Source organism: Pseudoliparis swirei, chromosome 16, assembly GCF_029220125.1.
Source record: "Pseudoliparis swirei isolate HS2019 ecotype Mariana Trench chromosome 16, NWPU_hadal_v1, whole genome shotgun sequence".
NCBI classification, from domain to species: Eukaryota; Metazoa; Chordata; class Actinopteri; order Perciformes; family Liparidae; genus Pseudoliparis; species Pseudoliparis swirei.
This window is the reverse complement of record NC_079403.1, coordinates 17,348,496-17,491,189: the sequence shown is the minus strand read 5'-3', so window position 1 is coordinate 17,491,189 and position 142,694 is coordinate 17,348,496. Positions and strand designations below refer to the sequence as shown.

General features: G+C 44.2%; 2 protein-coding genes and 6 long non-coding RNA genes across 25 annotated transcripts; 4 read left to right on the top strand and 4 right to left on the bottom strand.

Moving 5' to 3' along the window:
• The first annotated feature begins 11,559 nt into the window (after positions 1 to 11,559).
• Positions 11,560 to 16,862, top strand: LOC130206340 (uncharacterized). 5 transcript variants are annotated; one of them, XR_008834091.1, is made up of 8 exons: positions 11,560 to 11,651; positions 11,922 to 12,077; positions 13,822 to 13,940; positions 15,225 to 15,343; positions 16,166 to 16,232; positions 16,396 to 16,429; positions 16,682 to 16,738; positions 16,824 to 16,862. It is a non-coding gene; the product is annotated as an uncharacterized LOC130206340 (long non-coding RNA). The 5 variants fall into 5 exon arrangements; XR_008834089.1 differs by having other exon boundaries at positions 16,166 to 16,429; XR_008834090.1 differs by lacking the exons at positions 16,166 to 16,232; positions 16,396 to 16,429.
• Positions 16,863 to 73,645: 56,783 nt separating this feature from the next.
• Positions 73,646 to 105,747, bottom strand: pfkpa (phosphofructokinase, platelet a). Of its 14 annotated transcripts, none has more exons than XM_056434250.1 (24): positions 105,547 to 105,745; positions 102,872 to 102,945; positions 101,781 to 101,858; positions 101,371 to 101,560; positions 89,793 to 89,958; positions 89,540 to 89,584; positions 89,331 to 89,439; positions 88,954 to 89,049; positions 88,478 to 88,573; positions 87,638 to 87,730; positions 86,962 to 87,087; positions 86,398 to 86,462; positions 86,055 to 86,124; positions 85,077 to 85,223; positions 83,624 to 83,694; positions 83,444 to 83,531; positions 82,669 to 82,821; positions 79,552 to 79,716; positions 79,391 to 79,452; positions 79,202 to 79,313; positions 78,878 to 78,977; positions 78,540 to 78,545; positions 75,045 to 75,150; positions 73,646 to 74,518 (listed from the first exon to the last, which is right to left on the bottom strand). In XM_056434250.1, the coding sequence occupies exons 1-24, from the start codon at positions 105,638 to 105,640 to the stop codon at positions 74,362 to 74,364; spliced, it is 2,469 nt and encodes an 822-aa protein (XP_056290225.1). In that variant the 5' UTR covers positions 105,641 to 105,745; the 3' UTR covers positions 73,646 to 74,361. The 14 variants fall into 14 exon arrangements, with proteins under 14 accessions (XP_056290225.1, XP_056290227.1, XP_056290229.1 ...); XM_056434252.1 differs by lacking the exon at positions 82,669 to 82,821 and adding an exon at positions 81,058 to 81,210 and having other exon boundaries at positions 105,547 to 105,744; XM_056434254.1 differs by lacking the exon at positions 78,540 to 78,545.
• Positions 94,961 to 100,680, top strand: LOC130206342 (uncharacterized). Its single transcript, XR_008834094.1, has 2 exons — positions 94,961 to 95,267; positions 100,293 to 100,680. It is a non-coding gene; the product is annotated as an uncharacterized LOC130206342 (long non-coding RNA).
• LOC130206341 (uncharacterized) lies at positions 96,272 to 96,741 on the top strand. The gene is made up of 2 exons (XR_008834093.1): positions 96,272 to 96,359; positions 96,498 to 96,741. It is a non-coding gene; the product is annotated as an uncharacterized LOC130206341 (long non-coding RNA).
• Positions 105,748 to 105,778: 31 nt separating the features above from the next.
• On the top strand, positions 105,779 to 108,243 carry LOC130206343 (uncharacterized). Its single transcript, XR_008834095.1, has 2 exons — positions 105,779 to 105,846; positions 106,434 to 108,243. It is a non-coding gene; the product is annotated as an uncharacterized LOC130206343 (long non-coding RNA).
• Positions 108,244 to 109,141: 898 nt separating this feature from the next.
• LOC130206667 (homeodomain-interacting protein kinase 1-like) lies at positions 109,142 to 112,200 on the bottom strand. Its single transcript, XM_056434722.1, has 10 exons — positions 111,997 to 112,200; positions 111,704 to 111,895; positions 111,444 to 111,535; positions 111,205 to 111,328; positions 110,880 to 110,999; positions 110,630 to 110,716; positions 110,357 to 110,544; positions 109,599 to 109,874; positions 109,365 to 109,507; positions 109,142 to 109,245 (listed from the first exon to the last, which is right to left on the bottom strand). The coding sequence occupies exons 1-10, from the start codon at positions 112,198 to 112,200 to the stop codon at positions 109,142 to 109,144; spliced, it is 1,530 nt and encodes a 509-aa protein (XP_056290697.1).
• An 8,918-nt stretch (positions 112,201 to 121,118) lies between these two features.
• On the bottom strand, positions 121,119 to 121,770 carry LOC130206339 (uncharacterized). The gene is made up of 2 exons (XR_008834087.1): positions 121,559 to 121,770; positions 121,119 to 121,423 (listed from the first exon to the last, which is right to left on the bottom strand). It is a non-coding gene; the product is annotated as an uncharacterized LOC130206339 (long non-coding RNA).
• A 1,435-nt stretch (positions 121,771 to 123,205) lies between these two features.
• LOC130206338 (uncharacterized) lies at positions 123,206 to 131,258 on the bottom strand. Its single transcript, XR_008834086.1, has 3 exons — positions 131,044 to 131,258; positions 124,031 to 124,096; positions 123,206 to 123,305 (listed from the first exon to the last, which is right to left on the bottom strand). It is a non-coding gene; the product is annotated as an uncharacterized LOC130206338 (long non-coding RNA).
• Positions 131,259 to 142,694: the final 11,436 nt, after the last annotated feature.

Below are 142,694 nucleotides of genomic sequence, written 5' to 3'. Positions count from 1 at the left end.
CACGGAGGTCGTTTTGACCCCATCGCGATTTTATAATCTCCCACAAGCCTTTGTGTTGGTGCAATGTAAATAATACCAGTAATTTATGGCGGAGAGATAAAGGTTGATGGTGGGCAACAAAAGGTGTGAGAGCCGGGGGATCGATGATACATGTGTTCTGCAAGTTTATTCTTCGAAGAGAAGAATCGCGGGTCAAGGAGCGGCATTTGTCCTTTCACAGATTTCACTTAATCTGTATTCACACTGAGTTTTTTATTTTATTTTTGGAGGGCCAGTGCACACACAAATACACGAGCTGGAGCAACTGCATGGCTGACATAGATTACATTCAAAATCTTCATCCAAGCAGCTCCCTCCAGCGCCCCAACAACAACACATTATGGTTTGCCTCTTTATTCCCGATGTACTTCCCATGTAAAACCGCTCTAATTCTCACCCCACCCCCATTCCTGTAAAATCTTCCAGATGCCATTCACGTTGCTTCAACAGTAGCCTGGCCCAGCTCCATAAGATCTAGTTCTCAGACCTTAGCCTTTTCCTTCTCATTTGCATACTGTAACACAGCGGGGAAGAGGGGTCTCTCTCTCTCTCTATCTCTCTCTCTCTCTCACACACACACACCCACATGGGAGGCCAAAGACTCTGACATAAGTGTTTGGCACATTATTAACACTCTGTGGCTGTGAATGCGACTTCCCATGCTTGGCTGAAGAATACACTCCCGCAGAAATTGGGCGTTTTGTCATTTGAGCTTGAGGGAGGGGGTTAACTATCACAATAATACGTTCCCACCCCGCCCACCAGGAAACGCTGGCCCGCCCATGTCCAACTGATGTCAACACTGTGCTAAACAGAAAGAGCAACAACCTGCTGTAGCCCCGGGGCTGACCCACTCGTGAGCTCGTGGGGCCCAATCATGTCATTTTAGAAGAAAAAAAGCAGCACTTTCAATGACAGTAATCACCGTCATCATGCCGGTGATGGTGTTTTCCAGTATTGCTCACCAGATCCACTTGCAATCGATAATCACAAGCGTCCTTTAGTGTTTTTTTTAAACAGACACCAGACAAACAGCGAAGGTCTCGACATCCCTCCCCTCCCGCCCCTCTGATGATATTGCTCTTGGCCCGTGAGAGCCTTTGTGAAATTCCCCTATGATGAGCTGGAGGCGTCCGCTCAGTCGAGAGGTGATTTCCATAAACCAGGTCGCGGCGGTGGTTGTTAGGACTGTGATCACTCACGTCCACTTCACCATGAGGGGATACTGTTGTTTTTCCCACTCTGCCAAGCGGTCACCTCCTCTTAAGATGGATAAAGAGGAGCTGCTGAGGATGTGAGGATTGGAGAAAAGGAGGCTTGAAGGATGAATAAACGTGGCCCTTGCTTCTGTTTGTCCGAATGTGAAATCACCAGATATCCACAGCCAGTGGGATACAATAGAATACTCCTTGACACGCTTCCATTGCCTTCTCGCAGTTGAATCTTGCAACAAAGTAGAATATAGGCCACTAATATGTTTGGCACACAATGCAGGAGCAAGACTGACTCACAGCAGAAAGAGGGATCGTCGACTAATTCAACAAGAGAACTCTTGTTTTCTGTCCCTGCTGTTTTCCTTTGTGTCGCTCTATGACATACTCCTTTTGAATAGGGAGGAGGTGGTGTCAATCAACTAGGACTGCAACCGAGGATTGTTTTCACTACCAACGAACTGAGATGGTCATCTTGTTTTGTCCAATCCACGGTCCAATACCCAAACACGTTCTGTTTACTATCAACATTTCAGCAGCTTGAAGGTTTGGTGCCTTTTGGTTAAAAAATTACCGAAGAATTGTTGCAGATAATTATTCTGTCCTAAGTAGAGAGTCGAGTGGAGAAAACATGATGAAACGCCCTTCCAATCGTGATGAAGCGCCCTTCTAGTGGAGAATAAAAAAGTGCGGCGCCCTTCCTTTGGAGAAAACATGTGGAGCGCCCTTCCAGTTGAGATGAAGCGCCCTTCTATTGGAGAAAACGTGTAGCGCCCTTCCAGCGGAGAAATGTGTGAAGCGCCCTTCCAGTTGAGATGAAGCGCCCTTCTAGCGGAGAACACGTGAATTGCCCTTCTAGTCGTGATGAAGCGCCCTTCTATTGGAGAAAACGTGTAGCGCCCTTCCAGCGGAGAAAATGTGTGAAGCGCCCTTCCAGTTGAGATGAAGCGCCCTTCTAGCGGAGAAAACGTGAATTGCCCTTCCAGTCGTGATGAAGCGCCCTTTTAGTGGAGAAAACGTGTGAAGCACCATCAGGGCTTTGCTGCCCCACCATATGCAGCTGGTGCCCTTTTTTCATTTTCGCCCTTGCCTTTCTCTGATCGTGTATAGCAGTGGTTTTTATTTTTGCGCCCAGCAAGAAAGTTAATGAGCTATCCCTTGAAGAAGTTGATCATCAACAGCTTTAAATGAACTCTGACTACATCGTTTGTTACATTTCCACATTTCCCTGCAAGTGGAAATGTGCAAACCCATCCGGTGACATCACACTCTCACAGAGACACATCACAAAGTAACAGATCAGAACTTGTTTGCCATTTGAGTTAAAGTGTGATGAGAAACACGTAGATATGTTCTGCTTGTTGGACTTTAACTCAGTGTGCAATATTCTTTTGAGACAGAAACAGAGAGAGAGAGAGAGAAAGAGAGAGAGAGAGAAAAATACCCAGTAGAACTTAAGCACCAATCTGCTGGAGATGCACTTTTGATATGAATTTTGAAAAGAGAAGAGATGGGGCTTTTTGAGTTCACAGCAACAGAATGGTAGCACTCACACAAAGTAGTGTGATCAACATCCCAAGGAACACTGAACCTATTTATTTTGTCGTTTGTTTTCGAGTCATGGTTGGAACATACACTAAAAAAAAAAGAAAGGAAACACAACTCAGCTCATTTGATATTTTAATTAGTTTAGCACTGTTGCGTACACAAATCATAACTCTGCGTACACCCCGCAGTTAATGGATCCCAATAATTGAAATGTACATTTTGAAAATTGAGCAGGCACGCTTCCAGAATAAAGGCCCAGTAAATCATACGCAGACAGTTATTCATTGATTCTCCGCATCAAGTCGACTTCTGATACCGCACTTCCGTCTTATTTCCCCGCCGGCTATTCAGTCATTTTCTCTTGCATGACAGACTTTGTGCGAGAACCTTCTTCTTCTTCTTCTTCTTCTTCGCCCCTGACATTGTTTGTTTTCTTTGCCAGTACATATCCTGTTGTTTTGTTTTGAGGGTGTAAAGGTCTTTGGGAGACTGAGACAGCCGTATCAACCCTGTTTAGCATAAAGCTTGTGGCTGGCCCCGTCCGTGGCCTAATGAAAAGTAGAAGATAGGCTATGTTTGTCATGCTTGGCTAGCCCTGTGATCGGCAGACTGTGGACAGTTACTCTGCTTGCATGCCAATTAATCTCACCCTCTGAATTTCCCACCGTCCCTGTTTTATGCACCGCTGAATGGGAAAAGTCTGAGGGGCTGCTTTCAAACAAATAGGCATCAATGCATCAATGTTGGATTTATGTGCATGGCACAGACTTTGTCTGGAGATTTTATAGTTTCACACGGATTGATTCTTCGCAGAATTCACTTTGCATGCATGCTTCAGATATACGTGGACATTACAGTCTAATGGTTTTTACTTAGCAGCCGCAGATAAAGAAAAAATAAGGCGGGAGTCCCAGTTGTGCAGCTTTCCACGGACTGTTAGATGCCTCTCAGGATCATATGTTCCACCTTTTGATATGGTGCATTGGTTAAAGGGCACTTTCAGCTGCATTAGCATGCTGCTCAGGCAGCGGCGGAACATTATTATTCTCTTTTATTTATATGTCAAAACAGTGGGAGGAACCTGGATCCCGGCTGGGGCTCAAACGCTCCTGGCTCCGTCTCAACCGACAGCCCGAGTATCTTTAAATGGCCAGTCATCACCATTGGAGAGCAGATAAAGATGGATTTCAGATGAAGATTCATCGGCCGAAAACGGACCTGAGCTTGCTGTTCCTGGCCCTCATCATTCACCCCGCATCATCGGCTACATGCTTACACAGAAATAGATAGATATAAAAATGTTAAAAAATCTGAAAAGCACTCATATGGCTTCTTTTTATTTTTATTTTTTTACAAATCAACCAAGAGGTGACAAAGAAAACATGCCCATTAATCATTAATAATAGATGAGCTGGCTAAGCTCACAAGGCAAGTGAGGAATCCAGGTTACAATTTATGGGATAAATATTTCATCGCTAACATCTGTCTGTATATTCTGTGCCAGTGTGTTTTGAAGTTGTTACAAATGAACGTCAAACGGGAAGTAGTTGAACAAGCTGCAGAGGGAATGGAACAAAGAGGTGGCAGCGCTCGGAGGAGAGAGGGAGACTCACAGGAAACAGAAGACTCAACAGCAAACAATCTTTCCTTGGCTCGTCAAACAAACTAAACATGCCGTTTGGCGGACTTTACGGTGTTGCTCTTGTACAGAGTAAAACAAAAATTTGAAAAGGTGGGGGTTGGGGGCTAGGAGAGCTAATCGTGAAAGGGGGTGAATTTGTGCCCTCCTATGCCCCCCACACCCCTTTTTTTGTTGGGGCAGAGCCACGGCTTGGACAGTACTTGCATTCTTTCACAGCTTATCCCAGGACTCTCTCAATTAAGCGCTAATAGGCAACCACACAAAAAGAGCTCTTAAATACCCCCTCCCAACCCCCCAGAAATGAGAGGAGGCACTTACACTCAAAGTGTTTTGAGCGTATTTTTCATGACTGAGAGAAAATGACCCCTTTAATTGGCCATACTGTTTCCTATTTCCTGTTTCTGTTTATTGACAATGTTTTTGATTTGATTATGCCCGGAGGAATACCCCCTCCCCCTCCCTCCAAAGACAACTGTCTGCCCACTTGAATATAGTCAATAGGAGAGCAGAGCGCCTGAGATGGGCCATGACAGCTCTGCTTTGACAGCCACTTACAGCCGCGGAGCAAAGGTCAAAATGTCAAAACGGTCCACCTTTGACAGACTTTTAAAATCTTTTTTTTCAAGAAATACCAACAAGTTAACAAATCAGATTAGCGGCAGCTCCCCCCTCCCCCCGATCGTAGCGGCCATTGTACGATGAAGAAGAAAAGAGAATACAGGGAGCCGGTGGCGAAGCCCCACACCGAGTGGAGGCTGAAGCAGTTGCCGCATCAGAGCACGTCCCTATGAAATGAGTTACTGATGGGGCTGTTTTTCAGCTTCTGAGAATATGGCACCGAATCAAATACCCACCCTTTAAAAAAGGAGACAGACCCCCCCCCCCCCATCTCTTCACCACCACCACTACCAGCAGCAGCCATCCCTCCCCTGGCAACCCCAAAAATACGACAAGCAGGCTGTGCACCCCAGTGTCTGCACTAATGTGAGATTGACTTGTATTGATGCAGAAGGAGTTGGGGGGGTGAAGTAAAAAAAACTAATTGTTGCAACTAATGGCTGTTGTGTGTGTATGTGCGCTAGAGTCTTTGATAAATTAATTATGCGTGCTTTCAGTGGTTACAGAAGTGTTCACTTTAGTCATGTTAATTTGTGCCAATCTGGTTACAATGCTGGTGCTGAGGAAGCATCCCAAGTAGCTGCTTTTTCCCCTTCTTTCTGCTTGTCTCAATGGACTCCTAACATCCGAGCAGGTTGCGCACCGGGTGGAGCCTCGGGAGGCAAGAAGAGATTACAGGGAACGTCACCAACCCTCATATCTTTTCTCGTCTCGTCAGCCTTTTCTTCCTTTACTTTTCAAATTCACCATGTTGCACGTGAAGTCGTGTTGTTTTTCCTGAATTCCAGTCCCAAGACACTTGAGCGTGGATGAAAACAAAGTCACCGAAGGTCATCTCTGAAAAGACGCTGAATACCAAGTTCAAAAGCAACCAAAGAGGGTCACACCCCCCCCCCCCCCCCCTCATCTGCATCCCCTCCAGAGAGCCTTTCTTCCTCAAGTGCTGTCGTGGCCACAAGGACGACTACAAACAGTCGTGATTTAAATAGAGGGATTTAGTGAGTTGCGCAGCCATTTCTCAGATTCTTATTGGATGCAAATATGATGAATCTGATTAAATGGTTGATTTAATGATATGGTTTAAAAAATTAAATTTGAGCTGCTAACAAAAGGTCATGCTGTAAAAATATATACAAAGCTGTAAAAGAGCGTTTAAGTGAGACATGTTCACACTTGAATGTGTGCAAAATGTTGTCAACACAGGTTGAGTGGTTCGCTGTCGCTGCTGCAGGCCTCATCCAATGAGAAGGCAGCGCTGTTGTCAAGGCAGAGGTAATCCAAGACGTCCTTCTTCTCCGATCTGCCAAAAACAACCACCACCGGGTTTGTTTCCCAGACTATAGTGAACACCTCATGACTCCGGGCTGAGCGCTGCGGCGGGCTGAACCAATGGAGAATGTGCCATTAAATCATGTATCGGGGGGATCCAGCTTCGCTTTACACCCAAGTCGGCTTTAAAGAGCACCGAAACTGGCTTTGCTGTTTGGCCCTGCATCCTTCCCCCCCCCCCCCCCCCACCCCCTTCTGTTTTCTTTTCAGTGTATCCTGGGAACCTGGAGAAGTAATTACATCATTGTGACTCTGCCTTTCAGCTCGTCCGATTGGTTTTGTGGGAACCTCGGTGCGGGAAGGAAGGAACTGTGTGCGTGTTTATAATTAGGACAATAGAAAGAGGGACAGTGGCAATGTTCCCCCGTCCAGCTGGATGGAGAGGTGTGTGTTTGCCTGAGCTTCCACTTATGATATCGGCTAAATATAGCTTCTCTCATGAGCAGCGTTCCTTTGTTTCCAGCGGACGTTTTTGAATCAAAAGCGAGCGGTTGCGTGTGCTCGGCCTCATTAACCGACTATTAAACCGTTTGTGTGAGCATGGACCCCCAACCAGGTTGTTTACTTTTACAACTGCGTCTCTGGTCCATAATCTCTTAGTGTTTTAGTGAAGGCCCAGACCCGTCCATTAGCCCCAAGGTCCCAAACAGCTATTGTAGCTCCGCAGCATGTGGTCCACTCCCTGGTACGCCAACTGCTTTAATAAAAAGAGTGACACACTATTCCTCTCTTTCCTACCCTCGTTGTGCAGTGTGTGCTGTGCTGCTCCCTGTGAAGCGGAGCTCCCAATGCGAGCGGCTGCCATCTCGGCGTGAACCTGCCGCCAACGGTAGCGGGCCACGGTCTTATTTATAGAAGCAGCCCGCCCCCGCGCAGCGAACCTGCGAACGCATGTTTGCGGAGAGGCAAAGCACACCTGTCACTTTCGCAAAGGTGAGAAGGTGAACAAAATACTCTAAAATACATTTTAAAAACCTCATTGTGTTTTGTTAATTTTGGAAAATTAGATTTATTTCCTCTCGCAGAGTTTTCCGGGCCGTGGTTTAAAAATGCTCATTGTCATGTAAATGCATTATTATGAAAAAGGAGCGTTTGGGTTTGTTTCATTATAAAAACCCTCCGATAAATATTTGAAATCCATCGCCATTGCAAATGGGTTCTGACAGGTCGTTTATTCTCCTGTTTGGACATTTCGACTTATTCTCAATTTGCTCGGTTTCCTGTCGTGCGCTCGAGGTCAGAGGATCTCAGCAGGGATAAACGTGGGCTGTGAATCTTCCATCTCCGACTCCTTTGCACTTCAAAGTCCTCCCTGTGCACCTTGAGATCACCGACTCTGCATCGCGAAGACGGAGAATAAAAAAAAGATGCATTATGCTTTGAAGGAATTGATCCCAGAAGATGGCGAGCTGGATGTCAGCCAGTGTGCTTATGATACTGTTATGGCTCTGTGAGGCTGTTTTCTTTTTCTTTGTTATCCTTTCATGAAAGCGACACCATTAGATCTGCTATTACGAGTCAATAATCCTCGTCCCCAGTGTCGCCGCCATGCTGACGTGCATGTGGATGTCATGTCATGTCATGCGCAAGGGGAAAAGGCTGTCTGCAGTAATAGCTCAGGATGTTGCTGAGATGTGACCCATCTTTTATTTTTTTTCCTTCCCATCTGTAATTTTCATTTACAAACTCCCTCCTTTTAGAGCTCAACACCTGGACTGGCAGTGCAGCTGCACTCCAGCAGATGGAATGGAGTGGAAAAGAAAGGCCTCATCACAACTGGATTTGTCCAAATCTGCTGAAACCTGCGCTCGATCTCGATATTACGTGTCAGAGAACAGCGAGCGGGAGCATATTCAGCAATCAATGTAAATGTGAAACATGCTTACTGTTCACTGGACCGGATGGAGAGGGGAGAAAAAAGAAAGAAATCCTTACTCCTGACACAACAGTATTCCTATGAGTGTTTTAGAAACCAGCAGCCTTTGCAAAGACGGAGGAGGAATACATTATGAGCCGTTAGGCTGAAATGACAACAACGCATTACACGGCGATTAGTTTACACAATGAAGCTAATGGTTCCAATCACAGCACATTAATAAACAAGACACTTAGCTTTGTATCTACCTGAAGAGCCTCATCAATCGTTCATTGAGATAGCCACAGCTGGTCCGGGCCGGGCCTCGACGTTTGAAGTGGGTGAAACAATGTCAAGTGGCCTCGGCGTTGGCACCAGTTGTGCGAAAGTGAGAACAAACGCTCCGCCCAGAACGCGAGGGCCAGGCTGTTCGTTCCGCCCCGCCGCACGCAAAACAGCCGCCCTGTCGGCGGGATGGCTGATCGATCACGAATCAATCGTTCATTTTTCATCTCAAAAGTTTAGAAGAGGGAAGAAAACGGGCACGAGGAGACAGCTGCGAAGACCGATCGTCTTTGTTCTCAGGCCAACGAAAGCAAATGCCAGAGCTGTGCTTATTATTGCAGTATTTAGCGCGGTGATATATCACCTATTTACTGCGCGCGTCTCTAATTGGATCGCTTCCTCGTCTCCGTGTGAAAGTCGGGCTTCATTGCTTCTGTCGAGTGCGGGCCGACAGCTCAAGATGAGCGGGGGCCGCGTACGAAGAGACAGCGTTTTGTGACGCTGTTAAAACTCCTAATAGCCACCGATGGAGAGCAATAAAATAAATAAATGTCGTAAACAAAATGAAATGTCCCAATCAGACACATTGTAAAGATTGCAGCGTGACAGCGAAGAGCGCTTTATTATTCCCAAACTGTCCGGCGCATTTGAATCGAAGGTTTGTAATGATTTTTACAGTCTTCACGCTTCACAGACCCAGTCCGGTGGATAGACTTGGGCGGGGCCAGAAAGAAATAAAACTCTAGATCTGAGTGTACTGTGAGAGATCAATCTATTATTCAGTCAATTAATCACCTCAAAAAATGCATGTTTATCAGTTGTCTGTAACACTTTCACTCTGATGGATTACATGCATTACGGCCCCGCTTCCGATCTGATTTGTATTCCTCGCTGTGCTGATTACAAAATTACACTGCTGATGCATTGGTTTTCTCCGTTCAAGATTGATGGCACTGATGAACAAAAGGGGAGCGACTGACGGAGCCCGTGGACCGAAGTGATGTTAAAAACACACACACACACACACACACACACAAATGAGATTGCTAAATATATGCGAAGGTAAATAAAAAAAATCCCCCAAAAAGGGAACGATGAAGCAGCCGATGGAGTGGATGACAGACAGCAGTCAGACAGACAGGTAGACAGGGGGGGGGGGGGTAGCAGAGTCTATGCTCCATCTTATTCGTAACTCGGGGGTGTATTCCCCGTGGTCTGCAGACGACCCCAGGCTGTTCTCTCAACTTCACCAAGTCTCTGTCTGTCTTTATCAACCTGGGATCAGGGATGCTCCAAGCTTGTGTGTCTGTGTGTGTGTGTGTGTGTGTGTGTGTGTGTGTGTGTGTGTGTGTGTGTAGGTGGATATGGTATGTCCGGACTTTACACCTGAATACACACCAGCGATAGCCGGACTTATTGGTATTAGCCGGACCATGCCGAGGTCCGGCTAAAACAAAGAGCTTAAACGTCTTAAAACTGTCTAACTAACATATCCCTCTCTTTTTCGTGCAAAGTCCATTTTAACCACCTGACCTAGTTTTTGTGTATCCCAGTGTGTAGAACAGCGACATCATCGGCGTGAGGATGCTGGTGCAGTTTGATACACATTTCGATACACACGGTGACAATTTTCCTTGTGATTGGCTGTTTTTCCGCGTGGGAGTGACGTCGGGGGGGGCGTACCAACGTCAAGGACCAGGTGCGTGGACCTTTAAACAGACAGGCAGAGAGCATGCACCGATGAAGGATGAAGGATTAAACACCACCAGGTAAGCTTTTATATGTGTAAATATAAAACGGAGCTAGCTCCAGGTGATTCGGTTAAGACTGCAGTAGATGAGAACGTGTCATTTATATGTCTAAGTATAAAACGGAGCTAGCTCCAGGTGGTGAAGACTGAAGGAGATCAGTGTGAGGTGAGCTATGCTAGCAGGCCCTCTGGTTAAGGACAGTCGATTCACGTGGTGGTTTAGCTCGTGTTATCTCGTGCTTTATCATTGTCACGGCCTGTGTCGAGCCACATGGCGTGTTAGCTTGCTGCGTTTGCTAACGTTAGCTTGCTAGTGAACATACTATGCAAGGTAAAAGGTTGACGTTAGCATGCCACATCACACATCTCCTCACCAGTCTTGACTGAATCACCTGCAGCTTGCTCCTGAGCTGCTAGCACTATGCTAATGTTGATGGTATGTTTACTCTGGGCCTGCAGAGAGGTTGATTAACAGTCCATGTAGACAGGTTTGGAAGAAACAAACAAAGCAAGGGCTTACCTTACTTCTACAGTTAATCTTAGATAGTCTAAAGATATTCTTAATATGTAAATCTGTGAAGCAGTGTCAAATAAAATGAATGGAGCAGTTATTCATTTTCTTATTTTATCCAAGTTTATTACTAGTTTAAATGGCTATAGAATATGTTCTGATCATGCATGTTCTATAAATGAAGATAATAATCCTGACAACCATCTTCTTTGGTCATTTCAGCAAGAGAATATGCACCCTAAGACGCCTAAATCCAAAGGCTGATGCCAACTTTTACATTGATACTGGAGGGACAAAGTGGGACTTGACATCAAATACATCAATGCCTTCAAAGGTAAGTTGAATGTTCTAATTTTGTAACCATGATTAAAGTAGGAATAAACTTAACAAACGTCTTTTCTCTGTGTGTGGAATAGGTCGTGGCATCTTCACCTCTGCTCTATTTGAAAAGGAGACTTTCTGTTGGAATATAGAGGTGAATTAATAAGCCAGCAAGAATGTGAACGGAGACACAGACTTCATCACGACTGCCTGAAGGTGTTCATGTTCGAGTTCCATTTTAATGGAAAACTATGGTGTATTGTGTCAATGCGTCTAATCCAAATTCAATGACACTTTGCCTTTATTTTATATATTTACTGTTATGAAACTGATATACTTTTGTTTTGTAGTTTTGATGCAGCAAAAGAGGATGGGTCACTTGGAAGACTTGTGAACGATAATAATGTCAACCCCAATGCCAAGATGAAGTACCTAAACATACAAGGAAGCCCCATCTGTGTTTGTTTGCAACACGAGACATCAGTCAAGGAGAGGAGGTCACCTATAATTATGGTGACTCGGATTGGCCGTGGAGATGCAAGGTAGTCAAAATGTTACTTTTAAAGTTCTTTCTAAAGGAAATGCTTATACCATATGATATGTCACATCCATGAATAATGCTTAATGATGTCCAAGTAGCTTTGATTTTACATTAATTTACAATTATCTTTGACAGTATTAAAACGGTTATTGACATTGTTGGTTGATGAGGTGAAAAAAGAAATGTTGCTACCTACAAATATCAAAGTTTCTGCTGTATTGATTATTCAGTTTTGACCTGATCCCGTTGGATTGATGTTTATTGTTAATAGCTTCAGAAATCTGAAGGAAAGTCTTCGGACGGGGAGCACGGTGAAGGTCCATCTACATCCGAGCCTTCTCAGAGTACTCAAAAGGTGTCAACAAGTAAGAGGCAAGAAAAGAGATCTCCAGGTGCATCAACTAGTCTGCTCAAAAGATATGAAAAGGTAAGTCATATTTGTAGTTTTATGTTTTAAGCTACATATTACGGGTGTAAATTCCTCTTTATGCGTCAACATCTTTCTACACATAATTTATTTTTTTCTCACTGTGGCTGTCTGATTCTTCATAATTAAAAAACAGATTAATGTAGTTAATTTATCTTTTTTTGTATTCAATATTGTAAATAAATTGCAGAGATATATCAAATGGAGGGTTACATTTCCAAACTTTGCGACGCCGTTGGGCTTTTTAATCCGGCCCGCCGAGTATTATACTTATTATAAGTTATGGTAAAGACCGCTGTAACGCTTCTCCATTCCCGACTTGAGTTTCAAGATGATGGCATCAGACCAGCATTTATGTTTCTCAATGCTTATTTATTGCTCAGCGCTCTTTGAGGCTGTGTGTGTCACTCTCCTGGAGCAGAACACGGCAGATACACACGGTATCCTCCGACTTTACGTAAAGACCGCTGTAACGCCTTCTGCTGCAGAAGAGCGCACACACAAAGCTTAAAGGAGCGCTGAGCAATAAATAAGCATAAAGAAACATAGATGCTGCTCTGTTGCCGTCATTGTGTTTCGAACGGAGAAGTGTTACAGCACTGTGCCATGCTTTCTGCCGACGTATCAGGCTGCGATTCCAGCTTGCTCTCTGCTCACTTCCACCTCCCTCACAGGCAAGCTCGCCAAATGTCTTACGATTGCCGTAATGTACCTGATACCACTGAAACGCTCCGCTTCTTAGCATTCTCCTTTGGAATTACGTCGGAAAGTGTTAACTTTAATTTGAATTTGGCATGTCACTTTCTGTCGCCGGAGACATGGTTTGTACGACAAGAGTTTTAGAGTTGTAAAATTAACTGACAGCTGCATCCAGAGTATTGCTCCTCGGCATAAGGAACATCAGACCCATGTGACTGCACCGCCCTATTAGGCGATTGGCCTGGACCTCCACAATATTTTCTGTTCTTCATGTGGCCCTCTGGGAAAAATAATTGCCCTGTCCTGGTGTAGACCCTTAAATTACTCTTGTTGTAATCTGGCACTATAGATACAATTTCAGGGGGGCCACCCTGTTATAATGGTATGGGAAACACTGGTTTGTGTTTGTCGGTCCCTCCCCCCTGAAGTTGTAAGCCTAGGGGTCAGAAACACGGTGTAAGATTGTATCCATATTCGACTGCTCAACCTCAGCAGCCCTCACAAAAACGCTGCTAGTATTTAGCCTTGTTTAGAGTGTAATCAAGTAATGCAAATGTATTACGTCTGTTGCGTTCAGGGGCAGCGGTGAGGAACGGACATCCCGGGGTCACAGGTTTATTACAGGAGATCATAACGTTGACAATTTAGTTTCTGCGTGTTGTCATTCTTTCAAAAGAGAATCACGATTTATCTCAGAATACATTTTTCTTTACCTCACTTACTACTAATGGGTGTCAGTGTTTCCCTTAGGTTTACAGCTTCAGGGGGGGGGGACCAGACCGACCGACACAAACACTTGAAACATTTTGGTGTTCATTTATTTTCATGACCACAACAAAGGGTGCACATTTTGTCACTGCAGTGGATTTTTCGGGCCTTTTCAAAGAAGGATTCCAGAGCCTCTTGATAAGGGCCGAGCACTGACTTAGTCGGAGCGGAGGACCTCTCACGTTCATGATTCCCTGAGATGATCATCTATTACAACACTTGATGGTACAGTTCCACATCCTATTTACTGTCTCTTTCTACCACTTTTCTGCTCCAGATGATAACAGTGAGCTGATTGAGTCTGCTCAGAGGGACGAAACTGACCAGCTTGAGACCTCTGTGGATGGCCTGAATCCAACATTCACACAACTTGGTCTCCTCAACTGGGTTGAAGAGGTAAGCAAGTCTAAACTTAAGTTTCATTACATTATGTGTGAACAAAACATTAAATCCTCTTCATGTGTGCGTCTGTGTGTGTATGTGTGTGTAGTCTCATCATATGGTTTGGATGGACAGGGTTATATGAGGACACTAGACATTCAGAATCAACCTTCTATAACTATTGTGTGTGTGTGTGACCACCTCATATGGTATATAGGGACAATGATATATGAGGACACGAGACAGTCAGAATTGACATTCTATAACTATGTGAACTACTCTAAACACTATTCTGCCTTTCATTTATCTCTGGAGTCAGATGACATTGAACAAACTCTATGGAATATCTTAAACCTCCATGAAGTTTGATAAATATCTTTACCTCGGGATCTTTTTAAAACCCTTTTACATCTGTAATTATGACGGTCCACCCAGTCTCTTTTGTTCTTTTTTTAATCAAATGTGTCATAAGATTAATTTAGTTGTATCTTTTTTTTAAATTCAATATTAGTAACAAATAGAGATGTGTCAGATGTACATTTCCAAGCTTTGCAAAGAGAACCAACAGTAGAATCGGGCCTGTTCCTGATTCTTTTTGTCAACAGTAGGATGGTTCTCATTCAAAATCTGCCGTTTTAAATCAAAATATGTCATCAACGTGAATCGTGTAGATCAGAGCGCATTCACTGCTCCGCTACCTGTGACACTGCCAGCACGCATTGACTGCAAGGGGGTGGACTGCCCAGTGCCCACACACACACGCAGCGATCACTCACAGCGAGTGATTGGAGACATGGCATCAAGTGCAGAGGCGCTTTTGCTGGCCGTCCGTGGCTTTTTGGAAGTACTATGTCTAAATTGCAGACAGTGAAGGAAAGCCAACTTTTTTTGATTACTATTATAGATCAATTTACCAGTATCAAAATGTGTGGTATTGTATAAAATTCTGGTATCGTGGTATCGGTTATCATGATATTTATGGCAGGTATCGTAGTTATAATGTTGGTATTGTGACAACCCTAGCAAGAGGCAGAAAAGGCTCATGGCTAAGCAGAGCAAATGAGTCCTTTAAGGACTTGCTCAGGACAAAAAAAGGATGTTGGTTCATAAATGACTTTAACCAGATTGTACATTTTGAAAATGTATATTTTTTATTATTATTAGGGCCCGAACACTGACTTAGTCGGAGCGGAGGACCTCTCACGTTCATGATTCCCTGAGATTATCATCTATTACAACACTTGATGGTACAGTTCCACATCCTATTTACTGTCTCTTTCTACCCCTTTTCTGCTCCAGATGATAACAGTGAGCTGATTGAGTCTGCTCTGAGGGACGAAACTGACCAGCTTGAGACCTCTGTGGATGGCCTGAATCCAACATTCACACAACTTGGTCTCCTCAACAGGGTTGAAGAGGTAAGCAAGTCTAAACTTAAGTTTCATTACATTATGTGTGAACAAAACATTAAATCCTCTTCATGTGTGTGTATGTGTGTGTAGTCTCCTCATATGGTTTGGATGGACAGGGTTATATGAGGACAAGAGACAATCAGAATCGACATTCTATAACTACTGTGTGTGTGTGTGTGTGTAACCACCTCATATGGTATATAGGGACAATGATATATGAGGACACTAGACATTCAGAATCAACCTTCTATAACTACTGTGTGTGTGTATGTGACCACCTCATATGGTATATAGGGACAATGATATATGAGGACACTAGACATTCAGAATCAACCTTCTATAACTACTGTGGGTGTGTGTGTAACCACCTCATATGGTATATAGGGACAATGATATATGAGGACACGAGACAGTCAGAATCAACCTTCTATAACTATTGTGTGTGTGTATGTGACCACCTCATATGGTATATAGGGACAATGATATATGAGGACACTAGACATTCAGAATCAACCTTCTATAACTACTGTGGGTGTGTGTGTAACCACCTCATATGGTATATAGGGACAATGATATATGAGGACACTAGACAGTCAGAATTGACATTCTATAACTGTGAACTACTCTAAACACTATTCTGCCTTTCATTCATCTCTGGAGTCAGATGACATTAAACAAACTCTATGGAATATCTTAAACCTCCATGAAGTTTGATAAATATCTTTACCGGATCTTTTAAAACCCTTTTACATCTGTAATTATAACGGTCCACCCAGTCTCTTTTGGTCTTTTTTTAATCAAATGTCATAAAATCTTTTTTTGGACCAGTGTCAAGCATCACCTGGTGTGCACAACAATATCCTCCTTGGACAAGTATGTTCAATGTTTGGGACCTGTATCCTCCAAGTGGCGTGTCTATGAATGCAGAGATAAGATATTTCGTGGATTGGTACAAAGTGCGTCTTGGGGTATTAGGTCGGTATATTTGCTGTGTTCAAATGTACAAACCATTCTATAATGAAACACTTATGACAAATAATCCTTAATTCACAGCATAGGATGCTATATCAACTATTTCCAAAATTGTGAAGTGTAAGTATATCATTGAAATTACTTAAGTGTTTTATTTTTGCCTTATTGGTACTGACAAGATCTCTTATGGTTTAATGCTAGAGGTTCTTTTCCAATACACCAGCTGTTACACTTAAAAGTGTAAACATGGGCAACAATTATCTCTATAAAGGGGACATTTTTGCATGTTCATGTATTCCAGATCTCTGTATTGCTCTGACAGGAACAACTGTGGTATTTAAACTTGTACTATATATTCAAAATGTCTTCCAGTTTGTTCTGGCATCAATCCTCAGAAGAGTTACAAATGATAACCAACACCCATCACAGGTGAGTGGAACACAGAACAGAGCACATGTGGTTTGTTGTTGGTCTTTAGCTGTCTATCATTTTAAATCCTTTGTTTTCTTACCAGTTTCTGGAGTGCATGTCCGATGAGGAATGCACACCGGACTAAACACAAGATGACGACGATGATGATTATGATGATGATGATTCCGATGCAAGCATCCCCATTACGCCTCATCAGTTGAAACCAGGACGGATTCAAGTGAAACCAGTACTACCTGACGCTGGAGCATCTCATGGGTCAGACACAAGCATCCCAGTCGTCAAAATATCGCCCAACTCTTCAAATCACTTCCAATGCTGCTGAAACCTCGAGTTACCAACGACTCAACACAGGAAAATTGTGAAGTTGAACTTAACAGACAACAAGTAACCACAAACGATTACTGTTATGTTTATGGTAAACCACAAAGCAACACTATCTGTCTCTCACTGTCTTAATGTCTCTATCGATCTCTCTCTGTCTCTCTCTCCTCACTGTCTATGTCTCTCCATGTCTCTCTCTTTGTCCCTTCACTGTTTATGTCTCTCTCTGTCTCTCTTTGTGTCTCTCTCCTCACTGTTTATGTCTCTGTGTCTGTCTTTATATCTCTGTCTCTCTGTGTCTGTCTATGTCCCTCTGTCTCCTCATTATCTATGTCTTTCTGTGTCTTTCTCTCCTGACTGTGTGTCTGTCTCTTGTCTTTATATCTGTCTCTTTATTGTCTCTGTGTCTGTCTTTATGTCTCCCTCTGTCTCCTCATTGTCTGTCTGTCTCTATGTATCTCTCTCTGTCTCCTCCATGGATATGTCTGTCTGTCTGTGATGTCTCTCTCTGTATCCTTACTTTCTATGCGTGTCTGTCTGTGTCTTTATGTCTCTCTCTGTCTCCAAATTGTTTATGTCCCTCTGTGTCTGTCTTTATGTCTCTCTCTCTGTCTCCTCACTGTCTCTGTCTCTCTGTCTTTATGTATGTCTCTCTGTCTCTCTATCTTTATGTATGTCTCTCTGTCTCCTCACTGTCTCTCTGTCTTTATGTATGTCTCTGTCTCCTCACTGTCTCTGTCTCTCTATCTTTATGTATGTCTCTCTGTCTCTGTCTCTCTGTCTTTATGTATGTCTCTCTGTCTCTCTATCTTTATGTATGTGAATATCTATGGCCATGGTGTATATTTTATTACATTGTTTATATATATATATATATTGTATATATATATTGTATGTATATACATATATATATATATATAGTCTCAAAAAAGTGTATATTTTATTACATTGTTTTATATATATATATTGTCATGATGTATATTCTATTACACTGTTTTATATATATATTGTTAATACTTTCTTCTTTTTTGTGTGGATATTGTATAGTTTATTCTCATTCTTATTCTTTTTAGTCTGCTACTGCTGTAAACTTGTATGTCTCTCTGTCTCTCCTCACTGTCTCTGTCTCTCTGTCTTTATGTATGTCTCTCTCTCTGTCTCCTCACTGTCTCTGTCGCTCTGTCTTTATGTATGTCTCTCTCTGTCTCCTCACTGTCTCTGTCTCTCTATCTTTATGTATGTCTCTCTCTCTCCTCACTGTCTTTATGTATGTCTCTCTCTGTCTCCTCACTGTCTCTGTCTCTATCTTTATGTATGTCTCTCTCTGTCTCCTCACTGTCTATGTCTCTATCTTTATGTATGTCTCTCTCTGTCTCCTCACTGTCTATGTCTCTCTATCTTTATGTATGTCTCTCTCTGTCTCCTCACTGTATCTGTCTCTCTATCTTTATGTATGTCTCTCTCTCTGTCTCCTCACTGTATCTGTCTCTATCTTTATGTATGTCTATCTCTCTCCTCACTGTATCTGTCTCTCTATCTTTATGTATGTCTCTCTCTCTCTGTCTCCTCACTGTCACTGTCTCTCTATCTTTATGTATGTCTCTCTCTCTGTCTCCTCACTGTCTCTGTCTCTGTCTTTATGTATGTCTCTCTCTCTGTCTCCTCACTGTCTCTGTCTCTCTATCTTTATGTATGTCTCTCTCTCTGTCTCCTCACTGTCTCTGTCTCTCTATCTTTATGTATCTCTCTCTGTCTCCTCACTGTCTCTGTCTCTCTATCTTTATGTATGTCTCTCTCTGTCTCCTCACTGTCTATGTCTCTATCTTTATGTATGTCTCTCTCTGTCTCTCTGTCTTTATGTCTCTCTCTCTGTCTCCTCACTGTCTCTGTCTTTCTATCTTTATGTATGTCTCTCTCTGTCTCCTCACTGTCTCTGTCTCTCTGTCTTTATGTATGTCTCTCTCTGTCTCCTCACTGTCTATGTCTCTCTATCTTTATGTATGTCTCTCTCTCTGTCTCCTCACTGTCTATGTCTCTGTCTTTATGTATGTCTCTCTCTGTCTCCTCACTGTCTCTGTCTCTCTATCTTTATGTATGTCTCTCTCTGTCTCCTCACTGTCTCTGTCTCTCTATCTTTATGTATGTCTCTCTCTGTCTCCTCACTGTCTATGTCTCTCTATCTTTATGTATGTCTCTCTCTGTCTCCTCACTGTCTATGTCTCTCTATCTTTATGTATGTCTCTCTCTGTCTCCTCACTGTATCTGTCTCTATCTTTATGTATGTCTCTCTCTGTCTCCTCACTGTCTATGTCTCTATCTTTATGTATGTCTCTCTCTGTCTCCTCACTGTCTATGTCTCTATCTTTATGTATGTCTCTCTCTGTCTCCTCACTGTCTATGTCTCTATCTTTATGTATGTCTCTCTCTCTGTCTCCTCACTGTCTCTGTCTCTCTATCTTTATGTATGTCTCTCTCTGTCTCCTCACTGTCTATGTCTCTATCTTTATGTATGTCTCTCTCTGTCTCCTCACTGTCTATGTCTCTCTATCTTTATGTATGTCTCTCTCTGTCTCGTCACTGTATCTGTCTCTCTATCTTTATGTATGTCTCTCTCTCTGTCTCCTCACTGTCTATGTCTCTCTATCTTTATGTATGTCTCTCTCTGTCTCCTCACTGTCTATGTCTCTCTATCTTTATGTATGTCTCTCTCTCTGTCTCCTCACTGTATCTGTCTCTCTATCTTTATGTATGTCTATCTCTCTCCTCACTGTCTCTGTCTCTCTATCTTTATGTATGTCTCTCTCTCTGTCTCCTCACTGTCTCTGTCTCTCTGTCTTTATGTATGTCTCTGTCTCCTCACTGTCTCTGTCTCTATCTTTATGTATGTCTCTCTCTGTCTCCTCACTGTCTATGTCTCTATCTTTATGTATGTCTCTCTCTGTCTCCTCACTGTCTATGTCTCTATCTTTATCTTTATCTCTGTCTCCTCACTGTCTATGTCTCTCTATCTTTATGTATATCTCTCTCTGTCTCCTCACTGTCTCTCTATCTTTATGTCTCTCACTGTATCTGTCTCTCTATCTTTATGTCTCTCTCTCTCTGTCTCCTCACTGTCTCTGTCTCTCTGTCTTTATGTATGTCTCTCTCTCTGTCTCCTCACTGTCTATGTCTCTCTTTCTGTATGTATGTCTCTCTGTCTCCTCACTGTCTCTATCTTTATGTATATCTCTCTCTGTCTCTGTCTCTATCTTTATGTATATCTCTCTGTCTCCTCACTGTCTGTCTCTCTATCTTTATGTATGTCTCTCTGTCTCCTCTCTGTCTCTCTCTCTGTCTCCTCACTGTCTATGTCTCTCTATCTTTATGTGTGTCTCTGTGTCTGTCTCTCTTTCTTTGTGTCTATGTGTGTCTCTATCACTGTCTTTGTGTCTCACTCTTTCTCGCTCTGTCATTCTCTTCGGTTGTTTCTATCTTTAAAAAGTATTGTTTACATCCCACTATAGGCTTGTTCCTCGATTGTTTGTATCTTAAAAAAGTATTGTTTACTAACCACTAAAGTCTGGATACATCAATAAACTAAATGATAAAGCGCCCCAGCTCTTTGTTGTGTTTTTCATGTTTAATGAAAGCCAGAGATTGAAGCCAGGGTGTTCAGTCACTGGCTGGTTCTCTAGATGGAGAGATGTATCCATCTATTTATCCACGTACTGGCTCACTCTGGAGGGGGGCAACGTGGTCATCTAATAAGATTTATTTTGATATTAAATTGACTGTTCCAGTAATACTGTGTCTTGTCAGGTTAGTGTGTATTATGTTAATGAGGAGGCGGGGTTATTGTCCCTTTAAAGACCCAACAGTTTTTTTAGTCCTTATAAACCACACTTTTGTCAAAAAAGAAATGTCTGCCTATACCACCATATAAGTAGGTGGCTGTGTATGAAGTTGTGTGCTGTGTATCTCAAATCTAAAGTCAGCTGAATTTTTTTCAGATTTTTAAAAGTGTTTGAACCTAACTGCCAAAGCTGTGGGACCTCGGGAAAGGGTAGTCCATCTAAACCATAGCCGGGCCTGTATAGCGAAAAAGACTGGCTATGTCATGTATACCTGTATAGGTGTGTGTGTGTGTGTGTGTGTGTGTGCCCACGCTGTCTGTTGCTTCAATATACCAGCCAGAGCAAGCTGGGACCAGGGGGAGATTTTACAGACACACAAGTTTATTGGCCCACAATTATAATGCAGCATCCCCCACCACACACACACACACACACACACACACACAAAGACATGTAGAGTAGCTGCTGTGCAATAGTGAGCAAGCATGCACGTACATCCACATGTTCTCCTCTCACACGCCCAGACGCCCACATTTGGAGTGTGTGTGTGTGTGTGTGTGTGTGTGTGTGTGTGTGTGTGTGTGTGTGTGTGTGTGTGTGTGTGTGTGTGTGTGTGTGTGTGTGTGTGTGTGTGTGTGTGTGTGTGTGTGTGCGTGCGGGGGTAAGGTGGGGAATAGCAGGCCTTCCTTCCGTTCCCCGAGTGCCAGGTGCCGACAGGACATCTTCTGCTGGAGGCAGTTATCTGAGGACGAGCAGAACAAGAAGGGGGAGGAGGGTTTTTGCCAACATGCTGCTGCAACATGCAAAGACAGAATCGGTGCGCGCGGAAATGTTCGCGCGCACCGATATGCAAATGAGCGGCTCTGAAGACAAGTGCGGGTGATTTAAAGTGTTGCTATAGCGTGCTTGTCGTGAAAATAGATTTGTTAGGCAGATGAATTCGCGAAACTGTTCATATTCCACCCAGGGCAGCGTTTCTCCAGCGCTGACTGACCCTGATTGAGCATACTTTTTGGTATTAGATCATAAGGGGACACGGATCACACAGGATTAATGCTATATTTAAAACAGCAGTTGACATGTATTTACATTGTTGTGAAAATATATGTGAGAAATCAGTCTTAAAATGTATTAAGATACGAAACAAAGACAACAAATCTTCTCGCTTAATCTACACAAATGGCTTCTTGTCGTGTTTATGTATTGATGTATATCTAAACAACATCACACTGCCTCATGCAAAGTAATGGTTTGGTTAAGTCTCGGTAAATAGCAGAACGGGAATTACTTTCAATGATATTTGGGTTTTATTTGTTTTCCTGTCCTGTCTGTGCGTTGGTTAAGGAAAGCTCATGGGTATGGTTATGTCAAATTAAGATATGGCATGTCACTAAAATGCATGGGTAATGTTGGGGAAGGATCATTATGTATAATTACTTGCGCATTAAAAAACTGCTGTTCTCCTGTCTGAAGTTACACTTACTCACACCCTGTCATGACCCGGAGTTTGTGTCTTGTTTTGTGTCTTGTTTTGAAGTCCTTGTGTCGTCTGTCTCCCTGTGATTGTCTGCCCTGGTCCTGATTGTTTCCTTCTGTGTGATTGCTGGTCCCGCCCTCATTGTGTCCACCTGTGTCTCGTTCCCCGTTGTCCAATCACCTCCACCTGCCTGTGTATGTAAACCCTGTTCGTCTCATTCCCAGTGTGGCGTCGTACCGTTTGGTCCGCGTTTATGTCGTCCTGTTAGTAGTTTGAAATTAAATATTGTTTTTTGCAGTTATGTTGTCATTTGGGTCCTCTCTCGCTGCGACATCCGTGACACATCATGACACACCCTCTCTGGTATTGATTTAGCTTCACTTCCAAGTTCTATTTACTACTATCGTTACATAAAAAACATTCAATCAGGTGAAACTGGTGTTTTAGAGTTTAACAATAATTTATTTCCGATAGCATATTGAAAGAGTGCAAAGTCTTTTAGGCGATTGGACTCTATCCTGAATTAGGATAAGCCAGGGGTAGAGATGCTGATATCTGCGCTGACAGAATCCCGAGTTTGGGAGTTTCTCCTGACCCAATGTGAGGTCCTGGGACAGGGATGTCATATGTGTACAGATTGAAAAGCCCGCTGAGGTAAATTCGGAATTTGTGATATTGGGCTATGTAAAATAAACAGAATTTAATCAAGCTGAATGCACTTTATAATTAAATTAAACTGTCTTTTCTAGATTTGCCCCCTATGTTTGATTCTCACTCCCACACTATTGATATGAATTAAAGTGAAGTATTTCTTTGGCAGGCAGTTCCATAACCTGAAAGCAGAGAAGCAAAAGCTTCTCGGAGGTGTAAGCTCTTGGTTATTAGCGCCAACGATACACAGACGGCGCGTGTTCGCGGACCCGTCGCAGCACCGAGGACATTCAAAGAGCAGTCGCGGCGTTTAGGATTACAGAGATACAAGATTACAAAGACGCGGCGCACTGTGGAAGCCCGTTCCCTCTCCGCAGCGTCCTCCTTGTTTATGTCCAGGAGATGTGGTAGAAGAGCAGGCAGGCGGCAGGGAATCCTCCATGGCCATGTAATCTGGACTATGTGCTCAGACACAGCACATGAAGGACAGCCTTATCTCTGGAGGACTACTGGGGTGAGACAGGGGGGAAGGAGGGTGAGGGTGGGGGTGGATTCTTCCGCTGAATAGATCTTTTATGGAAACTGCATATGTCCTACGATGCATTTACGCCTCTGTGTCGCAAAGCGATAAAACCCCGACAATGTATTAGCATCCCGAATGCTGCCGGGCGCATGTTTCGCAACACTGGTAACATGGAGCTGATGGGCACGTTTCAGAGGAGTTGAAATGAGGTGGAACGTTTTTGTGCCCATTGGGTGGAAAATCCCACATTTACCAAATGTCCCCTATCCCCGTGTGAAATGAGAGGCGTATCCAGTGAAAGGTTTAGTTACCCGAGAGGTCAGAGAGTTTTCTCGGCGCATTGCAACGCTTTAGAAAAAGCGCTTGTTTCTTTTCTTCTCCATGGGAAGATTGATGCCGCTATCATATCTGTCTCCAGAGCTAGCTGCCGGTTAATCTCCGGTAACAGATGTTGCATTTAAATGAAGAATCTGTCGGCAACGGGACAATGTTTTGGTATCGGCGTTCGGGTTTCCGATTGTATCGTCAGATTGATCGCGTTCGAACAGGCTTTGGTGGAATCCAGGAAGAAAGTCCAGTTTGGCTCGTAAACTGGTTACTTGTGAAACAAGTTGGTCGTAGGCCTACATATCGTTAACCCAATTCCAGTCCAATGTAAGTTGCTAATCAAACTGAAAACACTGTTGACCCGAAGATCCACTGGCTACACCGGAAATACAGCCTCTTGCCCCCATTGTTATCCAGCGTCAGACCGATAGCCAGTGGGTTTAGCCTAACTAAGCTTAGCTTAGCCCAAAGAATGGATACAGGGGAAACAACTAGTCTGGCTTTGTCTAAAAAACGTCAAAGAACCAAGTAGCCTCCGGGAGTCCTGTTGTCATCATGAGGTCACCAAACTGAATTTAGAGCTTTTGAGGTTTTAGTTTTCATATATTGTTTTACTTTTGGACAGAGACTTTGTGAAACACACGGAAATGTAGCTGTCTGCCGACTACAAAGCAGATGAGTACTTCGCAAAAGGTCGTTTCAGTCCTCTAAAAAGCATAAACTGTCTAAATATGAGTTGCACACTGTTCAGCATCTCTGCTGCCATGCACATTCTTTCCTGATAGTGGTAGACTGGGTATTTACATGGGTGGTGGGTTACGCCAGTGTCTCTTCTTCAAAACACTCAGCATAGCTCACTGTACTTGTCTGAGCTTGTGAGGGCCTTTGTCAAGTTTCACCTCCTCTCCCCAAGGACGTGTCCTCACCCAGCCGAGCCCCGCTGTCACATCAGCCCATCCTGCTGCACATTCCCTCCCACCCCAGTCTGTGCTACCATTTCATTCCCCTGTTTTTACACAAATCTGGGGCGGACCCCAACATAACAATGGAGCCGCGCCGCTATCTGTGTTTTAACTGGCGTTGGAGGAACTCTCTGGAACGCAGCCAAAACAATTCATTCACGTCTCGTTCCTCACACACCCATGTTATTTCACTCCTTTATTTTGGAAATTAGACGGAACGGCCTCATTCATCACTGCTGCAACGGATGCAAATGTTTTTCTTGTTTTTCTTGTTCACCAGGGGATCTGGTGAACGGTGGAGCTCCACCCGAATATAAGGCACGTAAATAATTCAACCAAAGCTAAAACAGTTGTTGTGAGGAGTTTCCGTGATCACGGAAATAACGCTTATTTATCTTTGGTGTCACTTTAAGTTGGGGAATTTTATTTATCCCCTGTAGAATCTGCATGAAGTTCACCGAGGTCATTCGATGGCTGTAAACACTGTCCTCCGTTTCCCAACCCTTCTCTTTTTTTTAATCAAATCTCTCCATCCTCAGCTCCTGGCTTCTTCCTGTATTTCCACTTCTGTGGGCAGATACATCTTGATTTCAGGATTAGTTTGTTGTCTCATTCTCAGTCTCTACCTGCCTTCCTGTCCACAGTGAACGCCCACACTTCATCAAGTCTTGTTATCATATTCTGAAGAATCTAATATTACTCATCTGTTCTTTTTTTATGAGTTGTGACGTCACCGATGAGCCACAGACTGTTGAGCCGCCGTCTCAAGATAAACTTGGAGATAGAGCGGTGTGTGTGGGAGTAGTTATCTCTCCACACACTGTTACAAAAGTCACTGATATCAGCGCTGTCCACAGTGGAAACACTGACACATCTGATACCTAATACTTTATTTCATGATCAGCTATTGTTAATAGCTAATCAAACAGTAGCTCTTTGACTTGTCTCAGACCTCTGCCAACTTGTTTTACAACCAGAGCCATGTAAAAATGTTTCATAAGCACTTGGGTACATGAACACTGAGAACAAAATACATTCTGAAGGTAGGCTACTGTACATGTGCCTCGCAAACATGTTAGCACCCTCACCTGAAGTAACTTTGTTCTTCTGATATCACCTCAATGCTCAAATAGAAAAATGTACACAGACAAGTTCCTGTTGCTTTATTGTTTGCATTTCAAACCAATATGTTTCACTTCAGAAAAAGCCCTTTGAGAAGTAAGCTAATCGATAAAATATCGCTATCTTACGTAAATATGTTTGCTGAGCTTGCTAAAAGACCAGGACACTATAGCTAATAATACCCTAAACTATGGTATGTATTTTAAAAACCTTTAACCCATCTAGATAGCACAGTAAACTAATGATACACTGCTTGGCTTTGGCTAAACCAACTCCTGGCTAACCTAATACCTACTGTAGGTAGTTGGCTAATTTGCCGTGCATGCTGACCTGTGCAGCTAAGGCGTGACACATTGTATCATCCATTCCATACTTTAGCTGTTGTGTTGTTGGTTTCGCAACACCACTCTTGAGATACTAAATATCACAGTTAATACACAACTGTGTACAGCGCTTCCACATAAGTAGAAACGGCCGCTGTCCCCGCGTTGGGGACAGCCACACTCATGTCTTGTCACATATCCAAGGCACGGTCTGGCAAGAGATTTCCTTTACTCCCGGCATGTGAAGCCAGAGTTAGTGCAGCTCTGTGGGTAAATACGATATTGTAGCCTACATACCACAGACCGCATTCCTTCTTTGCACTGCAGTGCTAATTTAATCTCTGTTACTATGGATGTAAGACATGCAGACAGAACACACATGGTCATTCATATGATGTTGGCTTCGGGCCAATCATACCAAACACAGATTTTCTTGTTTTCCATTAAATTAAATCCATTTTATTTAGTAACATCGCAATCCATGCGTGACAGTGGGGCAATTTCATTCCAGGAATAAAATCAGTGTGAGATAGGGATCGTCCACCTCAGTGTCTTTGATGTTTCGGATTCTCACGTTATTTTGTGGTCAGATTTGTATTTTGAAAGGATAATCCATTCCACTCTCTGCGTCCTTTTTCGAAATGGGGCAAAAGTGATCTTAAAACTTCAAGTGTTGATTGGTTTTAATGGGAGTATGACCTTTCAAGAAAACCCAACAAAAAGTGGGACGGCTGATTTAAACAGAATCCATATCAAAGAAGCCCTGGGTTGCAACAGTGAACGCGTCTCACCGCAGGAGGATGAGGAACTCATTATTCTGTGATTCTGTGACTTGCACAGACGGGGAGGCTGAAGAAAGAAGAACTGGAGAGAAAATAGAGAGGGGAGTGGAGAGAAAACAAGTGTAAAAGAACGATATGAAATGATCAAAATTCTAGTCGCAAAACATTAGGGCTTATGACAAGACTCCGCAACTCTGCCAGCTGCCAAGCATGTTGCATCATGAAAACACAATAAAGCCTCAGAGGGAAGTGCTGAACAGCAGGGGGGATCCGAGCAGCGTCAAACCGTGCCTCCAACTGTTCTGTGCAGTGCACTTGCTGATCTTTCAGCAACACAATACACTGCACAATACATATGTTACTCTGCAGGTTTTACTTCTCAAGATCTCAGGCAGTAATGAGCTGTACAGGTGATGATGAATGATAATAACGTGGCAGAGTATCATTTGAATTAGGTTTGCTGCTGTGATCCTCGTGTGCATCGGTGCACACGGCTCAGCTCCGAGTCGGAATGCAAATGCCCTTTTCTGCATTAATCCGAGACACAGCGCTTGAATTGCAAATGCGCTAAAGTAACTGTTTTAAAATTCATTTAAAGGCTTTGAATAGCAATCGTTTATTTTTCTGCTCTTCCCGCACTGCAGTGTTTAACACAAAGAGTTGATTAAACTGCTTTCAGTGCATGAACCGTTGACCACTCTGTCATGTTAAAATGAGAGGAACTTTAGAGACGCTTGATGCACCAGTTTATTGACACACCCATTAGGCCTTTGTTTTCGGAGATTGAACCAACTGGACAGAACAATGTGTTTGAGGCCCATTGTAGCTGCTTTCTTCACTACACAATCTAACAAGGCTATAGAGTCTACAGCCATAGTTGCTCTCTTAACCCTTGTGTTGCCTTCGGGTCAATTTGACCCGATTCAATGTTTCACCCTCCTGTCGCCTTCGGGTCAATATGACCCGATTCAATGTTTAACCCTCCTGTTACCTTTATATTTACTAACATATTTTACCCTTGAGGTCAATATGACCCCAGCTATTAAAATCTCCAGAAAATTATTAGAATTAATATTGTTTTCCAAGTTTAAGTGTGAGGTACTTTATGTTTGTTTGTTGACTCCCGAAAGAACACCGACATTAAACATTGAATCGGGTCAAATTGACCCGAAGGCGACAGGAGGGTTAAATATTGAATCGGGTCAAAATGACCCGAAGGCAACACAAGGGTTAAGCTTTACTTCGGCACAGTGGTGCTTTTAGCTAAATGCATGATACTATGCTCACAATTAGCCGACAATGTCAACATTCACCATGTTCATCATCTCAGGAAAGCGCCTTAGCATGCTAGCATTTGGGAATACGCACTACCCGCAAACTACAGTGGCGGCTGATGGGTAAATGGTTAGATATTACGCCATTTAACTCCATATGTATGCTGATCTAATCTACACGATTAGGGCAACAAAGGATAACTCATTCAACAATTCAACGGCACATATTACGTCAAAAATCTGTGACAGGTGTTCAATTATCAGCAGAACTGGACCACTTTTTACCTGCTTTCAATTTCACAGTGTGCGAGTGTGTGTGTGTGTGTTTATTTGAGACCGGTGTGCAGTGTTGAGATTCTACACCTTCTTAAATTATGACAGGTCAGCCAGTGTCTATATTCGTCCTATGCAGAACTGCAGCCCCAGCAGCTATTTACAGCAACCTGGATCTCTCTGTCTACACATTACATAACGCACATGAAGGGAAGTATGTACTTGAGTTCCATCTTGTATCACTGATATGTATAGCGGTGTGATTCAATATCAGCTGTTGAAGAGTGTAGATATGCTGCTCATAAGCATGATGTTATAGTGAGGGCGTCATATGAAGTGTCATATGTTGAGTCCATGATCCTTGATGGTCTTTTAAATCTATCATTGAATGGAATGACGTTGAGGTGCATAACACCGACGAGTTATTGCCTCCTTCGGCGAGATCATAGCGAACTGTCACATTTCAATAAATGTGCACCTCTTTGTGTGTACATGGCTAATCCCACATTCTGCTGCAGCAAACTGTATAATATGTTGGTTGGCCAGTTATGGCTCCATGCTCAAGGAACATGTGGGTGCGATGACTCACACTTTTTCATAATCCCTTTTCTTATCTGCCACAGACTGCCTTATGACTCTTCATTCACTATTCTTAATTGGCCCCCAGCCGGTAGGGGCCACTAGGGAACGCATCACCAACTCCCAGCAGCTACTTGTGTGGCCAGAGTATTTTGGATCCTAAGCACATTGCGGCCACTCATCCATATGGTCGAAGAGATTAATTTAGTTTTTGTAACATTGCATGAAATGTCTCTTTTGACAACTTCGAGCTGATTGCCTGCATACGTCGCCGCTTGTTTTTGAGTTTGAATGAAGTGTGTTTCACGGGGCCTTACAGCCCATCAACGTGGGGATAGCCAATTGTAGGTTGTATTCATTCTGTCACACAAGCAGCAGTGGTCGTTACAAACCCAACTGATGGATATTTTTACTCTACTGACTGACTTTTTTCCACTTTTCTTTAACATTTCTGAAACTACGGTCTATTGGATATAAAAAATGCTGCATAAAGTGTATGACCTGATCAGCATCGGGCATCTTCCTAGACAGCAAAATTCATCTGATTGCATTTCTTCTGGCCCAGTCCTCGGCCCGAATCTGGCCAATATACAGCATGACTGTGAGATGAAACATAAGTGGGTCTGACCTGCCCTGACGTGTTTAAATATATTGTGAAATGCTGTGGCCCAGTTTTGGCCCACATACTACAAGATTCTAACCTTTTATAATCAGCAGTTTTGGCCCAGCTCAGGCGCAAATACTGATATCAGATTATAATTGTGCTGCTAGCCCAGCCCTGGCCCATGTACTACTACTGCATGATGGGTTGTCTTGTTGCCATGGAGACCTAAAATCCCACCCCACCTCTGTTCCGCAGGGTATTTTTGTATTTCTTTCATCATGTGACTTAAAAGCTGAAACGTGATACTTGGTTTTTCTGTACATTAATAACATTAATATAATTTTGCTTAGCTGCAGTGTTGAAATGAGAAAATATCCAGTATCATATTTCAGCTTTTCATAAAGACAGACTACTAGTGCAACATAAATATGTTGATGTACATTTATTTAGCAGTCAAAAACAAATATAAAAGTTTAACTCTACGTTAATTAAAATGTTACAGTATTGTAAAACAATCTATTGAACACATTCAAATTTGTAATATTTTGTTACACTAATCAACAACTTCTTGGCGCTACAAAGATTTGGGCTTGCCATCTTCTGCCCCCTTTTCTATCTCCTGCCAGCTGTAACCAACTCTTCATGAAAACTTCGACCTCACGGTCAGAAGCCATCGATGTCAGTGGGTTCTTCCTTCTTCCAGCTGGTTCGGATAAAAGTTTCCAAAGACATTAAAGTTTCTGTTGGTACAGTCAAACAAAATTAGGTGAGATTTTCAATAAAATTTGATGGAAATATATGGGAAATGTTGGCAAATTCACATAATCGCTTTTTCGCCAAGAAATTTACAAAACATCTGACACTCGGCAAGAATCCTCAGCCCATCCTGGAGAGGGATCCTCCTCTGTTGCTCTCCTGAAGGTTTCTTCCCTTTTTTTCCCCGTGAAATGGTTTTTTATATCTCTTGGGAGTTTTTCCTGATCCGATGTGAGGTTCTGGGACAGGGATGTCTCTGTGTACAGATTGTAAAGCCCTCTGAGGCAAATTTGTAATTTGTGATAATGGGCTATACAAAATGAACTGAATTGAATTGAATTAATTGCTGAGCGAACACAAAACATATTAACCACAGTTTGGATTCTTATAACCTTTCTTACTTATTTTTGCTTAGTGAGAGGCCTGGCTTAACCAAGAGATACTTTTACAACTTATTTGTTTGGTGAAAATAACTGCTGTATTCACCCATTTAGTAAAGTGTGTGAGAGCTGATCTGTTTCAGCAGAGACTGATAAACCTGTGAACCCCCCCAGGCATTTATATTCACGTCGCCTATCCGGCCATCAGTCTGATTCTGCATCAGATTGATAAACCTCTTCAGCCTCAACATCTTCTTCACTCTGAAAAGATGCCATTATACCAAAATTGGATATGTGCACTTCAAAGTCCAAAAAGAAAGTCCAGCTATCATTTTTGTTTCTTCTGCTTGCTGAGTTGCATGACTAGACACTTTTACACATTTAACTAACTATATATACATGTACAGCTTTAAATATGAAAAAGAAATGTGCCATTGTAACAGTGAAATTGATCCAATAACAGTGATATTGATCCAGTAACAGTGATATTGATGCAATAACAGTGAAATTGATCCAATAACAGTGACATTGATCCAATAACAGTGATATTTATCCAATAACAGTGACATTGATGCAATAACAGTGACATTGATGCAATAACAGTGACATTGATCCAATAACAGTGACATTGATGCAATAACAGTGACATTGATGCAATAACAGTGACATTGATCCAATAACAGTGACATTGATGCAATAACAGTGACATTGATGCAATAACAGTGACATTGATGCAATAACAGTGATATTGATGCAATAACAGTGACATTGATGCAATAACAGTGACATTGATCCAATAACAGTGACATTGATGCAATAACAGTGACATTGATGCAATAACAGTGACATTGATGCAATAACAGTGATATTGATGCAATAACAGTGACATTGATGCAATAACAGTGACATTGATCCAATAACAGTGACATTGATGCAATAACAGTGACATTGATCCAATAACAGTGATATTTATCCAATAACAGTGACATTGATCCAGTAACAGTGATATTGATCATAAAATGAAATGCTCTGACTATCTGGAAAATTATCAAATTACATTCATATTTAAACTACCTTCATTTTATTTTCTGTAGCTGATTGGTATTAACATATAATTAACTAATCTCATTCCTAACCATAACAAAAAATCATTGGCAGAATACGTCTTTCCCTCTCGCGCCAACAATCCACAACAGGCCCCACACTGAGTTACATCATAGGACAACCCGTGAAGGGTTGTTTGGGAGTTTTTCCTGATCTGATGTGAGGTTTTGGGACTGGGATGTCTATGTGTACAGATTGTAAAGCGCTCTGAGACTAATTTGTGAAAATGGGCGATACAAATAAACTGAATTGAATTGAATATGTTGCCCATACCCTTACAGCACGATCACATGTACATTTGGTGCCAAATGTGTTAATGTCCTTGTGGCAGCTGTCTCCAATTTGGCCTCGGCTGCTGGTGATTGGCAATCAGTCAGCAGCCGAGGCCGCCCTCATAAAAGGGCTCAGTGGAGAGTGGAGAAAAGAGTGAGCAGAGCCCCAGTTTTGCGGTCTGCTGAGTGTGGTGTGTGTTGCCGAAATAAAACATGTTGTCAACCGGAACCTCTTTGTGCCTGGCTGATCCTTGGAGCTTTTGGGGGAAACCCACGGGTAGCGGCGTGAGACCTGCTACAGTCCTCAACCAGGAAAATAAAGCGATTATCATGTAAAAGGTTGCGTTTTAAAACTTAAGTCATGCCAAATCCAAATAGCCCCCTGCTTATTTAATGCCTTAACCTTCATTTCTGATTCACAAGTATTGAATTTCAACCAATGGCAAACAAAATATTTGTGAGCTAACCGGTGTCTGGCATGACACCGGCAGGTTTTAATGAGGTAGTGAGTTTGACGTTAAAAAGATAATCAGCTTTTTAAATGTGCATTCATCTATGAAAGACGTACAGCCCCTTAACAGACCTCCCCTATATTTCAATGAGAAAAACTCTGACTCCAAGTGAAACCCCACTAAGTACTGAATAACGTTAGCTAGCAAGCATAGCTGCCGCTAATATCATTTCAGCTGAGAGAGAATAGGGATAGAAACTGAAGTTTAAACACACTACTAACAGACAACATTTTGAGTGTGGGGAATCAAATATATATTTACCTTCGCATTGAAAATGCCGGAAGGTTATGTTTTGATCGCCGTGTATTTATTTATTTGTATGCGTGTTATTCGCAAAACTCAAAGTATTGAACCGAATCGCATGCAATTTGGTGGGATGATTGTTTATTATCCGGGGACCAGTTGATTAGATTTTGGGATCGATTGGGTCAAAGGTCAGGGTCAAAGGTCATGAACAGGTCAAAATCTTTCGCAGAACTCAAAAAGTATTGAACCGAATCACATGAAATTTGGTGGGATGATTGTTTATTATCCGGGGACCAGTTGATTAGATTTTGGGATCAATCGGGTCAAAGGTCAAGGTCAAAGGTCATGAACAGGTCAAATCTTCTTGAATCACATGGAATTTGGTGGGATGATTGGTTATTATCCGGGGACCATTTGATTAGATTTTGGGATCAATCGGGTCAAAGGTCAAGGTCATGGAAAGGTCAAAATCTTTTTTTTACCATAGCACGATACATTTTTGTCCAATTGGCATGCAACTAATGCCAAAATGTTCATAATTCAATGCCCAATCTTGTGATATGCGAAGGTATGCGCTCTACCGAGTGCCCATTCTAGTTTTAACATGTATTTGTACTTACCCATAGTGGACTGACCACCAATGAAATTCACTGTGAACTGAAGGCAGGCTGTTATTTCCTAATCACTTGAAAGTTTTGAGTATGGTATAATAATACAATCAAAAGGGTCTCCCGCTGGTGTCCTCCGAAGGATTTCACATGATAATCTTTACTTTGTTTTACGACTGATTGGCTATATAAAAACTAATGGAATAAAAACTAGGGTGATGTGCTATTTCATAATGTATATTTAACTGGCGGTTGGTTGGACAAGACAATTGCATTTTGTGAAATGTAGACATGAGTGCGTCAAATCGGGAGAGGCTGTATTTAAAATCAATGTAATATTCCCTGCTGCACCTTGTATACAAAAACGCCGGTTGGTGTTATCGGTTCTGGCCCAGCACACAGCAAGTTGCTTTCAGTCAGTGTAGTGGGCCAAAAACTAACAGCATAGTATTGAGCCATGTAACAACCTTTGGCCCAGTAATAGCTTTACTACCTAAATATTGTAACGCTACTTCCACTTCTGGACCAATTCTGGCATATACACAGATAATCTGTACGTCAGTCAGCCAACACTGGCAGAAGCCAGCCAGAGTTGGCCTATAACTGACTGCTATCTGGGTTTTTGGCAGTCATTTCTGTAAATATAATATTTTAATTTAAGTTTCAGGCAAGAAAAGGAAGGCTTAATAGCAACTATCAACTGACATCAGCATTCACTTCAGGAAATGGTACTTTCGAAAAATGTGAGTTTCAACCATTTGATGGCAAAAAGAAAATGAAAAGCATGAAATGTGATGAAGTGAATTAGGCAAAAAGCAGAAGCCAGTAGTGATATTTTCCTTTTGACACTTAAATCTGCTCACGTCTTCCCAGATGATTTGATTCCACACCTGGCAACTTTCATGACCTTTCCTTCCAACCAAGCAATATCTTGGTAATGTTCTGTCTTTGGTTTTCTAGCAGCGACATAAAGTCACCCGATCTGTCCTTTTTTCACATGATTTGTTATATAAGGTAATAATAACTTTTCACACAGGTTAAACAAAAGGGACAATGAAACTATACAAGATCTTCCCGATAGTTTAGTTTGATCATTTTCGGGTTAAATACTGGTTTGTATAAGCAGCATGGTCTTACACATCACATAACCCAGACTTTTATATCATGTATGTTGTTGTGACAAAGATTTCTTGAAAGGAAAATCGGGGAAAGAAGTAAATGTCTGCCCTCTTGTTGATTGAAGACTAAAAGGGAAATAGAAATATGCAATTAAAATATTTAAAATAAACCTTTTAAAGCCACAGATACGTCATTTTACCTAGTTCATAGAGCCGAGTCATTGACAGATCAATGCATACACTTTCTATGAGCACAGTGCTGGTAGTTAAAGGACCAGAAGGTGACGTAGCCGAATTCATCCATAGGCCTCGATCTTTCTGAAATGTGTTGCTGTAGAAGCTTGGTAACGTAGTGACGACTAGCGGGGCTAGCTGGAAACTACTGGGGAGCTAACCGCTAACAGACCTGCTTGCCTAAAACTTGCTAGTGCGAGTCAGTCAATAATTCTCTCTGAGTTCGATCAATTGTTAGCCGAAGGACACATTCACAGAGATATTTGTTTCACCGACTTCTAAATCAATTCTAAAATACTGTTTAGCTAAGAGCTGCGGCAAGTTGACGTTGTTGTGATAATTGTTTTGAGATAACGATAGTTGCCCACGAGCGCTGTGCAGTCGGCCTACTGTGTAGGCTACGCTAAAGTGGAGCTGACGTACAGGGATGAGTATGCGCGTGTTCTCAGCAATTAGCAAATAAGGTAGCAGGCAGAAAATGCCAAGAATTCCTTTCGGAAATGAAAAGAGTGGACACTTCTGCTTATGGACAAAGGTTATTACAATAACTGGCGGAAAAAAACATGTATAAAAACATATGTACAAAAAAGTAACCCTCAGATAAGGAATCCTGTGAAACAACTCACAACTGCCCTGATGTGCATTTAACATTTGTTAAGGCTAGTTTAAGTGCATCTTAAAGTGGATAAAAATGCTTGCTTGTTTAGTTTTATATGACTATCTCGTTAATTCTCCAACAGGGATTTGTAGATCATTACATTCACTTATCAATTATTTCTCACAGTTTATAACGGCCCTTAAGATAACAAGGCAGCATAAAAGTAAAGACGTTGGGCCTTATGATTCAAGTTTTAGGTGATGCTTTTGTTGTTGCTTAAGACATCTTGCCCAACGACACTAAAAGACATCAGATCTAACCATTTGAAATGGGACTTCATAAGTTTTGAGAAAATAAAAGCACCAAATCAACCTCAGCCCGGCTGGTTAATACGCAGGAAGATATCTTTCCATACAGAAGAGAAAAGATAAAAATACAATAGGAACTTTCAGCTGTGCAGGAACAGCAACGCTGACACATTTCGTGGATGTCCCTTTGCCTTCACTGGGGAATACAGGCGAATATCAAACTTCGCCTTGGGCTAGAAGCTTTGTTCTGATATCAAACCCATACAATGGTGCTCTATGGGATCAAAATCCTAGAGTAACCTTGATATTCAGCCAAAATAGCAGCAGTGGCCTTTGAAATAATGTTTCCCTCTCCAAGACCATCCCTTTTCATTTGAAATGCACTATATTAGGATACACTATCACAGTGGGGGAATGCAATCGATGCCTACTTTGAAATCCAACCCAGTAAAATGTCTACTTTGCCTCAATTCACCAGGCATGGTGGGAATCTGGCATTTGTGTGTGTGTGGGGGGGTGGACATGTGTGGTGTATGTATGTGTGGCGTGTGCATGCAGAGCATGCTGTGTGTTGCAGTAAATCACAGCAGATTCCTCCCGGGGGGGACGTGAGGACGAACCGAAGGGAGAGTGAAGCTGGATTGGGGGGGGGAGGTTGGTGGTTGCTGAGAAGCTGACAGTAACATTATTCAAATGATGCTTCTCTGCCGTCTTTTTTCTTTTCTTTTTTTCATCCCCCAGCCGCACACTAAAACCTGACATTTAGTCGCAGCGAGAGCTGAGACAATTCAGGAGGATTTTCCACCTTCCTCGTCTTTGGCTCTTTTGACATAAAAGGTCCCCGAGTCCTCGGGCGGAATTACATGCACCTCGGCCCTCCTCGCTTTGGGGGCCCCCAGTGTTTAGGAATCAAATATTTGATTTGGAAAGACTATAGTCCTCACTGTTGCCAACCAGCGTCCAACAAGAGAAAAAGGTCACGGTGAAGCCGGCTTATCAGTGCGACTTCAAGGCCTGTCCACTTGCAGCCTGCTGGGCCCGGGTGCTGCTGCTGCTGCTGCTGCTGCTGCTGCTGGTGGAACGGGAGAAAAAGAGGGGAGAGAAGGGATGAAAGGGAAAAAATGCAGGAGCCAGAGTAAGACATGGGAGGCGAAGGGAGCATTCAGCAAAGCTGTCGCCTGGACATATTGTGCTTTGATGGGTTGGCTTTCATTTTTACTGCCGTTTTTCTTTGCTCTGGAGGAGGAGTATTAAAGTCTTCAATCTTTCGCTGATATTACAGGACTCACGGCAGATAGTGATAAACAGCACGGCGTCTTCCCGAGCGCTTCCTCTCTGAACATCTGTTGGGACATCGCACGGTGACAAAAGCAATGTAATTATAACGTACCACCTAAACCCACAAACCACACAGCACCTCATGGGCTCTTTGAAAATGGGTGTCGCTTTGGCAGACTGTCAGGCAGGCAGAGGAAGTGTGTGTGTCTGTGTTTGTGTGTGTGTGTGTGTGTTTTAGGAGCTTACATTTCAAAATAACTGCAGTTGAGGTTTTTTTACTTGTTGCGCCATGAAATTACAGGTCCGACCTCCACAATCAAGTGGGCTGAACCATGTTCTCACAGATGCAGGTTGACGTTGCACAATGGAACATACCGGTATGTCGTCACCTGTGCTCCATGTTGCTTTGCATTCCATAGCATCAGGTAGGGAACTTCAGGAAAGTGGCACTTACACGATAACCATCACATTCTACGGTTAAGGGCAGCCTGAGCGAGATCGCCTCCACATTGGGCCGAGTTTAATAATCAACCAGGTGGAATATTTTTCTAAATGCGTCCTTGCTCTTCTTCTTCTTCCAATCAAGTGTAAGTGAGTGAAACGGAAACTGAGAACGGCGTGGAATCTTTTAAATGAAAAGTGTGCACAGACGGGGTTGAAAAAAATCTGAGTTTAAATCGAAAAACGTGTGCGAATGAGCGCGTCAGTGGATGTAGACGGCTTTGATGTACATACAGAATTATGTGTGGACTCTCATCTTAAATCTGGGGTTTAACGGGAGTATGTTGCAACTTGTGCTCCGGTGATAGTCACTCATTGTCCGCCGAAGTCACAGCGCATGAGTGGGTGTGTTGATGAGATCACATACAGTGAAGCAATATTCAGCTTCCGTGAAACCACACAGTTACGCAGGGTAACGTCTGGCCTGTCTCGCCATGTCGACACACTAAACGGTGGAGCACTCGGTGTGCCTTTACCGGGCCACGGAGACCCGGGGCGAAACACAAAAGCTCCCGGCTAACGTTGCACAACGTTGTCAGCCCATGTGGTGCAATAGCGGAGCGCATGGCTTTCATCACTTCTTCCAACAGCAGCAAGGCGTGGGCCAACATTTACAGTCCCAAGCAGACGATAAGTCGGAGTCCCCTCCTTCGGGCCACAACTCTTTGTTGCCGGGGCTCATAGGTCAACATGTAAATGCACAATGTAATCTGCAAGCGAGCAGCCCAGCCCTCGGCACAGTCATCAAGGTAATTGCCGAGCGTCTGATCGTCGGCGTTTGAATACGCTTCAGTCGATGAGTCCACCGCGCCAGCATTTATTGCCGCATACCACGTCTGGGCCTGCCGTTTGCGATGGGAACACCCCCGTGATTAAATTCAAGCCACACATTCGGCTACTTGGAAACGCCGCGCGGAGGACGGGTTACCGTCAAGGTTGTCGGCCCGGTGGCTTGAGGCCAAGACCGGGAGACAGATGGAGAAATGCGGGGGGGGGGGAAAGGGCAACGAGAGAAAGGGAGAGAAGAAGAAGAAAGAAAGAGGGGAAAAAAGACGTATGAGACCCCCGCAGTGAATGAGACTGCCTACTTATCAGCCGTGAGCGTGATGTGCAAACAGAGGCCTTTCAGGGCTGCCAAGCACACAATAGCTTTGTTTGCTATGCAATAGAAACCAGTTGTTCGCTGCCGAGTCAATATTTACTGCCTAATGGAATGTGTGCTCTGCTACTACCCCTGCTCAACAACACCAGATTGGAAGAGGGACTCATTACCTCCCCTTCTCTGTCTTTCACCCCTTGCCACCCTCTGTCCCTCTTCGTCCTTCCCTCCCTCTTCTTTATCTCACGCTTCCTATCGTCTCGTTCTAAGAGTTTTGTTACTCCCCATTCCTCCCCCCCCCCCCCCCACACTATGTTATGTCAATCCCACATCATATCTCTTGCATCTGCACCTCCCCCTCTGAGTAATCAGAGTAGTGGAAACTCCATATAAGGCTTTGGACTGATTGAGAAAAACAGGACGTCCACTATATATTCTCATTTCCGTAGTTACAGAAACCAGAGTAGGTGAAAAAAAAACAAATAGCAGGAGTGGACAATCTTCTGTTCATTGAGGCCAATATCCCACCAAGGCCGCGGCTGGAACAGAGGGAGAGAGATAGCTCAGCGATGAGATCACTGTGCTGACAGAATGATCCCTTTGTGCCGGAGCCCGAAGGCAGTAAACGCATCACATGTGGTATCTACACCGTGGCTGCTCATAAACCGCAGCTGATAACCATTTTCTTAAAGGTGCATCCAGGCAATCGCAGGCAAATAAATGAAAGAAGTCAACAGTCTGTCTGCTCCCCCTTTTGTATTCTTGTCCTGCCACCCTCATGCACACCTTTGTCGAGGTATGGATGGATAACTGGAGGCACGAAAAACTTGTGACACACTCCTCCTCCATCCTTTTTTTTTTTTTTTTCAATCGACACTCACGACAATCCATCCTTTTCAGTCATGCTTCAGTATCGTTTCCTTACAGCCCCGAGGATTACTGAGGAGAGGACAGTTGTGGGAGTGATGGTGGTGGTGTGTCTGTGTGTGTGTGTGTGTGTGGGAGGCAAGGGTAGGGGGGGGGTTTCCATAGTGACACCAAGGCAATGAAAAGATTGGACCAGTGGAGTGTGCAATGGGTGCCAGTGTGTGTGTGTGTGTGTGTGTGTGTGTGTGTGTGTGGAGTTGGAGTCCGGCTCTCTAGCTCCCGGTTGAGACACAGAGGAACCATTCATGATCTACTATCTGGCCCCCGATGGCCTTCACTCTTAAATCAGAGCCAGCATTTTCTTTTTGCACTCAAATCCAAAGCGCTGCGAGAAAAAAATAGTATTATTCGAAAAGTGTTTAATGTATTCTGTCATTTTTTCACTCCCACACATTACAGTCCTTTCAATATCCGTCCGACAACTTCTCCAAAGTGCCGAGCTCGTATTTAATATCCCTGTCATAAAGGAGAGAAATCGATGGCTCGGGGTTGTGTTTGTTAATGGTTTCACGGCAGCCGAGGGATAAACAATTAGGATGAGGCATATTCATTGTCTCTAATTATCCTTTGAGCGCAGATTAAATGTTTCAATAAGTTTGGCTGCTAACAAGCGAAATCCTCTCCACATCGGGGCTTTGCGTCTGTCCGCATTCTCAAACAGAATCACTTAACTGGAGCTGTCATCAAGTCGCGTTGCACCCCGAGCGAGATTCATCAATATTATTTAACCAGGGCAGTTAGTGCCTCGTCTAATCGTCCTTTACAGCTACTTCCCAGTGAACCTGACCTCGCACTGGGTCCATCGACGGGGGCACTGATGGTGGTTCGGCGCGGTAATTTGTCACTGAAATGACTCAAAGCGTCTGCAGTTTTGGTAAAGATCCCCCCGGTCGGCCCGGAGCGTACATTACAAGAGGAATCTTTTTCAAAGGAGCCTATGTTAATGAAATCGTGGTCTTTCAAATAATTGAATTGACAGTTAATGAAGACGATATAATGTGGGCACGGACGTCCAGAAAGAACCGCCTCAAATTCGAGCTGGAATTCTAAATCTCGGTGTAATACCTTGAAGACTAATTTAAAGATAAGACAATTTGTCATGTCGCAGATGAAATAATTAATTATCTGGTTCGAAATATCTTCACAAGGCTATTTAGTATGCATATACAATTTTGATTTGTAAAATCAAATTAGCATTATTAACTTATGGTGTGATAGATTGCATCTATTCTCTTTCAAAGAAGGTCCCTCAGAGTAGAATTGATAATTAAGTAATGTAATGAAAATGTATGATCTAATCAATGGCAGTGCGTATTAGTGCAGCGGTAGTCCTTCTAAGGTTTCAGGCAGCGACGAGGAGGGGGCTGGAGCCCCTGGAAATGACATAATCCCTGAAGAATTGAGTAACAATGGCGATTTATTCGCTTTAGTCCTATTGTAAAGAGCTCAAAGTGGGGCGAACAAAGCCGGTTTGAACCTCACAGCTTCTCGTGATGGTCGGTTTTCATTATGGCGGTTGTCAATACATCCCAAAACTTACTCAGGCGCAGCGGTGCTTTGAGATAAAAGGCAAAACAGCTGCTGATGCTAACCATCGTAGCATTTAGCGAGATAGCATATGCTAGTTCGGTCTTAACTCAAAATGCGTCTTGTGGGAATGTCATTAGTTTTGTATTGTACAGTCATTGTAAAATGTCGACCTGATGGTGGCGCCAGATGAAAAGTAAGGGCATCGCCAAAGTCAGAGGGATTTATCCTCTGAGAACCATGATTGTATTTGCGAAATTACGAGCCAATACATCCAGTCGACTTTGAGAGATTACACGGGTTAAGAGAAAAAACGTGAGGAAAAGTCAAAAGGATTCATCTTCTGGAAACATTACATCACATGACATTTAGCTGACACTTTAATCCAAAGCGACATACAATTAGTGCATTCGACCATTACAGTAAAAAGTTAAAACTCAGAACAACAAGAATCATGAAAATAACATTTCTTCACGAAAGCCAAACTATAAAAATGAAACTTTGAACGTTTGCTCTAAATTGTAGGCCAATACATCGAATAGATCTTGAGATCTTGCACTCCATAAGGGGAGACTGCAACTGCTGGTGGCGTAGGAAAGAAAAGTCAGGGCATCCCCAAAGTCAACCGGACTCATCTTCTGGGCACCAGGGGTTTGTGTTCCAAATATCACACCAATCCATCAAACAGCTGCGGAGGCATTTCAGTCCGAACCGAGTCGATACAGCGAGATCTGAAAGGCTTATTTATGAACATTTGTTTAATTGTAAAGAAACAAGAAAGGGTTGCGTCCCGCAGCTCGCTTCCATCCTTGTTGTTTTGTCCCTATATTTAAATAGTCGGCCTGATGCAAGCAGACACGATGACATGAAAAAAAAATGTCACTGTGCTCGAGTTGCGCTGCCTCGTAGCGGGTTAAACGGAGCGGAGGGCAAAGAGCAATCCTCACACGACCCCCCCGCTCTGTGCCGCAGGTTGTTCTTTCCCCCTCCAAACCCCATCGCTTCCCGGTGTTCCGGCTTAAAGCTCCAACCCTGTGGGGTCCCGACAGGCTGGAATAAAACACAAGTGGATGCTGGGAGGTTGCCATGGAGACTTAATAACCCAGCAGTTGCAGTGAGGAAAGGGAGTCGACTACAGTACCTAGCGACGCGTGCATCTGAAGGCAATAAATTGAATGCTTTGGAGGGGAAGAAGACAGAAGGGGGGGCGGGGGGGGGGGAGGAAGAGGCAACGGGGACCGTGTGTTACTGCGAAGTAACCTCTTAAATCGGAATTAAATATTTTGTCAGGAGTGTGAGGCTCTGAGCTGCCCCCCCCGGAGGTTAAACGGCTGTCTGCATTGTCACAGGGATGCGGCCGGGCCGCCGTCTGCCACGCGTCCAAGAGACGCCTGGCTGATTTTATTTATTTATTTCACTTTTTTTCTCTTCTCTCTCTCTCTCTTTCAACCTCACCTACAACTGTCATTGCTTTGACTGCCGGGCCATTACGCTCTCTCGTCTCCAGGGCGCAATTGATGTGCCGTCGGCTGTCAGGTCTCAAAAGCCTCCAACGCGTCGCCTGATTGCCAAGCATCCTCTATGCCGCGTAAATCTTTCATTAACCGCCAATCTATCATTAATTATCGGCTCCTGACATTTATGGATAGGTGGGGAGATTGATAGCGGGGGTGGGGGTGGGGGGGGTGGGGGGGTTCAGAGCTGCTGTTGACTGTTTCCAGAGCCAATCCATAAAGACTCCTGACAAGGAGGAGCCCTCTTAACTTTTATTTATAAGTGGGGGCCCTGTTCGCCACTCACCAGAGGTGTTGTTCATCTTCCCCGCTAACCCGATAACATCAGTGCTCACGGCGGCTGCAAAACAGCTTTATCTTCATTCTCCGCATTTCTCGCGGTCCGTCTCCATATGTTTACGGACAGCTCGATGATCATCTCTCTTTAACTCTACGGGCTCTTCGCTTGTTGTTGTTTTTTTGCCCAGCTCCCTTAAAAGAAACAAATGAATTCCCCTCAGAGGCTTAAGCGCTGAACCAACCAATATGTGCCTCTCTGTGTGTGTGTGTGTGTGTAGTTGTGTGTGTGTGTGTGCATGTTGACCGTCCACTTAAAGATGAGGTCTGCTCTTTTGATTCAGGGGCCGGTTGACAGCTCTGTGGCCCAGAAAGCCTTCTGTTATCTGGCTTTGCATGGGATTAGCTGTCAGCGACCTGCTGCAGTAAACAAACAAATGGAACCAGCCCAATTATAAGGGCAGTGTCCGCGACATCCCGACCTGGCCATCGCGCTCAATAAAACCAGGCCCTGTGCGAGTCTATAAATCATCGGGGAAACCTTGGCCTAAATGTGCCAGCGAGAGCACCGTGACATCTTTCTTTCCATCTTTACACCCTAATTCTCTTCCCCCCCGTCGCCCTCCTCTCCACGGACCGAACACTATTTACAGCTTCTCAGATGCTTAAGCCACCAAAATGTAGCGCCGTTTTATCTTTGGACAAGTCGATAAGGCAGCATATTGGTTTTCTGCTAAAAGCCACGGATTGTGCTGCATGTATTGACTCATCAGCCGGGCAGTTCAGACTACAGCCCAGGGAGACACACACACACACACACACACACACACACACACACACACACACAGGGTTTCATTCTCTGACATTCACCTGGTGAAGACAAAGATATTAAAACTAAGAACGGGGGAGATCAGATCTTGGATAACGCAATGTAGCAGAAAAGGGAGCGGACAAGGAGAGATGGCAACTGAGACATGGAAGGGGGCGGGGCGCGGGGGAGGGGAACAGGAATAGACATGGAATGAACACCGCTCCGGAGTGCTTCATCCTGCATTGTCACGCTCCGTGATCCCGGCAGTCGACTTGATATTTAGTGACAAAGACTAGATTAGAGGGCGGCCTCCCTATCGCTGCCGTCTCCACTTCCTCCACTCCGCGATTGCACGAGTACAGCGGCGGAGAAATGTTCCTCCTTCCCGAGCTGCCGAGGGCGAGCAGCAGGTCGGCAGCGCTCCAGGTTTCGAAAGTGCAGAGGTCAAAGCCAAGGCCAGAGGAGGCGGAGCCTGCAGACAGACGGACTGGCCGCACTGGTCGTTATGTCAGTCACATGTCACCGTGGAATGGGGGAACTCGGCAGGTTCCATTAAAAGCCCACGGTCGGCCGCGCAGGCGACCGGTGGCTCTGTGGATTGTGGGTAAATTTGAACAGGCTGACAGAGGGTGACCTCTGTGTGTTTTTTGGCCCCTGTGTTGTTGCACTGAGGGCTCACAAAAAAAAAAAGGGACAGCCTGGACTGAAGCTCGGTCTATCGGTTCATCATGGGCCCGGCTGATGTAAACAGAGGCGCCCGGGGACCTCAGCGAAGCAGCAAGCCGGTCAAAAAGAGCCCTCGAGTGACCGTCAACCGAGGACGTCTGGACCGAGCGGCTCGCTTCTGGGTCTTGATTTCCAGCTCACGGTTCACGGCGTCCGACGAAACTAAAGCTCCCGAAAAAGATGATCGGCCTCCACAGACCTCTCTCCGCGGGCAGCGCACTCCCGCGGAGAGTTCCCCGTGTTCACCGAAAGGGGAGACGAGTATTGAGCGTTCAGCAGACAGACACAAGAACAGAATTAGGATTCAGGCAGCGTGGCTTTACAGGTACTCTTCCAAATGACTCGGCGGAGCCCTTCAGGCTACTGTCAGCCGAAAGCCCTCGCTGGAGACGTACAGCTAATGTGCCCTTGGTGCTTCGCAGCATGGGAGCAGATGGTTATGATATGGATTACGCTGACAGTAAGTCAATAAGACCCAGATCCATGGGTTCGCGCCGGATTAGTCAATTGTTTCTCGGCCCCTTTATGTTCACGATTTTGTTTTTGCTGATTTGCCTGCGCCTATCTGAGCTTCAGCTCCGTTTGAAGCTGCGTTTTGCGCTCTTCGGCGTGGAGGTACGAGACAGTAAATATATATATTTTTAACTCGGCTGAAATGATGCTCCGAGGCATTTGCCTGACGGCGGCTGCAGCTCACGGCTCGTCAAACAGAGGACAAGTCGCCGCGCACAAATCTTGTTTAATGCTCCCACGCCGTATGTTACACGTCCGCATGCTTTTACTTTGATATATGACACGCGCCGACCAGCGTCGGCTACAATTAACCAACGCTCCGTCCAACCGGAGTGCAGCAATTAAACGCCGTCCAATCACATCTGCGTGACAACCCGCCGCCTTTCATCCCAGCAGGGACGCAGACGGCTCCTCGCAGCCCGCCTGCCCCCAGCGCCGCCTCAGAGATGGTCTTGAATAGCTAATTAGACAGCGCCAAACCAACACGGTGACAGTTCCACTTGATCTCGTCATCAAGCTCCGTTGTGTCTTTTTTCTTTTTTTTCTTCTTCATGTGTCAGCATTCTCGCTTCTGTTCACTCGTCGGCGCCGACGGAGAAGCGTCTCTGGTTTTTGTTTTAACTGTTTCACTGGAGTTTGCCGTGCACATCGCACGGCGTGCTTTTCAACTGCAGTCCCACGCAGGGAGCGGGGGGGCATCAACATATTTTTGTTATTTTTTTTGTAAACGGTGAACTCGTCTGCGCTCATCCGTTGTCATGTCGTTGAGAGAATTTTCAGGAGGTGATCGACTGAGCTCTGGGCGGCAGGAAGTGCTCTTCAAAGAATGTGTCTCAGCTGCAAGGCTCTTTGCTTCCACTGTTTTTGTTTTGTTTAAACGCAATCCATTTTTAGCGATTATTCCAGCTTTTGTTCGTGCAAAAGCAGAGAGAGAGGGGGGGGGGGGGTACACACAGGTGTGATAGAAATACATATATATATATATTTATTTATAAATTAAACAAAAGCATTGAGGGAAGTCGCGTCTCGCCAAGCTGCAGACAGCCACAACTCCGATCTGTCCTGAGTGGAGAGAAGAAGTGTTGAGTACTCTCACAGCTGGAAAACAATAACACAACAAATAATGCATGAGAGGCCAACAGACGGGGTTACACCACAGCCGACACAAATGGAAATTATTCATTATACATGCACTACTCACCGAGTATGTGTGAGCAAGCGGGCGAGCTCAAGCCGGTTAATAGGGGTGTTTTCCATAAGTCAGGCAGGGCGCCTCACCTTCGGTGCCCGAGGAAGACGCTCTGAACTCGCCTCTCTTTACCTCTCCCTCTCTATCGGTCCTCCTCCAGATGGTATTATGAGAACAAATGGAGCTGCTCACAGTCGACATGCTCTTTCCCCCCCGTGTGCTTTCTTTTGACGTTTTCTGGCCTTGATGGGCGAAAAAAATTGGAAAAAGCGTCCGTCGGGCCTCAAACTGCCGAGCTCATCAGTCATGACATACCATTAGCGTTCAAAAGGCCAATTACAAAAAAACCTACAAGGCACTCTGAGTCACCGCTAGACGCCAGACTTCGATTGGAGCTTGACCTCCCTGCGATTTGCGTGCGCAGCTGAGCACCAAATAATAGATGCAGGATCTTTAACATAATTACGCCTTAATGGACGGCGAAGCCACGTCATCAAAAGAAATTGGTATGCGGGGATGGCAGAGCACATTTGTCTCCACGTCAAAGGGAGACGGGGGGGTTGACAGAGGAGTGACATGCTAGGGATGGCACCACCCTCTGTAAGATCATCTCCCATCAGCAAATTCATGTGCTTTCTAGTCTAATTGCAGTGAATTTTGTCTGTTGACAAAGCCGGATGAACTTCTCCCGGAGATATTAGCAGCAATATTGACCAACTCCTCCAAGGTGACCGCCAATACCAGCGGTCAGCTTCAGTCTGCTGCATTTAGCAAATACTCAGCCCCATTAAGTCAGGGATAATTGTGTGTGTGTTCTCCATGGTGAATATTTGATCTTCCGTTTGCCCTTTGCTGGCCACACACTGCAGAATAATGGCCCTCTTTGAGCGGCGCGAGGCAAAACCTCGGGCTCCTTCGGCCCAACAAGGAGTCCATCCCAATTACTCTATCAATTATTCATTCGTCATAAAGGTCGTCCCTTTGCTCCGTCGTCCACACCGGTCTGAGCATGCCAATGTCACGAGTGTGAACAGGGCCTTCAGGTTAAAAAAAATAAAAACCTAGACAAAGACAGGCGATGCGGAACGCTTAGGAATTTGATGTGTCTAATGAATGAGGGCTGGGAAATTTAAATATTTCAGAATGGGGTAACATTGTAAAAGGTTCAAATGAGAATTTCATTGACCTTAGCCTACTCTACCGGCTGTTTTGAAAGCTCGTCGCACTCTTTGAGAACCCAATTTCTCTTTTAGAACTGACACAGGGCAATGAGATAGCTTTTACTGGCTAGACACTAAGTATTCAGCCTTAAACAACAAACTGCGTGTCGCACTTTGATATCGGTTTTAATTGAGATGTAACTCCTAGTAATACCTAATTTGTTTGCCACTTTTTCACAGACGTGTTGAACATTTCTGGAGTTCTTTTCATGAAAGAGCTGTGAATTTTACTGGATTAGGCCTACCTGAAAATAGTCCCCTTTAATTTCAATTTAGTTTATTTTGTATAGCCCATTCTCACAAATTACAAATTTGTCTCAGAGTGCTTTACAATCTGTACACAGAGACATCCCAGTCCCAGAACCTCACATCGGATTAGGAAAAACTCCCAAACAACCCTTCATGGGGAAAAAAGGAAGAAACCTTCAGGAGAGCAACAGAGGAGGATCCCTCTCCAGGATGGACAGAAGCAATATATGTCATGTGGACATAAGAAATCATAAAAATAAAAAAAACTATGCTTAAAAGTCCTTGGAACTCAAATGAAACACAAAGCGCGGTCTCAATTTATGATGTTTGATTACTAAATGTAACCAGGGTCTTCCTGCTGGGTCTGAATGGGATCATTTGAACTGGCTCTGGAGGTCAGAGCCTACAAGCTACTAGATTACAAAAGATCTCAGAGTAAAGAAAGTTCCAAATGGTGAACTTCATATACGTGCATGATTAGGACGGACATTGGTCACATCAATTATTTATGTTTTGTTGCTATGAATCCTGCTTGAGAAAGCGCTTGACGGCCCTTGAATTTGGTCACGTACTGTCTGGTACCCAGTAACTCCAGAAGTCGGCGTGAAGTCTCTCCCACCGGGTGCGATAACCGTCCGCATGAATTGAACGCTGAACGAGGACAAACCAAGAGCGTATTGCCACAACATCCTTTCACAACCGATCCTCACTAGTTCCCTTCGCATTGAAAATGCGGAAGGTTATGTTTTGATCGCCGTGTATTTATTTATTTATTTGTATGCGTGTTACTCGCATAACTCAAAAAGTATTAAACCGAATCGCATGAAATTTGTTGGGATGATTGGTTATTATCCGGGGACCATTTGATTAGATTTTGGGATCGATCGGGTCAAAGTCAAGGTCAAGGAAAGGTCAAAATCTTCTTTTTCCATAGCACGGTCAATTTGTATCCAATTGGCATGCAACTAATGCCAAAATGTTCATAATTCTATGCCCAATCTTGTGATATGCGAAGGTATGCGCTATACCGAGTGCCCGTTCTAGTTTAGTTCTGTGACGATACGCCATCTAGTACAGGCGCATTGGGAAACGGTCCATCATTGTCAGCGGCCCCTCGCTGAAGGGAACCACAAGGGCTCCGCATGCCGATCGATCCCCTTGAGCAGCGGCCAGCCGTCAGGGTTTGGGCTCCTGTGTGGTTGCGTGTCACTGCCGGTGGAGTTGTGGCTATAATGTTGAACGTGTCCTCTGGTTTGACCTTTTTAGCTAACGGCGCTGGCTGGCGCTCCTTAGAAAAGGTCGCCGATTGCGTTCCAACCAATCACTGCTCAGCGCATTAACCGCCTGCCTGCGTACCGGTGGAAGAGCGGAAACGAACCGCGGAGGGTTGAGGAGAGCGCGCCGTTTTTGGGCCACTCCACAAACAATAATGTGGTCAGCGATTTGATGGCGTGGCACGACATGACCTTTTGCGAGCCCCCGAAACGCACGCGCTCCGGGTCGAGGAACCATTACAACATCAATATTTATGATAATAACACTGAAGTGTGTTATTACCCTCTCCACCTGAACAGCACCACTCGTGTTTGTTGTGCTGTCGACGTCCACGGTGACGCCGGAAGATTTTTCACACGTTTGCACAGATTTTCAATTACGATGCAAAGCATTTCCACTTTTGGGAGATTATAAATTGTCACTGTCTTCATTAAATTACAATATTTGTCATATTAGCATGAAGTGCATAATTGAATACGATTATCTGTAATTATTCCCATAAATTACATTTAAGCCACTGATCACCAGGGACATAAACACATGAAAGTGTCTGGTGTATTTTTTATTTTCTCCTCCCAATTGCCTCTTCCCGTTTAGAAATACATTCTCAATACACAGCAAGCATTAATATTCTATGACCACAAGTCCCATCTGTTGAAGAGTTTACAAAACTGCTTTCAAAACTTTCCTCGTCTATTGACAGCGTAACACATTAATGTTGCTGCAGAAGATGTGGAGCAATTATGAAGAATCGGGAGTACAAAGTTGTTCAAGATTCGACAGCTTAAATACTAAATGTGATTTTTATTATTACCCCTTCTTGTGCAATGCAAAAATGAGGGTGTAGGTAACAGTTCTGGTATCATAATTCAACGGCGAGCATGTCGAGGGTGAAGATGGTGCCGGGCACAAAAGGTTGTGTGTGATAACGACTGCTTTGACAACAGAAACACATCTCTTTCAAGTCATGCAAGTCTGCTCGTTTGGACACGGGAGACGGGGGGGCATCTTCATGCTGCTTGTCAAATCGTCATGGCAACATGGTAAAAGAAAAAAAGGGCAACATGTTTGAAGGAAAAAGAAGAAAACGAAATGTGCCAGATCTTTTTCTGGACTTGGTAAGGTGATGGAGCGGCCTGCCAGCCACCGGCGGGGGGGGGGGGGGAGAGTGTGAGCGTGCACATGCTTGTGTGTGTTTGTGTGTGAGCTTGAAACTGCTGACTGGAAAAATGTGGGTTTCTTCAAGAGCTCACAAAGCCATGAAAGCATGTGATAACAGAGCCTGGTGAACACACTCAATCACTCGTGTGGGCTCACATGCCCCCCCCACACACACAAATGCACACTCACTGAAGGCTGTCACAGCAGATGGAGTCACTTAAATGTTGTTACAAGTACCTGCCTGGAATATGATTGTTGGAATCTGTGATACGAGCGCGGAGCCGATGGGTTTGTAGTCAAACTGTGTTCTCAGATTATTTTGCAGTGTTTCTGCACATATTATTAAGTCTAGGGCAATTTCATGAGCGCCTTTCTCTGAGATGAAAATGAATGAAAGTACACTCTTGTGTTTATGTTTAGAGACCCCGTCCTGTCGCCTGAGTATTCCTCTGCTATGGGTGGGCTGAGAGTGCCACTTTACATGGAAAGCCCTGAGAATCCATTGAGTGGCATGTCGCTTGCGCAGGAGCCATTTTTAATAATCGAATTCCCCCGTGGCTCGGGTAAGAAATATGTGTGCCCGCGTGTGTCTGTTCCTGTTCTCATTAGGCTCTACACTGCAGGGCCCTACTTCGGTGTTGTTTCCTGTACAGCCCATTACTGCCGTCTGCCCCCGGGGTTGGAAGTCGAAGCCCGAGACAAACAGCGAGCCGTGTGCGGTAAAATGCACCCGGGAGATTAACGCGCCGAGGAAATCGGGTTGTGTGTAAGAGGGGTGAACTTAAGGTTGAGTCAACCCGAGGCCACATTCGACTGTTGTGGAAAGCCGATTTCCAGCCAGGCTTTTAGTATCGGGGGCAGGGGGCAAAAATGAGAGGGGAGAGTAATGGTATAGGGGGAGAACATTCAATGTAATTTGATAAAGAAAATAGAGAAAAACATTATTTTTAAATATTATACCCTTTACCCGAGAGGACAGCACAGTGTGGGGGGCCTATTTGCACGACAACATGGGAGACGCAATTGTTAAGTTGTAATAGTTTTTATTTGATTTTGCACATGTGCATAGAGGAAGTCTTATGCTTTAAATTAATACATTTAGAACTAGAACGGGCACTCGGTAGAGCGCATACCTTCGCATATCACAAGATTGGGCATTGAATTATGAACATGTTGGCATTAGTTGCATGCCAATTGGATACAAATTGACCATGCTATGGTAAAAAGAAGATTTTGACCTTTCCATGACCTTGACCTTTGACCCGATCGATCCCAAAATCTAATCAAATGGTCCCCGGATAATAACCAATCATCTCACCAAATTTCATGCGATTCGGTTTAAAACTTTTTTTGTTATGCGAGGAACACGCATACAAATAAATAAATACACGGCGATCTAAACATAACCTTCCGCATTTTCAATGCGAAGGTAAAGATATTGTAATAGGAAATATTAGGGAGAATATTATTGTGACTGTATTGTGAGTTTATTGTAGAGTATCAGGGAGAGACACTGTTTACTGTATTGACTGTATGTGATGTTAAAATGTGAATGCAAGAGGTACTGTTTCAATGTATGTGCATGGGAATGAATGTTAGTTAGTATTTCAGAAATGTCGGAGCCGGTTGAAGCCTGTGACATTATTTTAATCCGGAGAATAACATGCAGGACTTTTATTGTGAAAATACGTTTTAACCCGGGGTTCGCGACGTTTGACCCCTCCATTTTGATAGCGGACTTTTAGCCAACAAGAAGGTGTTGCAGGACTGAATAATAATGGACTAACTGTTGAGAGTAGGAGATTGGCTGGTTTGCGACCAATACCTCTTTGTGCTGGGGAAATCGCTCTTTCGTCTTGACCCGGGTTAAACAGCAACGCTCACTGGCTTTGACTTGTACCTGTGGAGCCTGGATTACCGCGAAACCCACGATCGTGAGCTCTGATTGTTTGTTTATACTTTGTGGCAGCTGTCTCCAATCTGGCCTCGGCTGCTGGCTGATTGTCAATCAGTCAGCAGCCGATGCTGCTCATATAAAAAGGGCAGCAGAGCTGGAGGTAGGGAGAAGTGAGCAGACGCGTTGTCGAACGGTCTGCTGTGTGTTGTGTGCTGACAAATAAATATGTTATCCAACGGAACCTCTTCGCTGTTATCTGGTTATCCTTGGAGCTTTTGGGGGAAACCCACGGGTAGCGGCAATGGACCTGCTACATACTTCTTGCCATTGAATATCGTTAAATTGATCCATCGCTTTCCAGTCCTGATTGCCATCGAGTGCGAGGGGCCCATCATAACTTACTCTTTACAATCAAAAAAAGAAATCATGCCCAGCTCAATGTCTTCAACAAGATTCAGGATGAAAACCAAGTCAGTTTTCACCTTTTTGTCGTATTCATTCAAATGCGTTGTTACTGTCCGCGTTTACCGTATCTACCATGACTTAAATAGACTTCGGTAGATATGGGCACCGAATTCATTTCTCAGGTGACCAACAGGGTCTCACTCCCAACTTGCTGATAGCGACGCACTACACAAGCCCCGAAGTAAACCTGACGCATCATGACGAGACGCTGATGTCGTATAAAGATCAAGCGTTGGTCTTTGGCGACTTGCAGTGACCGGGACTTCAGGGCGCGTTCACAAGTCACAGTTTGATTGGCTCCTCCAAGTCATGAATACGTTGGGTTTATTGTCAGTTCAATCAGGAGAGACGGGTATTTAGAGTCTCACAATCATTTATTACAATAGTATATTGCAATAGTGCAAAGTCTTTTTGGCGATTGGACTCCATCCTGAAGTAGGATAACCCAGGGGTAGAGATGCTGATATCTGCGCAGGCAGAATCCCCCCATGGAGTCCAGACACTGGTGTTGGTGTCGAAGAAGCGTCGCCGTAATGCCGATTGGAGGAGCCTGGGGTGGAGGAGGGTCGCAACTGACAGCAGCAGAGGAGAACACATTTTAAAGTTTGACCAACGACGCTGTGATAGGCTTACAAAACGGGGCTGCCTCTAAATGGTTGGTTCATTCATCGGGCCCGCCCCCAATCAGCTAATGGAGTAATCGCTGCAAGAGTGAGACTGCTTGTGAACGAACCAGCTGGACCCAATGTCTTCCTGTCTGAACTTTCGCTGAGCTACATTTTATTCTAGTTTCACAGCTCACAAATTATGCGCACAAGGGGTCGCTTGGAAGAGGACAGGGACCCCCTCGCGCTAACGTCCTCGGAACGGTCGTCTTTCAGTGTGCGATCAAAAAGCGCGGTTGAACCTGGCCAGAGTTTGATTCAAACGGACCTCATGTTGGCCCGCGAACGCGCACCTAGTTAGATGTGTTGGCGCCAGGTGGGAACTGCGCATTGCATTTAAAACGGTTCCGGGGAGCGCGTTGGTTTTTGAGTGGTTACGGCTCGTGCCACAACGACACGTGAAGGGCTGGCATTCTGGCCTTGAGACCGTTGTTGCATGTGATAACCCCTCCTCCTCCTCCTCCTCCTCTCTCTCTCCTCCATTTCTAGATTGTCCTTTGTCAAGCAAAAATATCCCCCAAAATGTTAATGGAGAAAACAAAACAAAAAAACAAACTGTGTTGTTAAAGGTAGTTGTTAGTGGAGCAAAGCGTTAAACTACAGCGGTAACAGCCTTGGGTGGACAAATGATAGTGCACTTGTTATCGGTTTTACGTCACAGATAAAACTGTCCGATCCTTCCATGGTCGCCCCAATGGTTCCTCCCCCCCCCCCCCACGTGGGTGCTCACTATTGCCTGTGTGTGTGTGCCTGAGCACCGACACGGTATCTGCCTCCTTGTCAGCCGGACAATGTCGACTCACAGGGAAGAGGTTGATGTCGAAGGAGAGACAGAAAATCAACAAGTCCAATCGGCCCCGCGCTTTCTCCTTCCTGTTCACACGCAGTATTTCCCATCCGTGCGATTGTGTAACGGCCGGTCCGTCTGTCCCGCCTGACGCCACTCCGACTGCGCCTTGTGTTGTGCCAATTGCAATTTAGCAGGTGTTGGTTGGGGACGTCTCACACTGATACTGTCAGTCACCATGTTTTCCAATTACCATAGCCCGCACACCGACATGATTGCCTGATTGGCAGCCTTATTTCCGTGGCAATTATTATGATTCTGATGTCAATCATTTGGCTCCCTGCTCCACGTGGCATCGAGTCGCGGTCGCTGTTCCCCATTCCTCCTCGTGTGTCTGATGGCTGTTTGAGGTGCATTCTCTCTTTTTACAGTCAAAAAAACTTTTTAAAAATTCATGCTCTGTTCGCCACTAGCGCTATTACCTTTGAGCTGGCGAGCTCATTCTAAATTACTAACGGCCTGTATATGGTCCCCATAATGATCATTTTCGCTCTCTGTCAGTAATAATTGTGAGGTTAGTTCTATTTTAGTGCAAGCTCAGGGCTTCTGGTTTTATCTTGCTCCTTCTTGTATTATTCATGTCATCCTCGTGTCTTTGACTTTTCCTACAGCGCCCTCCATTTAAACCGCAATTACTACTATTTCCACCTCTCCACTCCTCCGGTGAGAGAGAGAAAAATAAAAGGCATTTTCTTCATTATCATCGTCATCGCCACAGCCACCATCACCATCTATTTACCACATGATTCAATTAGTGAGCCATCAGATAAAAGGTCACAACTGTAATCAGTCCTTTGAGAACTTGTTTTTTCTTTTCTCTCCCGCTATCTCTTTCTTCTTTCTTTGCACCTTTCCGCTGCGCCCGGCGTTACATCGAAGGGCGGCTAATGACCTTGCACTTTTGAACCGACGCCGGCGTGCCCGGCAGGAACTCGCGGCCGCGAGGCCTTCGAGCAGTTTGCGCAGAATCGGCGAGAAATGAGAGTGGCCGGTCTTCATTTGCAGGACCGCATTTTACTGATTTATAAAACGTCCTCGCAGATGGATTAAAGTGACTCCGTGCAGCATCCAAGCTCGCTTCAGGACGCCGGGCGGCAGTCAAAGAGGGTCCCCGTGTTAATGTGCGCACTGCATCTGCTGAATGGCACTGTGGTTGGATGTTTGACGTGCACAGATTGCTTTTAAAACCATTAGTAAACCAATCCCAGACACACGATTTGCATCCAGACACTGTAGCTGAATGCCGCTCCGCGGCTTACGCCCCGGTGCGGACTGCGCGGCTATCGCTGTGATTTGCATTCCTCACAGACATTCTGGGTCGCGGAAATGTTGTTGACTTTGAGCAGAACTGCGTGTTTTCCATCTAATTTGATTTGACTGTGGCCTGTAGTGACATTTATCCCTTCAAGAAATGGGGCTGCTTGGTCCAGATCATCTAAATAGCTATTTATTTTGTATTATGAATGGATTGCCTTTGAAATGGTGTTTTTAAAAGCATGTTCCACTGGAGATGAAGCCGAAAGGCTTTGGAGACCACCTGACTTTTCCCTCCACCGTCTTGACATTTTGTTTTTTTCCTGACTTGACAGCTTGTTGGAGGCATTTGCAATGATAGTTGGTGCCCGGGGGGAAGAATCCTCGCCACGTTGGTGATCCCTTGGCTTTCATCTCGTGCTGCCAGTCGGTCATACTTCTTCCGGCACAACATTTTGTACGGACGTGCATGGTTCCCTGGTGGAGTATCCGAATGACTTTGGTATCCCTTGTGATTATTGAGTGAAATGCCATGTCATAACCATGGGATGAATATCCACAACATTTGGAGTTCAGTCCTCCGTATACGATGCATTTAACTTTCTCCCGAGTCAGCTGTTAAAGATAGAGAACCGGAGGTGAAGTTGTTTTCCGATTGTTATTGGCGCAAACATCCAAATACGCTTATTGGATACGTGATGCATCGGTCACACACACCAACAATGACCTAAAGCTGAATGAAAGCAGACTCCCTCACACATCCACACGGTACACACCCATAATCACCTCAAACATCAACGTCTTATCTTTCCCGAGCTCGCATAGCGTACACCGGACTGATCAAGGAGGAAAACATTCGGCTTCAGCGTGTGTGTGTGTGTGTGTGTGAGTGAGTGAGAGAGTTCCTCTCAGCAGCTGCTCTGTCAGCAAACTCTCAGTACGTGGGGGGGGTCCACACAGCATGGCTAAAGAACTCATCAACAACCCCAGGCACTGTGCTTGGTGTGTGGGGTGATGTGCTGCCTCTCGACCCGGCGTACCCCCCCCCCCCCCCCCCCCCCACACACACACATCATCATCATCATCATGGACCCGCCTGTACACACATTACATGCTTACTGTCTGAATTCATCCAGCAAATGTGCTTGTTACACACAAAGATGTTTTTTTAAGGGGGGTGGGGTGTGGGTGGTTAAGATTGAGGCGTGCGGCAGCTCGTTACCAGGAACTGGAATTTGATTTGTTATGAATGCAGAGCACACGGCTCAAAAGCTCTCGGGGTATTTAGTCTCTGGCTATGGGCTTAATGAGCTGTGTGTGTGTGTGTGCGCGCCAAATATTTGCGCGCACATGTTTGCTCTGCACTTGTCAAAGGCAAGAAGATCGGAAGCGTTGGTGCGCGTGGAGGGATCCTTTGTGCAAAACTTTGTCCGCCGCGAGTGCGGAGAAAGCGGCGAGCGCGAAGGTGTCGGGACTCGCTCCGTGAACCGACTCGACACCGAGCAGCGCGGCAGCAGCTCCACTGCGGGAACGGCTAATTGGATGGTAATTAATGGAATGGAGGCCGATAAATACCTTTGTGAGCGGGCTTGTCGAGGACATGGAAGTAACGGGAGGGAGATGGAGAGCCGAAGCGCTCACAAGAGAGAGAGAGAGAGAGGAGAAAGCTACAGGACAGACACCTTTTCTTCATCGTGACGGCTAATCCTCATCCCTTCATCCCTCCCCTCAATTCCTAAATGAAACTAACCCTCCGTCTTCACTCCTCCACCGCCCTTCCACTCCTCTCGCTTCCACTCCTTATCAGGCCCCCCTGCCTATTCTGCCCCTGCCCCAACTTCACTTGTTTCCATGGAAACACAGGATTAAAAAAAAGAGAGAAAAGAGTTACTCCCCGATTAAATCAAAGATTTTCGGAAGTGCCGAAAATATTACAGTTCTGGATGATACTATTATATTTTCTCCTTCCAGATAGCCCATTTGTGTGTGTGTGTGTGTGTGTGGTTTCTTCTTCTTTCACTATAAGAAAAGAAGAAGAAACCGACACTCAGTACAGCTTATTACTGGAGAAAACTAGAGCGGTCTGTCTCTATGGGACCAATGAAGTTGACAGCTTTTCTTTCTTCCTGCTTTTCTTTCCCTCTTTATTTGTGTTCTTTGTAGGTGTTACACGATTCTGCTCAGCCGGTCAGTCAGCCGACTCCGTTCTGCATAATTCTTCCAAGCCTGAAGAAAGGGGGTTCTTGCGACGTTGCTGGAGGATCCTGAGGTCTGATAAGGTTCCGTCTGGAGGTCACTGTCCGCGCTGTTGTCTCCCTTTGATCCTGATTAGCGCTCCAGTGCACCGCGATGCATGGCTGCAAGCGGCAGCTCACTTATCTTAAGTAAACGGGGGCTTTCTGCTTTGGTGCCGAGCTCACTAGCCGGCAGGCAAACGAGAAGAGCCAATGAATTCACTCATCCCACCACTTACCAGTAAGACCAGCGCCGGAGATGTTTGCTGCAAATTCATATTGTATTTGCAAAGACGTCATCGTACACGAGATTCAGAAGACGTTGCAGCAGCAGAACTACGATTTGAGTTATTCAGATGTATTGTGTAGGAAATTCAGACTGGTCACACTGAAGCTACAAATGTCTCATTGTCTAAAACTAGTTTGGGAAAATTCTTTGGTGGAAATGCGTCTAAGCCTCGAGCCTCGGGGGGTGGAAGCATGCCATTGTTCCGGCAGCCCATGAAACCCCAACAGTCTGAAGAAATGTCCCGTTGGACCGTCTGCCAGCCAGTTACCCCGAAGATAAACTCCCATTGCTTTGAAAATCCCCACTGTCCCCGCCACAAACAGAAGCACATGGCTAATTATTATGCAGAGCGACTTCAACTCCATCTGAGGCATGAACAATAACCACTTCTTTTGCATTGGTTGTTGTCGCTCTATGTTTGACCACTTCTTTGAATCACGGTTTTTATTCCATTTTCTATTCACATATATTTGATTGTGTCAATTTTATTTTGTAAATACAAATGTTTATTATAATAATTACGATTAAAGTCCTGTTAGTGAGTAAAGCCATATGAATCTATAACAGTCAAAATTAATTTGTGTTCCTCTCTGGCCAAGTCCAGACAGGAACACAAATTAATTTTGAATAATGTGAAATCATTCGCTGCTGATTTTCACCTGATTAAATGTGGATTCGTCGCTCAAACTGTGTGAAGGTGTGAACATACCATTTGGGAGACATGCTCCATTTCATCTGAATATCTTTACTTGAAAATGTCCGCAGTCTTTTGGTAAATGCAAAAAAAAGCATGTATCAAAGAAAATGGAAACTTAACATCAAACCAGTCTCACCAGAAGCTGAAGGAAAAGCACGACACGATGAAAATGCATAAGATAAACCTCAGGAGACAAAGAAAAGGAGCTCTATTATTGTCACAATAATTTTACAATAATAATAATTTGACAATAATAAAACAATAAGACGACCACATCATCAATGAACAAGTTGGATACGAATGGAAAGACAATAAGAAAAGCCAGAAATATTAAAGAGGACTGTCATAAAATATTGTTATGGGTTATATATTGACTGTTGAACTCGTACACGTCTAACTGAACCTCGGAACAAGTGCTCTTTCGGGGTTTGAAAAGTAAACTATAGGAGTCACGGAGAAATGTACAGAATGATATGATGAAGCCTTATAGATCATGCTCACGAATCAAACCAGTCTGAACCAAAAACGGACCCCAAAGCACACTGTTGATTTGCACTTCTTGTCTTCTCTTTGAATGCGAAGCATACACACACGAACACCAGGACCGGTAAACGCTATAACCCGTCTGACGTTGGAAGGCGGTCAACCCGGGCGGGTGAAACGGAACACGCCATCGGACCACGCGATGGGCTAATCCCAGCCGCTGCTGCCGGTTGTAGCCGACCTCCGCTACGGCTGCAGTGTCCTTCGCACGTCAAAGCCCGAGACCCTCTCCACGGAGACGACTGTCGGTCGTCGCTCGGTACCGAGTCGGTGACGAGCGATCCGCAGTGACACCTCTGGCACGTAAAGCTTTTACCAGCAGCAGACTGAGCGTGTCCCTCCTTCACACATGGCCGAGTCCTGAAGGAGATACAAGGGGGAGTTATACCTGACTGGGGGCCAGGCATGTAGGCATGTGCGAGGGAACACACACACACACACACACACACACACACACACACACACACAGACACTGACAAGAAAGTTGTGCCTTAATCCCGGGGGAGAAGCTGGGGTCTGGACATCAGCCTTTACAGGAGGAAAGACAGCACGCTCCATCAGTCAACGTGCAGGAATCCTAGCTAAGTGGAAAAAGAAAGAAAAAACTATAATAGCGGCGCAATTAAATGCTGCAGGACTTCTACATTTTTGAATGCATCCATTTTTCATGCATGTTAACAGGCTTGTAGAACTGGCGCTCTCTCTCTTCGCGGCTCGATTGTACTCCCCGTTGCTCGGAGCAATGGCATGCTTCAGGGAGAAAGGATTTTGCAGATGGGGTTACATTATTCTGCCTATGCCATAACCCCCCCAATACTGTACCGTGGCGCAGTGCTCCCACCCAGCAGAGTATGATTTACGAGGTACACGCTCACCAAATTGCACCTAATGAATTGCGCTGCCACCGACTGCGTTTAACACCCCCTTCATTTTTACTGCCTTTGTTAAACACGGGTTAACTGCCACAGGAATAGCAATCAATGCCGAAATGGTTAATGAGTAAAAGGTGTGAAATTGAGAATATGAAAGATTGATTTGCCCTGAGTGGGATTTATAGTGTGTGTGTGTGTGTGTGTGTGTTCTCACATCGGGCATAAAGATGCTCGTGGAGGGTGGAGGTTCATGTTCCGTGTGTTTAGCCCACTACGAGGACGGGGACATCCCACACACACACCTGTCCGCATGTATCAGATCTGCCTCGACCCCCCCCCCCCCCCCCCCCGAGACGGATCGAGGGGCATAAATTTAAAAAAGTTAAAGCACACACCTGCCCTAAACTGTCAAAATCTGACATGCTTGGGGGGGGGGGGGGCAGCTTTCCGTAAATACCCTATCGCTCTTGTTAACGTGTCATGGCTTTTTAAATGGATCGACAAACGGCCCACCTGGGAGTCATGGGAAAGAGAGCGGGAGTGTGTGTGTGTGTGTGGAGGGGGGGGGGGGGCAGAACGCGGCCCATCCTCGCCCGTCGTTATTTTCGCAAGTCTTTACGACTCAATTTAGCGGATGGGAAATAAAACAAGCATGGCGTCGGAGCTCCGGGGGCTGAGATGAGTTAGTGGGGCTCCCCGAGCTGTCAGAGTGCTCGCTGTGCCGGTGAGGGGGTTGGGGGATCAAAGAGAGGGAAGGGTGGGTGTGTGTGTGTGTGGGGGGCGGGGCGGCCAGGGCCAGGGCCAGGGCCCGCCCTAATCAAGCAAGTTTATTCAGATCGACGTCAGTCTTCAACTTGACTCGGTGGGTTCTGTGTTGTTTACGCCGGGTTCTCAACTCAACTCCTCCAGGAGCAGAACTCCGGGTCTCGGACACTTGTTTCTTCGGTTGTCGTGTTGCATTCAGGGGACTGAATCGCTCCACATGCCGGTCATATTGCACTCCGACGTTCTCTCTTGATGGAGCCACGTGAACCCCGCGGAGAGCCCCCGCCTTCCCTCTCTTCTGCAGACCAATTGGCCGAGGAGCGGTGATTACGATTCTGTTCGGCATGACATCGCTGTTTCATGCCTCGTTTTTTTTCCTTCTTCTTGTCGACTGTGGGACGAATGCATGACGAGTGCATCGGAGCGCACGGGTGGAAAACAAGGGCGCGACCCCGCAAAGCTCATCAGCAACACCGGTGCATTTGCTTACCGTTGGTAAAAGCAGCTTTTTTTAAATGTTTAATGTGCGTTTTAAAAACAAGAAAGAAAAAGAATAGAAAAACAAAAGAGGCCTTTGTATTCACTCCGTCCCTCGCTGACAACTGCAAACTTGTGTTTGTGTGCTTGAGTGTGCGTGTCGTACACACTTTGCACAGCACGCCTCCTTGTGCCGATTCTGTGATGTGTTTACTCATTGAGAAGAGGGTTGAAGTGGTAGGGGGCAACACAGAACCTCCAGGGATGCCGTCCACGGGGCTTGTCAACGACTGTCACTCAGTCATCTCCCCCCCCACCCCCCCTCGCTCAAAACAAAGACAGCGGCAGCCACAGCAGCTGCATCCAAAGGGACCATCGCTCCACCAGTATTTAACCTCCGCTACAGCCTCTTTCTGTCTCACAACTTCCCTTTGCCGTGCTATGTCTCTCTCTCTCTCTCTCTCCTCCCCCCCCCCCCCCCCCTGCTCCTCTCCGGCTCTCCTTCATCAAAGCATTTCTGGCTATTTTGTTTCCCGGCTCTACAGAGAGTTATTGCTCATGACAACGATCACGGTCGTTTATTTTTCTCTCCGCAACCCGGCCTCTGTATGCACGCCGGGCTCGTATTACCCTATGATATTCAAGCGCGCGCTATTAAATATGCATGAACCCTGCAGATGAAAATTAATTTTGGGAATGTTCTCTCCCCCTTTTCTCCCTTCGCTCTCCCTCTTCAATGTTCCGATATGCCTTCATCTGCCTTCATTATTCCATCCACCGCCGGTGGTGATGGTGCTGGCGGTGCATCACAACACAACGTGCGAGGGGGCGCAGCGGCGTTGCCTGTCGAACCCGTCGAGGGCCGACGAACAACAACTCTGGCGCAGGGAGCGAGTTCTTCACCGGTTTGCCAAGTTTAGAGCAAGTTTGCCCGGAGCTCTTGAATATTTGAATGAATATTTTGGAAAATAATACATTGAATTATGCATGTATGAAGCGATGGGAATCAGTAGGACGCGGCAACATTGGTCCTCTTTGCTCAGCGCGACCCCTCAGAGGCCGGGAGGACTCCAGCTCCCACGTGGCTGCCGCTCCTCGCCGGTGAAAAGACTGCGCGGGAGAACAAGAGCGGGAAATCACATCAAAGGCGTTGGCAGGCGCAAACGGGCTGGTTGAGCAGTCGTGTAGGAGGGAGAAAGATGGAACAAGAACACGCTTTAAGAAATAAAACAAGATGTTTTCCTCTGAATTGCCTTTCCGGGATGTTGTCGACACGCCGACCTGCAACCACAACAAGAACATTTTAGTCCGATTGATTTCAGGCTGAAATATCTGCAATTGAAAAATTGGCCGGCCTGCAAAATGACTGATGTGTGAGTAAAGCGTGCGGCTTTGCACAGAGCGTGTCGTCTCCATTTGAGGAGCCGACTGCCGAGACCTCTCATGTCTGGTGAAGGTGTCGTTTTGGTAGCTTAGCATAAAGGCTTCACGCGAGGGTTCAGGGAACAACACTCTTGCCTTCCAGCGCCTCTAAAGCTCACTATTTGGCATGTTAGTCTCCATAAACTGAGGCATAACAATTGGTTATATGCTAGACAATCTTATTTTTTCTTTTTTTCGTTGGTCGACAAACATATTGAGCTTTTATTTTGACCTGAACAAGATTTCATGAAGCTGACATTTCATGAAGCTGATAAGGGAAACACCTGCTGTTCACACACACACACACACAGCTATTCATGTTTCTGGCCACCAGACAAGTGGGAAATATTTCACACGCAAGTCTCCATTTGATCCATTGTTATATGAGTATGCTGATTATGGAAGCTTTAAAGTCTCTTTTTTTCTTCAGCCAATCCATTTAAATGGCGATTTAGTCAGTTATTGTTTTGTTTTTTGTCCCCTCCTCTTCTGGGAAAAAAAAGCAAACAACCAAAGGCTGTTTCCGAATTTGTCGCTCTACAAAATGAACAGCGTGCACTATTGTATTCTTGTGACTCAACGTGACACCAGAAGGTTTCTGTCGCCTGGAAAAGCTGACCAGTGAGCTGAGGGGGAAGCTGTGGGCCGCTCCACATCAGCCCCCGATAGCCTGCATTCACTCACGCTGACACCATCTGCATAACTGCATATTTCATGAGCTTTGGTCAATGCCCAATCCATACTGTATAGGCCTCTGTGTGTGTGTGTGTGTAAGCTTGCATGTAATTTCCCGTTCTGGCACTACATGTTATGTCTCAGCGTGTCTTGCATTAACGTGTTTGTGTCTCTCCGTGTGAGGGCATGTTCCATACGTGTGCGTTGTGGTTGCGTGTTTCCTTGTTTGGGACACAATCTGTTACGATCTCAGACACTTAGGAAGTAGGACCCAATTGCACGACCCGGGAGACAGAGATAAAGTATTTGTAAGTACTTTATTTTTCGGTTCTGCAGTGAACAAAATGAAAGCGCTCACGTAGTGAGGGATCAAAAACTTTTCAAGAGCCCAACATAACCCGACCTGATCATGGCAAAAGACCAGACGAACTGACAAGGAACACTGGGAGACAGGGGAATTTAAGCACATGGTAACAAGACACAGGTGGGACCAATCAGGGCGGGCTGACACTGATGAGCATAGGAGACAGGTGTGATGACAGGTGAAAACAATCAGGAAGCCTGGAATGAGAGAAAGCGAACATAAATGACATGAACCTCTCTAGCATATCTGTCGGTGCACAACAGTACCCCCCCCTCTAGGGCCAACTCCTGATGGCCCAGGCTGATTGTAAAAGTCGTGGATAAGAGTCTTGTCCACGATAAATGAAGCAGCTATCCAGCTTCTAGCCTCAGGACCGTAACCCTTCCAGTCTACCAGGAATTGCTTGCCCTCCCCCTATTACGGACCTCCAGTAGCTTACGGACCTTGTAAACGTCAACCCCTTCAAAGAACTGGGGCGGTGGAGGGGGCTTGGAGGCGGGAACAAGTGTGCTCACACACCGCTTGATTTTACTAACGTGAAACGTTGGGTGCACTCTCAAGGTCCTGGGGAGTTGCAAGCGTGCCGGGTTGATGACTCTGGACACTGGAAGCGGACCCACAAATCTCGGAGCCAGTTTCTTTGAGGCGACATGGAGTGGTAAGTCTTTGGTAGAGAGCCAAACCTTTTGGCCTGGACTGTAGGAGGAGCGACCCTGCGATGAACGTCCGCAACAGCCTTCATCCGAGCTGAACTGGAGAGGAGACTGGCGAGCACCAGCCCAAACTCTGCGACAACGTCTGATCATGGCATGTGCCGATGGAACCATCACCTCTTCCTCGTTGTTAGGGAAAAGTGGAGGCTGGAAACCATTGACACAATGGAATGGAGAGAGACCTGTGGCCGCCGTCGGAAGGGTATTGTGGGCAACCTCGACCCATGTGAGGTGGTCACTCCAGGTGGTCTGGTTCGGGAGACGAGACAACGAGCGTAGTCTCTAGTTCTTGGTTCAGACGCCCGACTGTCCATTTGACTGAGGGTGATATCCTGATGACAGGCTGACGGTGGCACCTATGAGTCGACAAAACTCTTTCCAGAAGGCGGAAATGAATTGTGGACCCTGTCGGAAACAATGTCATTAGGGAATCCATGGATCCTGAATACGTGATTCATCATGACCTCTGCGGTGACTTTGGCAGAGGAAGCTTGGTCAATGGGATGAAGTGAGCCATCTTTGAAAATCGATCAACCACTGTTAGAACCGTAGTCTTGCCTCTGGATGAGGGAAATCCTGTCACAAAATCCATCGAAATGTGTGACCAAGGACGATGGGGAATCGGCAGCGGCTGGAGCAAGCCCATCTTAACTTGAGATGAGGTCTTATTACACGCACACACCGGACAAGCCGCTACATACTCGGCCACATTTTTCTTCATGGATGGCCACCAGAAACGTTGTTGAATCCTGAACATTGTTCTTGCTACTCCCGGATGGCACGAAAGCACAGATGAGTGAGCCCAGTGGATGACCTTGGAGTGAAGAGCCTCAGGAACAAACAGCAGATTGTTGGGACACTCGCTAGGCGCTGGATTCATGACATTTGCCTCTTTAACGTCTGACTCCACTTGCCAGGAAAAGGCTCCGATCACCCGGTTAAGTGGAAGGATGGTCTTGGGCTCTACCGCAAGTGGTTCGGGATCGTAAAGACGAGACAAAGCATCGGGTTTTTGATTCTGAGACCGGGACGAAAAGAGAGTGTGAAGTTGAATCTACTAAAGAAAAGTGTCCACCTGGCCTGACGGGAGTTGAGACGCTTAGCCTTTCTTATATATTCTAGATTCTTGTGATCTGTCCAGACATTAAACAGTTGCTCTGCACCCTCTAGCCAGTGTCTCCATTCCTCGAGGCAGCTTTACAGCTAACAATTCCTTGTTTCCCACGTCATAATTCCGCTCTGCCGTTGTCAACTTCGCGACAGGTAAGCACATGGATGCATCTTGTTGTCTTCTGCAGAACGTTGAGACAGTACTCCTCCAATTCCCTCATTGGAAGCATCCACCTCGACCATAAACTGGCGCTGGGGATCTGGAATGGTGAGTATGGGAGCTGAGGTGAATCTATCTCTGAGAAGTTTGAAAGCAAGATCCGCCTGGGGGGTCCACTTGAAGGGAACCTTAGGAGAAGTCAGAACATGCAGAGGAGCAGCAACAGAACTGAAATTCCTAATAAACTTCCTATAGAAGTTAGCAAATCCTAGGAACTGCTGAACCTTTTTCCTGGAGTCTGGTGTGGGCCACTGGGATACTGCACTGACTTTCGCAGGATCCATTTGGATATGATTAGGTGAGACTATGTATCCTAAGAAAGACACCTCTTCTGTGTGGAACTCGCACTTCTCTGCCTTGACATATAGCTGATTATCCAGTAGTTTCTGCAAAACTTGGCGGACATGGTTAACATGAGATTTAGCGTCTGGGGAGAAAATCAGTATGTCATCCAGATACACAAACACTGAAATATTCAAGAATTCCCGCAAAACCTCATTCACAAAAGCTTGAAAACCAGCCGGTGCATTGCACAGTCCAAAAGGCATTACCAAGTACTCATAGTGACCATTCTGAGTGTTGAATCCAGTCTTCCACTCATCCCCTTGTTTTATTCTAACCAAGTGATATGCATTTCTTAAATCCAACTTGGTGAATATCTTGGCCGTTTGAAGCAGTTCAAAAGCAGATGACATGAGTGGCAGAGGATAGCGGTTCTTCACCGTAATGTCATTTAGTGGACTGTAGTCTATGCAAGGTCTCAGAGACCCGTCTTTCTTTCCCACAAAAAAGAATCCCGCTCCGGCTGGAGACGATGAAGGACGGATAATCCTGATTTGAGTGAAGAGGAGATGTATTCATCCATTGCTGTTCTCTCAGGTCTCGAAATCGAGTAAAGTCTCCCCTTGGGAATGGGGGCTCCCGCTAAGAGATCAATGGGACAGTCAAAATCTCGGTGAGGAGGTAGCGACAAGGCTTTAGACTTGTTAAACGCTTCTTTTAAATCATGGTAACAGGAAGGTACCTTGTGTAGATCAGGATAGTCAGGGTGATCTATAATGATCCTACTAGAGTCTGTTGGTGCATTAACAGGTTGCGAAAGTTTACACCTGCCCTTACAATCCTCTCCCCATTCCTTAACTATCGCTGAAGGGCAGTCTATGTGAGGATTGTGGATCTTCAGCCAAGGAAACCCCAAAATAATCGGGTGCTGAGTCGACTCAAATATGAAATTGCATGCTCTCGGTATGGTCCTTATTTATAGTAATCCGTATGGGCTCAGTGCAATGGGTAACTGTGAACAACAAGCGGCCGTCTAAGGCACTGGCACTAACAGGATGAGATAGCGGGACAGTTTTTATTTTTAGCTGTTTGACTAGGCCCCAGTCTATAAGGCTTTCGTCAGCCCCTGAGTCTATTAACACACCCTGGTCAATGGTCTGATTGTTAATACAAATGTCTACCTGAGTAACAGGTCGAGGAGGGAAGTCTGCGGAAGCCTTGCTCACCAGCGCCCTCCTTTTGACTGGTGAGCACGATCCTTTCCCCGGGCATGAAGCGAGTTGATGACCCGGCTGGCCGCAGTAGAAACAGCAACCCTCCCGTAGACGGCGCTGCCTCTCCTCCAGAGAAAGCCTGGTTCTTCCAAGCTGCATGGGTTCACCGGAGTCATTCGGAAGTGTAGTCCTCTGATGGTCCGGTAACATGAGCTGGAAATCCTCCGCTGGCGGCGCGACCCTCAGGCGAATTCTGGAAGCTGGAATAACATCTCGGTTGCGTCGACGCTCCCTCTCTCTTTCGAAGACGGTTATCGATCCGGATGGCCACAGCGATGAGGATTCCAGATCCCGGGTGTCTCCAGTGGAGCCAGCTGGTCCTTTATCGGTTCCGAAAGTCCTGTCATGAAGGCGTCACGAAGAGCCGGAACATTCCATCCGCTGTTGCTGTACGAAACTCGATGGCATAATCAACCACCTGACGGTTGAGCTGACGTATTTGAAACAGTCTTCTGCTGGCCTCCGTAGCAGGCGATGAGTGGTCAAAATGCGCCTCATAGTCTCTATGAAATCGGCCAATGAGTAACATAGTTCGGTGTCTCTAGACCATTCTGCAGTAGCCCAGGCTGCAGCTCTTCCCGTTAAATGAGACACAATAAACGCCACTTTACCGTGCTCAGATAAAAAAGCTGCTGGGTTGTGTTGAAAATGCAGATCACACTGTACCAGAAAGGCTCTGCAATTCGAAGAGTCTCCGGAAAATCTCTCCGGAAGAGCCAGCCGTAACGGGAGGAAACAGCCTGACCTGGGTCGTCAGCTGGAGTATTGACAGGCAAATTCTCAGCTGTGGATGACGTCACCGGAGGAGCAGTCTGTTGATGAGTGAAAAATTATTCATTTGGGCAACCAGTTGTTGCATCTGTGTAGATAATTCTTCCTGAACCCCGCCTGGCGTCCTCTCAGCTCTTGTATTTCCGGCTGACTTTGTCCAGTTTTTCCTCGTGATGAAAAATCGTCACGCCCTGTACCGACAGAGCGGCGTGAAGCGTTCTTGGGTCGGCTGGGTCCATAATGTGGTCAGTTCGTTCTGTTACGATCTCAGACACTTAGGAAGTAGGACCCAATTGCACGACCGGGAGACAGAGATAAAGTATTTGTAAGTACTTTATTTTTCGGTTCTGCAGTGAACAAATGAATGCGCTCACGTAGTGAGGGATCAAAACTTTTCAAGAGCCCAACATAACCCGACCTGATCATGGCAAAAGACCAGACGAACTGACAAGGAACACTGGGAGACAGGGGAATTTAAGCACATGGTAACAAGACACAGGTGGGACCAATCAGGGGCGGGGCTGACACTGATGAGCATAGGAGACAGGTGTGATGACAGGTGAAAACAATCAGGAAGCCTGGAATGAGAGAAAGCGAACATAAATGACATGAACCTCTCTAGCATATCTGTCGGTGCACAACACAATCTGTAACGGACTAATCCTCCAGGTCAACGATTAAGTGGTCCCCCTTTCGCTTTGCTACGAATTAGCACTCCCACCCGAATCTCTTCATCACCTTCATGGTCCCTACTTGTGGCACCTTGTTTAAGCCCGGTCAATATTAGCAAAGAGGGATGTGGTGGTAGTTGGTAAGATTGCCACTGCAGTTCTTATCAGGTAAAGTGGTTTTTGATTAGTGTTAATGGCTGCGCCTAAATAGCCTTCAGCTTTTCCACTGGCTACACCTGTTATATATGTGTGTGTGTGTGTCGCTCCGCTCAAGGACACGCAGGCAATTCATCAAGTTGAAGAAGCTGTGTCCTCCGTAGTGACAAACAGGTTTTATGTCTAAGCCTGCTCCCTAAACTTTAACCTTTGGACCATCTGGGTTGATTCGAGCTATTTTCAGAAAGCTGCTGCGTCTCCCTTCAGACGGCTCCGACGGCCGTGTGCAGTGAGAACGAGGCTTTTCTTCTTGTGCACCGTCTCTCTCTCTCTCTCTCTCGCCCGACCACACACTACGCAGGCCTCCACACTGAGCTCTAAACACACCGGACTGAAACTACTTATTGTCATCGGACCACGGTCTGTCTGTTCGGGAGGTTGTAGCACCCGTAAGATTGGTCCGGATGAAACCGAAAAACATAATTTATATATATTATATATATGTATTTATTTTGCATTTCGTGTGTGTATATATATATATATTATTTCTTCTTTTTCATCCGCAATATAGACAAATCTGCAATATATACAGTATATATATATATATAATGGCTTGAAAGCCAGCGTGTAAGATTTAGTGGCATCTCGTGCTGACATTGCGACCAACCTCTCCCCTCCCGCTCCATCCCTCCATTTATGTCTTAAAACTACAGAGGCCTTCAGGTCACATACGCACCAAGCATGCTAATGAGAAATGAAGCCAACGCAGAATTGTGGAGAAAACATTTGAAGTGGCTTTTTGGGCCCTTCCAGTTGAGAAAACATGTTGAAGTTCATTATCTGGTCCCCTTCTATTGAAGAAAACCAGATAGATTGCCCGTTGGGGTATTCTTACAGTCTAGAAAACATTATATTTCAGTCAAGTAGAGAAAACAAAATGCAGTCCACGAAATTGTGCCCTTCAATATCGAAAACCTGATTCAGTGCCATCTAGACCGCTTTCCAAGAACGAGAATGTTCCGCGCTTGTTCCCACTGTATTTATCTCTTCCACCAGTGGCCCTCAGTCCACCTCCTGTATTTAACTGTCAACTGTTTCAGCGCTGTGAGACCAGCGATGTGACAGGGAGACATATCTCTACCAGGTGTGGAGCATATCAAGAGAGAACAAGAGGGAGAAGAGATGCCGACCTGATGAAAAGCTGACTGCCGTGCCGCAGCGTTCCCATTGGCTGACGTCTCCACAGTGTGGAAAGCCACTAGATTACTGGACACAGCCTGCTAGGGATAGCTTCAGATAAGAAACATGAAACAGTGTGCGCCCTCCCCCACCTCAACATTCAAACCGGGCCCGGCATCTGGCGCCACAGACACGCTTGCATGTTAATGCAGAGTTAATGTTATTATTATGAGCTGCGAGTGACTTCACATGTTAGTGAGCGCTCTGTCAAATTAACGTCGGTTCCATTAATGCTGCCGTCTATTTCGTGTCACAAGTATACGATCGCTTCATACTCCCGCTTGCTCAGGCACACAAAGGAACGCACGCACACACACACACACACACACACACACACACACACACACACACACACTCACACACACACACAACCAAACCTCGTGAAAAGATTCACACGCCTGCATCTCAGCAGTCGATACACACACACACACACACACCGAACACACACACACATCGTTTCTCTGCAGATGTGAGGGGCGAGGGGAGGAAAATGAATGTCCTGACTCATTCATCACATCGCCCCAAAAGTACAGATGGATCCAGTGATGAAAATCTGTCCTGAGAAATGTCAGTAAGATATTAACTCCAATACATCAAAGTGGAGCTGCTGTCTCTAAGCTGACTGCGAGCCGGTGCTCCCAGCTTTTGGTGGAACAGGGGGGTGTGGAGGAGGAGGAGGAGGAGGAGGAGGAAGGCTCCTCAAAAGAGGGGGGCGCCACATTTTAGCCAACGCCGTCCGTTCAGCGCCGCACATAAAGCGGTAGATATAGACGCAGGAGTAACATCCGATGTGACGCAGAGGCAATTTCATTAGTGCGCAAAATGCCATTCTTCAGATCCGTCTGATCTCAATGAAGTGTGAGAGTGAGGGGCAAAGAAAAGACGAGGGGGAAATTGCCTTTTCATGTAGATTCCGCTAATCGCTTCCCCAACAAACTACGGCAGACGTGCACGAATAAGTAAGTTCAGGCTCAGTGGACAGAGAGAGTGAAAACAGCAAAGAGGCTAATGGAATCCGGAGCTTTCCGAGCCTCCATGGGGGTCTTAATTGTCAGAGGGAAACTCTCTCCACTTGGCCCGCTGGATTGTGGGAAGTATAAATTGGTGTGCGAATATAGGCTTGTGTTAAGCAAGAGTTTCTCTCGTGTGTGAGGTGGATCAAATCCCTTATCCAATGTCTGGAAGCGGGTCACGTGACCCACTCGTTTATTTGGGAACCAGCTCCTGCAAAGTGTACGTTTTCAGCCGGCAGGGACTGCAGTATCTGAAATCTATAACTTCTGCTGGTCTGCGCTTTCACCCCCATCTCTCTCCTGGAATGCATTATGTGTTCATTTGTTTTTTGCATGGATTTATTTTTTCATAAATATTCATTCTGAATGTCATATACGCGTGCGCGTGTGTTTGTGTGTGTGTGTGTGTGTGTGTGTGTGTGTGTGTGTGTGTGTGTGTGTGTGTGTGTGTGTGTGTGTGTGTGTGTGTGTGTGTGTGTGTGTGTGATTCATTTGAAAAAATATAACAAAATATTGCTTTTCCAATCTACAGCCAGCCTGATGGAGAGTATATTGGCTCTGGTGGCTATTGTTATCACTATACCTTTATAGTAATCTAATTCTAGCGTTGCTGCTCTCCACCAGTTATTGGAGCGCTGGAAGATCCCGACCGTTGTGGTTCATTAGAAGGGAAATTGGACAGTATGGGAACTCCATGAGAGGAGAATGTGCTTTTAATCTGAAAAAGGTCAATGTGCGCCAGCTATTCTGGAGATTCACTGTGAGCTGGTAATTGGAGGACCTTGTCTGGAGACAATGTAGAATTAAATGAAGACAAAGGTACCGAGTGTGTGCTTGGCCTTTGATGAGAAGAGGGGAGTGAGGACCCTTCATTTGCAACCTTTAATCAGTCCAATGAGATGAGATGCACATGTGATCCTGGAGGAAAAAATAAGGGGGAGAAAAATGAAATGGTAATTAGTATTGATTACCAATGGGCACATGGCCCAGCGGTCACCTCTCGCATTGTTAAATCAACCCAAATTATTGGCTTTACTCATTTCATGCTCAGAGAGAAGTATAGCCCACGACGTAAAAAAATCCTCCACAATGAACCATGTATGAAATTACAGTGATGGGAGGCGTGTGTGTGTGTGTGTGTGTGAATTAACCGCACTGGTTTAAAGTCAAGGGTGATCATTATTCCAGCAGGGTCCGTGGGGAGTAAAGGTGATTCAGGTAAGCTTTTGCTTCAAATTACATTTCACGTCAATGTGCTGTCGCTAAGCGATGGCCTCAGCCCGGCCAATACATCTCACTTCACACAGAAAAATAAGAAAGAAATAAAAAAGCTCCATTATGGCCGGAAAAAGCAGCCCAATTACAAGAATACACAATTAATACACCCATGGGAAATTGAAATGTTGTTTCAAATGATAAGATTAATTCCTAATTATGGCTACAGACGCACGCTCTCACGAGGCAGTCGCGCGCCTGCGCACTCATGCTTTCATAAAAACAGCCTCCCCACGGTGGAGCGGTGGAGAGCAGCAGCGGACAGCAAGTGATGGAGGGAATCCGTGTCACGGTGCACCCGATGAACCCGGCCGGCCGGGCCACGCGGCGGTGCACGGCCGCCACCTGCCGGCTGCTGGTGGAACCGGACGGCACCGGCCCCGGTGCAGTCTGGGAGTCTTCCGAAGTGGTCCTCTGTAGCATCACGAGACGCATCTGGTGCATTCCGCTTCCTCACTCACATCTTTACACGTGTTTGAGTCCCTCCAGGATCTGACGGTTCTGAAGATGGTTCTTCTGTTATGTGTCTTGTTAGGTTCTGTTCTGTATTTCTCTTCTGGGTTTATAGAACGACCTCATTGAATGGCAGGCATAGGCCTACTAACTTGGACCGATTATGAGACAGTCGTTTTGTTTCCATCGGCTCGAGTTTCAAACTAGAAACGGCAACTGTCACTTCAAACAGGGGCTCTGGTCCAGTGACCCCTGACCCCTGAAGGGCCCTGAGCCGGGGCTCTGCAGGCCTGTGAATCCTTTCATGGCCACTAACATTGCTGCTGGTTAGTCGTTAAAAACATTCTTTCTTTTTGTTCTCCAAGCTTTTGTGAAACCCAGTAGAATTGGAGAATTCATTAGAATTCTAGTGAAGATCAATATCTCTATTCAATTTACATGAGATGAAAAAGTCTTATTATATAAATAAAATATATATTTCAATGAGCGTTAATATTATACTCCGGCCCCATTGAGTCCACCACCGGGTTTGAAACTATTACTTGTGCCTCATTTGCTATATATATATATATACACATCTTGACTTCTAGAAAGCAGCATCAAGACAGTTAAGACTTGCTGTTCTATCATCTTCTGTGAGAATATAATATTTAAATATGTATACATATTTTTAGTGAAGAGCATGAACAGCGAGGGAGAGGACTTTATTTTTTACAGTGGATGTATTTTTGTAACTTTAAAAGAAAAGAAATAAAGGATCAATCTGGCCGTGAAGCATTTACATGAAGAAATGCAGCGACACTATAAATAGGTTAGACGTCTCAAGTCTGACTTTATTCTGTGGGAAACATTAGTCTCTTACACATCACACTTGTTAGCGCAAGATGACGGACAGCCACCCAGTACAGCACTGCCTACGGTGAATAACATGTCCATGATGACGAGCAAAACAAAAGAAACTAAGTTAAAAAGATAAATATTAGTTAAAGCACAGCAAGCAGTCCTCTTGACCTGCAGCAGAAGAACTGTATTGCATCAGTCTCACATCAATATGCTGAACTTCACACTGGGTCTAGGCAGGCAGACACACACACACACACACACGTTTCTTACAGCAGATCCACCCAGTGTCTATTCTGTCCTCGTGCAGCTCGACACAACCGGAAACAGAGAAAGTGCAATTTTAGAACAACGGTGAGACTAAACATCCAGGGCGACGAGGACACGCAAGATGCTTGGCGGGACGGTGTGTGTGTGTGTGTGTGTGTGTGTCTGGGTTTGATATAAGGAGCGCTGCAGAGGCTAGGTTACGCTTCAGGACATTGGAGGAAATGACAGACAGGAAATGAACACAGTGTGTGGCCACACAGAGACGGCTGTTGACATCGTTACCGAAGCAATTTTCTTTTTTTTCTTTTTTTAACGTCTCACACACACACACACACACTGAACGCCTCCTTCGGTTCGGTCACTGCCCACAGACTGGACTTTGCAGGCCCCCCTCCTCCCCGTGTCTGCCGGCCTTCACATGGCGACCGAAGCGTCCGACTCTTTGGGCCGGTCGCGCACGACGTGCTCCAGCTGTCCGGAGTCCGACACGTCGTAGCTCGTCTTGTACTTCGCCAGGATCTTCATCAGCGGACGCAGCTTCAACCACCACTGCTCCTTGGGGATCCTGTGACTGCAGACGGACGAGCACATCGCAGCGCCGCGGTCAAGGCGTTTTCTTTATCGTCACTACGACAGACATCTTGTAATTCTAAAGGTCACCGCTCGTCCCATGTGGCACAAAGCTAATACATTCTAATGAATGAGGGGGAGAGAAAGATCAATTCCTATCCGGACCCCATGGACATGTGATGCAGGAGTGACTTTAAGATTTAAAATATATATATATAGCAGTTTTAGCATTTAGCTTCAGGTTGGGGTGAGCCGGCATTAACATGAAAAAGAAGAGGAAGAAGAAGAAGGAGGAGGGAGTAGGAAGAAGAAGAAGAAGGAGGAGGGAGTAGGAGGAAGAAGAAGAAGAAGGAGGAGGGAGTAGGAAGAAGGAGGAGGGAGTAGGAAGAAGAAGGAGGGAGTAGGAAGAAGTAGGAGGGAGTAGGAGGAAGAAGGAGGAGGGAGTAGGAAGAAGGAGGAGGAGGAGGGAGTAGGAGGAAGAAGGAGGGAGTAGGAGGAAGAAGGAGTCCTCGTGGTTTCATACGTACACGAAGTCGGTCTCCCCCTTGAGGTCCACAACGGGCTGGAACACCAGCGCCCTGCGCCGCATCCCCAGCAGGCAGCAGGAGTCCTCTGTGTTGGCGAACACTCGGCCTGCGGGGAACACGGCCGCGGTCAGAGGGGAGCGGGAGACTCGCACCGCGAAGAGGCCGCGAGCGAACAGGAGCGTGGGACGGAGGGCCGGCAGCGAGGGGTCGCGCGGCGGCTTCTCTTCCTGCTCGCGGCTATCGATTACACAACGGAGCGGCGTGGATCTGCGGCGGGATGGAAATGCGACTGGAGGTCTAAACACAAAAAGCAACGGAGGCGACATAAAGCGTCACAGATGGAGGAGAAACGGATGCGGGGCAAAGCAGGACACGGGGTCCACGCCTTTCTAATCGTATTCAATTCAATTCAGTTTATTTGTATAGCCCAATTTCACAAATTACAAATTTGTCTCGGAGTGCTTTACAATCTGTACACATAGACATCCCTGCCCCAAAACCTCACATCGGACCAGGAAAAACTCCCAAATAACCCTTCAGGGGGAAAAAAAGGGAAGAAACCTGGAGGAGAGCAACAGAGGAGGATCCCTCCTAGGATGGACAGATGCAATAGATGTAATGTGTACAGAAGGACAGATTTAGAGTTAAAATACATTCAATGAATATGACAGAGTGTATGAATAGTTCATAGTAGGCATATTCCACGATGGAGACCTCCACGATCCATCAGGCAGATGGCGGTGGGGAGGAGGAGTGGGCGGAGTCTCAACAGGACAGTGGCGTAGTCATGAGCAGGAATTCCACGACCCAGACGATCCATCAGGCAGATAGGATCTATGCCGTCTCATAGGGTCCGATGACCCCATGAGACGTAAAGTCAAAAGGACTTCCGGGAGAAAGCAGAGTTAGTAACGTGTGATTGAGAGATGAAAATTCATCCTTAAGGAGAGAAAAAGAGGAGATAGGTACTCAGTGCATCCTAAAACGTCCCCGGCAGCTATAAGCCTATAGCAGCATATCAAGGGGCTGGACCAGGGCAAACCTGATTCAGCCCTAACTATAAGCTCTGTCAAAGAGGAAGGTCTTAAGTCTACTCTTAAACGAGGTGACTGTGTCTGCCTCCCGGACTGAAATTGGAAGCTGGTTCCATAAAAGAGGAGCTTGATAACTAAAGGCTCTGGCTCCCATTCTACTTTTTAAGACTCTAGGAACTACAAGTAGTCCGCATTTAGTGAGCGTAGCTCTCTAGTGGGGCAATATGGTACGACAAGCTCCTTAAGATATGATGGAGCATCACCAATCAAGGCTTTGTAGGTTAAGAAAGAATTTTAAAAGTGATTCTTGATTTTACTGGGAGCCAGTGCAGAGCAGCTAGTGCAGGAGTGATGTGATCTCTTTTCTTAGTTTTAGTGAGAACACGAGCTGCAGCATTCTGGATCAACTGGAGGGACCTAAGAGATTTATTAGAGCAGCCTGCTAATAAGGAGTTGCAGTAATCCAGTCTCGAAGTAACGAACGCGTGAACCAATTTTTCTGCATCCTTTGAGACAAGATGTGCCTGATTTTGAAATATTACGTAGATGAAAGAATGCAGTCCTTGAGATTTGCTTTACGTGGGAGTTAAAGGACAAGTCGATCAAAGATAACGCCAAGATTCTTTACAGTGGTGTTGGATGCCAGGGCAATGCCGTCTACAGAATCCACATCACCAGATAATTGATCTCTGAGGTGCTCAGGGCCGATTAAAATTACTTCGGTTTTGTCTGAGTTTAACATCAAGAAGTTGCAGGTCATCCATGTTTTTATGTCTTTAAGACATGCTTGAATTTTACAGAGTTGGTTGCTCTCCTCTGGTTTTATCGATAAATATAGTTGAGTGTCATCTGCATAACAATGAAAGTTTATGGAGTGTTTCCTGATAATATTGCCCAAAGGAAGCATGTATAAGGTAAATAAAATTGGTCCAAGCACAGAACCTTGTGGAACTCCGTGATTAACGTTGGTGGTTATCGAGGCGTCATCGTTTACAAATACAAACTGAGATCGATCTGATAAATAGGATTTAAACCAAATTAGTGCCGTGCCTGAAATGCCAATCGACTGCTCCAGTCTCTGTAACAGGATGTCATGGTCAATGGTGTCGAATGCAGCACTAAGGTCTAACAAGACCAGGACAGAGAGGAGTCCTTTATCTGCTGCCATTAAGAGGTCATTTGTAATTTTCACCAGTGCCGTCTCGGTGCTGTGGTGTTTTCTAAATCCTGATTGAAATTTCTCAAATAAACTATTATGATGTAGAAAGTCGCACAACTGATTTGCGACCACTTTCTCAAGGATCTTGGAGAGGAAGAGGAGGTTAGAGATCGGTCTGTAGTTAGCCAATACCTCTGGATCCAGAGTGGGCTTCTTCAGGAGAGGTTTAATAACAGCCACCTTGAAGGAGTGTGGTACGTGGCCTGTTAGCAGAGACACATTGATAATATCTAATAGAGAGCCGCCAATTAAAGGCAAAACGACTTTAAGCAGCCTCGTCGGGATGGGGTCCAAGAGACAGGTAGACGTGTTCGAAGTAGAAACCGTTGAAAATAATTGGACACGGTTGATAGGAGAAAATGACTCCAAATATACACCAGGGCATACAGCGGTTTCAAGGCCATTCCACTTGAGGACAGATTGGCACTGGTTATGGGCAAGAGATTATTAATCTTGTCCCTAATAGTTAAAATCTTTTCATTAAAGAAGTTCATAAAGTCATTACCACTAAGGTTTATAGGAATGCTCGGCTCCACAGAGCTGTGACTCTCTGTCAGCCTGGCTACAGTGCTGAAGAGAAACCTGGGGTTGTGTTTATTTTTTTCTATTATTGATGAGTAATAGGCTGCTCTGGCATTACGGAGGGCCTTCTTATATGTTTTAAGACTATCTCGCCAAACTAAGCGGGATTCTTCGAGATTAGTTGAACGCCATAAGCGTTCAAGCTTTCGTGACATTTGCTTCAGTTTGCGGGTCTGAGGGTTATACCAGGGAGCAAACCTCCTCTTCCTCACTGTCTTCTTCTTCAGAGGGGCTATCGAGTCCAGTGTCATTCTCAGAGAGCCTATGGCACTGTCAACAAGATGATCAATCTGGGACGGACTAAAGTTAGACCAGGAGTCCTCTGTTATATTGAGACGTGGTATCGAATCAAATACAGAAGGAATCGCTTCTTTAAATTTAGCTACAGCACTATCAGTTAGACATCTAGTGTAAAAACTTTTGACTAACGGAGTACACTCCGGTAGTATAAATTCAAAAGTTATGAGGTTGTGGTCTGACAGAAGAGGATTCTGTGGGAAGACGTTCAAATGCTCAATGTCAACGCCATAAGTAAGAACAAGATCAGTGAATAGAGCCGCGGCTGCCGGAGGGGATCTATACGCATGACGGAAGAGACGGGACAGGGAGCGAGGGACAAAGATGGAGATGGTCATGGAGCCAGCAGAAAAAAAGATTTACCTTCATCTTGTGTCATCCATGTGTTTGAGAAATAGACATAAAAAACAAACAAAGAGCAGTTTTAACTTTAATTGCATCCTTTGTTCACAGTTAGTGTGCTTTTGAAGACGAGTTCACACGTTCCTTCTGTTAGTCCATTCAAGTCAATTTCTCATCATAAAGTTACGATGGATTCAGAGGATCAATCAATTCCCTCAAAAATACGTGAGAATATTAAGACCGTGACTCCATGCCTGATGTGGGTAAAGGTCCTCTGCACAGCGGTCACGCCTCTGGAGGGAGGGAGGGGTCACTACTCCCACACGCCGTCCCCCAGTGAGGGGGGTCATGGGCCTTACCGTGTCTGAAGGTCTCCAGCAGCTTCTTGGTGACCCACTGCATCGCCTTGGCGGAGATCTTGGTCCCGAAGTTGCGGTCGAAGGGAGACGGCGCTCCTCCCTTTGCAAAGAATGTCAAATGTTTCATTGAGTTTGTTTCGTTCTTTTTTTGAGGCAAAATGAGGACGACACTTTTTTTTAATTTAGTCGAGAAAAAAAGAAATATGCATCAAAAGTCTAAAACCATGTTAAAACGCAGAGCCACCAAACTTTAAAAAAAAGTATATATATATATATACACAAATATAAAAATACTATGTTTAAAAGCAGCTTTAATTGGCCTACCTGCTGCATGTGTCCCAGCACGTTCTTCCTGGAGTCGAACACGCCCCTCCCTTCTTCAGAGTACAGCTGGTAGATAAAGTCTGTGGTGTAGTTTTCGTTACAGTTCTCATTCCTACACACACACACACACACAGTCAAAGAAGTCCACATGCACAGAGGACAATGCTTTCCCATGTAACACGGCGTTACCTGAGGACGAGTCCTCTTTGAATGCCGGTCTTCATTTTCTGAGTCAAATGCTCGACGTTGGCCTGCGGGGACACGCAGGAAGTGTGAGTGACCAGCGGGTGGCGTTGTAATGCAGAGGCCGTCCGAACGCCGTCTTGTGGACGGAGAGATGCCGAGTTTACCTGCAGGTCTTTGATGTCAAACGGCTCCTCGAAGATGTAGGCGGCGTCGGCTCCGGCCGCCAGACCTCCCACGCTGGCCAGGTAGCCGCAGTAGCCCCCCATGGTCTCGATGATGAACACACGCCTCTTGGTCCCGCTGGCCGACTGCTTGATGCGGTCGCAAGTCTGACACGTGCACACGAGCTCTCAGTCAGCACACATTGGGCGAGTATCACGAGCCAAGCATTATGAAACGGGACATGTAGGATGACTCCGGTTCAATTCCGTGTTTTATGGGAACAAACGGTATGAAAAAAAAAAGTGGTTCCACATGCTGCGGATAAACGTCAGACAGTCAGCGTGCTCGTTTCTCAGTCGGCAAAAGAGCCAGCTTGCTACTTTTAAACAATCCAGGCAGATTCAGGCTAAAATGTTGCATTCGCCAGTTAGACTGGAGTCCTGCGTGAGGAGGAGAGAGCACGTCAAACCTTCAGATCTCCTTGACAGTTCAAATGTTGGCCCTTTTGTTTAGAGAGGGAAGACACATCTCAGCCCAGGGCTGCTCCTCATTTAGATATCAGGTGACAAAACACCACAATGTTAAAGGGGCTTTCCAGGGATTGAGCATTGCATGTCCATCGCATTGGAGGACGACTCACAAGCGACAGATTCATAATGAGGCAACGGTCCAAAGAGGCATCAGAGGCCTGCAGTCCCTCGTGCTGTAACACCCTGTTCTGTTTCTCCTGTGTTCCGTGTCTCCTCTGTGTCTTCTCTGTCTTAATTGTTTAATTCCCTGCACCTGCCCTCAGCCACTCCTGTCTCGTTAGTGTCTGATGTCATACACCTGTGTTTCCCCCCTATATATTGTGTCAGTCTTTCTCTTGTCTCCTGTCGGATTGTCGTCTATAGTTCCGTGTCCTTTTCCCGTCGTCCTGTCCGTGTTCCTGGTTCTGCATGTTGACCCTGCCTGCCCTGAACCTGGATTCTCTGCCTGCCCCGTTTGGACCTTGTTTTATTGTAAACTGTTTTGCCTCATTAAAGAGTGCTTTTTTTTGTTATTCATATTGCATCCAGCCTGTCTCTCTGCGCCTGAGCCTCACCCCGCCACTAGAACCTGACACGTGTGGCTCAAGCTCCAAGCTGGATCCTACATTTCCCATAATGCCCACATCTCTCAGAGCTCACACCTGCAGGTGGTAATGTCGTCTTTCTGTGAGAAGCGACCTGCAGGCTGATTCAAAACTCCTCGTGACGAGGATGGAGTGCCCCTTTAAAATGTAGTGGGAGTGTTTGTGTTCAAGTTAATCGTGAGCCTGGAATGTTAGAACTACAGTCGGGGTTAACTTTGAGTTCAGCTAAAAATAAGGGTTACGTCCTGTTAATGGCTATATAAATCAATAGAGCTGCTCTATTGATCGAAGCAGCGGGCCATTAACTCCACTGATGCGCGTCATTTTCATCCTCTGTGCACTGGGGGCAGAGCGGTCAACGCTTAGCAGCCGGCGGCGGCGTCGACTGTCTTACCTCCACGATGGCATTGAGGGCCGTGTCCGCCCCGATAGTTAGATCTGTGCCCGGCACATTGTTACTTATGGTGGCGGGCAGCATACACATCGGGATGCAAAACTCCTCGTGGGTCGCGCGCGCCTCGCACAGCTGCAGCAGACTCTCAAAGGCCTGAAGCGGCAGCGGGTGAGAACGTGTTAGGAGCCGCAGAAAGACGGCCGACCGGGAGAGAGAGAGAGGTGTGAATCTCTCTCTCTCTCTCCCGGTTTTGCTAGAGCGTACCCGGTCGTTCCGGCTGTTTCCGTGTGGTAGTGGCTTCCCTTTGGCAAAGGAGACGAGAGGACGGCAGCGTGAACAGAGAGACGGAGAAGAGGAGGGAGGTGGTGGGGCCGATACAGCGGAGGGAAGGAAACCAGGACAAGACAAAGGGCAGAGGACAGAGGACAGAGGGATGTGAGCTCATGAGCCTCGGACGGTTAAGTACAGGGAAGACGAGCGTCGATCGAGTCTGCATACACGGGAGGATGAAGAGGACGGTGGCGGAGATCCAGGCACGGAGACGGTATCATCTTTACGCTGAAGTCGTACATGTTGATGATATTTTGAGTTATCGTGATGCTTTAAACGATAACGGCGAGAGCAATGACGTCGTGTTTAATTTAGTCAGTGTGTGAGCTTCGTTATACGGAAACAACGAAGGGTTAGTTTGTGCTAAGACAACATCAAACCTGCATGCTGGTAACCGCTCAACTTGATGTTGATGATGATGATGTGGGGGGGGGGGGGAGACACACAAACAAACACTCGCGGCGTTTCTCAATTCAAAGTACACGAGTACAGACTTGTGTTCTTTTGGAGTCTGGTCTTGGGAGTCCAGACTCCGGACGACGGGAGGACGGTCTTTCTGCGATTGGAACAGCAGCTGACTTGATGACGTCACCACATCAGCTGTTCTTGCTCCTGGGTTTACTCTAATTATTCACTGTAAATTATTGTTTACAGTCAAATAAACAAAACATCCTAAAATTACATTCCGTGACTCAACAACAGTAGTATTTATAAAAAGTCAACTGTCAGTAGTTTATTTTCTCCTCCGCTATTGTTTCCGGTTGCTGGTGAAATGCATTCTGGGATATATGCTGGCCAGAGTACGCACAAGTCTCCTCTGATGCATCCTCCGGAAAGTGGGAGGATCAAGTCACATCCGGGCATTTTGACCGTGCTTTGCGAGAAGCGAACTTTGAATTGGAACATGTACTCGGGCTGAGACTGATGACGTTTCACGAGTCACGAGGACACAAGTAGAGGAAAGTACGCACAAGTACGCATATTGAGAAACGCCGACAGATGGGAAGAAGGGCGGGCAGAGCAAACAAGGCGGCCGGTAACGACACTCGGGGCGCCTCACAGCATGCCTCCGTGTTGCTACTCACTTACTCACCTGAAAGGGAAAGAGGGGAGGGGGGGGGGCTGCTCTGACTTTACCGGGCATGCCTGCGGTGAGATAATTTATGAAATTTTGCTCCAAATAGCCACAGACAGGCCGGTAAGGACCGAGTGAGCCGTCTCTCCCGTTGCTCCCCGGTGAGAGCGCGAAGCGAGCGAGACGCCGCCGGCCCCATCACTTACAGCGGTGATGGCGTTCAGAGCCGTGTCGGCGCCGATGCTGAGGTCTGAGCCCGGCACATTGTTGGAGACGGTGGCTGGCACCATGACCATGGGCACGCAGAACTCGTCATATTTCCCACGCGCCGTTAACAATTCCAGCAGTGACAGGAAGGCCTGCAAGGCAGAGCCAAGGGCTTTAGTGTCTGCAAGGGGGGGGGGGGGGGGTTGAAAGGTGCAACTTGCCACAAAAAAGACAAAAGTGGATAGTGCCAAGGGGAGGAGCCATGTCTATCACAACGGACAGCAGCGAAACAGACAGGTACCACTCCAACAACATCTCTCTCACACACACACACACACACACACACACACACACGCATTCCACTCATACACATGACACTCATTTACTTGCATATATCACGGTAAAATAAAGCTGGTGAGCATCTCGATGTGAAATGTCCGGAGAGAAAAGAAAAGCTTTGAGTTTCCATTTGAAACCAAATCCTCGTGTTATTTATATTTAAAGTGGATATATAACCAGCTTTATGCTAACATTCAAAGAGGCGTGGTTACGCACACGACTATGGAAGGAGCCATCTGGTGGTGAGCCGACATTAAAAAAAAAGGGGTACGACTTGATGGAGGGGATCAACATCACGGTGTTCTCGCTCATGTGCACCAGGACATCATGAGCGTTGGCTCTACCGTCGTGCATTTAGAAGATTTAAAAAAGGTTCTGGGAAGTACAAATGAGAACGTAGCCTCATTATTAAGACGAGACGCGTTTTAAACATACCTCAAATCCACCAACAATCAGCAGAGCGTTGATCTTGTGCTCTCGCATCTGCTCGGCAATCTTATCAACATGCTTCGCAGGAAGTGTTCTGGAGGAGAGAGCATGAATGGATCGGTATGAATGGATACACACGTGTAGCAGCGTGTGTGTGTGTGTGTGGCTGCGAGTGTGGTCCTTTACCTTTTGGTTCCCAACAGAGATCCACCTTGTCCGGTCCATCCTCCGACATCGGCCCACTTGACCTCCCTAATCTGAGGGGACAAGACAACAGGTCCAATCTCACTCCATCCTATTACACTAAACACTTCCTTCCTTCAGCATTCTCTCTCTCTCACACATAAATATATATATATATATATATATACACTACCGTTCAAAAGTTTGGGGTCATCCAGACAATTTTGTGTCTTCCATGAAAACTCACTTTTATTTATCAAATGAAATGAAAATTGAATAGAAAATATAGTCAAGACATTGACAAGGTTAGAAACAATGATTAATATTTGAAGTATTAATTTTGTTCTTCAAACTTCAAGCTCAAAGGAAGGCCAGTTGTATAGCTTATATCACCAGCATAACTGTTTTCAGCTGTGCTAACATAATTGCACAAGGGTTTTCTAATCAGATATTAGTCTTCTAAGGCGATTAGCAAACACAATGTACCATTAGAACACTGGAGTGATAGTTGCTGTAAAAGGGCCTCTATACACCTATGGAGATATTTCATTAGAAACCAGACGTTTCCACCTAGAATAGTCATCTACCACATTAACAATGTAGTGTGTATTTTTGATTAATGTTATCTTTATTGAAAAAACAGTGCTTTTCTTTTAAAAATAAAGACATTTCACATTACACACACACACACACACACACACATATATATATTTAACAGGAGAGCTGGAGCGTTGAAAGCCGAGGTGTGTTGCCGAGAGTCCCGGAGCACTGAGGTAGAGAAATCCATGACTCCCGCTGGTCTAATCTTCTCAGGGTCAGTTGGCGCAGACATGGCGTGTTTGAGTCTGCGGTTACATTGGGCACATTTTGATGAGGATAAATGATCCGGTCGTTTGCTGAACGCTGTTCTTCGAATTGAGGATTTAATGTTTTTCTTTGACCGGGAAAAGGTCAGCGGAGGATTATGGGAGAGGAGAGGGGAAACCAGTTCTCCCAGTCACGGAGGCGTCTCAAATGACAGCACGTCCACTTTCAGACTCAAATATCTACTTTCTACTGTTTCAGCTCCATTTAAAGTCTAGACTTCCTGTCCAGTCGGATCAGGTGAGAATCCTCCCGCTGATGAGACTTAGTCGGTGTCGTCCGTCGACCTCTATCCATGTATCGTGGTATTGCATCTATTCTAACTGAGCATGGCAGAGGAGGGAGATGGGTTTACGTTAATCTGGACGGATTATTCTTCAGGCGGGGAGCTGACAGTGATTGTGTACGTTCTTCGCCAATTCCCTTTAGAGTTATTGATGAAAATATGAAAAAGCAGGACACACAATATTGTATCATGACATTAAATCTCCTTCGTGGGATCTTTTTTTTTTATGAATCAAGACTCGGGAGTGAGATTGTAACGTGGTGTACGCCGGCAACCGCGCAGCCCACGGAGCAGTCGAGTCCCCACCTGTCCTTTGTAGAACCCCTCGAATCCGTCGCTGACGGCGAACATCTTGTGCCCCTCGGAGATGCCCACCCTGACGGCTGAACGCACGGCGGCATTCATGCCCGCCGCAGGGGCGCCGACATTCAACACCGCCACGTTGAAGTTGCTCTGAGGGGCAGAAAAGCACACGAGAGAACGGACGTCACACATGTGTGTGTGTGTGTGTGTGTGTCAGGTGATCGAGCGGTGCAGAGCGAATCAATGAGCGGATCCTGCCCCCCGCTCGCTGCGCCCCGCTGGGCCGACAGTGGCCGTTATCACAGAGTGCAGCGGGAGCCGGACCCCCGAGGCGAGCTGCACGACGGGGAGCCCGCCGCGCCGCCTCCGTGATCTTTAGCCGTCCTCCTCCTGGCAGGGAGGAACGAGTCATCCCTTCGCGGGGGCGCCGGGTGTCGTTTGATAACATGTGCACGACAGACCAACAGCGAGCCGCCCCCCCCCGGGACTCACGTCAACTACCGGCTACACGGCAAGAAGAAGGTGGAAACTGTTTATCGAGAGCCGGTCGCCATTATTACCATATCTGATGGAGAGCAGCGTGACGAGCATTTATTAAAGGCACTGATTTTCAGAGGAATGCTCACATTATTTGGCCAGACAGGAATAATCATTACACGAACCCAAGGGTAGCTCTATAAATAGCAGCGGCCCGGTGCTGGAACAGCGGAGTCATTATTTGTAGGCGTTTTACAAAATTAAACATCTCAGTGGCTTGAGGAGGCAGAAGCAACTCTTAAAAACAACCCGCACTCCAGGCATGGTTTGTGACCGCAACTGTCAAACAAATAACTAAAAACAACTCCTGCCTCGAGTGTGTCTCTGTGTGTGTGTGTGTGTGTGTGTGTGTGTGTGTAATTATTGTGTTCGGAAACAGAGCCGACGACGCTGTCATCGTCTCAAGTCCTGAAGGTAACGTCAAGGATTCAGGAGAGGACTTACAGTTGGCAGTTCGGATTCTGGTTTGCGGTGAGCCAGCAGTTTGTACGTCTTCAGGTTGTTTTCAAAACTCCTGCAGTAAGTAGAACACGGCACGGGCAACATTGTTAAAACAACGGAGGGGGACATTTTCTGTGCCACTTACTGCACAAAATAGGCTGCGATACTGAGGGTTGACATTCCTGCATCGTGATGTATCCCTGTGTGTAAACAACAGACTGCTGGTGTTTTAAATGGCATCACGAGCCACTTGCTCTGCACTACGCCCGTCTACAGTGAGCAGCATCGTGAGTGAAGTGGTGGCTTTGGGTGAACCGGGTTGGTCTCAGCGGGCCGCCAGTCCTACCTGCCCCGCAGCTTCACCGCCTCCTCAAACCGCTTCCCGTCCATGGCCCTCTGGACCTCTTGAGTCTGAGGAAGAGAGAGGAGTCTTGTCATGTCAGACTTCTGTATGGACAAAAGCAGAGGCACTTTGTGTTATTAAAATCCGCTGAGATTAAATATCCGAAGGCATTCGTTTCTATCTTAAAGCGACAGAGCATCATCTGACCAGCTCAATACTTATGTAACCTTGCTTTGACCTACACTCCTAAAACTAATTCACAAAGTCTGAAACTAATAGAAAACCTTCCCTGTAGTTATTTCAAAATCGAACATGCTGTGCGAGCACAACAAGAAAGCCTCTTTGTGTGTTGCTATTACATCACCGGCCAGCAGGCAGTTATCGCCCACCCTGCCAAGAGCTTCAGATAATCATTAACCCGAGACAACTGCCTCTCAAACAATAAAACTCTCTTTTGGACATTAGTGCCACTTCAGGCCCAGTGGGCTGGCATCATTAATCCATGCGCATGTGCGTGCGTGTGTGTGTGCATGCTTTGGCATGTTTCCAGCCTGGTGTGGTGCCTACCATCTGTACACACTCCATCAAAGGCAGGCGCACCAATTGGTTACCACACAGAGAGACCACACAGGCTGGCGTGTTAGCTGTGGTCTCCAGAAGTGCAAGGACCGCCTCCACACCCATCCGACTGGCCTGTGGGAACACACACACAAACACACACACACACACACACATGTATCATCATACCTCGTCACGGTGTTTGTGATGCAGCGCTACATTTGCTGAGTCATAAATCTGATAATGTGCTTAACCTGACACCTGGAGGACATTTCAGACAAACACACAGGATTACACAAGAGAGGCTCTCGACAGCCGGTCTATTTATACCAAAATACCTCAAATAGAACACGCAGGGAACAAGTACAATAGTTTAAAAAGTGTGTACATTTATATAGAGAATTTATATTAGAAAACAGTTCTAGGAAAAGGTCAACCATGTAAATTGTCATAAAATAAAAGGCAGATCAATTCCACCCGACAAATAGAGTCTGTGTGTAATCAACTCATGATTTGTCTATAAAATATCAGAAAATTACATGTTTCCCATTCAAACGCCAATATTATTAATAATAATCCATTAATAATATCCAATTACGATGCATCAAATCCTGATATTTCAGAAGTTGCAAACGGCACAAATGACGAAAACGAGGAATCCATGATCCAAAAGTAGGGGACCTACCAGGACGCGGTCGAAAGCCGAGGGGGTCCCTCCTCTCTGCACGTGGCCCAGGATCGTCACTCGCGTGTCGAAGCCCAAGCGTTTGACGACGAGCTAGGAGGATACAATGTGCCGGTGTCAGCAAAACACGGTGGCAAAAATACCTTGTTCTTCCCCGAACAAGAAACACGTTCCATGTGAAGTGATAGAAATGTATCTCATGCATATTATAGACACGGCTAAACAATGACATTCTGTTGGGAAGAGGACCATACTGTGGAACAAATGCAACACATGTAACAAGTGCACAAACACGGTAGAAAAGCTGGAGAGAAGGGGAAACAGCAAAGCACAAGCAAGCCATTCTAATTTTTCAGTCATGTTTATTTTTTTCGTTTTTTTGCGGGGGGAGCTCTGAGCTCATACCGAGCATGTAAGACTCCCGGATGCGGGAGGGTGCTAAACCAAATGCTCCGGTTCTGTACGAGAAAAGAACTAAATGCTTGAAAATGTTTGCCTTCACGCGGAGAAGATGCGGGGTTGATTATCTCTGTGTGGAACTCCAGTCCAAACACATTCAAATCAAATGAAATTCTAAAACAACATTACAACTATGTGCGAGGCAGTTAGAAATATTGACTCGACAAATGTCTGGCTGTGCGGTTTAGTGAGTGTCGCTCGAGGCTTTGCAGCAGTGGTGGTAGTAGTGTGGTGACGGCCATCTTACCAGACTAGAGTGTCTGACAGAGCACTCCCGAAACACAGCAACAGAGTCAAAGCCACACCAGGGCAGCAGGACAGGAGTAGAGGTCACACAGGAGGCGGTCCAAGCGGGCCCTCGCCACACAGCTCTGTACTTACATCCTTGATGTAGTCAGTAGTAATGGGCCTGTTGCTACCGTCAATCGCCCCTTCGGCTACAATTATGATATTCAGCCTTTTCATCCCTGCTCGGTTCTACAGGGAGGGGTGGTGGAGAAACAACATGACAGAAAAACTGAGACTGTGGCTGCGACGTGGGCTTTCAGAAGCACAGGGGCCAGGCGACGCCGATGGTCCTGGAGGGGGGGGGGGGGGGGGTCGTGGCAGCTCGCGTTTGCACTTTGTCATCAGCTGCTGCCAGTCACCGCTGCCTTATCGCACGCAGCATCGTGATTCTCTTATTAGGAGCACGGTGGAGAGTTGTTCTTCTCCTCCCCACTCCCATGAGCCTCTTGGGGATTCTGATGCCAGTGGTCATGGCGGACATACAACCGAGCCTTCAGGCTATTTGTGGACCTCCGTCTGTCGGGCCTCTGTGCTTCTGGTTTCCCCTTTCTTTGCACTCAGGTACTCACATCCTTGACTATACCAGAGGTTATAGGCGTCCCGTGCCTGTCAATGGCTCCCTCTGCCACTATGATTATGTTCAGCCTTGTGCCCCTGGAACGGGTCTGAATCATTGAGCAACGGTTTCCAAAGCAGAAATAAAACACAATGAGACACCAGATGGCCGAGACTAATCGGAGTCCTTCACATCAGTCTTCTTTGATAAAAAAAAGAACGAAGACGTCAGGATTCACTCCTTGGAGCAGAAAAAAAAAGGAGAAATTGTGCATGATAATATCAGCGTTGTCATATCAAACTAGATAACAAGGGAGCATCATGGAGCACTCGACACCGGGACGGAGAGGTTGGCTGGGTTCACTGTGGGGAACAGACGAGATTGTGTTACCGCAGACAGTTTTCGACACATCTTGTCCTCCCAGCCGTCCTCCGGGGGCATCTCAGGGATCAACACCCAGTCTGCTCCACAAGCCAGGGCGCTCACCAAGGCCAGGTAGCTGGGGGGAGACGGGCAGACGGAACGCTGTGTATGTAACAGAGGGGATAACGCCGTTGTGTTTTGGGATCTTCCATCAAGTTTATCAAATGCTTTCTTACCCACAATGTCTGCCCATGACCTCTAACACAAATGTTCTCTGGTGACTGAAAGATAAGAACAGGAGGAAATATGACTTAGCAGTGCATTTTAATTCTAAATCACGAAGCGAAGAACCGACAGCAGTACCGCAAAATCTGGTGTTAAAGAGTTAAACATACAGTAAATATTCATGCTGTGTCAAAGGGCTGCTCAGTCACAGTAATTACAGTCCTGGTAAGGACTCTGTAATTACTACTAGTCACTCGCCCTCACCTCTGTGCCGTCGTCATAATTGCGTCCACCACTTCGATGATTCTGTGCAGAGCGGAGTCGGTGCCGATCGTCATGTCGGTCCCACAGAAGTCGTTGTCAATGGAGCCGACCATCCCCACGATGTGAAGGGCCGAGTACTTTGAGACGGCGTCGGCCTCGATGGAGCCTGAGAGGATCGGGGCGTTGGGGTTGAACAACTCTTTACAAAGAGGCGCTCATGAATGAATACAGAGCATCTGAAGAGTCGAGTTTCATATAGAAAACATTTTCACAATAGCCAGAATAATAATAGATACAAACTAGAACGGGCACTCGGTAGAGCGCATACCTTCGCATATCACAAGATTGGGCATTGAATTATGAACATTTTGGCATTAGTTGCATGCCAATTGGATAAAAATTGACCGTGCTATATGGTAAAAAGAAGATTTTGACCTTTTCATGACTTTGACCCGATCGATCCCAAAATCTAATCAGATGGTCCCCGGATAATAACCAATCATCCCACCAAATTTCATGCGATTCGGTTTAATACTTTTTGACTTATGCGAATAACACGCACGCATACAAATACACGGCGATCAAAACATAACCTTCCGCATTTTTTATGCGAAGGTAAAAAAGCCTGGAGTGACGGGGTGTGAGGGCAGGGCTCCAGACTGCGACCAAATGGTCGCATTTTGCGCCTAAAATTAGACACAGTGCAAGTAAATTTTTCATCAACTCGCGCATGCGCGACCAGTAAATTAGCAGATTTCTTTTTTTTGTTATTAAATATTTTTGTTGCTTACAAACTTGTTCTACACTTCAGCCCACTAGTTAGCGATAATGCCTGAATGACTGGTTTGCTAACCGACATTAACTCCAGAAGAAGAAGAAAGGAGACGAAAACCGAAGAAGAAGGCTGGCCTGTGTGTGAGAGCGGGGGGGGGCTAATGTGTGAAAAGAGGCGCACCGCAGCGGAGGGCCGCAGAGTGAGAGGTCCACGAGGGGATCCTCACCACCGAGCGGCGTCCCCGTCCCCCGAGTTGAATCTTTGGGTCAACTCAGCCGACTCTCACATGTCTGCCCCTATACACTCGCTCACGGTAAACGCATTCGATCGGGAGCGCGCGAGGATTTTGATAAAGTTAGCGGAAGGATTTAAGTGACAACATCCGGTTTTGCAAAGTTAGCGGAAAGAACCACGTGAAACAACATCCGTTTATCAAAACAAGATGTCGACAAATCATACACGAACATATAAAAGTAAACAATGAACTGATGTATCTTTATAGATCATTTCTGAGATTTAGCTTAAATTATGCTAACATTAAAACATTTTTACTGGAAGGAAGAGTTTATAAAAATTAGTCAGTCTTTTGTATGTTAAGAAAAGTCCTGTATATAGATTTCCCCAAGAGTTCCAGGAAATGAATAATGCAGATGTGTTCCATACATATCTGAAATCCCCTACAATAGCAATCAAACAATTTTAATGTATCAATTAGGACATTTTCAAAGTAAAGTCCTAAATGTTTAAAGAAATCGGTAATTTCTTTAATGTTTGAGTTGCTTTATATATGTATTTCCTCATAGTCCTAGGCAATAATGCTACACAATAAATAGAATGCTTCAATCGACTCGGTGATCGGTATTATCGGTGATCGGCAGATACTGATTTCAGTGATAGGTGATCGGCACCAAAACCTGATCGGTGCATCTCTAATCATAACATCATCAAACCCTAGATGGTATTGAAAAGAGAACGTGCTGCATAGTAATATTTATTTTTGATTCCGTTTCCTAAAAGAAACTGCTTTCTATGAATGCATTCAATCAATGGGTGGGGGTGGTGAGAGTGTGCTCACCCGTGTGCGCGCATCACGGCAGAACTTCGATGTCGGTGCGCGCATCGCTCTGTCACGCGAGCCGAGAATTGTTGACGGGGGGGGGGGGTTAACATGGCCCCCCGCATCCTCAGAACATTCTACACCAGTACCATCGAGAGTGTTCTGACAGGTTGCATCACCGTCTGGTACGGGAACTGCACCGCCCTGGAGCGTAGGGCACTACAGAGGGTGGTGCGGTCGGCACAGTACATCGTTGGAGGTGAGCTTCCCTCCATCCTGGACATATACACCAAGCGGTGCGTGGCCAGGGCCAAACGGATGCTGAAAGACAATAACCACCCCGGCCACAAACTGTTCACCCTTCTACCATCAGGCAGGCGATACCGCAGTATCAAGTGCCGCACAAACAGACTGAGGGACAGCTTCTTCAGTCAGGCCATCAGGCTGCTGAACAAGGACTGAGACCCTCATTAACACTATACACCAGAACATATTCTGTGAATATCTATGGCCATGGTGTATATTTTATTACATTGTTTATATATATATATTGTATATATATATTGTATGTATATACATATATATATATATAGTCTCAAAAAAGTGTATATTTTATTACATTGTTTTATATATATATATTGTCATGATGTATATTCTATTACACTGTTTTATATATATATTGTTAATACTTTCTTCTTTTTTGTGTGTGGATATTGTATAGTTTATTCTCATTCTTATTCTTTTTTTAGTCTGCTACTGCTGTCGGGTGTTTTGCACATAAGAATTTCACGAACCGATTATACTTGTATAAAAGGGGATGTGACAATAAAAACTTGAAACTTGAAACTTGAGTTAGACGAAAATTACAGAGTGGCGGGTGGAGATTTCACCCTGTTATAATGGTAGGGGAAACACTGGAGTTGATAAGCGTGTCTTCTTGTCTGATCAATACACAACTGTGAGGTGCGCGAATGGACAGAGCGGCCAGCTGCTGATCACTCACTCAATAGCTCGACCTGCATGAACAGACGGTGCGCGCGTAGCGCGCCAACAAATTTTTTGGGGAGCACCGAAGACCCATTTTGACCCAGGAAAAACCCTGTGTGCGCCCCTAAATTTTCTGCTTGCGCCCCTAAAATTTTAAGTTAGGGGCCACTGTGCTCCTACACTCAAAAAAGTGGGACTGAGCTCAATTAATATTTACTCAATAAATACTAGTAACCTTTACATAAAAAATATGTGTTTGTGGAGTTTGGCATATTATTATGTTGATTTAATACAATTTGAATTATTTATCAATTGCATTTTACTTATTTTTGTTTGAATAATATCAGCTCAAAATCATTGAGTAGAATTTAATCATATTTTATGAGTAAAGTCAACAATGTCGAAAAATTAATAAATTCTACTCAATGGAAACTCTTCAGTTTTAAACGCCGTACACTTCCGCCCAAGGAATTTGCGCCACACCTTACTTTCCGGTACATAAAGCTGGATTTATTCTTAGCAAACTAGGTTACCGGTAACTTACTCTGAACGGCAAACCTGCTCCGGTTCAGGGTAGCTTTCAGGATTGATTAAATAAAATTATATTCAAAACTCGGTGAAATTACAGACATTATCTGTAAATTAACAACCCAACTGTTAATTTAAGTATTATGCTAATAATAAAAATAAAAAATGTTGCCCATTTTTGTAAAGAAAAATGACTTATTAATACAGTCATTTTTACAGTTTTCTTAAATGACATACAAATTCACTTTTTTCATTACAATAAACATATTGCAGTTTTTTTAAGAGTACAAAGTAGAAGAAATAATGATACGTTTTGATACTTGTTCTTTAGAGGAGCATTATAGGGCGACCGTGAGTATTTGCTGTTGTGTCCAGTGTCCAATATTTGTAATCAGAACTGATAATGAATGAATTAAAATAAATTCTGAAACACCAACATCTTTTGAAACACACACATGCATACACACATACACACACACACAAACACACTACTCTGCCAACTGACCCTTAACCTCCTATTTGTCTTACATATTATATTTACCTAAATATAATACATTGAGGTCATGGGGTGAAATCGCCTCCAAAATCTTGACGAGGAAAATCCTTAAAACCAGTCTTTTAGTTAATTTTTCCACCAACTCAGATATGTGGATCATCTTCAGATTTAAAGAGGGACATCTGAATATGAATACCCTAAAGTTTGGGACTGATAGCTGCAAATTAAGGGCCGCCAAAAAGGTCCAAAGGGTCAAATTGGGCCTTATTCTCTTATAATCGCATATTTTTTGACAAGTGCAAAAATTGTCATAATCTCCTTAATATTAGTCCTGGATATCCAAGATTGAACACAAACACTCAAGACAGGGCCTACAATGAGGTGATGGGGTGAAATTTCCCCCAAAACACCCACAATAGTTAATTGGCTGTCTGAAATCCAGGACTTGAAGAGGGTGTGTGGCTTTGTAAATCTGAGACCCTGTTAAGAGTTTGGGCTGATTTTAGCTTCTTTTTTACTCAACATGTCAGAGCTTACCTTTCTTTTCCAGGTTGTAACTACTCCCAAATGGGGCCCAACCGGCTGGCAATATATAGCACTTAGTATCCCTGCTTGGTAGTGGTTTAAAACCGAGAAGACAAAAAATGCACTCCTTTGAAGGTTCACAAGTCCTCAAATGTTTGTAATATATGACAAATCTCAGTTATGATGTTCTACCAGTCTGTTGGACCAGTGCTCTGGACTTCTCCGTACTCTGCTGGGGCAGCATTGTAACTGGAGAAACCAACCGACTCACTAAACTGGTGTGGAAGGCCGGCTCCATCATTGGCAAAGAGGACTATCCGGAACAGGTGGAGAGGAGGACATGAAGAAATGTTTGTCCATATTGGAGAACCGGACCACCCTCTCCACCACCTACTGCAGGGACAGCGGAGCACGTTCTCCAACAGACTGCTTTAGCTCTGCTTCACAAGGACAAACAGGAGAACATTCCTGATACAGGAGAACATTCTTGATAGAGGAGAAACTTCCAGATACAGGAGAACATTCCTGGCAACTATTAGACCAGGGGTGCTCAATACGTCGATCGCGATCGACCGGTCGATCGCGGCGACCTGCCAGTCGATCGCGGCGTAGTATTGGTAGATCGCATGACATAAAAAGAATTTGGCCCGCCCCCCTGTCACTTTCTCTATAGCGCCACATTACAGCAGCATGTCATTTCTGTTTCGTGTCTGTTTAACAGTCCTCTGCCCGCCGTCTGCGCCGCGGAGAGCTCCGACACACTGGCGCATCGGGACGGACGGAGCAAAGAAAAAGTCACTAGCACCTGTCCTACTATTTTATTGTATTATTCTAAGAATCTAGTTACTAGAGAAGAAAACAGCACAGACAGAGACAGACAGACAGCCCGTCCAACAGAGAGAGAGAGAGAGAGAGTTCAAAGGAGAGGCCAGGTGGCAGTGATCAGTCTGATCACAGCAATCAACACAAAAAAAGCAGATTGAACTGTTGAACCCGGTTTCGCGCCTCTTCTCCGCAGTTTGAGCTGCGCGCTGCTCTCCGGCTTCAGTGACTCAGGAAACGCCACAGAGGGAACGACAGCCTCCTGACATGACATCTCTTCTTGAGGTAAGAATGCCAACTTAATTTAATTTCAGAGAGTAACGTTGTATTGAACGGGCAACGTTAGTGACACTGAGGTTTCTACTCGGCTCTCTGGTGAGGAGTTGAGCTAGCCTCGTGTGAGCTAGCGGGTAGCTACTTTTGAATTCGAGGCATGGTGTTCTGCATTTCTGTGTCCTTGGGCCAAGAGTAAGTTAACTTAGCTGTCTGATGGTTAAGTGTTTTCACGTTTCTTTAACATCGTCGATGTAAGGTAGGTTGTCGGTTTCTGTGTTGAACGAGCTAACATTAGCTTACTTTACATATGTTAGCTGAGGTAATGTTTAGCTAACGCTCGTGTTATAGGTTCATTAGTGGCAGGTGGGTTAAGACACCTGAGGGGTCACGTGCGACACACTTCATCTAATAACCACGATTTTATTGAAGTGCTTTGAAACTGGTTCCACGCAGACATGTGTAGACAAGCTCACATATACCGGAGCGGTCAGTCCGGACAGTCACGTGACCAGACACGTTATTGTACAGGTCTGTTCACGTGACGTCGGGACTCTGTACACGTGACGCTCTTAACGTGATGCTGTTGACGTGGTCGGGACTCTGTTCACGTGACTGTTGTTAACATGACGCTTATAACTGCGCTATGGCGGACATGACGGCTCACAGCTCCTCAGAAGCTCCGTGCACCGTGAGCTGTCCAGTGAGGGGATGGTTTCATGATCAAATCTTCATTTACTGTCCACATTATCAGATGAGGACATCACCAAAGAGTGTCATTTGAGTCAATGTTTACATTTATGTACAGATAATTAAGAACAATTAGTTAATTGTAAAATGCTAATTATTTTCTCCTGCCACCTTTCAGACATTATAATTCAACTTGGATGGAAAAACTTCGTGACCTTAATGACACCCAGCAACACGGTGAGATTATAATCCATTTAAATGCCAGAAGCAAGCAATTATTTGTTTTTAAGATGTTTTTTTCTTTATTTGTGTTAGAGCTAGAGACACACAAGCACCACAGGGGAGGATCTGCAGCAAAGGGACCACCGGAAATCAAACCTTGGCCGCCATGATGACGACATGTGGCACTTGAGTGTGAATCTAGCCTTTTCATTTTTATTTACAATATTAGCATTGAAAAGAGCAAACGTTGATGCTTGAGATGATTTTGTTTTTACTGAAGAGGATGTATGTCCTCCCCTTGTCCTTTATCCTCTTACTCTTTCTTTTTAGGTGTGATTACGACTACCAGCATGAACCTCAACACCTTCTTTGCTGTTCCACTAGTGTGACCCATGATCGGATACAAGTTGTCACGGATAAACGGGAGTAAGTTGTTTTAAGTTCAATTCAATTCAATTCAATTCAGTTTATTTGTATAGCCCAATTTCACAAATTACAAATTTGTCTCGGAGTGCTTTACAATCTGTACACATAGACATCCCTGCCCCAAAACCTCACATCGGACCAGGAAAAACTCCCAAATAACCCTTCAGGGGGAAAAAAGGGAAGAAACCTGGAGGAGAGCAACAGAGGAGGATCCCTCTCCTAGGATGGACAGATGCAATAGATGTAATGTGTACAGAAGGACAGATTTAGAGTTAAAATACATTCAATGAATATGACAGAGTGTATGAATAGTTCATAGTAGGCATATTCCACGATGGAGACCTCCACGATCCATCAGGCAGAAGGCGGTGGGGAGGAGGAGGGCGGAGTCTCAACAGGACAGTGGCGTAGTCATGAGCAGGAATTCCACGACCCAGACGATCCATCAGGCAGATAGGATCTATGCCGTCTCATAGGGTCCGATGACCCCATGAGACGTAAAGTCAAAAGGACTTCCGGGAGAAAGCAGAGTTAGTAACGTGTGATTGAGAGATGAAAATTCATCCTTAAGGAGAGAAAAAGAGGAGATAGGTACACAGTGCATCCTAAAACGTCCCCGGCAGCTATAAGCCTATAGCAGCATATCAAGGGGCTGGACCAGGGCAAACCTGATTCAGCCCTAACTATAAGCTCTGTCAAAGAGGAAGGTCTTAAGTCTACTCTTAAACGAGGTGACTGTGTCTGCCTCCCGACTGAAATTGGAAGCTGGTTCCATAAAAGAGGAGCTTGATAACTAAAGGCTCTGGCTCCCATTCTACTTTTTAAGACTCTAGGAACTACAAGTAGTCCGCATTTAGTGAGCGTAGCTCTCTAGTGGGGCAATATGGTACGACAAGCTCCTTAAGATATGATGGAGCATCACCAATCAAGGCTTTGTAGGTTAAGAGAAGAATTTTAAAAGTGATTCTTGATTTTACTGGGAGCCAGTGCAGAGCAGCTAGTGCAGGAGTGATGTGATCTCTTTTCTTAGTTTTAGTGAGAACACGAGCTGCAGCATTCTGGATCAACTGGAGGGACCTAAGAGATTTATTAGAGCAGCCTGCTAATAAGGAGTTGCAGTAATCCAGTCTCAAGTAACGAACGTGAACCAATTTTTCTGCATCTTTTGAGACAAGATGTGCCTGATTTTTGAAATATTACGTAGATGAAAGAATGCAGTCCTTGAGATTTGCTTTACGTGGGAGTTAAAGGACAAGTCCCGATCAAAGATAACGCCAAGATTCTTTACAGTGGTGTTGGATGCCAGGGCAATGCCGTCTACAGAATCCACATCACCAGATAATTGATCTCTGAGGTGCTCAGGGCCGATTAAAATTACTTGGGTTTTGTCTGAGTTTAACATCAAGAAGTTGCAGGTCATCCATGTTTTTATGTCTTTAAGACATGCTTGAATTTTACAGAGTTGGTTGCTCTCCTCTGGTTTTATCGATAAATATAGTTGAGTGTCATCTGCATAACAATGAAAGTTTATGGAGTGTTTCCTGATAATATTGCCCAAAGGAAGCATGTATAAGGTAAATAAAATTGGTCCAAGCACAGAACCTTGTGGAACTCCGTGATTAACGTTGGTGGTTATCGAGGCGTCATCGTTTACAAATACAAACTGAGATCGATCTGATAAATAGGATTTAAACCAAATTAGTGCCGTGCCTGAAATGCCAATCGACTGCTCCAGTCTCTGTAACAGGATGTCATGGTCAATGGTGTCGAATGCAGCACTAAGGTCTAACAAGACCAGGACAGAGAGGAGTCCTTTATCTGCTGCCATTAAGAGGTCATTTGTAATTTTCACCAGTGCCGTCTCGGTGCTGTGGTGTTTTCTAAATCCTGATTGAAATTTCTCAAATAAACTATTATGATGTAGAAAGTCGCACAACTGATTTGCGACCACTTTCTCAAGGATCTTGGAGAGGAAGGGAGGTTAGAGATCGGTCTGTAGTTAGCCAATACCTCTGGATCCAGAGTGGGCTTCTTCAGGAGAGGTTTAATAACAGCCACCTTGAAGGAGTGTGGTACGTGGCCTGTTAGCAGAGACACATTGATAATATCTAATAGAGAGCCGCCAATTAAAGGCAAACGTCTTTAAGCAGCCTCGTCGGGATGGGGTCCAAGAGACAGGTAGACGTGTTCAAGTAGAAACCGTTGAAAATAATTGGTCACGGTTGATAGGAGAAAATCCTCCAAATATACACCAGGGCATACAGCGGTTTCAAGGCCATTCCACTTGAGAACAGATTGGCACTGGTTATGGGCAAGAGATTATTAATCTTGTCCCTAATAGTTAAAATCTTTTCATTAAAGAAGTTCATAAAGTCATTACCACTAAGGTTTATAGGAATGCTCGGCTCCACAGAGCTGTGACTCTCTGTCAGCCTGGCTACAGTGCTGAAGAGAAACCTGGGGTTGTCTTTATTTTTCTATTATTGATGAGTAATAGGCTGCTCTGGCATTACGGAGGGCCTTCTTATATGTTTTAAGACTATCTCGCCAAACTAAGCGGGATTCTTCGAGATTAGTTGAACGCCATATGCTTCAAGCTTCGTGACGCTTGCTTCAGTTTGCGGGTCTGAGGGTTATACCAGGAGCAAACCTCCTCTTCCTCACTGTCTTCTTCTTCAGAGGGCTATCGAGTCCAGTGTCATTCTCAGAGAGCCTATGGCACTGTCAACAAGATGATCAATCTGGGACGGACTAAAGTTAGACCAGGAGTCCTCTGTTATATTGAGACGTGGTATCGAATCAAATACAGAAGGAATCGCTTCTTTAAATTTAGCTACAGCACTATCAGTTAGACATCTAGTGTAGAAACTTTTGACTAACGGAGTACACTCCAGTAGTATAAATTCAAAAGTTATGAGGTTGTGGTCTGACAGAAGAGGATTCTGTGGGAAGACGTTCAAATGCTCAATGTCAACGCCATAAGTAAGAACAAGATCAAGCGTGTGGCCAAAGCTGTGAGTGGGTTTCTGTACTCTCTGACAGAAGCCAATCGAGTCCAACAAGGAGATGAATGCAGCACTAAGGCAATCATTATCAACATCCACATGGATATTAAAATCTCCAACAATAATAACTTTATCGGTTTTAAGAACCAAACTTGATATAAATTCTGAGAATTCAGATATAAACTCTGAATATGGACCTGGTGGCGGTACAGAATCACAAATTGAATTGGCTGTAGTGTTTTCCAGGTTGGATGTGAAAGACTAAGAACAAGGCTTTCAAATGAGGTGTAGTGTAATTTTGGTTGAGGATTAATTAATAGGCTCGATTCAAAGATGGCTGCTACTCCACCTCCTCGACCGGTGCCTCGAGGAATGTGAGTATTAATATGACTTGGAGGAGTCGATTCATTCAGGCAGACATATTCTTCATGGCTCAGCCAGGTTTCAGTTAGGCAACATAAATCAATGTGATTATCTGATATTAAATCATTCAGTAACACAGCTTTAGATGACAGAGATCGAATATTTAGGAGACCACATTTAATAGACCTATTTTGTTGCACTGCTGAAATAATTGTGTTAATTTAACAACAGAATACATTTTTATTGTTCGAACCACCTAGTCATGTTGTAAATGCTATTTAAAGTTATATTATTGTTAATCTTTTCTGTTTTGTCTTTTTTCTGGCTGTAGAGAGAATCATGTCAGCCCACAGACAACCGGTTGACCTGTGAGTCTTCAAGCAGTAATGATGACTACTCCTGCCTTAAGTTCCAGTTTCCTGAACATCATGTCGGCATGAGATTCTGTCCCCACCTGTCTTCAGTCTGGACCCAATGAGTTTTTTTTTTTACAGTGCGTTTACAGTCACATGGTTTTTTTCGAGGCTTTGTCTGAGTTTCAGTGCTGCAGTTATTTACCATTCAGGGTTGTTCAGAAACATCCAATTTGTCATTCTCATTTGAAGGGCTTGCTGCTGTGATTCTTTTGTGTACACCAGGATTTCTTTGTATTTTGGCATTTTACACAAATGTTTTTGAAAGATGGTCAACAAAGTTGCACAAATAAATGTTTAACTGCTGTTGTCCTAAATGTGGTAATTTGTTAACTGTTCCTCAATACATTCTTGCAAAAAAGAAGGCATGATATTAAGTAGATTCTACATTTAAAAAAAATATGTGAACAAAGTGACAATCAATAACATTACATAGATTTTAAGTCATGTGGTACCAATTATAAGTTGATTTGCAAAATGTATTTATGTAAAGATAAATAACAATTTCAGTTTAAATGTGTTGAATTAAGTAACATTCTTCCAAGTTGAGTTGTTGTAACTTATTTTATTTATTGAATCCAAATCAGTATTATCCAGATATTTAGTAAATGGAAATCAATTTCATCCACATAATTAGTAAATCTAAATTACTTTTTCACAGCTATTTGGTATATCTAAATTACTTTCTTTTGAATACCTAGTCAATATTAATCATTTCCCCTGTATAATTGATTTGGATTTACTCAACATTTGCCATATTATTAGTAAATCCAACATATTTGTATTTAATATTTTGTTTAAATTTGCTTAATTAAATCAATAGTTTTTAATCAAAGATGAAGTATTAAATTCTATTCAATTATATTAATTGTCACTTTGTTGCCTTAATTTTATTGAGTAGACAATGGTCAAACTTTTCTGAGTGTAGTAAAAAAAGTTAGTCTGGAGCCCTGGAGGGTAAAGCAAAGAGGGGGGGGGGTCATCTTTCCCCTGTACCTTGCTCCACCAGCTCGGCCAGCAGCCCGCTCCATTCCTCCTTGAAGAGGTTGGCTCCCGTCAGACTGCCATCTCCTCCGATCACACACAGGTTGGTGATGCCCTGCTTCACCAGGTTGAGCGCGGCCTTCAGGCGACCCTCGTGGCTGCGGAACTCCTTACAGCGAGCGCTGCCGATGACGGTCCCGCCCTGACGGAGGGGAGCGAGACCATTTATTCAGCTCCGACAATGTTTGCCCCGTGTACTGTAGGTGTGGTGTGGTGCTCAGTGGAATACACACTGGCTGCTGGCATGACCATAACACGGCCTTCTGTTTGAGCGACATGACTTCCTGCTGAATGCCCTCAAACAGAAGTCCAAGTTGTGTCCACAGTCCGTGCAGTAATTGCATTCGATGATAATTACTCACCACTTGTAGCATGCTGGAGACACTTTCCCATGAGGCTTCCACGATGTTCTCCCCACCGTCCACCATACCCTGATATCCCTGATGAAAAAAGATGAGGCTTCTTAGGAAGTGAACACACAAGATTAGCAAACAGATCATGCAAAACAACTCACAGCTCGAGCGATGTGGACTCCAAATTGCATCAATAGGTCATCCTCACTCAGATTTAAATAAATATTAGTAGCTGATGCAACACCATGTACAAGTACAAATGTGTAAGTGTGAAACTCAGAGATTGAATATATATATATATGGTTTAAAGTGTGTCCATCATCACACAGTGCTCTGCAGAATCGTGCGGGGAAACACAGAGTACTGTGGTACCTGAGTGGGAGGGGAGTTTCACACGAGGCATCTGCTGCAGCCTCAAGTCGGTTATGTAACGCAGTCTGGGCGAGGGGATGCATGGCATGTACAGATGTGCAGGCCTCATCAAAGCTCCTCTGATTTCTGCTATGTGAGAACAAGCTTTCCCGTGTCCATAGAGGCAGACCGGGATCCTTGTGTTGACAATATTCAACGAAAGTGCAGTGCTTGTCATTACCTTCGCATTGAAAATGCGGAAGGTTATGTTTTGATCGCCGTGTATTTATTTATATATTTATTTATTTGTATGCGTGTTCCTCGCATAACTAAAAAAGTATTAAACCGAATCGCATGAAATTTGGTGGGATGATTGGTTATTATCCGGGGACCATTTGATTAGATTTTGGGATCGATCGGGTCAAAGGTCAAGGTCATGAAAAGGTCACCATCTTCTTTTTACCATAGCACGGTCAATTTCTATCCAATTGGCATTCAACTAATGCCAAAATGTTCATAATTCAATGCCGAATCTTGTGATATGCGAAGGTATGCGCTCTACCGAGTGCCCGTTCTAGTTTAACGCGTAATGTATAAAACATGTAGAGATGATGCGGCTGCCGGTTTTACATTTCCCTCCTGCGGACCCCCTTCTATCGCAAATGGTGTTGCACTGCTCGTAGTTTATTGTAACTATGAGCAGCGGCCAAAGGGACGTAAACAATGATCATCCCAAAGTTTGGGCTCACCTCATGAATGAAATACACTTTTGCTCCCACGTATAACCCCATTCGGACCACGGCACGTACAGCAGCGTTCATACCTGGGGAAAAAAGATATTTATAGAACATTTAAAAAGTAATCCGAAGAAATGAACAACTTTGGTGCAGAGTTAACAGTTAAGCGTCACAGAGAGAGAACACACGTCAACTGGAGCGAATCATCGTGAAATCCCGATTTGCACGGCTGCTTAACAGTTGCTCCGTGGATATGCGTTTCATCTCAGTCACAAAGAACTGCAGCAGAACCTCTTGAAATCCATCTGTAATTGTTTATCCGTCTTGAACGTGAAAGACGTTTGTGTATTAGCGTATTTGAATGCAGCGTAGCTGCGTTCATACTGGTATCCGTGTCCACATCGTTTGGCCTCTCACCACCGCACACTGCCATGTTTGGTCGGACTGTTTCCCAGCTCCTCCTACAAAGCCTCCCAGATATTTGTGGCGAGTACAAAGTGAACTCGGCAAACCAAGAAGGCAGTGCTCTGAGACTTGAATGTCAATGGCTAGCCTAAATACCGACAGTGGGAATAATGATTCACAGTTTACTCCCAGCAGGCCGACGGGAACTTGGCTGACTGGGAATAAACGAAAGAAGAAAGGACCGAGTCCCCTCTTTCTGGACGAACCCAGTGAACACGAGCAATGCTGTTACTTAGCAACACCGAGGTTTACGACCGGTGGGGCAGCAAAGACGGCAATGAAAGTGAAAAGACAGCGTAATGTACACGGTGAACTATACTGGGAAGTAAAAACCCGTCAAAAAAGTGTGTTTTCCCCTGCATTCCTACAGTCACAAGAGCCCACAAGGCGCCCAGAACCATGAGAAAGGGACCCGCTATTCACCACGCCGTCCTCTGTGGCGGCCTGTGACCACGTTCAAATGAGCGGCCTGGTATAATCCCAGTCAGGAAGACCGAAGAGGCTTAGAGACTGAGAAGCAGACGGAGACAGAATGTGAGCGAGATAGACGGAGACGAAATGTAAAGACGACCCAAGAAAGGCTTTCTGTTTCTTGTCCAGCTCGGAGGTCTTTATCAAAGCCCTGAAAGTCATTGAGTTTACCCCCCCCCCCCCCCCCATTCTGCAGAGCCCACACGAGTTCTTCTTGCAGAGTGAGTGAAACGACCGAGCCAAGTACACAATGCCCTTTGACACCAACATTCAGTTCCCGTCATGCATGGGACGGCCTCAATGCTTTGCTCTGGGGCCGACTCATGCACCTTTTTCCTCTATTTCTCTCTGGGTGTGTGTGTGTGTGTGTGTGTTTGTGGGTGAATTCTAATATTAAAGCCACCCACCAAGGATCGATTCATTGCCGCGAGCCAGGGAGAACTAGGACGTACGGCATACGTGCATGCTGGCTCACGGTCATGACTTGAATAGAGCGGAGCCATCGTTATTGTTATTTGTAACACCTGTGCTTTTCCTACGATGACATATCCAAATGCCTGCTCCGAAAAAGCTCTATAATATCTTGGCAGTCCAAATTGGTTGCATGTCAACTGTTCAACATAACAGACACATCAATAGTTATTTGATTGAATTCACACAGCGGTTATAGTGTATAGCTTTAGTCCGACACATTTAGTATTTAACAAATAAACTGAATACAATAACAAGATATTTTTTACATCCCAATTAAGACAACCCACTTTATGATTGATGTATGTTGATGTCTTAGGATAAATGGTATTTAACTATGTTAAACATCTAAAAGGTCAGTGTTGTGAAAGGTTTAAGTTGAATTTATTACATAATCATAATATAACTGATTAAAAGGGCTCTGTCTGTCTGGAAGCTCTTTACTTACATCACAAAATATATAACAACAAGTTATATTATTAACAGCAGTAAATTCGAAAGGATAATGTATCTCACATTTTAAATATCACATTGTGATATAAGGGCTCACTATAGAGACAGCTCTTATGTAATAACCTGTTTGCCTTTTTTTTTTTAAACTAAAGTATATTGGTTCTCAATTTTCAGGAGCAATTGTTTCGTTTAATAAACTACCGTTCAAACCCTAAATAATTGCCCTTTTACATCGCGGTGACGGACATGAAACTGGCGTTTCAGACGAACGAGACGAGCCGGTGAGCACGTGACCAGGGTTTCCTCCGTGACGCGTGGAAGGCGGTGCGGCTCATCACGTACACAGGATGCGGCGCCACTGACCCTCAAGTCTCATCTCACTCACAACCTAAAGTAACCCACATGAGGAGAATGGTATTTGTCGTCGTCGTCACATCTTGACCTGCACCACCCGCGATGCAGTGCGGTCTGCTTCATCCAAGTTTATTCGACTGAGTTCATTTATTAAATGATGACATTAGCTCGTCGGTTATGTTGCAATGGTTCTATGGACGGGACGGGGACGGGGACGGGGGGGTCGACCTTGGGCTGCTGCCGCGGCAGAGAGGGGGATGCTGTCGGACAGTCATTGTTAGCCTCCGGGGGGTTAGCAGGACATGTCCCGATGGCGGACGTGCGTCGCGACCACCGTCATGTCGTTACGGGGTCGTCTCTGTATATTATACGTTCAGCGACGCCTTTCCCGCCGCGTGAAGTAAGCTCGCCCTCTGCGGGGCCGTAACGCGTAACCGCGCCGCATCGCTTGACACTGTCACGCAACAGTTTACCTTGAGCATCCCCTCCGCTCGTCAGCACCGCGATGGCTTTGCCCGCTCCCGACAGGTTCTCGAAGAATATCTTCTTGCTTTCTGGCTTCGCCATTTTCTCACGGCGGTATCCGGGGGAGTATATCCCAGTCCAGTCGAGGAAACAATAACACAAGGGGACCGCAACAGTCTGAACGTGTTGCTAAAGTGATGACGGCCAACGCTCGTCCGGCCCCCTGCCTCTACGGAGTTATGCCCGCTGCGCTCTCCTTCTCCCGGTTCCGCATCTACGTGTTGATTTGCATAGAGTGACCGTGAAGGGTGAGTGACGTGGCCGTGAGCCAATCAGATCTCGGGCTTTGTGAAGCCTTCCTTCGATTTATAACCAATGAGAGGAAACGTTGTGGACGTGTAGGCGGAGCAGACAGGAGGAGGATGCCGATGTGGACTCCTGCGTTCAGGGATTTTGTGGAGGGGCTTCACACGCCTGCACTCTGTTTATTTTTTAAAATAAGATCCTTTTAAGCGGTACCACATATGTTTATTGGAAGCAGACGGAAGCAGGAAACTTCACATTGTAAGAAGTTAAATGGATCAGTTCCACACATAAAATGTATTACAATGCAGTTGTGCACACGTTATCAATTATTTACCCATCCCTTTTTAAGAGTAATGATCACAGCCTACCGTACACCTTTAATACATGTAAACAGTGTGTATAAATAACGATCAATACAAATATTATTATTAGTAGTAATATTGTTATTGGTTTTATAAGTGCTGTTTTAGTTACTCAATATAATTTTTCCTTGGACATGTTGTCTAGTCGTAATTGTGTTTGTTTTGCATATCAGTAGTTCTGTGTTAAATGTGGGATGTGTATTCTCGTTTTTCTTTTTCCTGTCCAGTTTGCTGATCCAGTGGCCCAGGAGCATCAGACAGTGAATCCTCTTCACTTATATCCCAATCTGCAGCAATTATATATATTTGAAGCAGAAAAGAAACAGCTTGACTCTTTTTGTAATGAAAAATATAATATTTGTTGAATATCCTTATCATTTATCAATGAGTGCCACAATTCACAAACCTCTGCTGATAACTGCGTCACTGAAACAGCCCACTTTAGCTTTTTTTTATTTTTTATTATATATGAGAGATGTGAAGTTGTCATTCCAATCGAACTAAATCCCCCTTTTTCTGAATATGTCCTCCACTTTCCCAAAAGATGAGATATTCAGAAAGACACCCACTGATTGGAGCGTTAGGTTAGTTTGGCCTTATTGCCGTAGTGTGCAATACATTTACCCCAGATCCCTGCTGACAAACATTGAACACGCAATTAACTTGATTTCTGATGAAGTCTCCCTGTTGCCATCCAGTAGCAGAAACAAATCATGAAAGGCACAGATTCAAGACACCTGGGTGCATCAAACAAAGCCAAAATACACTTTTTAGTGTCCCCTCAAAAGGGAGTCATCATCATCACCATCATCATAATCATCACCACCATCATCTTCATCACCATCATCATCATCATCACCAACATCTGTTTCAATCCAACACTTCTTTGTATCTGTACCCCTCCTGCAAAGTATATAACCTCTACGGACAATATCTACGACACACAACTCACACCAAAACAATCTAGATTGATAAATAATGCCTACAGGTAAAATGGAAAAATATGTGTTATTTATTTGGGGCTGAAGTATTCCTTTAACATAACATCTCTAATGTAATTATTTGCATGTCCGTATCTGATTAAGAGCTCTATATGCAAGAAAGTAAAACACTGTTCACACAACCACGAAGGTGTACACGTGATCCAAGCAGGTGAACACGCTTCAGTCAGGAATAGTCGTCCTTTACAATCTTGTGCTTTTCTCAGTTTACATGTAGTTTTTACAAAAAGGAATAGTTTCCCATGAGACTTTGCAACTACACGGATTGCATACTTGTTTACATTGATCAAATCTACAGGCACCAGCACACAACTCAACATGTGCCGATTTGTATAATCTGGACAAAACTTAATCCCACTGCATTACAAATTAAGCAGCTATACAGTAATTACCAAATTAACGACCAAAGTTCATAATAATAATAATTCGTCAAATACAAACATAATTCGGGAAGAAATACGTTTCAGTCAAACGTATTTGCAAATTCCGTTTTAGTTCTGGGGCAACGTAATTTCCGTGAAACAGGGTTGTATCTGACCTGAGATCGGAGAGAGTTCTTGTTCGATGCAGCACATCTGCATCAACAGCTGCTTTCCTTTTCAGTCTTGACTGAGGCCGACACTCACTCTGGATGTAGCGTGACGTATAGTAGTGCAAAAATAAAAGCAGTGTTGCCGGTCCATCAATCATGGCGGCTTCTCCAAGCTGTTTTAACTATCTGGCAAATCACACGTTGGCTGGTGTACTACAACTGTATCCACTAAAAAATTTTTTAAATTCTATGAATTAATTGCAATAAATGGATGATGAAAATGCCAAAATGACTTCACTACAAAAAAAAATTTAGTGCCTAATTTAAATCTAGGCTCTTGCCTATCCAGACGAGAGGTCTGTTAACAAGTGTGCTCTCAACTTGTATTATGTTTCTGTCTTGTTTTGTTTATTGATTGAATACTGACACCTGTGATTGTTAATGTAGGTGTGTACCTGTAATGTGATTGGAGTGTTAATGAATAAATTTGATTGAGTGAGCGCAGCTGTTGCTGTGTGTTTGAAGTCAGTCGCGTCGTTGCGTCTACTCTGTGAACAAGGTCATTGTCAAATAATCTCTTTTTCGAATGTTTGGTTCAAAGAGCTTTAATAAGCAAAATGAAAAGAAACTGTTGATGAATAAACCAGGTGTAATATAGACAATCTTTACATTCCTCTGACCCTCATGAACTGAGCGTGACTCAAAGTGAGTACTTGAGTGTTGACATTGGATGTGAGCCAGACAGTTCAGTTGTAAATAAGCAGGTGAGCATAGTGCTGCATTTAGCAGCTAAAGAGTCAGGTGTGTCCTTTAAGAGTTGGACCCAACACAGAGCTAAAAGAATGAAAAGGTAAGGTAAGGATTTTTATTGTCATTGTAAAAACATACAACAAAATTAAGTTGGCGACTCATCAGTACAGCAGTAACAGATAAAAACATGTGTAAAAACATTTAGGCAGGACATTTAAAACAACACTTGTATGTGTATTTTGGTGCCCCAGCAGCACTGGGTGGGGTGCTGAGTGGGGGTGATGGAGGAAACCGCTCTGGGAAAAAGTTAGTCTGGGTTTTAAAAGTCCTGAATCTTCTTCCTGGTGGCAGTGGAACAAACAGAGAGTGCCCAAAGTGACCGCTCTGGTTTGTCTCAGGTCATAAAGTGACTGTCCTCATGTGTTTCAGTGACCGCTTTTGTTTATAGGTATAAGCAGGCACATTTACAGGAGTTGGAAGAGGTTACAGTTGTTATTGATCGGTAAAATAAGAACTTTATTGTCATGTAAAAATTGGTGGCGGGGATGCTCAGAGGGGACGCTGCTCCGATCCAGTGGGTGGAGCGGCAGAGTGTTTTCTGACCCTCTTTATCTTGTGATTGGTCAACAGTTGGTTGTCAGAGTCGTCACAATCAGCCATCTTTCTTTTGGCGCTTCGTGTTAAGCATCTGCTGCTGCTTGAGGTGGACGGAGTTGCCGAGTTTTTTCTGACCCTCTTTATCTTGTGATTGATCAACTGGTGGTTGTCAGAGTCGTCACAATCAGCCATCTTTCTTTTGGCACTTGGTGATGTGCAACTGCTGTTGATTGAGGTGGGCGGAGCTGCAGAGTTTTTTCTAACCCTTTTCATCTTACGATTGGACAACTGGTGGTTGTCAGAGTCGTCTTCATCCACAAAGCTTGGTGAGTAGCATTTGCTGCTGCTTGAGATGGACGGAGCTGGAAGGTCTCTCCGGATCCTGTTGCTGTCATCAACTTGATGACAAGCATAGGGTGCTCTATAAATTAATGAATAGGAGGTTAAGATTAAATATTTTTGCAAATATACTGACTGATTGATAATGATGTGAGTGATGGAGGCGAGCTTACCTGAGCCATCCACACTGGACCCTTTTTGACGGATGAGAGGTTTCGCTCATCGTCTCATTTTCGTCATCAACTTTTCTTTTCACCCGTGACATGAGTGAACCCGAGGTCCGGGTAGTCGAGCAGGGAAGAGGGTTGATGCCTTGTGGCTGGCTAAGGGCAGAAGGAAGGTTCTGCTGGATGCTATCGGCGCTCCCCGAGGATGACCCTACCGCAGCTTTCCCAGTGTCAGTAGTCCGGTTCTCACAGAGGTCCATTGTCTCAAAACAGGACCGTACACTGCAAACAAATGACGAATTACATGAATCAACTTCCACATTCGAAAGTAAGCGAGATGAAGTGTTCTCTTCTACACACACCAATAGAAGTTTAACTAGAACGGGCACTCGGTAGAGCGCATACCTTCGCATATCACAAGATTGGGCATTGCATTATGAACATTTTGGCATTAGTTGCATGCCAATTGGATAGAAATTGACTGCGCTATGGTAAAAAGAAGATTTTGACCTTTTCATGACCTTGACCTTTGACCCGATAGATCCCAAAATCTAATCAAATGGTCCCCGGATAATAACCAATCATTCCACCAAATTTCATGCGATTCGGTTTAATACTTTTTTTGTTATGCGAGTAACACGCATACAAATAAATGAATAAATAAATAAATTAATTAAATAAATAAATAAATACACGGCGATCAAAACATTACCTTCCGCATTTTCAATGCGAAGGTAATAACTGAAATCTCAACATCGACTTACTAGGGGCTGACATGGTATCTGCTGGACATGTGGTGCATGCTGGTGAATTGATGCTGGAGCACCTGGCGGGGTGTGAGTCTCCTGGCCGCATCGAGCTCAAGCATCCCACTGAGGATGTTCCCAAAGAGAAGCCTGTCATTCGACTCTGAAACTTTGTCAGCAGTCGTTGTGCTCTCGATGAGCTGCATCTGTAAAATGAAGAAGCAATAACAGCGGTCAGGAGTCTCTTAAGTCACCTCCAGAAGTGAATCGTACAAAAACAACAACACTTACGTGCAAGAGATCATACAGCGAGCTGAATTTCTCGCACCTGGTCTCCGACGACCGAATGCCAGTCTCACGATGGAACTGTTCCGGTGTCTGAAGAGATTGTGTTATTGTTAGCGATGACATTGTGAGTGGAGTAAACGTGGACACACAGGCAGACAGACCCACATATTCAACAGTATGTTAGAAATGCAACATAGACAGAATTAACCAGATAATGAGAAAGTCAGAGAGGTCAGAGTAGTGGTGAAGGTACCTTAAAGTTCCAGGAAATATTCTTGGAGTTGCCGTCTTGTTGAAAAAAACAGGCAGTTTTTTCTCCGTGGTTGAGCATGGTGTCCGCTGGATGACCCTGAGTCTCCACTATGTACCTCATCTGAAGATAAAAACACAACGTCTAGTCACAACGGGGTCAGGGAGTTTCAACACGTTCATTTCTATAAACATTTTCATGACCGCCAGAGCAATTGCCCCAATTCAAACAACCTAACCTTTAGCAACAACAGGAGTCACACAAATAAGGTTCACACAAACACACACACACAAGTAAATCCGATGATTAAGCTTCCCGTAGTACTTACCATGTCATATTCACTCGAGCCGGGGTACAGGAGGAATCCGAGGTAGAGGGCAGCAGCGACGCAGCCCACAGACCACATATCTGTGGCCTCTGTATATGGCAGACCCAAAATAACCTCTGGAGACCTGAGAGAGGAAAAACAACCATGATCACACTCGCCATGATGACAATGTCCACTAATTTTAAGCATTTGACCTCTACTACGACCCCGGCAGATCCAACACGGTTTCAGTCACTCACCTGTACGGAAGGGTCTGAATGTAAGCGCCCTGGGTGGCAGCTGACGCCTTATGGGCCAGGCCGAAGTCGATGACTTTAATCCTGTAAGGCTCCTGTGCATGGTTCACCAACATAATATTTTCTAACTTGATGTCTGCGTGTATTAGTCCAGCAGTCTTCAAGTGACCAAGTGCATTGGCGAGCTGAAAAAGGTTATTAAAGTCAGTCATTTCCTAATTCTAGCAATATGCTTATTCATTAAGGACCGCAATAGAACGTACCTGCTTGACAATGGGTCTGATTTCCCTCAGAAGGAGAGGTTGGAATAATCTTTCCTCCATGAAGTCGTCAAGACTTTTGTCCAAGTGCTCAAACTCTAGACAGATGTGTTGTCTGCAGGTGAACACCTGGTACCATTGCACCAGGTTGCTCTTGTCAGAGTCCAGCAGTTGGAGTTGAAACAGGACATCCACCTGGTGATACACAACAGGCCACAGACAGATGTTATATCCACTCGAGCCACAGTCACAAACCGTTGCATGTCGTATTGTTTCGGAGGCATTTCTTCTCCTACCTCTGATCTGGCCTGCTCGACTAAAGAGCCGTGGTTTCTCATCATTTTGATGGCTACCGTCTTGTTGTCGGCAATATTCCTGCACTTGGTAACCGTGCCGAAGGTACCCTGCCCGAGGACAGACTCCACCAGGTAGCTGGAGTTGCCCGAACTGAGCACGTCTCCAATGAACACCCGGTTCTGATTGGATGGGGCTTCAGCCATAGTTAAAGCCACCAGAGGTGACAACCTGGTGCCAGGAACTCAAAGCTGAGAGGAGTGCACATGTGGACACGACATTTAGTCACAATGTATCGCGACAACGGTAACATTTCTATGAAGATTATGATACGAGAACAACCAGCAAAGTAAAAGGTACTCACCGAGTTTGGCAGATGCCGTCACTTGGATTTATTGGGATCGGTTGGGATTTTCTCCGGCAAATGTTGGAAATAAATGCGAGTATATCACAAGTTCGGACGGATGTGAGTTGGTTGAAGATTCAACGTTCAAAAGTGAAGGTTTGGAGGTTCAGTAAAAGGTTGTTGCTCTCTCTGGGTCTCTGAAGGGTCTGATCACCAGCATTGGGTCACTCCAGCTTGGACATTCTACATTCCGTTCTATGGTTCCATTCCACAGCTCCACATTCTAAACTCACCTCTGATGATAATTTCTCTCTGAATGAACCATAATGGTTAAATAAAAGGTTATTATGATATTCATTGTATCATAAGACAGACTTGGTGGATTTAACCCTTTACTCGTACAGAACACACACATTTTAGGACCATGATATTTGACTCAATTCTTTGACAAAAACAATAATACTTGTAGAATATCTGCATTTTGTACACAATCAACACATGTTTAACAGACAATTCAGATCTACACATAGTATACATATATTTTATGTATTTAAAGGCCTCTAATGCACCACAATTATCAATGGAAGCCTCCAATTTAACATTGTTGTAATTTACTAACCTGAGATTTAATCTCAAGTGCACTGAAAACAACAGAAACGTCACTTGAAGTTTTCACTTAGGGGCAGCAGAATTTGTGAAACCTATATTAATATATGTCCACCTTTTAAGTTGTTATAGTGATCTTGTAAACAGACAATTGGCTCTTTATACATCCAGCTGTGAGTGACATTTTAATTTTTTGTACATTATATATGTGATAATAGTGTCATAATAAATGCTGTTTAGAAAATTTCAAAAGTATGTTGAAAGTATGTTTATGAATGTCACGAGAATTCACAGCTAGGAAATAGTAGCTAAACTATGCTAACAATACTAGCTCTTGGTGTCATGCTATCCGTGTGCCTCATTAGTTTATGTGTTATGTGTCTCTTTGTTTGGTCTGTTTCAGTCTTACAACGATCAATCTACTAGAAAACGGACTACACGGCTCAGCTAAAACAGTTTGAATTTACAGTAAAGTAACAACACAAGTGATTCAAACTATAGTTTCTAGTCTTCATCACTTTCAATAACACATTTTCGCTGCTTCTGAATTTCCTCTTGACTGTCTATCAATATCGCTCATTTTGAAAATGACGTCGGTGGGCAATACGGATCCGTATCAGACCAGCGAGGAGGGCAATACGTGGCTGGCATGACGACCCATTAGCCAATCAGAACACTTTTACTGTTGTTGCCATATAATAATTCATTTTTATTCATAAAGAAAATGTAAACTAGCTGTCTAATCCTGCCCAGAGGAAACACAGGTCGAGGACAGCATCACTAGTGTATGGCGACTTATGCTTTAACTGTCACAAAACATTTTTGGCAATGGGTGCCCTTTTTTTGGTTTGAGCACCTGCCCCCCAAAATGTCTGTGCACATGCCTGGTATTCTCCTTCATCTTAAACACAGTTCCCTCATGACTGGCTGAATAAAAGTGTCAATAACTATCAACTTATTTAAATTCATGGGCGCATTAAGGAAGACATGACATAGCTTTATTAATTTGTGTAATCTATAAAGGAGTCTGTCTGTCTGTGAGTATGGGGGTCTGCCCTTCACATATCTCAACAGCTTATCTGAATTCTCACCTCCAATCCATCGCTGAATTACCAATCATACGCTTTCTCTTTTTTACTTTTAGTACAAACTCCAGCTGCCGTTATCACGTAAATACTAACTACATGGTATACGCCACAGTTGTTACCCACCGACTGCAAGACCATGCAGGGCATGACGTTAACGCCTGGCTGCCGCCTGACCAGAGAGCGTATTGGCTCTTAGTTTGGACAACAAACACCCCGGTGCATTGTAGAGCATCCTATTGTCTCATGATTGTAACATTTAACAATACATATAGATGTTGCCTCATGTTGTGCAATGCAGATTGTTAATAAACAGGGCTTGTGAACTGGTTCAAAACACCTTATGTCACGGGTTGTCATGGGTTTCGAGGGGTGAGGCTAAGGTGCAGAGAAAAGACAGGCTGGACTTGAAATTAAATAGAAACAAAAACAAAAGTTGAACAAAGAAGCTCATGATTATAGGCAACGAAACACTGGAAAAATACACCAGGATTAAAGACAGGAATTACAACAGTAGGGGGGGGGGGGGGCAGGGGCGTGGCTGAGGACAGGTGAAAGGAATGAACAATCGAGAAACTTTCTTGACACATTCTCTTTCCTATATTACAAGCTTTTGACAACATAAAAAATAGATCAATAACTATGATTCTTTTCACCAATATTCCACCAGGGGGCGTTTTACTTTTAAAAAGTATATTTCGTCTCTTATGCTTTCAAATGTATAGCAGCTTGTTTAAGTTTCTGTTTAGCAGCTATACATTATTGCACTTGTATTTAATGTTCATATACAGGACTGTCTCAGAAAATTAGAATATTGTGATGAAGTTCTTTATTTTCTGTAATGCAATTAAAAAAACAAAAATGTCATGCATTCTGGATTCATTACAAATCAACTGAAATATTGCAAGCCTTTTATTCTGATTTATTGCTGATTATGGCTTACAGCTTAAGAAAACTAAAATATCCTATCTCTAAATATTAGAATATCATGAAAAAGTATACTAGTAGGGTATTAAACAAATCACTTGAATTGTCTAATTAACTCGAAACATCTGCAAGGGTTTCCTGAGCCTTGACAAACACTCAGCTGTTATAAATCTTTTTTTTAACTTGGTCTGAGGAAATATAAAAATTTTATGAGATAGGATTTTAGAGTTTTCTTAAGCTGTAAGCCATAATCAGCAATATTAAAAGAATAAAAGGCTTGCAATATTTCAGTTGATTTGTAATGAATCCAGAATGCATGACATTTTTGTTTTTTTAATTGCATTACAGAAAATAAAGAACTTTATCACAATATTCTAATTTTCTGAGACAGTCCTGTATATTATGACACATTTTTGTTTTGTCCATCAACTCTGCTTTTGAAAACATTGACGCCAACACTGAGCCCGCCTCCCTCTGTACCACAGGAGCAGGGTTTACCTGAGAGCACAGGTGTCAGACAGCCCTGTGCTTTTATTTTGAAGGTACTTTTTTATGCAGCGGGTCTGTTCACACTCCTTCGTATTGCGTTCACACCAAAAGCGGAGCACATGTTTGCGTTGCTTTACCAGCGTGAGTTTAGCCGCAGGAGTTTACTCGCCGGACTATTTGTGATCAGTCGCTTCATTCGCACCGGAAAGGAGGCGTGGCTTATCTTCATGAAAACAGTTCTTTTCCGAGAACCACTGCCCAGACCACATCTGTCACACATGTTGTTAGCAGCTTACTATTTGTTGGACTGGAGTTATATCCTTCTCAACTGTGACAAAAAGCATTGAACAAATGTAATGTAATAACGTGCGTTTGATCTTTGAAACAGTAATTTAGGTTTAATTAATAATACATTTGTGTTATAATAATCGATACATTTGCTTCCATATAGTTTTACATTTATACAGTGGTGTATCGTAACGAAGTAGAAATACTTCGTTAATTTACATAAGTCTTTTTTTGGGTATCTGTACTTTATTTTACTACTTATATTTCTGTATACTTTTACTTCACTACATTTTGCAATGAAAACTTGTACTTTTACTCCGATACATTTCCCCTGAAACAGTATCGTTACTCGTTACTACGGAAAAAAATCATCATGAGACAAACATCGGGGACTGTTGTGGAACACACCGCAGCGCACCTGAACGCAGCACGAACACCAGGTTGGGGATCAGTGGTCCTTGCCGCGTGTTTTCTATTCCCACATTTCCCAGTGATGCCCAGGATGCTAGCGAGCGAGCGGCTACAGATACGACTCATTTCATCATGTGAAGCAGCAATGGAAGCGCCGGCTACTCGAACAACCACGGGTACCAAGATCAACGTCCGTGGCCATATTAGGGCGAACTCTTTTCTCGGAGTGAAAGTTTCTTCCTACCGGATGAAGTGCCTCTTATGCCGACCGAAAGCTACGGAGATATTGGCCTTCAACAACTCACCAACCTCAAGAAACACATTGAGGTAAATTAAGATTAATCCCATGAGCCGCAACGTTAATGTTTAGTTATCATAATTATCATAAACCTGTTAAGATATCTAGCAGTGTTGTCCTCAGGATTGGAGTAAGTTATATCTTTGGCAGGAGGGGGGGAGACAGGTGTCTGATTGTCCTACACATGTTGTATGTTAGGCTAACGTTCGCTAGCTATCGTCAATTAAATGAGACAATTAGCGTTAGTGCAGCAGACGGATCTCTAGCGAGTTAATGAGCTGAAGTGTTGACAGTTGTGAGAATTTGTTGATTTGAGTCGTCTTAGCTATAATATAATGCTAATCATTACAGCATTATTATTATTATTTGTATTACTATTAAAAGAGTGACGGTCCAGTAATGCCGAGGATATTGATTTGGGACTGTTGTTGTGTTTAACTACAGAGATACAAGTGCATATTCACAAATCGACTCTGGATGCACGGACAGTGCATGAAACTAAATGTATAAACCTCAAAATAAAACAAACTATTTTGTACAAAACTGTTGGTTGGGGTCATGACATGTTAGGAAGTGTTATTAATTCTATCATGTCTATAATACTCTCACTTTATTTCAGGAATGGACTACATCAAGCAGCACATGGAAGAACCCTCCCTGCAGCTATGTGATGCCACCAGGTCCAGTTCATCTGATGAAGAGGACTTCTTCTTCGTCATCTCAAGTGCATGACAGCAGCAAACAGCTGGATGGAGACGTGGATCACGTTGACTTGCTGAAATGCTTCCCAACTGTGTGCTGCTGTCTGTGAAGCTAGACACACTCTACCTGCATCAGGGCCTGTGAAGCTAGACACACTCTACCTGCACCATCAGGGCCTGTGAAGCTAGACACACTCTACCTGCACCATCAGGGCCTGTGAAGCTAGACACACTCTACCTGCACCATCAGGGCCTGTGAAGCTAGACACACCTGCATCAGGGCCTGTGAAGCTAGACACACTCTACCTGCACCAGGGCCTGTGAAGCTAGACACACTCTACCTGCATCAGGGTCTGTGAAGCTAGACACACTCTACCTGCATCAGGGCCTGTGAAGCTAGACACACTCTACCTGCATCAGGGCCTGTGAAGCTAGACTCACTCTACCTGCACCAGGGCCTGTGAAGCTAGACACACTCTACCTGCACCAGGTGAACGGCTCTTCAGCATCGCAGGACTCGTCTTCAGCCCCAGAAGAGCGAGACTGACATCTGTCCATTTTGAAAATCAACTTCTTTTGAAGATGAACAGGAATTTGTTCAGTTTCAAGTGATGATTCTGGTTGTTACTTTTGGTGCTGCTTTTTTCTGTGTTAATCGTGTATTTTTATTTTAGTAATTTCATAGTATTCATATATTGCTAAGTTCATCCTAGCTCATACTCCTTGTTCATGGCGGCCAAAACAAATAAACTTCATAATTCTCACAATTCTGACCTTTTGTTTTTTTTATTAACAGCATTTACTTTTACTTTCAATACATTTAATATCAGAAAATTACTTTTGATACTTAAGTACAAAACATATCATATACTTTAATACTTTTACTCAAGTAGTATTCTCATAGGTTACTTTTACTTGAGTAATTTTCACATCAAGTATCTTTACTTTTACTCAAGTATGACTTGGGTACTTTATACACCACTGCCAATACAGCACTCACAACAAAATAAAAAATAAATAACCTGCAGCGGGCTTAATTTGACGCCGGTCTCACACCACCACGATCAGCCAAGTCCAGAGATGGCAGAATATCTATGAAGGGGCCCCAGATTTTTCCAAAGGCTGCCTGCTTCCCTCTCACATTATATAATATCTTTTCAGGTGTGCAGTAGGACACAAGCTCATTAATCCAGTGTCTTATTGATGGTGATTTTTCGGATTTCCAGTTAATCAGAATAAATGTTTTCACTGCAGTGCTCGCAAGTAAGATAAAGTATTTATTATAGTAGTTTGCATTGATAGAGCTTGTGTCCCCCAGAATCCATATCTTTGGGTCCTGTTCAATTTGAATTCCTATTATCCTTGAGGTTAATTCAGTGGCGCGTTTCCAAAGTTCTTCTATCAATGGGCAACTCCAGAGCATGTGTAGAAGATCACCGTTTGTCACTTTACATCTCTGACATCTGGGGGAAATGTTGCTGTACATTTTATGTAACCTGTAAGGGGTGTAGTATGTCCTCTGGAATATATTAAATTGAATTTGTCTGTGTTTTGTGGAGATTAATACCGTCTGTGCCTGTTCCAATAGGTGATGCCAGTCTGCCTCCTCGTAGACACATCCTAGGTCTGTTTCCCATTTCTCTTTTGTAGATGTTTTATCATAAACAGGTGACTTTCCGTTGATGATACCGAAGATATTATTCCTTTTGTTGATCTGCATAATTTGTTACATATGGGGTTTCAAGGGGAGTTTCTTTTGGGATATCTGGTAATATTTCTTTAGATTTCTCCTTAACCCAGTCTCTAATTTGTAAGAAGTTGAAGAAACTATATTTGGGAAGGTTGAATTTATCATTTAGTTGTTGGAGGCTAGCAAATGTATCATTAATGTATAAGTCAGCAGCTGTTTTAATTCCTCTATCCCTCCATCCCCGCAACACTGAATCCTCTATGTGGTATGAGAGGTTGGGATTACCCCACAGCGGTGCCCTTCGAAGAAAAGAAATATTTATATCCAGGAGTGAGTGAGATTCCTGCCAAGCAGCAAATGTGTTCAGCATTATTGAATTATTTCTGAGTGTGGCAAAAAAAAATGTTTTACCGATGAATGGTACGTCCTTTAACGGCATAGACTTCATCTCATGTTGTTCTATTGAGACCCATCTAACTTCACTGTTCTCTGCATGCAGCCAGATCCAGATTGGTCGGTACTGAGAGGCAAGATAATAATTTCTCAAATTTGGTAGGTTAAGCCCTCCCCTTGAATATGGAGCCTGCAGAGAGATGAGTTTAACCCGGGGTTTTTTCCTTTGCCATATAAAAGGGTTATAATTTTGTGAAGCTCTTTGAAGAAACTCTTTGGAACATTTACAGAGAGACATTGAAATAGGTAAATAAACTTAGGTAAAACGTTCATTTTAATAGTATTAATTCTGCCTATGAGAGACAGAGGGAGATCCATCCATCTTTGAAGATTAAGTTTGGTTTGTTCCAATAATTATATATAGTTATATTTAAATATATGTTCATCCGATTTGCCAATTTGTATACCCAAATATTTGAAACCAGTGTTGCACCATCTCAATGGGTCAGTGAGAGCTCTAATATTGTTGTCCTGTATATTTAGTGGTAAAAAGTAATAAATTTGATTGTATTCTGTTTGATATCATATTGTGTGGTAAAGTTTTCACATCATTCATGCTCGACTCAAACCAAATAAATGATCTAAAATAAGGTTTTCCACTCTGACCAACTGTGAATATTGATGTTTTCTTATTTTAACTTGTTAATCCGAACTTCGATGAGTTCAGTCAATTCATCCTGACTAGCGTGACTAATGTTTTCCTTTTCTTGACTTTCCTTCCAGCTGCTCTTCCTATGCCAGATGACGTCCTTCAGCTGGTATTTACCAACCTGAGGAACCGTCCTCTGAGCGAAGACACCCTCGACTCCATGGGGGGATCAGTGATGAGCTTTTACCACAACCTCATCACAGGCTGCAAAGAGTATCCCGGCATTTCTTTCAATGGTTCTACACAGGCGCGTGCAGGTAGAGCCCTAGTGGTGCTCAAGCACCTGCCCTTTTGCCCTGGATGAGAAAAGTGCCCTTTCTGTATTCAAGTCAAATACACATTATTGTGGTCGTCATGCTCCGGTTTATTTTTTCTGTTTTTTAGACGTGAGACGGGAGTTGTTCTTACAGAAAGCCCGTCGGCCCAAAGATGAACGGGACGATGAAAGTCTCCGTTTGATTCCTTCTACAGGTTGGACCCGACATGCCACGTTCAACGAGTCCAGAAGGCCGAGCCCTGTGTCCGGCTGCTGGGAGGCGAGGAGCTTCCAGACTCTTCAGGAGCTGCTGGACGAGGTGCCGGCTCATGTCTCCTGTCCTCAGCCTCCAGAGGACGTCATTCATGCTGCTGAGGTCCAGCGGCTGTGGAGACGTCCTCCTCCATGTTGTCTGTTCTTTGGTTGTTTCAATGTTCTCCATCCAGTTAGGAGTTTGGTATAAAAGCATCATTTCATAAACTGCTGTTACTTACTTTCCTATTTTTGTCAATGAAACTCTTGTAAATATAAATGAGGCATTGCTTTAGTTGGATTATTTAGAGTGAAGATATATGTTGGTATTTGTTTCTGATTGTTGCCAACTGACATGACACATGTTGACGTTTTGCCATGTAGGATGTTTTGTACGATAAAATATCTTTGTGGTCATTTAAGCTATTTTTGGCAAAACACAAAACAAAAATATAATTTTTGGTCTAATCATTTACCTGTTATGAAGATGAAGAATTAGCACTGGCATAAACTAACAATATATTACTGACATTAATTATTAAGAATCAACACAATGTAAATATAAAAACTATAACATTGTAGTGCATAAGTCTCAACTATTAAAGTTGATTTATAACCCAATATGAACATCATAACAGTGTTTGCTGACCCAGTAGTTTTGAATAAAAAGACATTTTGATGTTGTGGTAAATGTATTCATTAAAATCAGGAGATAACAATCTACATACTGTACACAGTTTACATGAACATACAGGATTCCATGTGACAAATGAAAGAATTATTATGTCTTGTTCAGGCTGAAGCGTCCGTCTTCTTCACAGCTGCTTCCTGTGTGGGCGGGGCGGGCGGTGTCGGGGGTTTGGGTGGACGAGCGGGGGGGGGGGGGGGGGTCCTGATTGACTTGTGTCGTGGTCTGCTGAAGGTGACGGGTTGGTTGACATCCACCTCCAGCTGGGAGAGAGACAGAGGAGTCCTGCCCTGTGAGACACAAACACCAGACATGAATACGTTTGAACTGAACTACACAACCGTTACATTATTGGGTTGGATCTGGCCTCCAGTGATGGGATCGTATTACTGATACTTCTGTCGTCTGAGTGAGGGATTACTTACTCCGCCCACTGAAAGAAAGGCAACCGCCGCTCTTCTTCTGGTCCTGTAGTCCTTCATCCTTCTCATGTGGTCCTCCCTCGTCATCTTCTTTGTCGTCGTCAAGGAGATCCTGGAAGTTTCTTCTTGTATCACAGCAATCGATACCTAAATAAAAAACTTGGAGACTTTTCTTAATGTTCGTAAGTATAACCATGCCAACCGTTGGCGGGGGAAGGCTGGTTGGCACTTTATCCGTCCTGCCGGGCAGTCGGGCTCCTCCTCTTCCTGCTGCTCCTGGTGGACTCTTCTGGTTTCTGGGGGACTGGGGCCGGAGCTGCTTCAGGACGTTCCACAGCTAAAGAGAGGGTGAGAGGACAGGAATACCAAAGGACAGATACGGGAGAACATTCCTGCCAACTGCTAAAAGACTTTATAATAAATCACCTCTGACCATATCCTCCTTAAATTGATCAATAACCCTTTAACTGAAAATACACTCTATAGACTTTGCATTTTCTTTATCATTTAATTTTCTAAAATTGAATATGTCCTGCTCAACTATTTTATTGTATATATCTGTATCCTTGCTTCTACAACCAAATTTCCCCCTGTGGATAAATAAAGGATCTGTTCATCGCTCTATCTATCCGTCCATCTGTCTGTCTGCCTATCTATCTATCTATCAATCTATCTATCAATTGTCTCTCGGTCTGTCTATTCATCTGTCTATTGTAAACTATATTTTCACATACAAGGAATGTGTCATGGCGGGTGGTGCAACATTAGACAACATTAAACAATCAACAATCAACAAAGTGCAAGAATTGTAACATTTTACATTTACAGTTGAATATACAATAAAGTGCACATACAAAACCAACAATAGTACTTTAAACAGTGTAGTGTGAGTTTAAAGGGACAAGTGTATCACTAACCTGATAACTTACCTGCGGGCCAGTCCGCGTCTGGCCTGTCGAAGTTGGACGCGTCGGGCGCGTCGGAGGAGTCGGCGGAGTCGGCCTCGGACGGGTCGGAACCGAAGGTCATCTGCTGGGAAACGGGCCAAGAAGAGCAACAAATCCACATGGTTAAACTCATCTTGTGCAACGTTACCTTCCTGCACTAACCTGATGGCCGTAGGGAGGCCAGGAGCTCCATCGTAGTCGCCACCAGCTGGAGGGAAACATTTAAGGATTCTTCATTACATAAAATAGTTCTGGATTACATTGAGCAATAATAGATTCAGATTCCAGCTGCTAATCAATCAGTTAGCAGGTCAATATGCAACTGTTTAGACTCGTGAGCCACACCTTCCAGACTAAACAATGTTTCATATCTTCTCACGTTCCCCTATGTAAACCTTTGTGCATTGCTCTGATTTCTTACCTCCGTAGTCGATGCCGATGGCTGCCGCCGGGGGGCTGGGAGGGGGGGGTGGCGGCGCAGCTCCAACGAAGTCGCCAACAGCTGCAGGGAAACATTGAAACAGGATTCTTCATTACATAAAATAGTTCTGGATTACATTGAGCAGTAATAGATTCAGATTCCAGCTGCTAACCAATAAGTTAGCAGGTCAATATACAACTGTTTAGACTCGTGAGCCACACCTTCGAGACTAAACAATGTTTCATATCTTCTCACGTTCCCCTATGTAAACCTTTAATTGTGCATTGCTCTGATTTCTTACCTCCGTAGTCGATGCCGATGGCTGCCGCCGGGGGGCTGGGAGGGGGGGGTGGCGGCGCAGCTCCAACGAAGTCGCCAACAGCTGCAGGGAAACATTGAAACAGGATTCTTCATTACATAAAATAGTTCTGGATTACATTGAGCAATAATAGATTCAGATTCCAGCTGCTAACCAATAAGTTAGCAGGTCAATGTGCAACTGTTTAGACTCGTGAGCCACACCTTCCAGACTAAACAATGTTTCATATCTTCTCACTTTCCCCTTTATAAACCTTTAGTTGTGCGACAGGAGGGTTAATTGTTAAATAAATAGTTTATGGGATAGTATTAATTAAAAGGAGCAGATGTTTGTTGAATAAGTGACGTTTCAGTCAAACAGTCAAAACAAACCAACTCATTGTCTCAATCAGATGCGCCTCTAACACACCTGGTGTGATGACGTCACGCTGACGCATGATTCAATTTCAGAATTAAGAATTTATTAATTAATTTTCTTCAGAAATTTAAATGTAAAATCTGTCATATTTGATACCCTCTAAATAAAATAACATTATTTTAAATCCACTACACTAATAGTTAACACATGCCACAGATATCCAGCGACTTTTAAGACATTCCGGTCCTTAAATAATCATTTTACACGGAGAAACCTCCACCACATCTGTATTTTTCAAACAGGCCCCTTGACATTGTGAACTGTTCAACTATAAACTCAAAAGTTTTCACTAGTTTCTCAACTGAGAAAGTTTTAAATGGTTTTAAGGTAAGAACCAATAACAAAAATGCTAATATAAATATAAAACTTACCTCTGGCGTCGCCCCGTGCGTACAGGTGGTCCTCCATTCTCAGGCTTCTCGGGAGGAAGTCAGTCACTAGAACGAGATTCAAGGATAACTTTCAGCTAGCGGTCAACAGCTCGAGGAGTTAGCTTCACAGCTCTGGTCAACCAGAGGGTTCAAGCTCGGGTTGAGGTCAAAGTGCAAAGGAGCCGAGGCTCAACGTTCGGCTGTTTATGCAGCCTCGGCCAGGTCGTTGCTTACGTGCCCACAACTTAAATATCTGGATCCTTTTCAAATTCAAAGCAGGGCATCTGAATACCCGAAAGTTTTAGACCGATAGCTCTGAGTTAAGGGCCCCAAAAACAGGTCCATGCAAACTTTATTACAGACAGCGCCGCCGCTCCCATAATGCGCACTACGCGCTGTGCGTAGGGCACCAAGTCCTGAGGGGGCTCACTCAAAGAAATGACTCATTGGATGAACTCAATTAAATTGTTGGCAGGTTTTCCATCCAATAATTATATGCAACTCCAACTCAAATTTAGCACGTCAGTGCAATAAAATGTAATTAAGTTAGTCCAACTCATTTGTATCAAATACATCTAAAATAAAATAACGATATTCATTAAATTAAATTAATTTGTGTTTGTCCAACTCAAAATATAAACTAACTCACTAACAAAATATGCAAACTCCACACAGAAAGAACACCCTGAATGGGAATTGAACACACAGACCTTTGGCTTTGAGGCGACGGTGCTAGCCACTTCACCACCGTGCAGCCCTGAAAGTGTCTCCATCATGTAAACAACTCATTCTCAGCTGGCGCATGCGCAAAGGGTAGTCCTCAATGAAACACATTTATTTTTGAGTTGATATGCACACCATCTAACCTAAATAAATCTAATAAATGAAAGTATTCATACATTTTGTGTTACACCCATTCAATATAAATATCTTCGTTTTGTAATTGATTTATTTAAATGTATCAAACAATATTTAAATGTGTCACCTCGAAGAAGGGCTTGAATTGTTTTTTTGAGTGCACCACAAAATAGACAACTAAAAAATCCTCATAGTTATAATAATTATAATGCCGATATAATTTCAGTCTCGAAATATTAGGCACCTTTTAGGCATGTATATCACAAAACAGGCAGAACAAGAGAGATATTTAATCGCTCAGCTAACTCTACTTCACAAACAAAGCACCGCGACAACGAGCACAGAGCATTTTAATGTTAAATAAATCACTTTAATATGATAAAGTAAAAGGAGCAGACGTGTTACAATAAGGCCCGTTTCTATGGAGGACTTAAAATGACTTAAGTATAAATAAATAAATAAATGAATGCATGAATAAATACAAGAATAAATAAATAAATGCTTAAATAAATGTATAAATGAATAAATAAATGCTTAAATAAATGTATAAATAAATAAATAAATGTATAAATAAATAAATAAATGTATAAATAAATACAGGAATGAATAAATATAAGTTATAAATCAACAAGACATCATTAAATAAATATATTTCTGCATTTCTGTATTTCTTCATTTATTTATTCTCTATTATGTGTCCACACGTATTTCTTCATTTATTTATGTGTGACATTTACGTGTCCGTATATTCAAATGAGCTGGGCGGTCCGAACCTCTGTCTAAAGCATGATTGGTCACAGGAGTGTGATGCACCTGGTGTGTTGTGCTCTACTATTTCTGCCTGGCACATGACGCTGAAGTTGACTCGCTCAGCTCACCGTTAGCAGAAGTTAGCCTCGACAGCTTTTTGACTTCAGCCGTTTATCAATTCCAAGAACACTGAGTACAGACTCGTGTTCTTTTGGAGTCTGGTCTTTGGAGTCTGGTTTTTGGAGTCCAGACTCTCGAGGACGCAGGACGGTCTTTCTGGTCTTGTGACGTCACCACATCAACTGTTCTTGCGCATGAATTTACTCAAATTATTCACTGTAAAATAATTTACAGTGGAGTAGAATGTGTTGCGGTGTTCACTGTTGTTTGGCGTAGGCTACGAATAAACGATAATAAATATACAACGTCTCGTAGCTTTCCTGACCCAGGGTCGCTACAATATAGATAGAGATAGATAGATATATACTTTATTAATCCCCAAGGGGAAATTTGTCGAGTCAGTAGCAGCAACACAAGAATAAAAAAAACAAAACACAAAATATAAGAAGGGTTAGGGTGATCTGGCAAGAGGTGAACTGTTGTAGAGCCTCACAGTCACGGGCAGGAATGTTCTCCTGTATCTCTCCTTGTGGCAGGCGGAGCGTGAGGAGAATCTGGAAAAGTACTCTCTGACCCTGTGGGAGGAGGTGAAGGGTGGTCAGGGTGGTCGGGTTGTCCAATATGGACACCAGTTTCTTGCTCAACGACCTCCCTCTCACCACCTGTTCCAGGTGCTCCAGCTGGCAACCCGATGATGGAGCCAGCCTTCCTAACCAGTTTGTTAAAGGCGGCTGGTGTCACCGGCTCAGATACTGCGATCCCTCCCCAGACAGACAATGGCAAAATGCAGCACAGGCGACTGGGCAACGACTGGTAGAATAACTCCAGCATCTTGCTGCACCGTTGAAGGATAAAGCTTTCTCAGGAAAAAGGGCGACTCATCCCCTTCTTGTACACAAGCGTTGATATTTGGCCTTCCAGTTCCAGTCGGCTGTCGATGGGCAGCCTTGAGTATATGCTACTCCTCCACCATGTCCACGTCCACTCCCAGGACACTTTCCAGAGGTGTAGGAGCTATGCATGTATCCTCCTGAAGTCCACCACCATCTCTCTGGTCTTGGCCCACGTTCAGCCATGGTGGTTCTCATCGGGCCCACTTTACCAAAAAGTCACTCACCACCTGCCTTGCTCCTCCTCCCATCCATCCTAATACACCCGACCTGCAGAATCATCAGGTACTTCTGCAGATGGCATGAAACTCCGTGTTGTACTGGAAGTCACTGGTGTACAGGGAGTGAAGAGGAAGGAGACAGGTTTTGATTCACTAATGGGGCTCCAACATCACTGACCACCGTTCCAGACAGACCTTGACGGCCATTCTGACAAACTGTGTGTCTGCCATGTGAGGTAGTCAGTGATCCAGGAGATGGTGGGCCAGGAGTCCCACATGGTGGGCAACTCCACGGCCACTGCAGCTTCTCACTCCAGCAGCAGTGGCTGGATGGTGTTCAAATGCACTGGAAGTCAGTGACTCTCAGAACCTCGGAACGCCGGTTCCATCCAGGTGCGACTGAGCTCGTTACAGCAGGTAGAGTGAATGATGGCGATAGTCCACTCCTCACATGAGGCTGGTAAGCAAATTGCAGAGGGTCATGATGATTTCTCACCTGCTGCAGGCGGAGGTGAGCCAAGGAACCAGCCTCTCCAGCACCTTCATCACATGGGAGGTGAGGCGGCAGTGGTAGTCGTTGAGGCCAGATGGTGCTGACTATGCTGGGACAGGGACCCAGGCACGCGCGTCTTCCACAGCACCGGGACTTCCCCCAGCCTCAGAGGGCTGAGGTTGAAGAGCGCTGCAGGACACCAGACAGCTGGGTGGCGCATGAGTCTTTGGGACCCTGGGAATTTGATGCCATCAGGACCTTCAGCTCTGCTGGCTGGTGTAGTTCTCCAGCTGTCTTCTCACTGGTCAGTGGGTCGTCACAGAGAGGGGAGGGTGGAGGCCATTGTGTGAGGGCCGGTGGAGAGGTGGAGGAGCCCATTATTGAGGGCTCGGTGGGATGTGCAGCTCAGCAGGGGACAGAGGGAGGTGTTGTTGGGAGTGTGCTGATGTGGAGGAGAGCGGGGGAGGGCTGTGGACTGAACCTATTGAAAAAACAGTTCAGCTCGGTGGCCCTCTCCATCTCCAGAGCCCCTGGCTGTCCCTCTCCCTCCCACTTGAAGCCAGTTATCTGCTTCATGCCAGACCACCTCCCTTTGTGTTGTTCAGCTGGGTTTGGCCTCCAGCACCACTCCTCCATAGAGTCCTTTGCCTCCCTGTTCACCTTTTAGGTTGCGCTGGGCTTTCCTCAACTCAATCCCTGTCTCCAGACCTGGCTTATTTCTTTCTTCATGTTAAGAAAGCGCCTCAGTTCCCTGGTGATCAGGAGGGCTTGTTGTTGGGAAGCAGCGCACAGATCGTGATGGGATGGTGGTGTGTTCACAGAACAGAACGATGTATTCCGTGATGCGATGGGTCATACTGTTGATGTATTCCGTGATCCGTGCGGTCACACAGCACTGTTGATCAGTCCTCCCGTGGGGTCCACGGCACATCCCAGTCGTTGACTACGGCTTATTGTCCTGTGAAGCAGTCTGTTGGGCGTGGGACCACCCTCCATAGACCACCACCTCCTGGTCCTGGTGGTGGTCTGGCACCCGCCTCTTCACCAGAGGAGACATACCCTGGGTGTCAGCGGACGGACAGGTCGTGGTCATGACCTCAGACCTGCGGGGAAGAACGGTCAGTGGCGCTGTATCGTCCTTAGTATTAGCATACAGCAAGTCCAGAGTTTATTGTTCCTAGTTGGGCAGTCTATGTATTGATGGAAGGTTGTGCAGAGCTTTATCCAATGTGTTAATGAGTTAAAGTCACCAGTGATAGCCATAGATGCTCCAGGCTGATGATTCAGCAGAGCAGAACACAGTGGAGTGGATGGTGTCCACAGCTTCCTCAGCGTTTGATAAGCTGATGGCGGCACAATACCGACAACCAAAATGGCGGACGACGAACTGAACTCTCTCCGGCAAATAGTACGGGCGCAGGCTCCCACGTAGCGGCCAACAATGTTAGGGCTGCAAGCGCTCCTTCACGCACACAGCGCTCGGGTGGCACACATGGTCCACGGTGGCACCACGTTCATTCACATAAACAGCGATCCGCCCCTCTTCTTCTTACCGCTCTGTGGCCTCTCTGTCAACCCGAACAGTCCTGAAGGCACGCTCTGGCAGCTTAAGCGTCTCTGTCAGTCCCGGCGTGCAGCGTCTCTGGAAGCCGGGCAAGGCGCTGTGATCCGGATAGTCGGCGTGCAGCCACGTCTCAGTGAAACACAAAGAGACTGCTCTCCAGAAAGATCCTCTCGGTCCATTACCAGCGGCATGACTCATCCGCCTTATTAAGCCAAAACCTCCGTTCCCGTTATGATCGTGGTGCGAGGTTTGTATCCTCGTTTTAGCCTCAGCAGCACCGGCTAAACGTGACCCCTTCTCCGTATCAGCGGGGATCACAGAGTCTTTCTCCAGGCAGAAGCTGCGGCCTGCAGCGATCAGCTGGTAGCAGTAGGCAGCAGTCGATCATTGTTATGCTACGGCTCCCGATACTCACGACATGTAAGTGAACCGAAGCCACCGTTCCCGGGATTATGTATCGAAAAAAGTAGTTATGGTCAGTGTCCGACTCGTAACCAGACAAGCGATGAAAGCTTGACAAAGAAAAGAAGAAACGGAGAGGAAGAGTGCAAAAAAGACTCCAGGTCAAATGAAGCAAAAGCCACTACTGAAACAAAGCAGCCGTTGGCTGGCGTCTTCCCTCAGGCGAGCTGCGGCCTGCAATGGCGATCAGCTAACATAAAAGCTAACATGACGGTCCCAGTTATGAATCTTAACCTGCAGTCTCAAATTACTCACGACTAACGTTATCTTTGCAGTAATATCGAATAAACTCGTTGCTCTTTAGATCGGTCCAAAACCTAATTATATCTCATATTTAGCAGCTGACAGAGAAAAGAGTCAAAGAAAAGGAAGAGTGCAAAAGACAATAAAGTAGAAATAAAAGCACTGCACAAACAAGCAGCCGTTGGCTGGCTTCCTCCCATAAACTAACATAGTAACATGATTGAATCTTAACCTCAGTCAAATTAACGTTATCTTTAAATAATAAACTGGGTTGCTCAAAACGAGATCAGGCTCATGTTGCTCGAAAGTCAGAGCCAATAGACATTTCACAAAGATACCGAGATCAGGCTGAGCGTACACAGTAGCTCAGAGGTCAGACTGAGCAGGTCCTGACAGAGCTCAAATCTCCGTCGCATATCCTTATTAGACTGAATCTCGATAAACCGACCACAGATTTGATGCTTAAACAACTAACTTCTCGGCTGAAAACATCCTTAAATTACATTCCGTGACTCAACAGTAGTATTTAGAATGTACAGACAGAATGCATAATAAACGCTGTTAGTCTACAGATCCAAGTGCTAGGGATCGATTGCTTCTGTCTTGCTCCTGACTTGACCAATCCTGTTCAACATTTGAATATCTGGACACGTAATGTCACACATAAATAAATGAAGAAATACGTGTGGACACATAAATAGAGATATAAATAAATGAAGAAATACGAAATGAAATGAAATACATTTATTTAATGATGTCCTGTTGAGTTATAACTTATATATATTAATTGCTGTATTTATTTCTGTATTTATACATTTATTCTTGTATTTATTTATTTATTTATTTATACATTTATTTAAGCATTTATTCATTTATTCTTGTATTTATTCATGCATTTATTTATTTATTTATTTATACTTAAGTCATTTTGAGTCCTCCATACGTTTCAACGGTCACAACAGAGCAGCTCCGGGTCACGCGCAGCTCAGGTCAGGCGGCCCGCGCGTTCCCGATGGTTACCATGGTGCCGAGTTTATGCATTTTACGGAGTACATTTGAGAATTCAATAAAAATGCTTGAGGCGCCATCTTTTTTTGGAATTTCAAAGTTACATTTCAACGTTTTGATGCCTTAAAACTAAAATAAAAGGGGTTTCGAGGCTTTGCACTAATTGTCAACACATTCCGCACATCTCCCGACATTTTCAAGACATTCTGATCCCAAATCTCATTTTACGCGACGAATCATCGACTGAGTCACTTTTCACAAAATATGTTTTCCCAAAATGTCCTGTCAACATTATAAACGTCAAAACTCAAAAGGTTTCACTGATTTCTAAACTGAGAACACTTTTATGGATTCAAGGGGATACGTTAATAAAAATGCTAAATTAAATGTAGAAATGGTCTTACCTTATGGTCCAAATCACAGCCCGGTCGCTTCAGCAGGGGCTCGTCCTCGGCTCTCGGTCTCTCGTAGTCCGGATCTCGTGTAGTTCTGTAAGACAACAAGTTTTGTTTCCAACAAAAAGACTCAAGCAGTGCAAAAGTCTCAGAGTTTCCTTCACAGGTTTGGGTTCACAGGAGGGTTCACAGGAGGGTTCACAGGTGAGGTCCGCTCGTGTCAAAGTCCAAAGTGCAAAGGGCAGAATCAGAACGTCCGCGGCCTTAAATAACCTCGGTCCGGTTTCCATGGCATTGACTGACGTGCGTACGTGCGTGCGTGCGTGCGTGCGATTGAGCAATACAGAGAGACATATTAATTATTTCCCCTATATTTTTAAAATATAATTGATTCATATGAGTTATTATTATTATTATTCTATTATTAAAATATAATTGATATGAGTTATTATTATTGTTATTATTATTCTATTATTATTCATCAGTAATCTGTATGAGCTGTAAAGCCAAAATGGATGCTAAATGAAATATATTATATTATATATTATTATCTTATTATTTAAGAGGGATCATTTACAGTGCATGATGAGACACACTGCAACAGTAGAAGAAAACAAAATGTACACAATGCGAAGCTACACTTTTTTGTACGGTCGAAAATAGATTTTATTTAATGCAGTTACAAATCAATCAAAGACGCTATGTTTTAAATTCTGAAAATATTATGACAGAAGCACAGCCACAGAAAACCTAAAATCCTATCTACAATATTAGAATATCATGAATTATGACTAGTAGGTATTAAAACAAATCACTTGAATTGTTCAATTAACTCAATTGCTGCAAGGGTTTCCTGAGCCTACACAACTTTCCATTGTCTATGTAAATCTTTTTTTTATTTATTCAGGAAATATTAAAATTTTAAACACTTTAGGATTTTAGAGTTTTTTTTTGTAAGGTCTGAGGAAAGAGCGGGGGTTATTAAAAAGAATAAAAAGGTTTAATCTATTTGGAAGCTGATTTGTAATGAAATCAGAATTATAATGATTTTTGTTTTTTTTTTTAATTGCATTAAAAAGATAAAAAATTGGCCAATATTCTTCTAATTTGAATGGTCTCTGTATATAGCACATTAAAAGTAATATAAATATAATATAATATAATTAATTAAATGTAATATACTTTGTTATCGTGGAATATTGTAAATCATAATGATGATCTTGTTGTAATTAATCACGCATCATATGGAGCCTTATTATTTGCTTTAATGGGTTGCACATCTACTTCTCTTTGATGATTTGCAGATGGGTGAGAAATAGATGACGCGGGCTTGCAGGTGTATGGTCTTCCGACTAAACTACTTCATTTATTTGACAGCTACGTTTCCCCTCTCAACTTCTTGAAACTGTTAGAGAGGTCAAATGATTACTGTCCATTATCTTTTTTCTTTTGTTCTTTTTTAAACAAATAATGTCTTCTCTTATTTGGAAATATTGAAAGGTACATAACACAGTAAACATTAACTGATATGTCCATTGTTTATCATCTTTGTATTGAATATCAGATAACAAACCCACTCCCCCCACCCTCCCATATATCCACCTAGAGTACAGGACATTAAATACATAAACAATACATACAAAGAGGTCACCTCATTTCGCCGAGCCAGACCTACACACACACACACACACACACACACACACACACACACACACACACACACACACACACACACACACACACACACACACACACACACACACACACACACATCTGGAACATCTGTATGTAGACACACCTGCACAGAGTCAATATAGTATCACACAAATACAATATATCCAGAAATTAAATGACAACATGAGTTGTTCTTCTTCTTTGAGCACGACTAATTCTACCACATGCCTTGGGGAAAAGACACAAATGAACATCAGAAATAGGATATTGTAAATCTACAACTGGCACTTCTCCGGCTCAAGATTTATTTCCCAGGGACGTAGACAAATTTTTTCTTCATTAATCAGTATTTAAGAATAAAACTTACTCTCTCTGTCATCAATTCCCCCCAAATGTGTTTGGATATCCGTCGGGGCATTTATTTGAGTTCTTGTGAGAATTTCGCCTCGACCTGCTCCGCGGCCCTCACAAGGCTTGTTTACTGACTGTTTACTGACGTTAGTTATGTCGAGAGAAGAGAGGGAGAGATGTACAGGCAGGCATCTTCTTTGTGTTTTATAAATGCTATTTAGACAATTTCGAAAGTATGTTGAATTTATTAATTCATTTTATAAATGTCACAAGAATTCACAGCCAGAAAATAGCAACTAAACTATGCTAGCTCTCGGTATCATGCTATCCATGTGCCACATTGTTTTCTGTGGTAGCCTATTTATATAAATGCATGTACAATATGTTTACACTCGGATCAACAATAATCAAATGCAAAGACAGTATTTTAACAATATGTTTGGGAGTAGTTTCAATTAAACATGGATGTGGTTATCTGGATCGTGGTCGACGGTACACCGCTGCCCTCTCGTGGCAGAGGACACACACTGCCTCAACGTGAGTAAACGCTCGGGTCCGTTGTTTATTTGTTTTTGCAGATGTTTATGATGAAGGCCCGTAATATTTATTGGTCCTCTTTCTCAGACTGACCATCTTAGAATGTGGACTCAAGATATCTAGGACAACATTAGGACAATTTGAGTAAGTAAGACATCATTTAAATGTTGTATAGTAACACTATGTCATAAGATACTAGTATACTTACTAGTATGGTAGTATGTGACAAACCAGCTTATTACTGCATCCTAATGGGCTAGAGTGGGGATTACTTTTTATTAATTTATTTTTAGTTGGATGATGACATTGACATCTTGTGTGCAACAGCATCTGTGACACAGCATATTTTTCCATAGGTACATGGTTACGGGCACTCTCTGGCATCCAAAGTAATAATTTAACAAATGTTGTGTTTGTCAGTCCTGTGAAATATTTGTATTTTAACACAAACATTACATGTGTTGAATTAGTACTAATACAATAAGTGTATCAGCCGTTTCTCAACACCAAGGATGCCAAGTACGGACTTGTGTCCTCGAGTCCAGACTCCCGGGGACAGGTGGATGCAGGACGGTGATGGAGCCGTTTCTTTATTATCCTGTGAGACAAATGATGAATGTTCATCAAAGTATCCAAATTTTTTTTATAAAGCCACATAAATTAAACACGTAGAATTAGCCAAGTATTATGGATTATTATATGTTTCATAATAGGTGTTGATTAACACGTATACGTCGTGATGCGTGTTCACGCCATGACGCTGGTGCACCTGAGGTAACTTGTATACTTGCCGAGTCATGACCTGTAAAAACTGTGATTGGCTACCGCAAGTGACGTATGTGGCTTTGTCTTTCTATATCCGATTAATTTGTGTCAAACATTCGTGCGTTGTCACACACAAAACAAAAATCGTGCTCATGAAACTTAGAAACGATTGGAAAAGTCATGCATACTCCTTGAATAAAACTTCACGCTTGCTAGTGCTTCGTTTTTAAACAATGTTATTACCTTCGCATTGAAAATGTGGAAGGTAATGTTTTGATCGCCGCGTATTTATTTGTATGCGTGTTATTCGCCTAACTCAAAAAGTATGAAACCGAATCGCATGAAATTTGGTGGGATGATGGGTTATTATCCGGGGACCATTTGATTAGATTTTGGGATCGATCGAGTCAAAGGTCAAGGTCAAGGTCATGAAAAGGTCAAAATATTCTTGAGTCACATGAAATTTGGTGGGATGTTTGGTTATTATCCGGGGACCATTTGATTAGACTTTGGGATCGATCGGGTCAAAGTTCAAGGTCATGGAAAGGTCAAAATCTTCTTTTTACCATAGCACGGTCAATTTGTATCCAATTGGCATGCAACTAATGCCAACATGTTCATAATTCAATGCCCAATCTTGTGATATGCGAAGGTATGCGCTCTACCGAGTGCCCATTCTCGTTGTTATTTGATCACTTGTGTGACACCCCCTCCCCCCTCCATTATATGGCTTCACTCCATGGGGTTGCTGAGAGGATGGCTTTGCTGGAAACTTCAGAGTCGACTGCTGTCAGCTAAAGTCGAGTAGAACTTCTTTATTCTGCATTTCACATGCTCGTCAATTATTTCATTCTTTCTTTTTTTGGCCTCTCAGCACACTTGCTTCACACAACATTAAAGCTCTATCTTTTTAAATGACGTCATTCGCCTCAGTACAGTGTATGCCATCGGAGAAGAGTTTCATTGACGTTTCCCTCCAAGTTAGTAATTTTTTTAATGCATGGTCGTTAACAGGATTGTACTGTAAATACCCATCACAGCCTATAATCCATAAACTTCTGATTAAACTGCACTCAGAAGAGTGTGAGACATTAATATCTCTTGTGTAGTGGGGCAGATACAAGCATTTTTTAAATAAGAATCGTGCAAATTATGATACAAGCATTACATTTGGAGTTGTTCTCCAGAGGTATCTGGTCAAATCTGCCCGATTGGCCATTCACAAATCCAAGATGGTGGATATTTTTCAATTGGTTCTCCAAAAATGTTGTTTGTTTGTATTTCCCCGATTTGAATGATCTTGGTGTCTATTCTTATGTTTCCCAAGTTTGGATATTTATTAAAGCGTAATTTGTTACCTATGAATAGAAACAAAGATCATCTTGAAGGTCATCTTGAAAAATAGCCGCCATCTTGGATTTTTGTATGGCCAATAAGGCAGATTTGACAAAATACCTCTGGAGAACAACTCCACCAAATTTCATGCTTGTATCAAAATTAGCACAATTATTCTACTATCTGCCTTGTTCCACACTAGCTGGAGACAGCAAAAAGAAGACCCGCCTTTCTCTCTGCTGCACCTCATAAACCTCATCCTAATTGAGAATGATTACATTTTCTCAAGTGTCTCTCTCTCTCTCTCTATTTCACGTGACGTGCTTTACAAAGAGAAATGTGGACAGCGTGACCAGAGCCCCTTTAACCAAGAATGGACTCTTATATGTTTATTATTCCAAAAGCAGAATGTCTCATAAGCTCCAATATAATTAATTACTTTATTTTAAGAGTCACATTTTTCAAAAGGTTTATGTTATTTATCTGTTTTTTAAACGCAGCCTTTATTTTATTTAAAATGAGAGAATATTATTTGTCATCGGAGTATACATTTTTAATCATGAATCCAGTTCAATTTGAAATCTGTAATAATAAATATCGTTAAGCTATTATTCAATTGAACTCTCATTATTTATTTGACCATCAGTTGCAGAAGTTATCACCACAGTTAAGCTACTTCAATATACATATGACCATAAATCATAGCGCAAATGAGACATTATTGTGATGTTCTGGAGCTCTACATGAGGACATTATCTCTAAATGGACCTCGCTGAACTTCATTTGAATATCCCCGCTCTGAGTCTGAAAGGATGCATTTTTAAGAGTCGTGCACTTCCGCAGAGGTGCATGAACATCTTGAGTTTGAGTTATTGCATCTTTAGGTGGCCGTGTTTATCGTGAAAACCCTTTTCTTTTTTGGGGCGTCTCCAACATTGTTGCTAAGGAGTTGAAGGCACCCTTTGGGCTGATGACAGTGTCAAATGCACATTGAACATAAACAAAATTTGTAAAAGGATGAGTTTAAAATGACTACAAGTATTTAAAAAGTATTTCCACAAATGTGTGTTGTCAGACGGTTTTGAATTAATAAACATCAACCAATATTAGATTTTACATAATGCTTTTACAGTAAGTTAATAGCTAATCAGCGATGCCTTCTGCTGATATTCATCTTCAAAGTTGACCTTTTATCAATCAAAGAAGTTGTTGTTGAATAGATAGTTTCACTAAGAAGCATCTTTCACAAATAGAAGCCTATCTATCATTCACCGTATTCATTCAGTGGTGGCGAGGAGTCAGCGATATTATTTCTATCTCCCAATTAAGGCCGATGGAAGTATCTTTCCAAGTATTTGTTCATAAACGACTAAATAAACCTCAATGGTTGACTATAACGACGCAAAGGGAAGAGTCAGGATCACCATAAGTATAACAATTCATTCTAAGAGCACCGTGAATGTCTCTACCAAACTTCATGACAGTCATCGATCGTTGTCGAGACCTCATTGTGGCACGGGAAAAAATCAAGTGATCACAAAATTCAGGATACTTTTTCCGAGGACCATGAATGTCTGTACTACATTTCATTTTCAGAGCAATCATCGTTGTCAACCATGGATGTCAACCTCACTTTTGGCACTGGGAAAAGGCCAGGCATCACCAAAACCGGTCGAATTTATCCTCTGAGGACCACAATTCTCTCTAATTTAGCAATCCATTCAATAGTTATCGAGGAATATCATTAACCACGAATGTGTGGAAAAGTGAGGAAAACACCAAAGTCAGTAGACTTCATCCTCTGGGGACCATTAACGTCTCTACGGAATTTAATTTTGATGGCAATCCATCCAATAGTGTTTGACTTTACTTCTGTGTGGACCATGGTGGTGGACTGACGGGCCAGCATTACCAATCATAGAGCCCTCCAGGGAAGAGAAGAACCTCCATTATTCTGTATGATAGCTGATAGGTGGTACCCAATACTATATACCAACAACAAAAATACCAATACAACATCTGATCCTAATACATTACGAGGCATTAGTGACGCCCACAAGGCTGGTTGTACAGTAACCGTTCCCTCCCAGTAGAGGTCCCCCGTGACACCATCTCAAATCCCAGCAGTCTTTTGTCCCTCGTCCCGTAAAGGCAGACCTCATCTCTGTCAAATTACATTTCCTGCTTGCAAACGCCAAAAACCTCATCCCGTATTGCATTGCTCAGTTGCTGGCAGTGCCCTCTGGGAAATCAGGTCCCAATTTGAGCAGGTTTGTGCAATATAGGCTCACATTGATTGTTTGCTTATTGGCTGGAGGTTTTCAGTCAGATTGGGTCTTTCTGTTGGCATGAGTTTGAGCAGAGGATGTGTCCTAAAGGGAGGAGGCTCAATCTGTCCTCGTCCCAGGAGATGAGCTGCTGCCTCATGGCTGAACTAGTCGATGCAAATTAATTGCAAAGTTTTAACTGCTCGTCAATTGAAAAATGGAAGGACGTCAGTGAAAGGAATGATAAACTATTATGGTTTATTATTATTACTTATTATTATATATGGTTAATTATTGCTCACGCACAACAACTTATGTTTCGAGGTCTGAGTGCATGTTTTTTTCGGCCTCCATTGGTTCGATCTTGTGAGGTGGCAGGACAAAAAAAATAAATGCTCAGGGTTCATCTACGTTTTTTAGCCGTTGGATAGATCCGACAAGATTACATAACTGTCCCGCTGTATTCCGTTATCATTTTAAAACATAAATGTCCTCACATGTTCAAATGTGCATTTTCCGATCCATTACGGTGTAATGTTTACAGACGACTTACAATCATTCTGTAAGAGATACCAGGTTGGTGCAGTCTGTAAAGATACGTTCGTGGGAAATAGACCTGTTCCCTTTCGAAATGCCACATAAATGCCCCAAAAAAAGCTGGATGTCCTGAGTGTATTTATTTATAAAATTGCTTCACATTTGTTCAAATGAGTTGATATTTTGTTTGTTATACTATTATAATATTCATTCACTATACCTCACTACGTCTCCCACTTTACCCCTTTAATGATCCCGCCCATATGTAGTAAATAGTTAAACTGTAAAGTGCAATCTGCGACTAAATTAAAGCGCTTCCTAAAACAAGGATACTGCCAATAAAATACAATAATTGCACCCTACACAAAGCACTGTAAGCATTTCTGTAACCCTTGCACTTATTCGCACACCACCTCTGCGTGTCTCATAGTCTCCAGTCTAGATTGCAGTTTATTTCTGTCCTTTGCATTAAAGCGGGATCATGTAAAGTACACAGTGGACCGACTCGGTGAGCTAATGGTGTGTAATAAGGTAGGGAGCCGTGAACAATATCCTCCATGAACAGAATATCATTGTGTGTGGTGACGCGCTGCATCATTGAGGCTGAAGCATGAGGCTCATTAAAACAGTGCACGTGGAGACGCTCCGCGGCAGACTGCGATGATAAATGCTGCACATGTGTATTCAACCACTCTGGTGGATGAAAGATAAGCATTACTTGTGTTTTATTTATTTCTATCATCAACCGGCAGATTAACTTGACATTATTGAAACCAATAGGCAACCAAGCACCCCCCTCCACAAAAAAAAAGAAGGTTACGGGTTAATAGAGGTCACATTTGGTATCAGGAACATATATGTTCAACAGCAAATCACAGCGGAGAATTTAAGGGGAGAAGAAGAGATGAGAAAAGAGAGGAAGCGAAGACAAAGAGATGGTTTCTAATGTCGGCTAACGGCGTAAAGGTTGCAAACTGATTTATTTTCCTCTCTGATTGCCACATGGGAACAAATGAGCGAGCTGCCAATCTGCTGAACTGATTCCTTGGGGCCTCAGGTTGCTGATTAATGAAATGTGGGAGGACAAAAAGACGGCTGTGAGCCGTGCCAGAGCCTACCCACAATCCTTCACTGCTTCTTCTGATTGGGCTAATCACCCCATTGTCCCTCAGCACTTTGAGTCCGGGCTTTTTAACGGCATGAGGAGAAGACCGACGGAAGAAAAACTGCATTTTCCTTTCTTAAAAAACTATATATAAATAAATATATATTTATATATATATTTATAGTATTTCCCTTTCTTAAAAAACTATAAATATATGTATATATATTTATAGTTTTTTAAGAAAGGGAAATGCAGTTTTATAAATATATATATTTATATCCTCCCACCATCTCTCCTTTCTCCCATATCAAATCTTGCACCATTACCTCCAGTTTCTCCATAACGCCTCATGTGTGATCCATCTAGCTCACTTTAATGGCAGTCTCATAATTATTTCGATGATTATGTGTTGCAAGCCATTTAGCATGCTCAATGACACATGTTTAATTTATTTGCTACTGCAGCTCCTCATGGAGGAGCAGAGGAATAGAGTCAGAGAAAGGGTGCTGGTGGTGCTGGATGGTGCTGGTGGTTGCCGGCAGTGGAGCAAATGAGCGGCGGAATAGTTTGATAAATTGCGGCTGTTGATATAATATGCAATGCCACATCAAAGAACTAATGTGATACAAATAAGGTGTGCTTTGTGAGGCAACGTTTGCTCGTGCTAATGGCGCGTGTCTTGGGTGACCGGTGAACCCGCAGAACACGGCGCGCCATTGAGCAAGCTATTAGGACATGATAATGGGCCCGGCTGCCGGAGGCCCAACGCAGCCCCGTCTCCTTGGAGGAAAGACACACAGGACATTAAGACCGGTCCTTTTATTTGGGACAATATCAATAGTGTTTTCATTCCGGGGGTGTATATGAGAAGAGGCTGTGTTGCCTGTAGAGCTTATATATATATTATTTGGCAGCAAAACGTCATCACTTTTGGGAGTACAAGGAGGAAAGTACGTGAGGAGGCATTGAGGTCATGTTGGACACACTCCTGCATCGCCCCCAGGTGACCACTAGAGAGGAGTGTAGCCTCACGGATGAGCTATTCCGATGCCAACTGTTTTTGATAGGCGTGCAGCATTTACATGTATAACAATCTGTTTAGTCTGTGTACAACTTGATTTGAGACTTAATTAGATGAACGAGAATGGTAAAAAATAAATACAAAATAGAGAGAGAAAAAATATAATACAAATATCACAACTTTAGAAGCGAACCAAGTTCCTGCATGCAACTTGTGTGTGCTGTGGAAACGCACCTCCGGGCCCAAACCACGGAGGATGCAGAAGTAGGAAGGCATCTTGGGTCCAGCAGTTTAACGTCTGAAATATACATTTGTGTTTTTTAAATTCATACATTTCCGGATCTCCTTTTAATCATTTAGGTCATTTAGTTTTTCATACGGCAAAATATGATATTTTTTTCATCCCATCAGATATAATAATAATACGTCGGGGGTGGGGGGGGGGGGGTGGGGGGGGGACAACAACATCTGCCCGAGATGTCACACACACACGTTTTATAAAAAAGAAGAAGTTCCAAAGCTCCCAAAAATGCAATCCATTCTCAAAATGTTTCAAAACCGCAGATAGAGTCATCTGCTTTGTTAAACACTGACCCAGAAAATGCGAAGAACACGTATCAATGTGTTGGTGCGTGTGGATGTGAAACTATAAGCAGCTTTTATTTTCTGCTCACATGGACTTTGACACGGGGAAACCAAATTTGCTATTTAAGCTTCTATTTTTTTGTACTGCTTTACACTGTGGTTCACAATTCACATTTATTCGTTTCTCAAAATGTGAACCGCAAACAAAACATGACAATGATTATTAACAACCGCGACATTACCGTTGTGATTCCACCCGGCAGCTGTGTGGCTGTGCTGCACACTGAGGCGTCTGTACTCGATGTCATGTATAATAGTTGATGCGTTTATCATGTGTCACTGTTTGTGTCATTTGTTTTTATTTGTATTTGCATCATAACCATCCGTATGTTTTCATTAGCCTTGTCCACGAGACACTTTGTTCCATCGCTACAGTTGTAGCCGTGGTGGCAGGCGTCTAGCAGCGTGTGTGTACCTGTACGAGGTGTATTCGATGTCGCTGTTACACAGCAAGCCTTTGACTCACAGCACAGGAGGAACTGAGGTTTGATTATGTTAGAACATTCCTGCTGTTTGCCTGCGGCATATTGACAGCAACAGTGCAAAAAGCTACTCGAAACCTTACTCAGAAGAAACTTTGAAGATTTTCGGGTTATTATTCATGACACCTGTGCTTTTCCTCTTAAAATAGCTGCAGTGAAAATGTCAATTGTTAAAACATATGAGGGAAAGTGTGTGAGCAACCGGCGTAGCTGATGTCAACTCGAGTATCCTTCACTTCACCACAATGGCCTCTCTGCTCGTGCTTCTCGTGTGCGTGTGTATGTGTGAGAATGTGTGTGTGTGTATCTAGAGGAGCTCAGCCCGAGCATATGTGCGCTGGCACTTGATAATAAATTATCAAAACATAACTAGAACGGGCACTCGGTAGAGCGCATACCTTTGCCGTGGCCACTTTTTTGGTATGTAATGCCGTCATTATGACATATCATATCACAAGATTGGGCATTGAATTATGAACATTTTGGCATCAGTTGCATGCCAATTGGATATAAATTGACCGTGCTATGGTAAAAAGAAGATGTTGACCTTTTCATGACCTTGACCTTTGACCTGATCGATCCCAAAATGTAATCAAATGGTCCCGGGATAATAACCAATCATCCCACCAAATTTCATGCGATTCGGTTTAACACTTTTTGAGTTATGCGAATAACACACAAACACACATACAAATAAATACACAGCGATCAAAACATAACCTTCCGCAGAATGCGAAGGTAAAAAAAGTAAGAATACAAAGCAACAGCATTATTGTGACTTATCAATACTACCATCTTTAATGATTTAGTAATTAATTATTTTGTACGTTTCGTAACACATCCCTACCTTTCAGATCACGTATGCGGAAGGTTCTCACTGGAGCTAGTGTCCGATCTGGGCTGCTGGAGAAACATGGCGGTGCAAGATGCCGGACTATGTG

What these genes read in the sequence shown, in the direction of transcription:
- pfkpa (XM_056434264.1), bottom strand. Translation starts at nt 105,640, where the DNA reads ATGGCGAAGCCAGAAAGCAAGAAGATATTCTTCGAGAACCTGTCGGGA. An exon ending in TGATGGAGTGTGTACAGATG is followed by an intron (nt 86,463 to 86,961) that starts GTAGGCACCACA and finishes TCTCTTCCTCAG; the next exon opens with ACTCAAGAGGTCCAGAGGGC. An exon ending in CAAAGAGGACTCGTCCTCAG is followed by an intron (nt 79,314 to 79,390) that starts GTAACGCCGTGT and finishes GTGTGTGTGTAG; the next exon opens with GAATGAGAACTGTAACGAAA.
- LOC130206667 (XM_056434722.1), bottom strand. Translation starts at nt 112,200, where the DNA reads ATGGCTGAAGCCCCATCCAATCAGAACCGGGTGTTCATTGGAGACGTG. An exon ending in GCTCGAGTGAATATGACATG is followed by an intron (nt 111,000 to 111,204) that starts GTAAGTACTACG and finishes TTTTATCTTCAG; the next exon opens with ATGAGGTACATAGTGGAGAC. An exon ending in CGCTGTATGATCTCTTGCAC is followed by an intron (nt 110,545 to 110,629) that starts GTAAGTGTTGTT and finishes TTCATTTTACAG; the next exon opens with ATGCAGCTCATCGAGAGCAC.